The 110,459-nt window shown below is 50.7% G+C and overlaps 4 protein-coding genes across 11 annotated transcripts; 2 read left to right on the top strand and 2 right to left on the bottom strand.

The window, feature by feature from the left end:
- Nucleotides 1-743: 743 nt before the first annotated feature.
- TKFC (triokinase and FMN cyclase) lies at nucleotides 744-13,395 on the bottom strand. Of its 4 annotated transcripts, XM_074336459.2 has the most exons (19): nucleotides 13,296-13,385; nucleotides 12,816-12,910; nucleotides 11,807-11,919; nucleotides 9,070-9,259; nucleotides 8,026-8,136; nucleotides 7,749-7,930; nucleotides 6,456-6,534; nucleotides 6,050-6,139; nucleotides 5,368-5,402; nucleotides 5,150-5,234; nucleotides 4,965-5,054; nucleotides 4,302-4,418; nucleotides 3,866-3,985; nucleotides 3,577-3,714; nucleotides 2,669-2,775; nucleotides 2,465-2,568; nucleotides 2,298-2,331; nucleotides 2,105-2,194; nucleotides 744-1,295 (listed from the first exon to the last, which is right to left on the bottom strand). In XM_074336459.2, the coding sequence occupies exons 3-19, from the start codon at nucleotides 11,807-11,809 to the stop codon at nucleotides 1,134-1,136; spliced, it is 1,737 nt and encodes a 578-aa protein (XP_074192560.2). In that variant the 5' UTR covers nucleotides 11,810-11,919; nucleotides 12,816-12,910; nucleotides 13,296-13,385; the 3' UTR covers nucleotides 744-1,133. The 4 variants fall into 4 exon arrangements, with proteins under 4 accessions (XP_074192560.2, XP_019609588.3, XP_088645751.1 ...); XM_019754029.3 differs by lacking the exon at nucleotides 12,816-12,910 and having other exon boundaries at nucleotides 13,296-13,395; XM_088789625.1 differs by lacking the exon at nucleotides 13,296-13,385 and having other exon boundaries at nucleotides 12,816-12,911.
- Nucleotides 13,396-13,483: 88 nt separating this feature from the next.
- DDB1 (damage specific DNA binding protein 1) lies at nucleotides 13,484-39,422 on the top strand. Its single transcript, XM_019754027.3, has 27 exons — nucleotides 13,484-13,681; nucleotides 14,859-15,007; nucleotides 15,999-16,115; nucleotides 16,460-16,681; nucleotides 18,561-18,675; nucleotides 19,577-19,674; nucleotides 21,014-21,172; nucleotides 21,795-21,878; nucleotides 22,425-22,541; nucleotides 23,377-23,479; nucleotides 26,183-26,258; nucleotides 26,354-26,462; nucleotides 27,619-27,797; nucleotides 27,894-28,057; nucleotides 28,136-28,243; nucleotides 28,395-28,602; nucleotides 29,317-29,412; nucleotides 29,501-29,612; nucleotides 30,574-30,697; nucleotides 31,001-31,165; nucleotides 31,892-31,986; nucleotides 35,579-35,749; nucleotides 36,117-36,226; nucleotides 36,515-36,684; nucleotides 36,866-36,968; nucleotides 37,955-38,078; nucleotides 38,658-39,422. Exons 1-27 carry the CDS (start codon nucleotides 13,621-13,623, stop codon nucleotides 38,739-38,741), a joined length of 3,423 nt encoding a protein of 1,140 aa, XP_019609586.1. The 5' UTR covers nucleotides 13,484-13,620; the 3' UTR covers nucleotides 38,742-39,422.
- Nucleotides 39,423-42,644: 3,222 nt separating this feature from the next.
- VWCE (von Willebrand factor C and EGF domains) lies at nucleotides 42,645-69,829 on the top strand. Of its 5 annotated transcripts, none has more exons than XM_088789624.1 (20): nucleotides 42,645-43,306; nucleotides 45,769-45,863; nucleotides 45,985-46,074; nucleotides 46,403-46,531; nucleotides 48,820-48,936; nucleotides 51,192-51,308; nucleotides 52,185-52,313; nucleotides 52,973-53,415; nucleotides 53,496-53,589; nucleotides 54,879-54,961; nucleotides 56,438-56,525; nucleotides 58,031-58,116; nucleotides 59,493-59,610; nucleotides 60,037-60,122; nucleotides 61,504-61,600; nucleotides 62,712-62,794; nucleotides 63,906-63,996; nucleotides 64,078-64,160; nucleotides 64,515-64,605; nucleotides 65,014-66,947. In XM_088789624.1, the coding sequence occupies exons 1-20, from the start codon at nucleotides 43,197-43,199 to the stop codon at nucleotides 65,067-65,069; spliced, it is 2,286 nt and encodes a 761-aa protein (XP_088645750.1). In that variant the 5' UTR covers nucleotides 42,645-43,196; the 3' UTR covers nucleotides 65,070-66,947. The 5 variants fall into 5 exon arrangements, with proteins under 5 accessions (XP_088645750.1, XP_019609642.3, XP_019609641.3 ...); XM_019754083.3 differs by lacking the exon at nucleotides 65,014-66,947 and adding an exon at nucleotides 67,248-69,829 and having other exon boundaries at nucleotides 42,655-43,306; nucleotides 60,037-60,102; nucleotides 61,508-61,600; XM_019754082.3 differs by lacking the exon at nucleotides 65,014-66,947 and adding an exon at nucleotides 67,248-69,829 and having other exon boundaries at nucleotides 42,655-43,306.
- Nucleotides 69,830-72,710: 2,881 nt separating this feature from the next.
- On the bottom strand, nucleotides 72,711-81,908 carry LOC109459502 (pepsin A). Its single transcript, XM_074337169.2, has 9 exons — nucleotides 81,838-81,908; nucleotides 80,987-81,143; nucleotides 78,885-79,002; nucleotides 78,233-78,351; nucleotides 77,312-77,511; nucleotides 75,572-75,688; nucleotides 74,287-74,431; nucleotides 74,096-74,194; nucleotides 72,711-73,088 (listed from the first exon to the last, which is right to left on the bottom strand). Exons 1-9 carry the CDS (start codon nucleotides 81,891-81,893, stop codon nucleotides 72,939-72,941), a joined length of 1,161 nt encoding a protein of 386 aa, XP_074193270.2. The 5' UTR covers nucleotides 81,894-81,908; the 3' UTR covers nucleotides 72,711-72,938.
- Nucleotides 81,909-110,459: the final 28,551 nt, after the last annotated feature.

Raw genomic sequence — 110,459 nt, 5'->3', positions numbered from 1 at the left:
GTTTGGGCAAAGTGAAAGCCAGGGGCCCCCCGCCCAGTGTGCCCAGCCACAGATGCCGCTGGGCAGTGGAAAGAATGACCTGGAAGGAGCTGGATGCAGATACCAGTGATAACAGGAACTCCCGGTGAGGGACCCCTCACCATCAGCTCATTGGAATCCTTTCCCACATCCCTACAAGGCAGGCACCATTCTGACTGTACAGATTCCGAGAGGCTAAACCATAGGCCCGAGTTTTTGGGGCTGCTGTGAAGCAGAACCAGGATCCAGTCGTGTCTGTGCGAGTCCATGGCAACGCCTCCAGCCGCTCCGCCACACCGAGTACGGGCCAGGTGAGCGCTGCCCCGTCCACTGCACCACACTCGGCAGTGCCATCAGTCATGGCTCTAGAGCAAGCGGGGGCGGCTTGGGTGCAGCTTCTGTTCCACCACTGAGCCTTACAACATGATGATTTCTTTTCCTCCTGGTGTCCCATTTGCCCATTTGATTCCTGAAGAATCGGTGGGTTCTGTTAGTTTAGTGCTGAGAAAAGCACACCCTCAGGTGTGGTGTGTGTGTTAGGAAGACAGGAATGGGGATCCCAGTGGAGCCAGCCCAGCTGCGCAGACCCGGTCTTTGCAGCTCAGGTGGTAGGAGATGGGGCATGATCCTCTCCACCAGGGGCCGAGGTCTCTGTCACTGGGGCAGCAGTGGGGCCACTGCTCACAAGCCTGGAAAAAGGTCCCTCAGAAGAAATAGGAACTCTGTTGCCTCAGCGTGGTTTATTAGCTTGCTTTTCCACTCTGGCTCAGGTTCAGCTACAGAGAAGCCTTTCACAGGGAGTCTTAAAACCAAATTAGCATTGACTGTTAAAGGCTCTACTGCCTCTGCTAAAGCCCAGAGTTGGCTGGGGGCAGATTGGGGAGGCCCTGGGACCCCACCCTGCCTGAGGAGGGATAGGGCAGTGCTGAAGAGGCATGTGACCCACTCGGCCTGCAGTCTGCAGTGGAATAGTTCTGGAGGCTGGTAGGGGATTCCCTGCCAAACTCAGGACAGGCCTGAGGGGTGAGGGGTGAGGGAGGGTGACAGCTGGAAGATAGAAGTGACAATGGCCACCTCGGCACAGCAGTGAGAGGCACTGAGGTCCAGGGAGGCATTCACACACCCTGGCTCTGCAAGACCTCCAGGATGGCTCGGAGAATGGCTGCGGCCGCCACTGCCCCGGGGTCTGGCTGATCCAGCCGTGCAGAACTGATGTAACTGGCTCTTCCTGCTCCAGCTTCCATGTTCTTGGTGGCCTGGGCTGCGGCTTCTGCACTCTGAGGGGGTGGGGGAGGAGGTTGAAGGATGAGCCACCAGGCCTCCTTCCTGCCATGGAGCCTGGAGGACCCTTCTGTCCCAGCTCTGCCAGCACCCTCTGTACTGTCGCCAGGTAGAGAGGTCACCTCCCATCATCCTTTTAGCAGGACAGGCGGCCACCATTTCTGAAGACTGTTGTGTCCCAGATACCATGCTGGGGCTCTACACGTCTCGTTAGCCTCACAACACCCTCCGAGACAGGTAGTCATCTCTCTCTTTTTTTTTTCTTTCCCCTTCTTCCGTTCCCCCCCCCCCCCCACACACACACACACTCCGGTTCAAGCCATTGTTTCTCAGTCTAATTGTGTAGGACACAGCTCCCTGGCCCGTGCTGGTGTTACGAGCCTTGCGCTCCCCACGGCTGAGGCGGTCGGTCGCCAGTCGTTGGTTGGCCACTCAAAGCAGCTTACGGCAGCTCACGCTGGCTGCTGGCCACTTATGCTGGCTGCTGGCCACTCACGCTGGCCACCAGCCGTTCCTGGTCACCCACGGCAGCACACAGCAGCCCACGCCGACCTCCTCTGGCTGCTCACGGCAGCCCAGCTCCGAGGAGAGCCGTTGTTCACAATCTTAGCTGTAGAGCGCACAGCTCACTGGCCCATGTGGGAATCGAACTGGCAACTTCGGCATTAGGAGAAGGGTGCTCCAACCACCTGAGCCACCGGGCTGGCCCCCATCTCCATTTTTAGGGGAGGAAACTGAGGCACAGGAAGGTCATTAACTTGCTCCGAGTCCACCTCCCTGTATGGCTGGACCCAGCCTTACTCACCTTGACTGCTTTGGTCAGGATTTGGAACAGATCAGCCCCTGGGCTCTTCCAGGCTTGGAGCTCCTGCCCTGCTGCCCACAGAGAATCCAGCTGGACAAGGTGAGAAAGAGGGGGCTGAGGACAGGCCCTGCCACTGAGGGTGGCCTTCAGGGCTTCTGTAATCAAAGGGGGAAGGGCAAGGCTGGGTACACACCATAGTCCTGTCCCCTGGGGCAGCCTTTCCATACCTGGCGGGAAAGAGAGCAAATGAGGCTCACTAGGGAATCACTTTGGGAGTGGGGACAGGGCCTGGCTGGGAGCAGGTGACATCAACCAGCTCCCTGAGCCCAGCCCTGATCAGAGCTCAGGGCTCTGACTCACTTCTGCATGGCCTCCAGGCCGGCATCCATGGCAGCAGACCAGGCTGGGAGGTCAGTCTTGGCCTTGAGCGGCTGGGCTGCTGCAGTCAGGAACAGGCCATACAGCTGGGGAGGATCAGAATGCTGAGCACTCGGCTGGCCTGGGCCTCAGCCATCCTGGCACCCCGCGTGTCCTCTGTCCGCCCTGGGGGCTGCCGGCACTCACTGCCCCAGATGAGCCTCCCATCTTCTCCAGGAGCAGGAGGGACAATTTGGAGAGTAGCTGGGCAGGGCTGGCAGGGGGTGGGCCTTCCTTCAGCCATTCCTGGATCGCTGCAGGCAGAGAGGTAGCGAGGAATTCAGAGACCCTCCCTCCCATCTGCCTGAACCCCAACAAGTACCCAGGCCCCACTGCCAGGCAGCAGGAATGGGCCCTGGAAGAGGCGGAGGGAACCCACACGAAAAGAGTACGACTCCCTTTCTATATCCAGCATGCAGTCTGGAGGGGTGGGAAATGGTGACTGACAGGGAACTCGGCAGTCACCAGCAGGTGAGGCCTGCCTGGATACCCTCCCCTGACATTCCATAGCTCACTTCCCTATTTCGTTTCTTCAGTTTTCTCCTCAGCCCTTTGCACTACCATCCTCTATCTTTTACTGATGTTTATTGTTTGTCTCCCCACCAGAACACAAGCCATGAGGGCAGTGATTTTGATCTATTTGCTCACCACAGTATCCACAGGGTCGGGAGCAGAGCCTGCCTGTGGTAGGGTCTAGACACATTTTTCTTGACTGAACGATGGTGGACAATGAACAACTGTTCACTAGCCCAGGTTAGTCAAGAAAAACAAGGACAATAGAATGAATTCGCCTTGAATCTAAAGTTATTATTCGTTGCAAAATGTTGCATTTGGTTCTGTGATAATTACCATCCCACACTTGTAGTGTTAGAGGGCCTTGTCTCTCCGAAAACAGGTGGGAGGGTGCGAGGTTTGTGAATGGCCGTGCTTGGCAAAATAAAAGTTGGCAACCCACTCCGAATGTTGTTGAAATTGTCCTGGTTCATGAAATGCCGAACTCTCAGAACCAAGTGCCACCAGCCCCTTCCTGACCCCAGCGGGGCCCCGGCACCAACCTCTGGCAGCGTGGCTGTGGGTGGTACCACAGTCCCCGTCACCGGCAGCACGGTCCAGGGCGTTGAGCTGTTCCTCCAGGCCCAGGAGGCTGGTGCACACCCGTTCCAGCACAAGTACCATCCGCTTGGAGCCTAAGCCTGGACAGGGAGGATGGCGGGAAGAGGCCTGCCTGACCCTTCTCACAGCTGAACGCAACGGTGTAGGTGGTATGGGACCCTGCACACCCCACACCCCTCAGGGCTCAGGCCAGTGCCCTGGGCCACCTGCCCCAACAGCAGGGCTGGGTACCTCCTGCAGCAGTGGAATCAGGGGCGTCCAGGGGCTCGGCAGGGGCTGCCCGGCTCCGCTTCCGCCCAGTCACAGAGACCTTGGGCATGTTGGGCCAGGCCGATGCCATGGTTTCCGCATCTAGTGACAGCAGGAAGACGCTCTTAGACACAGGCTGGCCAGTCAGGCATTAAGTGGGGCCTGGATTCCCCTAGTGCTGGCTAGCCACCTCCACCTCAAAGAGCAAGTCCTGAGAACCTACTTTTACAAGGGAAGGCGGCGGTGTCCCTAGGGATGTTCCTAATACCAACGCCCCCACAGTCATGTGAGAGGTGGAGAAGGCCGGAGAAGTCAGCAAGGGCCTCTCCACGGGGCCTGAATGTCATGGTGGGCCCTGATGAGGTCTCTCCAAGTCCCCCTGGGTCCTGGCTTCAGTGACCCCATGTTCCAGTCTCACCTATTAGTTTCAGGAGGGGCTCATCCACCAGCAGAAGGGTGAGAGAAAGGCCAGGCATCTCTAGGGCTGACATGAAGGTACCCACGAGGGCACGGGCAATCTTCACCCCGCGGTCCTCTGCAACAGCAAAGCATGGACGTCCGCGATGGAAGGGGGGAAGGGCGATATTCCACCCCCCACCACCCACTGGAGCATCAGAGAAAGAAACAGAGTAAGAGAAAAACAGGGACTGTGGAAGCTGGGGCCCTGAGGTGAGACCTGCTCAGGGCATTCCTCCATAATGTCCTAAATTATCATGTTCCCCAGAGAGGTCCTGTCTGTAGGGGCAGATGGGTAATTATAGGTCTCATTTACCGAACTCTTACAGGTGCCAGGCACTATAATAAATGCGTTACATGTGTGTAATCTAACTTAATCCTCACAAGCACCCTATGAGGCAGGTACTATTATTGTTACCCCCTGTCCGCAGACAAACAACAGGCTCAAGGCTCACAGCAATTAGGTGGCCCAGTGATGATCTAACTCGGGCTTGTCTGACTGCACAGCCCACGCTCTTAGCCATCACAAGACCCTATGTCAGCTGCTTTTCTTATGTCCAGTTTCAGAGGGCGGGAGGGAAGAAGCTCCGGGGGTGGGGAGATCCCCTCCCAGGGTGGGACTCACCCAAACAGCGGACAGCAGCATCGGCGATGATGCCCAGTTCCAGGAATGACAGGCCACCCAGGTTGTTGACCATCAGCGCCACCGAGGAGCCTGTGGGCAGACATGACACCCCGCTGAGACTCTCTGGGCTCCCCTACCCAGGAGGGAAGAAGGGCTGGGAGACCGAAGGCAGGACAGCCCCTCACCAGCCTGCACAGGCACATGCGACACATTGGAGGGGTTGGTCATGTGGTCGAGCATGAGTGTCACAATCTCGTCGGCGGTTGCCATCTGCCAGAGGGAGCCAGGAATGAGCTATGTCCCAGGCCTTGGCCACTCACCCACTCATCCACCTACCCACCCACTCACCCATTCACTCGTCCATCCGTCTGTGCATCCACCCTGGGCCAGGGAGTCCACCTACCTTTATGCGGCGCACACCAGCTTCCCCGTGGATCCCTGTGGACAGATGCAGTCATTGCTGACTCACTCAGGCCTGGAGATTCGCTCATCGTTTGTTTTTTTTTGTTTTTTTTAATTAAGGATTTACTAAGTGCTCAGCACTTGGCTAGGTGCTGTGTACATGGGAAGTGGGGGTGCAAATGGGCAGAATAATAAAAAATGCACAGTCTCTGCTCTCCAGGAGCTATGGCTTGGTGGTGGAGAGAGCCAAGAACTTAACTTTTAACTAGTTCAGTAGCTTTAACTAGAGGCAGTCACGGTGAGGCCACGTGATGCTTCTGCCCGTCACTTTGGAAGCACAAGGGAGGAAGAGGGAAAGCTTTGCAGCTAGGGTGGCCTTGGAATGGCCCTTGAAAGAAGAGCTGCATTTTGACAGGACCTGGGAATGGTGTGAGCAAAGGCAGGGAGGTAGGCTGTGTATAGAGCCTCATGTGGCTAGAGTCTGGGGTGTAGGTGGCAAAGCAGGTAGAAATCAAGTAGGTTGGGCCAGAAGAGCCTCAGGTAGCCATTTAAAAATACCAAGACCATCTAGGTGACAGCTCCAGGTAAGCTGAGAGGACCAGGCAGATGGCTCTCAGGGCATAAGACATGGGCAGAACCCAGGGAGCAGGCATTGGCTGGGACAAGGGTGGCCACAAGCTTACCCAGGCCGAGCTCTACCTCATCAGCTGCAAGTTCAAAGGTGGGTCTGGAACCAGGGACACTGCAAGAGGACAAGCTCACTCCCAGGGTTCCTGTGAAAAGCGAAGTGTGAAGGGGGTGACTGCTCTGCTCTTGGCATCAGTCAGGGCACCAGGCATTGGGCAGGGCAGCAACTGGCAGCCCTGCCCACAGGCAGCCTCTTCACCGAGACAGGCTGCCAGACTCTTCACCTCAGACGAAAGAGAAACCCAGCTCCGGGACCCCAGAAGCTGCCGCAGGGAGATGGTCCCTGAGCTCCGGGGAATAACCTGGGAGCCCTCCTGTGCGGCTGCTGGGAACCCGCTCCTAGTCCCAAGGCAAGCTTCCACCTCCTCCCTCCCCCTTCCCAACCCCTGCGCTGGCACTCACCCATGGCCTTGGCGACCACGCTCACCCGCTCTGTGATCTCCTCCAGCCCCACACCTGCCTCAGCCAGGGCACCTGCCACCTGCACCCACACAGAGAGAAGGAGGGAGGAGTCAGGGAAGCACTTGGGTGCAGAAGACAGGCTGGGGCTGAGTTTCTAGTTGGGCAGGGGGGCTGAGCACTGCCACATCAGCCTGGCCCCTTGTTTCGGGCAGACGAGTGTATCCCCCCGTTCACAATGCACCTATCAGCAATCTTCAAGAACCCCAGTCTGTTGGAGCCAGAAGGGACTTTACAAATGGAGAAATGGGCCCAAAGAGAGGAAATAACTTATCCAACGTGACACAGCCAGTTGGTGGTGTTTCCTGATTCCTAGTCTAGAGTTCTTCCTCCAGGGCATATAGTCTGTGGCTCACTTTACCCACCCACCCACTCACCCACCTACCCATCTACGCACTGATCCATATATCCATCCACCAGTCCACCCACCCACTTTTTGCCAAGCATCTAGTATGTGCTGAAACTAGAAAGAAGGAAAGGTGACTAAGTCACAGTCCTTTCTTGAAGGAACTCAGTCTGGGGAGGGACTGGGGGAGCAGACACATACCAACTGAACATTTAATGCGAGGTGGTCAATGCAATGGTAGAGTTCATGACAGGATGTGACAGGTGCTCTGAGGGGCTCCTAACCCACTTGGTGCAGCGGGCGGGAAACCTCCCAGACGGGGAGACTCAGAGCTGGCACTGGACTGGAACAGTTGGAGTTAGCCAGGCCAAAGCGGGTTGGATGGGAAAGGACTTTCGAGGCTGTAGACACAGCATAAGAAAAGGCCCAGAGGTGGACTGCAGCCCCGTGGTACAGGGAACTGGTATTGATGGAGCGGAAGAGGATGGTAGGTATGATGGCAGATGACATTGGAATGTCAGGGAGGAGGGGCAAGAGCGTGGTGGGTGCTTGACCAAGGAGCCTGGGCTTTCAGCAGGTGAGCCGCCTGGTCAGACACCTCTGGGGGAGCGTGGAAACAGATCGGACAGGTAGGCAGGATGCAGGCAGAGGAGCCTAGTGAGGACGTGGCTGGGTGTGGGGAATGGAAAGGGAAGGGCCTGGGAGAATGCTTCCATGCTGGACTTAGGGAGTGGAGGGGATATGGGGCCTTCCTGGGTCAGGGAGCGCTGGGGAAGGCGTGGCTGCCTAGGGGGTGGAGTAGCTGGAAATGTCCAGGTACCAGGTACTGCAGGAGACAGCAGGCTGGGAGGGGCTGGCCAGCCCACGTCCTGGGGGCAGGGGGCCCTCACCTTGTGTATGAGCACGGTGCCACAGAGCCCCCGCCTGCCCGCCTTCTTCAGGACGGTGAAGGCGCTGTCGTCCCCAATGACCACCATCTCCACAGGGATGCCCTCCGCCCGGGCCTGCTCGCGGGCCAGGCCGAAGTTGAGCCGATCCCCAGTGTAGTTCTTCACGATGAGGAGGGTCCCCACTGCAAGGGTAGCCAGCAGGGCCCCATCAGGGCTTGCCCTCACCTTTCCCCAGCCGGCCCTCCTGGCAGCAGCCCCTCCCGCAAGCCAGGCTTACCTGTGCCTGCCTGGGCCACTGCCCTGATGGCTGCCAGGATGCTGCCCACTGGCGGGGAGGTGAACACAGCTCCTGCGATGACCCCCGTCAGCATCCCCTTCCCTATGAAACCTGGAGACGGGAGCGGAGGGGAGAGGATGCCGGCTGGGCCTGGGCCTGCTGTCTGGGCCTTCCGCCCATACTCCTGGGCTTCAGGTGTGGGGGGCCCTACTGTGCGCGGGATGGCAGAAGAGCACCTGGGTTGCTCTCCACAGATCTTCATTCAGCAGTTAGCTCCTTGGAGAGGCCTTCCTTGACCACCTCAACTGAGGCTGTCACCCACCCCAGCCCCATGGCTCGCTGTTCCTTTCCCTGCTCTCGTCTTCACAACCACACTTACACACTCTGGAATGATCTCTTTCACTTATGTGCATACCTGGTTACTGTCTGTCTCCCCAGAGGAGAACAGAGGCCCCACGAGGGCAGGCACCATATCTGTCTGGTTCACTGTTGCATCCTTAGTGCCCAGAACAGTCCAGGCACACAGTGGGTACTCATTAATGTCGCTGAAAGGATGGATGGATTTGCCAAAGGTACAGAGCATACAAAGCCTGGTCCCTGCCCCCAGGAGCTCTCCAGGAGAGCTCACATGCCTGGCACTGAAACAATCCAGGACTGTCCGTGTTGGATGTGAAAACGCAGGGTGTGAATTCAGAGAAGGGATGTTGCTCTGGGCTGGAAGAGTCAGGAAGGCTTCATGGAGGAGGGGATGGGTCAGCTGGGACGGGAAGGCAGGAGGAGTCACAGAAGCACTGACTCACAGAGCTGGAAGGGCCGAGAAATCATCTGGCCCAACCTCCTACTTTTGTAAGATATGGAGACTGAAGCCCAGAGGGAGGCCATGACTGGCCCCAAATCACAGTCCGAGGAAGCAGGAGAGCAGGAACCAGGACCCGGTTCTGGGCTGGGCTCTGTCCTGACCCTCCGAGCAGCACTGACGACCTCCCCGGGGCCCCCATCCACTCTGCCCAGCACCTGCCCCCACCTCTGGCCCAGGGTCCTCACCGGCGTGGGCAGGCTCATGGCCGGAGCCCCCACCCGACAGCAGTGCCACTCGGCCCTTGAGGCTGTCCAGGTCAGAACGGAGGGCCACCCGGTGGCCCTGCAGGAGCTGCAGGTTGGGGTTGCAGGCCACCAGGCCAGCAAGGGCATCATCAGCACAGCTTGCCACCGAGTTGACCAGCTTCTTGGAGGTCTATGAGAGAGAAACAAGGATGCGGTTCTGGGTACAGTCTGCCCCCCACCCCGCCCGGCCACACTGCTATGGCCAAGACCCCTCTTCCAAGCCCACTCAGGAACTCCAGGGGCACACAGAATTGAGTGTCATTTTATCAGGTGGATATTTTTGGGAGTTCTTAATTTGTCACTTTTTATCCTTTGCCTAATTATTTACATTAAGTATTTTGAACTATGGCTTAAATTTATCCCGAAGAATGGTTTCAATACAAAGAACGTGGGGGAACTGGAGTCCTGAGTATAAAACAATATAAAATTGTGGCCCAACAGCCTTCTTCTGTCAAAGGAGGAGACACCCAGGGTGAGGCTCCTGTGCCAGGGGAAGAGGTCACACAGGCCCCTCTCCCGTTTGCTGTTCCAACTGAGCCATTGATGAGGGCAAACAACACTTCCCGAGCCTCATAGTGCCAGGCCCAGTGTCAGGCACTGTGAGTAAAGAGAACAGAATGCTGGTCCTACCCGATGGAAACACAGAGCCCGTTTCCACGTGCTGCGGGAAATGCTATACAAGAGGAATGTACATGCACCGCGGGGGCACAGGGAACGGACCTCAGCCTCCCTAGAGAACCCCGGCAGCTTCTGAAGGGTGAGGAGGAGTTAGGTAGGTAGAAGGGAGTGAGGGGCACCCGGGCAGGGAAAAGGGAGGATGTTCCAGGCAGAGGGATAATATATGCCAAGATCTGGAGGTGTGAAATAATATGGTGGACAGGCCAGGAAGCAAGTTAGAATGACCTGAGCTACCAATGACCGCCAGGGAGAGGTGGGCAGGGCCTCAGAAGCAGATGAAGGAAGTTGGGCACCCAGAGCTTCAGGTGGGAGGGTCGTGGGCAGGCAGAAGCGGATGGCATGGGGGCAAGAGCCGTGAAGGGTTTGGGTTCTGCAGGCACGGGCACCTGGACTCAAATCCCTCATCTGCCTCCATCAGCTGTGAGAACTCAGTGAAGACACCTCACTGTTTGGAGCTTTAAGTCCCTCTGCAAAATGGGGATTTATACAGTATATGCCTGTTATACAGTAAAATGGAATAAAAAGGAGCTACTCCCTTTTTCACACAGGCTCTAAGAAGCTAGAGCTAGCTGCAGACCGGGTGCAGCTTGTACTTTTGTCCCAGAGAGAGAGAGACTGGGGCCCGGCTCGCAGTGCCACCTGGTGGCCAGCGGGGCCCAGCCTGCAGCTGAGGCAGGTCCTGCCGAGGTGCACCTCCTGGAGGCTCCTCCCTCAAGCCTGTGGGCAGCGGCTTCCTTTGTGCAAACTTTGGCCTTGCCTAGGTCTGGCAGGGGCCACCTGTTTCAGCACAAGGACAGCAGCCCAGGTCAGTAGGGAGAGAGCAGAAGAGTAAGATTGGCTCCATTCCCGAGCAGTGACTGAGAGCCAGGTGGGTTCTAAGCGCTTTTGAGAGGTCTCATTTAATCTTCCCACAAACCCTATGGAGGAAAGATTAGCTTGGTGACGAAACTGAGGCACAGTTAAATGTCTTTGCCCAAGGTCACACATCCAGCAAGTGTCCAGGTCTGCCTGGCTCCCAAGCTGTTTCCATTTTGGCCTTATCATGCTGCTTTCCCCAGGGGCTGAAGGGAGGCTGAGTGGCAGAGGTCTTGCCCTCTGGAAGGAACCGGCTAGTAGCTCCCCGAGCCTGCCAGGGACTGGAATATACAATGAAGCTGTGAGTTGCTCTCAAGTCCAAGCCCAGCCTTCAGTGCTACCACCCTCCAAGAAGGTACCCCTCGCCATCCCTGACAACCTGTCCTGCCTGGGATTTGCAACCATTCCAGAGACAGAGAAGGGCTTGGGACCAATGCCATCCCTGGTTCCCAGTGGCCTGACAGGACAGAAAAGGAAATGAAGTTGATTAGGTGCTGTGTAAGGCCCCAGGACTCTGGTCTGATAAACACCTCATAGCCACTTGAAGGCAGGCCTTAATCTGCTTCACACTGCAGATGAAGAGAAAGAGGCTCAGAGAGGTCAAGTCTTCTGTAAAGGTCACACAGCTGGCAGGCTGAAATGTGAACCTAGGTCTGTCCAAGGTCTGCTTTGGTTCACATCAGTTTCTAGAGTGGGAGTGGAGCAATGCTCCGCAATGCAAAGCTTCCCGTACTATAGATCCCACCCCTGGGACCAGCCCACACATGCTCAGGCTCAGGAATAGGCACCAGATCCTTCATGGCTCCTTCTGTGACTGGTACAGTGTCACTACAGAGTAGGTAACTGTTAATGTTCTGATCTAAAGCTATGACCCAGACTGGGGGCAGAAGGGCCCCGGAGAGACTCAGAGGCTGCAGCCACAGGCCTGGCTGGGACCAGCTGGGAAATGGAGGGAAGCAGGGATCAGGCCCGGAGAGGGACCCTCTCTCCTAACCTCTGAATCTCAGGAGGCAGCAGCATTTCTTGGTCACAGCGTAAGGAACTCCGGGGTGCCCAGGGCTGCCCTCCTCCCCCCCCCCACACACACACCCACTGCTCCAAGCCCACAGTGTCCTTCCCCTGCCCTGGCCCTCATGAGACTCACCATGGTGCAGAGGCTCTGAAGCAAGCTGAGTTCACACCTTTGCACTGAGCTGTTGGAGGACGGGCAATCCTGTGGGCACTACCTGGTTCTGGGCACAGTGAGGGCAGCAGCGCCTGCAGGAGGATAAAGAATCTGGGCTACCGGAAGCACTCAAAGCCTACTGGTACAACCACGGTTCCAGGGCCCTAGTCATTAGGGAGCTCCCCAGACTTTGATCCAAGTCTAAACTCCAGAATGTGTGCCAGGGATGGAGAGGAGAGTGGGGCTGACCAAGGTTCACACCTGCACTTGGCTACCAGAAGACAGGTCTATCCATGTTGGGAACAGGGCTGCCTTTAAGCCCTGGAGCAGCACCTACGTCATCTCCAAGGGGTGAAATGACCCCCAGAGGAACTTCGTCTCTTACGTGGGCTGATATGTAATGAATAAGTTTACAAACATCTTCACACATCTTGCTCTTGTTGGTGTTGGTACTAAGCCAGGAGGGAGGCAACCGAGTTAGTGACCAAATTTTACTTCTAAGAAACTGACTCAGGGAGTTCTAGTGACTTGTCCAAGGTCATACTAGTAAGAGTCAGTACTGAAACCTTAAATCCATGTCTAGTCTTTCTACAAAGCCTGTGTTCTTTCTACTGATCATTCAGTGCCTCTAAAATCAGGCAGAGTCCCTGGTGTGGGAAACCACACAGGCAAACCACAAGGACGTTTTAGCTCCTCTCAGTTCAGTCTGGTTCAACGGTGTCTTGGGGTCATTTAGGGTCTTGGGCTCACTGTATGTGTCTGCGATAGAATTCATAGCTGGCTCTGCACCTACCTCTGCCTCTGACTTGCTGGGGGATCTTAGGTAAACCAACTCCCCTGAGCCTCAGCTTCCTCATGGGTAAAATGGGGGTTGCATCTTCTGTGCCAGTCTGCATGTGCTCCTACTTGCAGAGCCTGTCTGATGTGGCGTGGCCTTGAAGTTGTGGGGCTAAGGGACTGCTTTTCTGGATCATTAAGGTTTTCTCACCAGGGAAATTCTGGTTTTGTGTTTGAGATCGGAGTTCGTACAGCAATAGAGGCACTAATAATGCTGGGCAAGTGGCCTGGTGGGCCCTTCAAAGTCTGAAGAATAAAACACAGTTCCAAGAGGAGAGGTGACCTTCCCCCGCAGGGGAGGAGGGGTGACAGGCCATTCGAGGGTCAGGGGAGGGTACCCGCTGGGTTTGGAGGAACTGGGAGGGCTAAGCGGAAGAAGGTAAGGACCTTCGTTCTAGTCTGGGACGTGCACAAATTACCGTCACCTTCCTTCCCTCCTCTACGCCTCTGCAGTTCCTCCGGTCCCAAAAGAATGAGAAAGCCGGAGGGCTCTGGAGCAATGGAAGTGGGAGAGGACCGGGCAAGGGGCAGGGCAAGGGGCGCGGACAGCGGTTGAGGTCAGCGGGTCAGCTCCTAGGGTCGGGGAGGCGTCAGCGCAACTTCCCCACCCGCTCACGCCCGCATCAGGCACCTCCGTAGCAGCCGCCGTTTTACAAGGATCCTCAACAGGCGCCCTCATCCGGGTACTCCGGGCTGTAGCTGTAAGCGACGGGGCGGGGCCTTCGGGGCGGGGCCTCCTTTGGTTGGCTGCCTCGGGAGCCGTGAGTCCTCCAAGAGGCCAGGTGAGGCCGTCCCGTGATGCCCCGCGTCTCGGCCGCTCTGGGCTGCAACGTGTCTGCGGGGCGGAGGCAGCGGCAGTGGAGTTCGCCGCGAGGATCGGGTCCCCTGTCTCTTCGCTGGTGTCCATCTCTCAGTCGTTGCGGTCGAGTCCCGACGGGCCGCCTTAGGCCCTCGACATGTCGTACAACTACGTGGTAACGGCACAGAAGCCCACCGCCGTGAACGGCTGCGTGACCGGTGAGGCTGCCAGGGCCGGAGACCCCGGGGAAGGAGGGAGCTGGGGGGATCCGAGGCCTAGGGAGGCCCGCGGCCCCTGGAGCGGCCGGGCGGGACCGGGCCCGGGGTATGGAAGGCACTGGCGGCCGAGGAACCTCCGCTGTCCACGACTTCAAAGGAGATGTCTCCGCACGCGCCTTTTGGGGGGAGGAGGGGCTTAAAAAGCTGCGTTCGAGAGTCCCCTGTCGTTCCTCGGGAGGTCACTTTTCTTCGAGGACAAGGACGGGCCAGAGAGCGAAGTGTGAGTTGACGGTGCGGTGTTGCTTGGGCCCGGAGGTGGACCTCGTGTGGTCAGGGGCTGGGGCGGTGGTGATGGCGACTTACGGGTTCGAATTTTCTGGTGGGAGAGCCTGGGGGGCGCAGGAGGTGGAGGGACGCGAGGAATGCCCGCACTCCCCCAAAGCAGGAGAAGAGTCCTCTTTGCCCGGGGCTGTTGTTTACATGAGGGAGCTGCAGGAAAAGAAGATATGGACGCCCCAACCCAGTGCTGACTTTGCCTTGGGTTGCCTTGGACGTAGATGTCCAGAATCCGGAAATAATCATCTTGAACAGTGTTTTCAGCAAAATATGAAAACCTCAGACTTGTGTGTTTATGTAAATCTAATTGTGATTCCAAAACAAATGTTTGGGGAGTTGGAGGTGGTGGAAGAATGTGGACCAGAGTATTGGTAGACACTGGGAGGGCGAGAGATGTGGACAAAACAGTGTTTTAATACAAAGCTCTGAGACTTGTCTTCATTTGGCCTGGTCTGTTTGGTAATGATTTTGTGAAATTTTAGATGAGGTCTGAATAGAGGTGAACACTTTCTTTAGCGTCCCTTAATTAGGAAATAATCTGCCACTGCAATAGGAAAAAATTTGAGGGCACAGAGCCATCTGAAAGGTTTCACAGTCATTGTCAGTTGAAGGACTTATGCTGGTCTTAGGCCCGGTCCAGTTGTCTTAGTCTGATTGGAGAAGTAGCTTTTGTGAATGTACGAAGTGAGACTCTGAGGTGCTGGCTTGGTGAGAAGGGAGTGAATGGAGGGAGCCACCGAAATACATGAATTAAATGAGAATTGTGGAGACATTAGGTAGAAGTGATAGGGTTATTTACATACTTCTATGGCTTCAAAAGTTAGAGGATCTGTTCTTTCAGGACACTTTACTTCAGCTGAAGACTTGAACCTGCTGATTGCCAAAAACACGAGATTAGAGATCTATGTGGTCACCGCTGAGGGGCTTCGGCCCGTTAAAGAGGTGGGCATGTATGGGAAGATCGCTGTCATGGAGCTTTTCAGGCCCAAGGTGAGTGATCTAGGTTGGGCCCAGCTACAAAGACTTTTACGTTGTTTTACATCATTGATTAAGATGGGAGGAATGAGGCTTAGGAGAGAAACTACAGTTTTTGAATGGCGGACTTTATATTCTTAGAAGCGGGAGAGATTGACTAGGGAAAAGTTGATCAAGTTGACTTCTTTAGAAGGGGAAATTAAAGCAGTTTGAAATGTGGGTCACCATACTGTGGGTCGTCATGGTGATTCAGAGCATTGGCTCTACAGTAGGGCAGTCCTGGCTTCATTCCTTATGAATTCTAACTTTGGGTGTCACTTAACCTTTCAGAGCCGTATTCCCCTATCTGCAAAACGGGGAGAACAGTATCCAATCCGTTGGATTAGTGTGAAGAGTAAATGATTTAATAACACAGGGCCTAGCACAAGCGTTCACTGTTAACAATTATACTCACATTATTATCATGATTATTGTAATTCAAATGTTTCCATTCAACTAGCCACCACATTGCTTCATTATATCGTAACTGAATCTGACAAGAAAGCAATGGATTCAACATTTTAATGATAACCTTTTGAACAAAATACATTTTGGGGTTCTGTGTTAATAGTAAGGAAGACTTTGTGGATCCATTTCAGCTCCCATTGCCATTCACATTTTTTCCCTTTTCAAATACTTGGAGAGGATTAGAGGATTCATTACATTCATCTTTTAGAATTTGAATGGAATGATTGAGGTTAGCTTGATTTGGAAATAGATGAAGACATTGTATATAGAGCAGAGAGATGGAGAATCATGAAAACGAGGACTGGATGTTTACCAGCTTCAGTTCTGGCCCTTAGAGTGTGTGTGCACTTACGTGTGTTATATGCTCACCGTGGATTTTCTCAGAGAGGAACAAAAAGTTCTTAAGGAACTTGGCATGCTTCAAGGATGAATCTTACAGGCTGGACAGGTATTCCTGTTTTAAAAAGCGCCTCCTTTGATAGCATAATGTTGGTTTCAGGGGGAGAGCAAGGACCTCCTGTTTATCCTGACAGCTAAATACAATGCCTGCATCCTGGAGTACAAGCAGAGTGGGGAGAGCATTGACATCATCACGCGAGCCCATGGCAACGTCCAGGTGAGGTGGCTGCTTCAGGCTGATGAGAGTTTTCCAGGTAGGGCCGTCATGATTTGGTGAAGACATTTGAAGTGCTGGGGCAGCTCCCTGTATGACCAGAGAAACCAGGGGACATCACTAAGGGTTTTGAGCTTTTATGGAGAAAGGACTTCCGTAGTTTACTCAGAGTCCAAGGGACAGGGTAAGTAATTTATTGCAGTTCAGTATTTTGCAAAAAGGAATACACTGACATTTGGGCTCCCTGACATGTCAAGCAGACGCCACTTTCCTGGGAAAGTGGTGCCCTGTGTCCTCTGTTACTCTGGGTGTTGAGGTTCTCCCCTAACCCCCGTTTTACTTCTCAGGACCGAATCGGCCGCCCCTCGGAAACCGGCATTATTGGCATCATTGATCCCGAGTGCCGGATGATTGGCCTGCGACTCTATGATGGCCTTTTCAAGGTTATTCCACTCGACCGGGACAATAAAGAGCTCAAGGCCTTTAACATCCGCCTGGAGGAGTTGCACGTCATCGACGTCAAGTTCCTATATGGTTGCCAAGCCCCTACTATATGTTTTGTCTACCAGGTACTACAGCGGGAGGACAGGGAGAAGCGGTGTGGTTTGGCGTAGTAGGAGTTCATTTTTGCTAATTGAAATGCCCTGATTTCATAGTAGGATAGGCAGAAGTGTTTAATGTGTTTTGAAAGATTTTGAACGATGTGATTAATGTGGGTCAGATTTTGGTTGCGTCTCAAATGCAGTAGTACTTACTGTGAAGGCAGGAGGCTCTGTGGGTCTTGTAGCAGCTTTTAATCCTGAGATTACAGTCTGGTTGTGGGCCTTGGAGATTTTATAGGGTGACCCAGTTTATTCTTTGACTCTTACTGGCATGCTAGGGGATTATTAAATCTTAGCTGCAGAGAAATGATCTGGAAATTGCCTTTACAAGCTAAGAGAAAAATGTCTCGGTGATGCTTTATATATGTCTTCTAAGAAGAGGTTGGCATTTTATTCAGCACTCACTTTCTGGTGACTTCTATTTTAGTCTGTGCCTAAAACTTGAGCAGAGCTGATTGTAGGCAGCTGTTCTCTGGGCCAGATCTGTTAAGGGGGGTGCAGAATGCAGAGCACTAGACTAACATGCCTGTATCTTGGTAAAATCTGAGCCTTTGAACAAAGGGCCACACAGCATGAGGTCATTTCACTAGCTTGTTGTTGAATAAATGACAGAAGGAAGCATAGTCCAAGTCCATGTGCTGTGTGCAGGCATGAAAACACTTGGAGAGCTGTGTTAAGTACTGTAAGTACTGATGTATATTTGGAGATTTCTTTGTTGTGTCACCATGAGTTACACTTCTGAGGCTGGTTGGATTTCGGATGAATAAGGTTGAAAGTATTTCGGAGATTTTGTTTGATCTTTTTTACAGTGCACTATCAGAGCTGAGATAAAAACAGAATTTCTCTCCCTTCAGTTTTGTAAACACCAGGTCATTAAAACACTGATGTTGGTTATTCAGACTCTGTTCCCCGCCTTAGGGCTGCCAGTGTGCACGGTCTTTCATTTCTGTGTATGTGTCACAAGAGGCTCAAATCCAAACCCCAGCTAGAACTTTTGTGAAGTTGAGTCTTACCCTAGTCATTGATGGGAAAAACCTTTTCCTCAACTGAAAGTTACTTTACTCCTGTTTTTGTTTTTTGTTTTTTGCTAAAAATTCAATTTGACAAATATTTACCATGTAAAAGGTAGTTATGCTAAGTGTTTCTGGAAATGTAACAGTGATTAAGGTGTGGTCCCTGCCCTGAAACACATGTTGAATTCCTTTCATAACTTATACTCTGGTCTGGCTTTTGTTGAGGCCACCATCCTCCACTGGCTGAATGTAGCCTTTTCCTGACTCTTTAGCTCCTAAAGGTGACGGACAGCTCCAGGGTGAAGTGAGTCATGATTCAGAAAAAGGCAGGGAAAAGGTTGTTGACAATGGCAGGACTCGAGGTTTTGACTAACTTTAGGGGAACAATATGTGTCCTCTCTACAATCATCCCATCAGGATGCTTTTAAGAATTGTATCAAACAATACTTTTAAAATTTAGATATACTTAGCTTCTCAATGTGTTTGTTGTTTTCTCTTTTGCTATTTTGTATGTTCCTTGAGGCCAAGGAAGGTAGACTATATTCTTTGTATGTGTAGACATTTACATTGTATCTTACAGTGGTTAGTGTAGTAACACATTCATTTTTCTAATTCTTAAACCTTTCAGTGGTTGGAAGCAATAGGCCTGAGTAGCAGTCTGCCAGTCACAGGCTCAGCTGGTGGCTGTCAGCCTGCTGATGGGTAAGGATGGGAAGGCTGACATGACAGGATTGTCAGATACTGGGTAGCGGTGGCCTGGCCCTTTCAGGGCCCCTCTCCAGTCCAAGGTTCACCTTTCCTAAGGGCTAATCGTTTCACTTTTCCCCACCTAGGACCCTCAGGGGCGGCACGTAAAAACATACGAGGTGTCTCTCCGAGAGAAGGAGTTCAATAAGGGCCCTTGGAAACAGGAAAATGTAGAAGCTGAAGCTTCCATGGTCATCGCAGGTTGGTTGGGGGTTTTAGGAAATTTGCCTTTGACCCAGGTCTGGGCCAGTTTCCTGCCCTTCCTCACCTTCTCTGCCCCTGCGTCTCAGTGCTCAAGTGCCATTGAGCGCATGTGTTGTTCAGAACTCCCTGTCTCCTCTCCCTAAATGTGCTTTCCTCGGTTCTTTCCGTTTCTGTCTTTGGGATTGTCTTGTTTACTCCTCCCCTCCCCCGCAAAAGTATAGGTTTCCTCACTGGGGTGGAGGGGTTAGTATAAAACACTAAGATTGATTTGCACAGTGGCATATGGAAATTGGCGTCATTATTTTATTGTTGGGCATAACATTTAAGAAACTGAGAAGGACCAGTAGAGTTTATCTAATCTGACTCGTTTATTTCATAGATGAAGAAACAGGGCCGGAGGGGCTTGTCCGTGCCTGTGCCTCCTTGACAAACCTGGGCTGCATTCCAGGCCTGTTTGTGCCTTATCTACTCTCTGGCCCAAGCACTATGTTGTGTGTCCCACTTTTGTAGAGAAATTTTAAAACTCTTAAGTGCAAATTAACTGTTCTAAATAGTGGCCGTGATAATGGGGGAAATAAGGCTAAGGAACAAGGGAAAAAGTAAAAGTTTTTAGCTGAAGTTTAGGAGAGAAAATGAGAAGAATGCATGTGGAAGAACACCAAGAAGGCTCTACCCTAGGAGCTCGGAAACAATAAATTATTACCAGGATTAGATATTGCCAGCCTAAAATTTCTAAGACAGGAATCTCAGAAGAAGACTGTCATGCTCTCTGGGCTTTGGTGTCTTAAAAATAACGATTATGTTAAAGTTTGCCTCAGATAACTGGATCAGTGCCCTTGCTGTGTCAGGGTGTGGCAGGTCCAAGGTGCGGACCATTCTAATGTCCTTTCTCCTGCAGTGCCGGAGCCTTTTGGAGGGGCCATCATCATTGGGCAGGAATCAATCACCTATCACAATGGTGACAAATACCTGGCCATTGCACCGCCTATCATCAAGGTGAGCAGCTTTCTTTTACTTTTTCCTTCCTTCCTTTTTTTCCCTTGTTCTTACCCTGTTCCTTTCTCCCCATTTGTTAAAAGGAGATTCACAGATTTCTGTTGTACTCTTCACTAAGTATATAATATACTGTGTTGGTCATTGGGAATACATAGAGAGATTGGCCTGGTTTTGCTTACACAGAGCTTGCTTGTGCACTAAGAGAGAAATAATCAAAATAGGTTTACCCTTTGGTGCAGCCACTATGGAAAACGGTATGGAGATTCCTCAAAAAATTAATAGGGCTGCCATGTGACCCAGCAAGACATACCACTTCTGGATATTTATCTGAAGAAAACAAAAACACTAATTCGAAAAGATATATGCACCCCTGTGTTCAATGCAGCACTATTTACAATAGCCAATATGTGGCAGCAACCTAGTGTCCATCGATAGATGAATGGATAAAGAAGAGGTGTGCGTGTGTGTGTGTGTGTGTGTGTGTGTGTGTGTGTGTATACATTCTATATACACACACATATACAATGGAATATTATTCAGCAATAAAAAGTGAAATCTTGCCACTTATGACAACATAATCCTAGAGAGGATTATGCTAAGTGAAATAAGCCAGACAAAGATATACTGTATGGTTCTACTTACATGTGGAATCTAAAAAAGTAAAATGAATAAACAAAGCAGAAACAGGCCTAGAGATACATGGAACAAGTTGATGGTTGCCAAAGGGGAGGGCGGGTGAGGAGATGCATGAAAAGAAAAAAATGTGCAGTGCATATCTGTCCAGTAAGTGATTCTAGTCATAATAAAAATGGCATACACTAAAAAAAAAAAAAAAAAAAGTTTACCCTTTCCATTGACTAGGGCAACTTTAAGAAGAAAAATTTTGCAAATTCTATTGAATGGTTTTAAGGCTCAAGTCGTAAAGTAATATAGTGGTAAATTATATAGACTTTAAAAAATTAGTCATAAAGATTTCAAACCTTAAAATTTCAAGTCATAAAAATTAAGCCTTAAGAATAAATAACAAAATCTATGATAACGTTAGTGGTAGTGGGTAATTAGTGGTAATGAGGATAAATAACAAACTTTGTGCTTTTACAGTCCAGTGAATACTTACAGCTGCTTCCTGTTCTACATATATTTCTATTTTCCGGTAGAATAATATGTGAATAAACATTCAAGGTATATTGAGCACCTCAAAATTATCTTTGAAATAAAAATGTCATTTTTAATCATACATGTGATGTTACCTGAGTGGATTCCTTGCTTGAGATGGTTCGGTTTGGTAAAGGGAGTGGTTTGCTCTCATCTCTAACGACTGTGTCTTCCCTCTTGGCAGCAAAGCACCATTGTGTGTCACAATCGCGTGGACCCCAATGGTTCCCGTTATCTGCTGGGAGACATGGAAGGACGGCTCTTCATGCTGCTTTTGGAGAAGGAGGAGCAGATGGACGGCACCGTCACTCTCAAGGATCTCCGTGTGGAACTCCTCGGAGAGGTAGGGCTTGTTCCTGCTCTGCTGCGTTCTCCTAGGGACCTAGTGACCTGAGATGTGTGGTCCCACACCATGACTGCGAAGTAGATAACCCAGCAACAAATGGTCACTACTGCAGTGGAGGTTGGTTTTTGAACGAGTTAGATGTTGGAGAATCTCACAGGAAGCCAGGCACTACCTCAAGCATAAAAAGAAAGAGAAACAAAGGATACAAGCTAGAATGAAAGACTAATGTAATGCTGATATTCAATTCTGGGAGGAGAGTCCCAAAAAAGTTTAAGAATTATGCAGCGGATTGTGGAGATTTCTGATTATTTCGAGGGGACTGAAGTTCTTAGGATTAACACGATCATTTGGAGCAGGCACCTGCAAGATAAATTACGGAGTTTTCTGACTATAGGGAGTTTCCTGACTTATAGGGATGTGATAAGTAGAGAGTTAAAAATTTCAGAGATTTAGGAACATTTGCTTAGTGTGACCTGGGATTTGAAATGGAGAATTGTTTTGGGAATCATGGCTGCGGTTGTGCATTTTCTCAGCAGAGGTCTGAGAGGTGGGTAGGACGGTGTCTGAATCCCCCGTGGAGACCATTTTGATGACTTTCATGGTGTTGACTTTCTCCTAGACTTCCATTGCTGAATGCTTGACATACCTCGATAATGGCGTTGTATTTGTTGGGTCTCGCCTTGGTGACTCTCAGCTTGTGAAGGTGAGAAGACGTTTTCTTCTTTCTAGCTTCTTTTCACTGTCTTCGCTGCTGCTTCGTCAGGTTTCGCCTGTGTTTAGTGCCTCTCAGAATTTCTTCAGCTCATCTGTATCCCTGCCATCCAGCTGTCTACTTGGTTGATTTAACATCCTACCCCAAGGAGCTCTTTATCACCCAGCAAACGTGCCAGGCTGGGTGTTGGGTGCCGTAGACAATGATGAACAAGACACAGCTCCTGTCTTCAAAAGGTCATAGTCTAATGTACTGGATTCCCTCAAGAATTGAAAACTTTTGACCTTCTCTGCAGAAAAATACATGTAAACATTTTACATTTCCAAACTGCTTCATTAGAAACCTCTGGCTGCTTAGTGGGTCACCTGTAAGACAACCAGGTTCCTTAGGCAGCAGCCCCCCGTAGAAGCCTGCAGTGGAGCACAAGAAGGGCAGATGCAGTAGGACTGAGCGTTTCTTTTGGATGAAGGCCATCTCCTTAGGGGTGGGTCTGTTAGAGGACTAACGTTACAGGACTAACATTGTTTTTCTTCTCAGCTCAATGTCGACAGCAATGAACAAGGCTCCTATGTAGTGGCCATGGAAACCTTTACCAATTTAGGACCCATCGTGGACATGTGTGTGGTGGACCTGGAGAGGCAGGGGCAGGGACAGGTAAGGGGCTCATCGTGGAAATGGGTAGGGGATGTGCCCACTCAAACATTGTCCTCCTAGGTTTGCCATTCTTGAATGGGGCGTATGCACTGACGATAACTTTCTTTTTTAATTGAAGTTTATTCGGGTGACAATTGTTAGTAAAGGTACATAGGTTTCAGGTGTACAATTCTGTATTACATCGTCTATATATCACATTGTGTGTTCACCACCCAGAGTCAGTTCTCCTTCCATCACCAAATATGTGATCCCCACTATTAATAACTTTTAAGAGCTTCACACTAATCCCAGTGATAGAAGGATAATTACCATTTATTGACTGCCTATCTTGGTCTGCCAGGCACTTTATATATTAGGTTGGTGCAAAAGTAATTGCGGTTTAAAAGGTTAAAAATAATTGCAAAAACCGCGGTTACTTTTGCACCAACCTAATACGTTATCTATAATCACACGAGCACCCTGTTAGATGGGGATTCTTGACCACTTCAGAAGTGAGGACTAACTTTAAGGCTGACAAAGGTTAACTTGTCCGAGATCACAGAATTATTAAATGGCAGGTGTGTCTGACTCCAGATGTTGTGATCTTTCTGGTAAACTAGGTTCCAAGGGTGGGAGCAAGCTTGCTAGGAGCTTTTTGCTTCTTGGACTAGGACGTCCTGTCTGCTTGGTAACCTTGAGAGACTTTGAGATCATGCTCTGCAAAGTGTGCATTCTCAAACCCAGCTCCGCAATAAGGCTCCTTGGACTTAGGTATAGCCAGATGACTTTCTGGGCATCAGCATGATGGCCCCAGGCTCTGGAGGAGGTTATTTAGAAACCTTTTCTCTCCTTGCAGCTGGTCACTTGCTCTGGGGCTTTCAAGGAAGGTTCCTTGCGGATCATCCGGAATGGAATTGGAATCCACGAGCATGCCAGCATTGACTTACCAGGCATCAAAGGTAGCCTTCTGGTGGACGTAGGACCTAGATCTTACTTGCGAGACCTTGGCCTTTGGCTTCGTTACATGGCATGAAGGCACTTGAGTGGGAGCTACAGGAAAGCAGATCAAATGAAGAGTAAAGAAAGTCATGATGACAAATAAGTGATAGAAGCTTAAACATACTTAAAACTACAAAAGTTAACTTAAAAAAAGAATACTATTAACTAAAATTGGATATCGGAGTGGAGGAATGGGGGCGGAAAGGATTACAAGTTAAATTTAATGTTGTTTGTAGGGAACTGATAGAATCCCTAAAGAAAGTAAGGACTGAGGATATCATATAAAGGTCTAAGTATAAAGGTAACTTCTAGAACAAAAACGCAAATCTTCCTAAATTCCAGGAGAACTATGATAATCAAAAAAGATCAAAGAAAGACTGTATAGTGAAAGAGTTTTACAGTACAGAAACAGTAAACGTAACGTAAAGTATGACAGAACTGGTATCAAACATCTGTATGAGTATCTCTATCTGATACATCAGATACCTGGGACCATATCAGTAAATGCAAATGGGCGAAACTCGCCTATTATAAGAAAAGGATGATCAGATTGAACCATAAAGCAAAACCAGTTCAAAGTTGTATGTAGGAGGCACATCTAAAATAAAGTAATTCAGAATATAAAAAAATGAAAGGATGAGAACAGAAAAGAAATACAGGTTGATGATTAGAAAGGAAGAGATCATGTAACTACAAAACCCAAGAGAGTCAACTGAAGAACTGTAGACAATGAGAATTCATTAAGGTAGCAGGATATAAAATTAATGTACTGACGTCAACAACTTTTATGTAAAAACAATTAGAAGGTACAGTAGGGGAAAAGAGGCAATTTACAACAGCAATGAAAAGATAAAATACCGGGGCGGCTAGTTAGCTCAGTTGGTTAGAGCGTGGTGCTTTTAACAAGGTTGCTGGTTCAATCCCCACATGGGCCACTGTGAGCTGCGCCATGGGCCACAACTAGATTGAAACAACTACTTGACTTGGAGCTGATTGGTCCTGGAAAAACACACTTAAATAAAAGTTTAAGAAAAAAAGAAAAGGAAGAAAAGATAAAACACCAAGGAATAAATTTAACAACTATGCAAAATCTATACAAGGAAATCTTTAAAATATTCTTGAAGGATTAAAAGGATAGATTGATCAAATGAAAAAGACATACTAAGGTCTTATAACTCAACATTAAAAAGCTGTTTTCTCTTTAATTTTTTATATTTAATGTATCTCAATAAAAATGCCAGTAGGGCTTTTTTCCTTGACCTAAACAAGTCAAAGTCCAAATGGAAAAAGGAAGAAACAAGAAAAGCCAGCAAAACTAAAAGTGTGAAAAACAAACAAACAAACAAAAAAACACTAAAAGTGTGGTTTTGTTGCACGAATAGGCAGACTCAAACGTCCAGAAGTAGACACAGCTTTATGTGGGAGTTTAGTATATAATGGTGGTATTTCAATTCAGTGAGATAAAGATGATTATTTTTAATAAATGGTGTTAGAATAACAGTCATTTGGGAAAGGATATGGTTGGACACATACTGCACAGTGTATACCTTGCTAGAACCTAAATGGATCAAAGACTTAATGTACAAAATGAAGCCATACAAAAGCTAAAAGACAAAGCTGGTAAATTCTTTTCTAATTTTGGAGTGGGGAAGGTCTTTTAAACTATGACTCACAATACAGAAACCAAAAAGACTGATAAATAAAACACTTCTGCATGGTAAAAACAACACTAAATTAAGTTAGAAGAAATGGCAAACTGGATAAACACATGTTCAACTTCTAGACAAAAGCCTAATCTCCCTAATTTATAAAAAAAATTTCTGGAAAGAAGATCACTAAATATCTTGTCCCCAAATTGGCAAAGGACATGACTGGACAGGTAACAGGCCTCACTTGTATTAAGAGAAATGCAAAACAAAATAGTAATATTCTTTACCACATGACCAAAATCCGAAAGTTTGACAACACATTGTGTTGGTGAGGCTCTAGGGAAATCAGCATGCTCATTGACAATACCTATTAAACTGCAGCTGCATTTAGCGGTTTACCTGGCCACTCCAATTCTGGGCTTCTGCCCCCTAGACCTTCATGATGTGAATATAAGGTTATTTGTTGTGGTAATGTGTATTACTAACGAACTGGTATGTCCATAAAATTAAATACTGTGCAGGTGTCCAAACGGGACTGCTCTGTTCTGCTGAGGACTCGGGCGTGTAGTGAGTGAAAAAGCAGGGTGCAGAACAGCATGTGATAGGCTACTTTATGTTTATAGTGCTGGTAATACAGGGTTGGCCTGTTTCCTTCAATTAAAATAAATTGGATTAAATTAAAAAATGGAAGGACAAACTGGAAACTATTCTTGGCAATTAATTTGAGGGATAGGTTGGAGGGAGAGGTGGAGAAGCGACACTTCTGTGTTTGACGTTGAGTCATGGAAATGTATTATCCCCTCTGAAAGCCAATGGAAAACCTTCAAATATCAGGCTCAAACAGTTTTTAGCATATCCAGCTTCTTCAGTCTTATTTCCAGGGAGGAACAGAGTAGAGTGTATTATTCAGCTGAGGACTGACTCCAAATTTCCTGCCCTCCTGTGGCGTAGGCCGGCCCATCCTTAGATGTGTTGGTCTGTTCTGTGCAGCTTACTTCTTGATCTTTGTTCCAGGCCTGTGGCCACTGCGGTCTGATCCTCACCGGGAGACTGATGACACTTTGGTGCTCTCTTTTGTGGGCCAGACAAGGTAGGATGAGTCTGCTGCCAGCTGCAGTTGCTCGTGTGCAGGTTGCAAGCTGGGGAAGCTGGTCCGGCTGACCCAGGCCTTCCTTTCTGCTGCAGAGTCCTCATGTTAAACGGAGAAGAGGTGGAAGAAACTGAGCTGATGGGTTTCGTGGATGATCAGCAGACGTTCTTCTGTGGCAACGTGGCTCATCAGCAACTTATCCAGGTAACTACTGAGAAGCGGGCCGGCCCCGTGTATGAATTTGACCTAGAGTGCAGTACAGAGCACCACTGGATTTTAGAATGGTCCGTTTTTATGGCTCTAAAAGTAATGTTAAAGGGCCAGAAAGAAAATTGAAATTATTTAAATGATAATCCACTACTCAGAGATAACATATTAAATCTATCTGCGATACGGTGGTCAGATAGCCTTTTGGCACTTGTTAGCCACGAGAGCCTGATTTCTGAGCAACTCCCACCCCTCAGCAATCTTTTTATCGTTGGCCTGACCCTGATGCTCTTTGGTTTTTGTACACCCTCCTCACCTTTGAGCTGTTCTTCATCCTGGCCAGAGTCAGTGTTTGCCAGCAGTAGGTGCAGCACTTGAGTGCCTGAGGATTATTGAACTGTCTCCATCTTTTTATCCACTTGGTCTTTTTTTGTACCCAACAGGCAGTGGTGGATTTGGTAAAAACTAGAGGCAAGAAGGTTCTGTCACTTTGTGGACCGAGTGTGGGAGGGGCTAATACTGACATTGTTTTCTCATAATTTCCTAACTAAGTGGCCTGAAGACTGGCACAGTTCATGTATCTATTATTAGAGGGCTTTCCTCCTTAAATATAAACTCAATTTTAATTGGTAAGATGAATCGATACAGAACAATGTCATCAACCTGCTTTTTGTTTTATTTCAGTGATGAAATAAATTTATAAGACATTTCAATACAGTTTTGTTGCCTTTACTAAAGAATTTGAAATCATTTTAATGATTTGCACAGTAAAGAAGTTGGATGTTTTAGCGGTCTCATTTTTGGGTTGAGAAAAACTGCTAGATTGATGGTCGCAGGGTCTTACCCCACTGATTCCTTTCCATGGGATGTGGTTTGAGTTACCAAAGCCTTAGTCAAAAGCCTAATGAAGCAGGCCCTTTTTTTTTTTTTTCTGGCTGTAGGTATGCAAGCTGTAAGCTCCTCTAAGCCGGCCTTCAGGGCTTCAGCTAAACATGACGTAATTAATCATTGCAGGATTTGGGGGAAAAAAATATTTATGGCAGAAGAGGACTTTCGTCGCTTATTCTTGGGGCTCCACTAGGGTAGCTGTTAGCACTTTCCCACTCCTGTACAGATCCCTGCAGGTACTTGTAGACATTGCTCTTCTTTCTAGATCACTTCCGCATCCGTGAGGTTGGTGTCTCAAGAACCTAAAGCTCTCGTCAGTGAATGGAAGGAGCCCCAAGGCAAGAACATCAGTGTGGCCTCCTGCAACAGCAGCCAGGTAGTCGTCGCCGTGGGAAGGGCCCTCTACTACCTGCAGATCCATCCTCAGGAGCTCCAGCAGATCAGGTGTGTGTTTATCTGTCTGCACTGTTCCCCGCCCCTGTTCTCTGGGACTTCTTTCATGCTTGGTTTCCTTCCTCTGCCATATTCCTCTTTGTTCAGCCACACAGAGATGGAACACGAAGTGGCCTGCTTGGACATCACCCCCTTAGGGGACAGCAATGGGCTGTCCCCTCTTTGTGCCATTGGCCTCTGGACAGACATCTCGGCCCGTATCTTGAAGCTGCCCTCTTTTGAACTGCTGCACAAAGAGATGCTGGGTGGAGGTGCGGATCCTTTAAGGCCCTGGGTTGGGATCAGAGTTGGAAAGTGGAACAAGAACTGAATGTGCCCTTTTCACACAGAGATCATCCCTCGTTCCATCCTGATGACCACCTTTGAGAGTAGCCACTACCTCCTTTGTGCCTTGGGAGACGGAGCACTTTTCTACTTTGGGCTCAATATTGAGACAGGTGAGAAGAGCTTTTTTTGAGTGGGGGGCTCTTTGGAAAATACGGAGGATTGGAGTTGCAGCGTTCTTAGTCCCAGGGTGCTGCTTTTGAACCTTCACAATCCAGCTGTTTGTGCTGTTCCGTCTTCCCTCGGATGCCGTTCCTTCTGCAGGCCTGTTGAGCGATCGGAAGAAGGTGACTCTGGGCACCCAGCCTACGGTGTTGAGGACCTTCCGCTCACTCTCCACCACCAACGTCTTCGCTTGCTCCGACCGCCCCACCGTCATCTACAGCAGCAACCACAAACTCGTCTTCTCCAATGTCAACCTCAAGGAGGTGAACTACATGTGTCCCCTCAACTCAGATGGCTATCCGGACAGGTGAGCCTCTTTTTCCTTCCTTCGGAAGAGCCATGGATTGAGGGCATCGTGATGTTTTCCTCCAACCCCTTCGCTCCAGCCTTTTCCCGGTGTCACAGTCAGTAAAAAGCTGAGATGGCACATATAGAGCAGAGCTTCTCAAATCTGGCCACCCATGGAAATAGCTGGGAAACTATTTTAAAAGGACAGCTTTTTTTTTGACTCCTCAGATTCTGATTCAGTAGATCTGAAGTTGGGCCCTAGAATCTGTATTTTCAGAAAACCACTCGGGTGATTCAAATGCTTAAACTCCAATTGGGAGATCGTTATGTATCCCCCAGGGCAGGAGTTCTCTGCACTACCTGGGAACTCCTTAGAAATGGTAAATTTTTGTGGGGAGCAATCTGATTTAACAAGCCCTTCAGATGCTTCTGAAAGTTTGCTAGTTGTGATTGACAGGCTCTGTTCTAGTAGATTCTAACGCTGCACATTAGCATGACATTGAAAGCTGTTAAACCTCAGCCTGGGCCCACTCAGACCAATTAAATAAGAAAATCTTGGGGTGGGACCAGTTATCAGAATTTTGCAGTCTCCCCAGATGGTTTTTAGCATAGAGTCAGAATTGAGAACCACTGCCTTGGAATGAGCTACTAGTGTAATTCTGCCTTGTTTTTCTTCCTCTGTGGAGTTGCCTCCTTGGGTCTACTCAGTCTAAACCCAGACCCTTCTTTCCAGCCTGGCACTGGCCAACAACAGCACCCTCACCATCGGCACCATCGACGAGATCCAGAAGCTGCACATTCGCACGGTTCCCCTCTACGAGTCTCCCAGGTGAGGCCAGGTTCAGGGAGCTGCCTGGGTGCTCTGTGAGGTGGGGGACTTTTTCTGAGGCTCTGTTGTTTCTGTGCTTGTGCTACAGGAAGATCTGCTACCAGGAAGTGTCCCAGTGCTTTGGGGTCCTCTCCAGCCGCATTGAAGTTCAGGACACAAGTGGGGGCACAACTGCTTTGAGGCCCAGTGCCAGCACCCAGGTGAGGGCAGTGGACAAAGAAAGATGGCATTAGAGCAGGGGCAAACTTTCCTGTAAAGGGTCAGATAGTAAATATTTTCCGCTTTGCAGGCCATATAGTCTCAGTCACTACTCAGCTCTGCCATTACAAAAGCAGCCGTGGACAACAGGTGAGCACAGCTTTACTTATAAAAACAGGCAGGAGTTGGATTTGGCCCCCTCATTAGAGGGTTAAGAAGAATTTGGGATAGGTGAGGCAGTCCGTGGTTTTGCTGCCAGGTAGCCTTGCAGGATGAATGATGCCTTTTCCCATAGCAGTTTGGGTACTTTGTAAGGGTGCGCGTAATTGGCAACAGCGTAGCATAGCCGGTAAGAGCATGGCATTTGGAGCCTGACAGAATTAGCGACAAGGTTTATTGCTAGCTGTGTGACCTTGGCAAATCTAAAGTTCAATTTTCTCATCTGCAAATGATAATGACAGGACAGTCTAGAGCCGCACATGATAGGCTCAGTGGCGATATTAGCGGAGCATTTTATTCCATGGATTCTCTGCCTTTCTTGTTCCCAACATCTGTGATAGGACTTTTTCCCTAACCTGGAGTAGAAGGTCTTTTTTCTTTTTGTTTGAAGTGCTCCCTGCTCTTTCTGTGGATTTAGAGTCTGTCCCTTTATTAGGTATCCTGCGTTTCTCCTTAGCTTGGCTTGATTGACGTGGCATCACTAGTACAAGGTTCTTTAATGACGCTCACGTTGTGGTGTTTGGGCTGCTGTGTCGGTTCCCTACAGAACTGGGCTCCTTATCCTCGGTCTCCATGTCTCTCTGAAGCCCTGTGCTCTTCAGGCTCCACTCGAGCTGCCAACCTTCCGAGTTTTGCTCGTTCAGCCTCAGCCTCTGTTCTCTGATCCTGTCTGATCCCCTCACTGACGTTCCCAGCGCCCGTTCTGCCACTGAGAGGGGTCTTGAGTGTTCTTTCTGTTCTCAGGCCCTGTCCAGCAGCGTCAGCTCCAGCAAGCTGTTCTCCAGCAGCACCGCCCCTCACGAGACCTCCTTCGGAGAAGAGGTGGAGGTGCACAACCTCCTGATCATTGACCAGCACACCTTCGAAGGTGCACATGAGCTCTTGCTATCATTTTGTCCCTAGGTCCTCCCTACACTAGGCTCTTCTGGGTTCCGATCTATTCCAGAATTCCATAGCCACTGACAGATACCCTGGGAGGGGTGGGACCTCTGAGTTGGCCGTGAGTTCCGAGTGCTGGGCCTCCTCAGGTCAGCATAGGCTGGTGAGGGACAGTCTGAGAGACAGGAGCAGAAGGCGTGTGTTCTGCTTGGAGCTGAGTGGTGGCCTGTAAGTGCAGGGTTACACGTGCTGGGGGTCATCAGCCAGTCACCCCTCTCTACTCTCCTTGTAGTGCTTCATGCCCACCAGTTTCTGCAGAACGAGTATGCCCTCAGCCTGGTCTCCTGCAAGCTGGGCAAAGACCCCAACACGTACTTCATTGTGGGCACGGCCATGGTGTACCCGGAAGAGGCGGAGCCCAAGCAGGGCCGGATTGTGGTCTTTCAGTATTCGGATGGTGAGTGGGCACAGTCTCCAGCTTTTGAGATACTTGAAATTCTGGGAAAGCAAGCATGGGTTTTAGGTTTCAGAGCCTCAGTTAAGCAACAGAACTACTTGGATTAATTGTTATGACACAAGGTATTCTGTTCCTTTCTCTCAAGCTGTTGATGGTCAGAATGCATTTTGGAGTAGGCGAGCAGAGGCACATATAATCTAGCATATGTTCCTTTCTTTTCTACTCTTTGAAAGGCAGAAAAAAGGGGAGAGGTGATTGATGGGTAAGAGGACCTAGTGGCCAGAGTAAGTGTCAGGAATCTTGGATTTGTTTTTCACTTGGTTGCTCAGCCATATGGTCTTCTTTCCAACTTCAGCACTTTTTTTCATTTCTGTGTCTTTTCTCATCTCCCCTGCCCAGTGTGGTTCTAAAGACTCGCTGTCAGCCCAGATATCTCAGATCAGATGGCCGAGATGGAATTGGTCTCCATCTTGAAGATAGATCTGGAGTTTCAGGGTGGAGACAGGGCTTGGACACTGTTTGGAATCACTGCACATTACGTTGGGGCCCAACTTCCGGTCGTGGTTAAGCCCAGTCTACACTGACTCTTGTCTTTCCTGCTTTCAGATGAATGGCTTTGGGGCAGGAGTTAGAGCCAAGGGGAAATCGGAGGATTCTTCTGATTAATTAAAATGTAGACTCGTAAGAGAGACTCAAGAGTATCTCCCCCCCCCCCCCCCCCCCCAGGAAAACTACAGACTGTGGCTGAAAAGGAAGTGAAAGGGGCCGTGTACTCCATGGTGGAGTTTAACGGGAAGCTGTTGGCCAGCATCAATAGCACGGTAAGGCCCATACCACTTGGTACCCTTCATACCTTAGGTAGCACACAGAGACGTTGTCCACATAGCACGTCTCCCTTCTGTTTCCTGGGGCAGCGTGTGTGTCCAGTTTTAAGGAGAACCAAGTAGTGGGATGGAGGGGGAGCTGGGAATCTGGGAGGCTCGCCTGGCACCAGATAGCGGACTTGGTTATGTAAACCCCCATGCGGATCAGATCCTAGTGCTTGTGGGGAGCGTGAGAAGGGTAAGAGCTATGGCTCCTGCTCCAGAAGGGTCCTGAGTGCAGGAGCTCCTGACCTTGTGGTTGGGATGTGCCACCCTTCCAGTGTGTGGGTGTGTTCACCAACCTGAGAGCTCTTTGAACCCCAGAGTTTAGGGATGTTTACGAAGACTTGGTCACATAGTCACGATGGAATATTAACTCAGTCTCCAGCCCCTCCCCCTCCCCAGGATGGGTGGGGCTGAAAGTTTCAAGCTTCTAATCCTTGCTTGGTCTTTCTGGTGACCAGCCCCCATCCTGAAGCTTTCCAGGAGTCACCAAGAGTGGCCTCATTAGAACAAAAGACACTCCTATCTATCACCCAGGAAATTCCAAGGGATTTAGGAGCTCTGTGTAAGACTCTTCTCTTACCTATATCACTAAGGAAGTTACAAGGTTTTAGGAGCTCTAGGTCTGGAACTGGGGGCAGAGGCCAAATATATTTGTCTTACTATGTCACAGTGAGGATACTAGAGGTTTGGTTTTGGACATGCTAAGTTTCAGTGGTCATCTGAGTGAAGCTTTCAGGTAGGCAGCTGGTTGAGGGAGGCATGGAATTCAGGCAGGAGGTAGGGTGGAGATAGCCACGTGGCCGTTGTTAGGAGGCATTTAAAGCTAAAAGTCTGGATGAGATCACCTGAGATGAGGAGGGATTTGATGAACTACAAGTTCTGCTCGTGTCAGGGAACGTAAGGCTTAAAAATTGGCCATTGTTTTAGCAGCGTGGAAGTCGGTGGCGACCTTGACCAGAGAGCTCTTTTGGTTGAGTGGTAGAGATGGAAGGAAACTGGATTGAAGAGGGTTCAACTGGGCCTAGGGGAGGACAGCTAGTATTAGAAAACCCTTCCGAGGAGTTGGGTAGTAAAGGAGAAGAGGGTAATGGGGTAACTACAGGGGAATGTCAGGAGGAGAGTTTTAACTTCTTAAGTTTGGAAACATTGTTGCACGTTTCTATGCTGATGAGAACAGTCTGTTAAAGAATTGCTGGAGCCACGTTTTGAATAGGCAAGAGGGAGGTGTGGGATCAAGTACATAGTGTTACCTCAGATGATGGAAGCGTTGGATATCCTCCTTTGGTTGTATCCGTCTGTTAAGTAGCTGAGAGGAAAGAGGAGGTATTAGAGGCTTGAGGAGAGTTGAGGGATGAACTCCTTTCAGGACCTGAGGAGTAATGGACTAGGGAAATGCACAATTACTGAGAAGTGTAGGAGCCCACTTTCCGGGAGTGGTCTTGGATTTAAAATGAGACCAGTCGTCCTGGTTGGTTGGTTTTTCTCAGCTGTAGTTGAAGATCAGAATCTCAGCAAAGTTGGGTTTTGTTGGGTGAGCGTGATCAAGGGAGAGCGGGGCGAGGGAGTTGAGCATCTGGAGGGGAAGGGTCATGGTCATGGCCTCTGGGCAGCTGAGAAGAGGTGAAACTGAGCCCACGACATTCTGGAGTTACTTTTAATGACAGGACCTTCGGGGTGACCATGGAATGGAAAAGATAAGTGGGGAAATGCGGGGGTGGGGGGTCCAAAAAGGTTAGAGATCAGGATATTGGAAGGCTCTTCCTTGTGTGAATATTAACGCCACCAAGAATTACAGGACGTCGTGTGGGAAAGAGTGATGGGAAGGGGGTGGTGGGAGGAGTCTGATGGTGTGACCTTCAGAGCTGGCCCCTTAGAGGGGAGGTGGCATAAAATGTAAAAGGGCAGGCAGGGAGGTGCGCGGAAGGTCGTCCTTCATCCAGTCCCGTGGTACGAGGGACAGCAGGAGAGGAAATAGCCCAGGGCCCTGGGGCCCCTACGAAGGAACCACATTTCCGTTAGAGTGACCAGGGACAGGTTGCCCGTGACTAGTGACAGTGTTCCAGAGGGTACAGTGAACTGCTGCCAGGATAGGGAGGGGTCAGATGTGAGGTCAGATTAGGAGACGTCGAATCCATTGCTGTCTAACAAATATCATAGGAGCCACATGAGTAATTTTAAACTTTCTAGTAGCCACATGAATAAAAGCAAAAAGAAGCAGGTGAGATTTTAGCAATGTATTTTATTTAATAGATCTAAGATACTGCTTTAATGCGTAATCAATATAAAAATTATTTGAACATGTAATCAATATAAAAATTATTTTACTTTTTGTTCATACGAAGACTTCAAAATCTGGTGTGTGTTTTACGCTTACAGCACATCTGCATTTGGCCTAGCTACATTTCAGGTGTTTTGTAGCCACGAGTGGACAGTGGAGGTCTAGAACCTGTTGAGTTGAGAGTGGGAGTCTTGAGGTTTTGGTGGTGTCTGACCTGGTCTTGACCATCTCCATGGCAGCTAGGGAGGCCGGGCGTGTGGAGAGGAGAGGGGGGTGGTGTAGCCAGGAGTGTGGAGAGCTCTTGACTCCGTTGGAGACGTGGGAGGCCAGCCTTGCTGGGCTTCCCCAAAGGTGGGCTGTTCTGAGCACCCTTGACCCTGCCGATAGAGGTGTGGCAGCCATTGTAATGACTATGAATGACTCTTGAAGTGGAGTGAGGTTAGGGTTCTTTGGACACACCTCGGTAAGTCATGGCTTAATGTATTCTGTCCAGGAGTTTCTGTACGTGCTCAGGCCGTGGGTGGGGCCACCTGGCCCTGATGGGGCTGTCAGGGCGGGCTTCCCCCCCGGGGGTTGAGTCTGTCTCCCTTGAACTGTGCTGTACCAAATTCCTGTTCATCTGTCTGCCGATTATAAAGCATCTTCGTTCTTTCGGAGATGTGGTTGTAACTGAAAAAACACTGCAGTGGAGAAGAAAAATACTTTTTTGGGGGAGGTGGAGGACCAGTGCTTTAGAGTCCTTTGTTATGTGACAGCATTTCTGTTGGACTTTCCCATTCACTTTCTCTGCTCATTGCTCACATCAAAGGTTCCAGGAACGAACAAGTCTGAGAAGGGTTTGGAAAAGACGGTTTGTTGGGAGGCGACCCTGTTCCCTTCTGATCAGGAAATTGGAGATGGATCTTCTCTTTCCAGAGATATTTCTGTAGGTCCGTCACCAAACTTGGTCACGAGAAGACATCTTTGGTCATACCCACAGTATTGCTTGTATCACTAGTGACTTAGTGTTTGTCTTTACACTGACCCCTTTTCTTATATAAAAGAAAACTTTGTAGTATTAGTTTGATGTCCTCGCTCGATTTTCATGGCTCATGAATATCTAATAGTGGAGTAAAAGATGTTCATGCAAGCACCGCCTCAGGCCCTTTCACAGCCCACACTGCACCTGGTGGCTGGGGCTGCAGGTGGGGGTGGAGCCCGGGGCCGTCGTGCTGAGAGGACCCGGGCCCCGCAGCTTGAGAGGAACGCCATGCCCTCCCTCCCCAGGTGCGGCTTTATGAGTGGACGACAGAGAAGGAGCTCCGCACCGAGTGTAATCACTACAACAACATCATGGCGCTCTACCTGAAGACCAAGGGTGACTTCATCCTGGTGGGCGACCTCATGCGCTCCGTGCTGCTGCTCGCCTACAAGCCCATGGAGGGAAACTTCGAAGAGGTAGTGGGGGTGGCGCAGGCCGCTCGCTCAGCCTTGACTCCTGCCAGTGTTTCTCTGCTGCTGAGGGCCAGTCCGGCCAGTAGGGGCAGAAATGTTTCCCGGGAGCATACGTTCTGCATCGATTGAGTCTTTTTACAGACCCCCAACCTGAACTCAGCAGCCTCCATTTCTGGATAATTGCAACCAAATGGGCTGTGTTTGCCAGAGACTGGGGGAGAATCTGTCCAGAGTGGCTGTTGTTAAACCCAGGGCTGGATCTCCTCAGGGCAGACGCTTGGCTTCTGGCTAACAGAAGACAGGCCCCAGAACTGCTGTCTCATGCAAACTGCTGATTGTACTTTCTTATTTGCACCTTGTTTGTTTTAAGATCGCTCGAGACTTTAACCCCAACTGGATGAGTGCTGTGGAAATCTTGGATGATGACAATTTCCTGGGGGCTGAAAATGCCTTTAACTTGTTTGTGTGTCAGAAGGATAGGTGAGTGACCAGCTGTGGGAATGACGGGGGGCCGGAGGGGCGGCTGGAGCCCCGGGTCCATGGTGGATGAGGACATTGCGTCCCCCCTCTCAGGCTCGGCTGCTCCTCTTCACAGAGGTTGGGTTTTTTCATGAGAGAATCAAGACCACAAAAATGAGCCTCTTCAGACGGCTCGTCTGCTGTGGGGTGTGTGGGCTCATCAGGGAAGCTCGGCACACGGTGTCCACAGTGCGTGGTCCCTGTGGGGGCAGGAGGTTCGGGTAGTGAGTCTGTCACACCGCCTTTCAGCGCTGCCACCACTGATGAGGAGCGACAACACCTTCAGGAGGTGGGTCTCTTCCACCTGGGCGAATTTGTCAATGTCTTCTGCCACGGCTCCCTGGTTATGCAGAATCTGGGCGAGACTTCCACCCCCACGCAGGGCTCAGTGCTCTTCGGCACCGTGAATGGCATGATTGGTAAGGGTCACCCCTGCGGGGCACGGTCCCGCACAGCCCCCTTCTTGAGGTCACCATTCTGAGTGACGAGGGAGAGCAGGCTGGGCCCTCCTCGTGCTGCTTTCCTGGGCCGCCCGTGGTGGGACTTGCTCGCTGTGGGCTCCGGAGCTCTCTGCAGCCATTGCTCCCTTTGCTTCTTCAGGGCTGGTGACCTCACTGTCAGAGAGCTGGTACAACCTCCTGTTGGATATGCAGAATCGACTCAATAAAGTCATCAAAAGTGTGGGCAAGATTGAGCACTCCTTATATCCTTCCCAGACGGGTCCCCTCGTCGGGCAGCATGTCCTGGCACAGGCAGAGCTGCGGGCCCCTGAGCTGCTTCTGCAAACTGCCGTCTGTTTAAGAAATGTCTTACCTAGGTTCCTGGGGTGAACAGGCTTTTTTCTTCTTTTCAACTTACAGAAAAATCCAAACCTAATAGTAGAGAGAATATACAGTGAGGCCCCGTGTACTTATCACCAGCTTCAACTGGTTTGTCTTGGAAATATACATTTATGTTCCCGAAATGTGTCTGCCTCTGGCCTTCCTGGTGTTGCATGTCCTTCAGTCAGTTTAGATGACAACACATGAACGTCCTTTCAGAGATCTCATTGTGGTAGCAGTGTCTGAAGACTCGCGCTAGAGAGGCTGACAGGAGAGGAGGAAAGTGACGAAGCTAAACACCCCCGAAGTCCAAGGGTCAGCCCCCCCCGGGACACCCGGGATTCAAGTACTAGTGGAAGCTTGCTTCTTGTGGGAGACTTGTAGGGCGCTCCTGAGGGGCTCAGGCCGTGAGTGTGAGGTTGGTCACCTGTTACAGGCAGTACGGCCCAGCGCTAACCCGCGCGGAGGAGACGGGCTGCGGTGTTGGGTTTTGCTGAGCAGTGGGCATTCCTCTGTCTTGCTGAGAGGATTCTGGCTAGACTCAGAAGACTGCTTCTTCCCAGGCGGTCTCATCCCCTTCACCGGGGGCCTGGCACAAAATGCCCACACCCTGCAAAGCCCGACACGCAAAGTCTGACCTGTACTTTTAAAAACATTGTTTTGAACGTCACCCCTGTTGGAGGGGGAAGTAGTTTTTTGTGTGTCTTTCAATTCCAAAACCATCCAAAGAGCAATGTGAGTTTCAGTTGAATCTATTGTTTCGTGTTCTCATGCTGATCGCTTCCGATCATGGTCTTATGCAGAGGTGGGATGAGGGAGAGTAAGGGCGTCTCTACACAATCGCACGCTCCTTAACCAGCCCGCCCACTTGGAGATCCTTTCATACGGAGCGAAAGACAGAACCAGCCACCGGCTTCATCGACGGGGACTTGATTGAGAGCTTCCTGGATATTAGCCGGCCCAAGATGCAGGAGGTTGTGGCAAACCTACAGGTGAGCTGTGTGGAGTTCAGCCCGGGGCTAGTTACATGCCAGGAGCCTGTCACAACTCCGCTGCCTCCCTTCCTCTCTTCCCAGAGGCCAGCGGCCCCTTTCAGTATCTCCTGCCGCCAGGGACAGTGGAGTCTGAGGGCGAGGAGATGTAGCCAAGGCTCGAGGCTCGTGGGTACCCACCAGGCGCCTGGCACTGTACTAGCAACTTGACCCATGTGACCCCTGTACTTTAGCAACAAGGGCATGTGTGGGAGGGCAGTCCCACAGGAGGGCAGCAGGGTCAGGTCCGGCCGGGAAGAGAAATTGCCTCAGTGCTGGAGTTTGGGGTATTGCTCACTGGAGATGGTACCTCTGAAGGGCATCCTGGAAGAGAGAAATGTACGCCAGGTGGCAGCCTCTGAGCCAGCTTTGCCCTCAGTAGACCTTGCTGACCTGTACCCCCAAGGGGACGTGTGGACTTCTGATGGGAACTTCTTCCCTGCCTTGGCGGTGGTGGAGCCAGGGCCCTCCCTCGCTGTGGGCATCCCTTTCCCCAGCGGGGAATCCTCGGTCCTCACAGCCCTTTCCCTTTCCTTGCAGTATGATGATGGCAGCGGGATGAAGCGAGAGGCCACCGCGGACGACCTGATCAAGGTTGTGGAGGAGCTGACGCGGATCCACTAGCCACGGGCAGTGGTCCCCTTTCCCAGACCCTCCCCGAAGGCTTTGCCCTCCTGCCTCCCCTCCCCCACCACTGTCTTCTCGGCCATGGGAAACCTCTCCCTAAGCCAGCTGCCCCAGAAGCCACGGTCACCTGTGTGCAAATGGGGATTTCTTAGAACTAAAACCAGTTCACTAGAGACCTGGGAATGGGCTGAAGGTGAAATATTTTTTCCCTGGATTTTTACGAGTCTCACATGATTCCAACCATCACCTTGGGCCACCAAGCCTTGATTGGTGTTGCCCGTGGTCCTCCTTCCAGGGAGGGATTTTGCAGCTCTTTGGCTGAAAGGAAGCTCTGTGTGTGTGTCTCGCACACTCATGCGCTGTCCTCTACTATCTTTTTATTTAGGTTGGGGGTGTGGGGAGGTGGGTAGAAGGGAAGAGGGGCGGGAAGGGTTCATTGTCTTTGAAGTGAGGGCTTCCTTTTACTTTCTTCTGTTGCCTCTGAGAGCTTTGGGTCTGGAGGCCTGACTGCCAGGCCACGGGCTGCCTGAGTATAAAACCTGGAGATGGTGGATGATTGCCAAGCCACAGCCTTTTTGTCTCTGGGGAACTGCCTTCTTCAGAGAGAAGGAGGTGGGTGGACGTGAATTGGTGGTTAGTTTCTGAGTTTTACCAAATAAAGTAGAATCTAAGAAGAAAGATCCATTTGTTTCTGCTTTTCTTCGCTGCCCGGCACTCCAGCATCCAGGTCATACTGTGCCCAATTTTCTGCAAAATCATTTCCCTCTTTCATATCAGCTGCTGCAGTCACTTGTCTTTGCTGCTGGAACAAGTCCTGTCAAGTAGTGCGATGACGTCTGTACCTCTCCTTTGCCGTGTGACCGTTTTTGGTAGGATCCCAAGGGTGATGGACATCAGGTTTTTGAAATTCCCTGGTCTTTGGTTGCCCTCGCCGAGGCACCGTTGGATGCCTAGTGGCCTCTGCCAGTCACCTGCCGGCCTGGGGGCTGCTTGGGCTGCCTTCCCTGTGTCATCCTGGTTTTACAGCCAGCCAGCCCCCAGGCGCTGCTCCACGGCCTCACACGCAGCTCCTGGTGCATTGCCCTGCTTCCTGTTGTCACATGCCCTTCGGATTCTGGCTTTATTTCCTCTGGTTTTAATCCAGTAAACGTTTGGTGCCTTTGGTTTGAAAATACAAGAGTAGGGCACATTTGGGCTCACCTTTCTGTGCAGCAAACAGAGCCTGTCTTCTTTCAGCTCAGTGGGTCAGAGTGTCTGGGCCCACATTTCCACCAGTGACCCAGTGGGAATAAAGGCTGCTCTGTCCCAACAGTAGAGTCGGGTAGATCCCAGGCATATTGGCTGGCTCCTTTAAGACCAGCCTTTGATATAGTGTCAGGAAAGTTGTGGTTTCAAGTTCAAACAGTGGTTTTGAGAGATTCTAGCTTAAAAGGAAAAGGGCAAAGCATCTCTGCTTTGGGGGTCTTCTGGAGTGAGTTTCCTTCCCTGGAGGCATTCCTTGTGTTTCATTACGGTTCTTTTTCCCTTATTCTCCTGGGATTTCTGAGGGTGGAGGTTAAGGGTCTTAAGGGAAAAAATAATCAGCATCTCTTAAAAACCACAATTTAACTTGAAACACAACACTGTGATTTGAATTCTTAAAGTCATGGTTTGAATTGAAAAGGCCTGCCCCCATGCCAGATAACAGCTGTAATGAGACAGGCGAGCAACAGTCTCCAGCCTGTGATTATTTAAAAAATGTAATCATAGACGGGAGGGTGGGCTACAAGGTGCCAAGGTCAGGAAGACGGACTGTAGTGTGATGTGTTCCGGTGCTTTCTAACCGTCTGACCTGCAGCCCCAGAGATGTGCTACATTGAGGAGAAGGTTATGTAGCAGTGGCTTCAGTCTTGACGTTGGAAGCTGTGGACTCCTTTCGGTTTTTGTTTCCTATGATCTTGGATATATTCATTCACGACTGAATTCCAGCAATCTTTTGGAAAGTGACATTCTGTTGCCACACTCCCCCATCCCCCTTTAAAACCATGAATCACCACTCCAGGGGCAAAGGGTTGCCTATGGGGCTTTGCTGCAGCCAGCTGGAATGGCTCCTTTCCATGTAGGCGCTGATGAGCTAGCCTCACTCCAGGCCTCTGCACGAATGACCTTTGGGAGAATCATCGAAACTCTGACTCATCACATGACCCTTTGGAAGGGTCACAAGCCAGAGGCCTTCTTTCTGCAGCCAACAACAACTTGGATCCTCCGCCCTCGGTGGAGGGTCCCTTTTGTTACTCAAATCACAAGCCACAGAAGTGGGGAGGAAACACAAGAGCTGTAACTAAGGGATATGCCCAAACTAGTCCTTGAAGATGACCAATACTAAGAGATTCTCAGGGTCAAACTTTGAGCCTCAGGTCAAACAAACCAAAAAACAAGATAAAGAAAATAGCAAAAAGCAAACTAAAGAAGCAAACTGTTGATAAGGGCATCAAGATAAATGCCATAAGGTCAAAGAAACTGGGGAAATGTCAGGGGCTGTTTACAAAGTTGTTTCTTTCGAAATGTGCCAGTAGGAATTTACGACTCTTAAATACCCTTGAGTTCCTCCTGAGGGTGGATGAGGATTTTCTTTAAGCACAAAGTTGCCTCTCAGCTGTTCACTGACCAGTATGGAGCAGACCCTGCCAGGTTCAGGGCTGCGCTGGGGGGCGGGGCTCCATGAAGCAGTGGTGCTCAGCAGTGCGCTGAGTGTGGGAGGAGCTGGCACGAGGTGCGACAGGTGTGTAAAAGGAAACTTGTCCCGTGCAAATGAGTGTGGGTAGCTTCTGGGGCCAGGAAGAAGGAACACCTATTTGACATTGAGTGGCGGGCCAGGTAGAAATAATAAGGACCATGGTGGAATAGATTTTGGGAGCCCAAGGGAAGGAAGGGCTTTATTTATGTTGAATCCCTAGTTTTGAATAATTTAGGGCTAGATATGTGAGAATGTGGACAGTGAAGTAACGGAAGAATACACTGTGAGGGGTGGAGGGAGAAAGTACCTTCGGTTGAGGCAAAAAGGAAAGATGCTCTAGAAGCCTGCGGGTCCTTAGGACACAGAATGGACAAACATACGGAAGCTGCATTCATCTTAGGATACAAGAATATTTCGGCAACCTACTTGCTGAGAATTTGTTACTTAGTTTAGAAAATGGATCAAAACTAACCAGGTGAAGTAACAGGCCTAAAATACATCATCTGCCAAAACTCAACCACACAGGTTCAGGTAGAGAGACGGTTTAATAGGCAACAACATAAAAAATGACAACAAAAAACACCTGAGGTTTTCCTTTGCTGTAAACTGTGTTATGAACTAACGGCATCATGGGGTTGCCCCCAAAGCCAAGTAATATTAGGCTGTGTTAATACAAGTATGGTATCTGGAAGGCAGGAGGCCAGAGTCCAGGCCACTGTTGGCACACTGTTCATTTTGGCCACCAATGTTAAGGACCTCAGCGACAGGCTGTGGTAGCCAGTGTGAAGGCCACTGTGAGGCAGGACCAAAGGAACTGGGGTTATTTAGGTGGGAAGTAAAATCACTTCCTAACAAATGTAGTGATTCACTACCTTTTGACAGGTAGTGACTTCCTTATCCCTGGAAGTATGTAAGCAAACCTAGCCTAATTGTGTCCAGGTGGCTGGGAGACTCCTGCAGAAAACAGAAGGTAGAATTTCAGCTTTCGGGTCACCCCTGCAGCTTTCTCCCAGCTGGGTGAGCCTGCCTACCACTCTCTGACTGGCCTGGGGCAAAGAGTAGCCTGTGTGTTCAATACCACCTAGTAACCCCTGACTAGGGGCAAGTGGGCCACTGACCCCTGCACCCAGGATTAGGGTGCAGACCTGCTGGCAGACTTGGGGCCGGCCTAGAACTGCCCAGCAGCGAAAGGACCCCGAGTCCTGGGCACGAATTGATTTCCATTTTTCCCACCTTCTGATGACACAGGCATCTTGGGCTCCACTGAGACCAGCAATGCCAGGGACTCGCCGCCTCCAGCGCCAGCCTTGTTCCCAAAGTCTCTTTCCTCCCTGGGCCTCAGTCTGACGCCCACAGCACTTCTCAGGGAGCCGACTCCCAAACCCCGGCAAGGGGTGTGGGCCTAGGGCGAAACCCCGCCCCCAGGGGTCCCTGATCTTTGACCCCGCCCGGGGCTCAGTGCTTCCCCGAGAGGACCAGCGGCGGGCGTCGCTGCCTTTTGTGTTTCGCTCAGAGGTGCCAGAGACCACCCCCCAACGCGGTGCCCCGCGTCCCCTGGCGGCCCCCTGCCCCTCCTCTCGGCGTCTCCAGCCCCCCTGCTCTGCTCCGCGTGCCAGCTCGGGGCTCGCTGGTTTGTTCCCCGTGGCGCCAGGAGGAGGGGCGAGGGCCGGCAGCCCCCTCCTCCGAGCGCCGAGCGGGAACCCAGCGGAGCCGGGGGGGACGCACCGCCGCCGGTCATGTGGGCCGGACTGCTCCTCAGGGCCGCCTGCGTTGCGCTCCTGCTGCTGGGGGTCCCGGCCCGCACCTACACCGGGAGGAAGCCGCCCGGGCACTTCATGACCGAGAGGTAAGCGCTACGCGCCACTCCCCTACCCCGCGGCTGGGGCGCTCCCGGCGTGGAGCGGGGAGACGCGGAGCAGCGCCGGGAGCCGTCGGCAGCCGTGGATTGGGGCTCCACTCTGGGGCTCTGTCCATGCGCGGGCGCAGCCCTTGGGGGCTGGACAAAGAGACAGCAGCTTGTGCCTCTGGGCGGGTGCCTGTTCTGCGCCCCTGTCCGGGGCTGTACTGGCTGAGACGTGGGGGAGTGGAGATCCAGGCGCTGGGTTAGCCCATCTGAGCCTGCCCTGGAGCGTGGACTCTGAGCGAAGGAAGGCAGGGAAGTGCCACCTGGTCTTCAGACTGGCTGGCTTCGCTGGAGAACGTGCCAGTGGCTCTGCCTTGGCAGGGCCTGCCTCCCCCCGTGGCGCCGGCCACTTCGGGGCTGGGTGGGGGGTAGGCTCTCCCTGTGTTTAAGCTCCGCGCACGTCGTGGACCTTGGCACTGCCGGGGTCTCTCTAGGTTATGTTTCGGTTTCCGCCTGTGTGTGCGCGGACGGGTGGGGGTGGGTGACGTTTGTCCCTTTGCTCTTTCCCGATGGATGCCGCCCTCCCTTCGGGTCTCCTGGCGGAGGCCGGCAGCAGCGGCTGAGCGCGTGTGTGCGTGATGCTCCCAGCGAGGGAACACGGTGTCAGCGGGCGGCCTGGCCCGCGGCCACTGGCTCGGGGGGCGCTCAGGGGGCGGCCCCGCCAGGCTCGCAGCTCGCACGAGTGTTCCGCCACCTCCGCCAGTTCCTGCTCAGATCGGCTGGCTCCGCGGCGTTTCAGAGCTTTCCTGCCACCTGTCTCCCCACCTTGGCCTGACCTAGGAGACCCCTTGGGGCGCTCGGTCCCTGCCCACCTGAGGGTGTGGCTTCACCAGCCTGCCAGGCATCTTAACATCTGCCACTTTGGTGGCACCCCTGTCCCTTTCAGACCCCCGTCTGAGGAGCTGTAGCCGCCGGCTCTTTCCTAGACTGTTGCCACAATGGCTCCAGCAACGGCAGTGGGTGAGACTTCATTGCCAGTTCCCCCACCCAGGGCCCCCTCTTTTTCTGTGATGACTTCAGAGACCAAATAGGCCCTCTTTGGGGGCTCTAGGGCCTTTTTCTGCAGACGTTTCTGTACTGCCCTGTGCCCGAGCTTTCCTTTCCACACTGCTTGCCACATTTGGCAGGATTATTCCGCCCAAGAGTGGGGTGGGTCTGTCTTGTCCATCCATGTCCCCAGCCCTGCTGCTGTGCCTGGCACACGGTGGGTGCGCTAAGACTGCCTGACAGGCAGAACGTTCCCATCACCTCCCCACGGTGGAGCGCAGGTGGGGAGGGGTTTCTCGTCCCTATTGTATTGCATGGGAATTCCCAGTTGAAACCAGGCAGGACTGCATCTCCCTCTGCCCAGCCCATCACAGCACGAGTTCCAGTCGTTTTCTCCATCCCCCTGCAGGCCCGTGCCCTGTGCTGCCTCTGCCTGGAGCACCCTCTCCCCTCCTGCACTCCCACCGGCTACCCCTGCTCCTCTCCCCTGCCTCAGCCCAGATGCTGTCCTTCCAGGAAACCTCCCCGGACTCTGCAGAGCTCATAGCCAATCCCTTGTAGCACAGCCGTGCTGTTGTTACTGCCCAGCCTCCCTGAAGGCGGGGAGGTGGCTTGTTGGTGGCTGTGCTGCAGTGCCTCACCCAGCATCTGGCACACTGGGTTCTCCTTCACTCCTTTAGGTAGCTCACTGGCGTCCCCAGCTCTACTCCAGAGATGTCACCTCGGGAGTGACATCTCTCTAGCCCCTCTGTGGCGGCCGTCCTCCTTCCTCTTTTCTGCTGGCTTCCCTTCTCAACTCTCCCCTCGACAGCCATACCGAGCACCTACTATGTGTTAGGCACTGCTCTTGGTGCAGAAGTGAATGAAAAAGATGAAGCCCTTGTGCTCAGGGAATGGTAGGGGAGACAGACAATGAACAAAGCGACAAATTAGTAAGTAATGTCCTAGGAAGCGAATGGTATTAAGAAGAATAAAACAAGGTAAGGGTGCACAAGTAAGGGCCTCTCTGAGAAGCTGACAGGTGCAGAGAGACCTGGGTAAAAGGAGGGAATGAACTGGATGAGTATCTGAGGATGAACCTTCATGAGAGGGAAGTGCAAGTGCAAAGGCCCTGAGGCAGCCATCCCTTGGGCTCTTCATCCATTGCCGTCTTTCCTCCTCAGTGTTGAGGGCCCCTCTGAGGCCCCTTTCTCCTGGCCACTCTTTGCCCTGTGGCAGGTACCTGTAGGACACTGGTAACTTTGTCCTTGTCCTGTCTTCAGAGAGGCTGTCAGGGTCATTTTTCTTTGGGAAACTTCCCACTGCCCCTCCAGAGGGTCTCAAGAACTGTTTGTTGACTGACTTCCAGACTGGCTGGGAGGCTTTCACTGCTCTGTAGACCAATCAGAACATGGAAGGTGCTCTCTCCTCTCTTGCAGACGCCGGCTGGGCCCCCACGTCTGCCTCTCGGGGTTCGGGAGTGGCTGCTGCCCTGGCTGGGCACCCTCCATGGGCAGTGGGCACTGCACCCTTCGTAAGTGCCTGTCCCTGTGCCCCAAACATCCTCCCGGGCAGGGCATTCATTCCCTGGGCTGGCCTGAGGGGCAGATTGGGGGCTCCAGCCCCCACTCCCTCACCTGCATTTCTCCTCTTAGCCCTCTGCTCCTTTGGCTGTGGGAGTGGCATCTGCATCGCTCCCAACGTCTGTTCCTGCCAGGATGGAGAACAAGGGGCCACCTGCCCAGGTAACGGGTGGACCAGGGCTGATGGGAAGAACTCTGTTAACACTGAGATTATGTGCTAGACACCGGGCACTTGTGTCCTATCGTATCATCTTCAAACAATGCTGTTAGGCAGACATTCTCATCCCTATTTTATAGATGAGGAAACTGAGGCACAGAAGTTAGTGGCTCACCCAGGGTGACATGGCTAGTAAGTGGCAGAGCTGGATTTAAACTCAGGCCTGTCTGCCTCCAGAGGCACCTTTCTCACAGAATTCAGGAAGAACCCCGGTGAGGTGGGGGTGGCCAAGACGTCAGCGTGGTGCATGCTCATGTGGGTGGTGCATTTCAGACGCCCACGGACCCTGTGGGGAGTACGGCTGTGACCTCACCTGTAACCACGGTGGCTGTCAGGAGGTGGCCCGAGTGTGCCCCGTGGGCTTCTCAATGACAGAGACAGCTGTCGGCATCAGGTGTACCGGTGAGAGCCCTGGGAGCAGTGGGGGAGGGTGGGTGGGAATTATGCCCCTTCCTGTCCTGCTAAGATGGTCTTCAGAGAGATGATGCCCGAGCAGAGCTGAGCCAGGATGAGCTCTGCAGTTTGAGAGTGGGCAGGGAGGCATGTAAACCAAAGGAATAGGTCCCTTCTGCTATTTCACAAATATTTATAGAGCACCTCTTATGGGCCAGGAACTGAGCTGGGGGGCGGGGGGCCTAGACATAACAGTCCCATGTGATGGGACCATAACTGGTGAAGTACAAGGTGAGACTGGAGATGGGTTGGCCATGGAGAAAGTGACATTTGGGAAAGTGACATTGGAAAGATGAGGGAAGCGAAACTCAGAATTATTTTGTAAAAGTATTATTTGTTCGTGACTTTAAAAAGTTCCTGCCCCGGCAACATCTGTTACCTTCCCCAGAGGCAGCCACTGTGACCAGTTTCTTGCATCTCTTTCCAGAGAGGTGAAAGCCCCCTTTTGAGGTTTGATGTTGTAAAACTCATGTTTCTTCCCCAGCATACAAAAGTAAAAGATAACTCATTATGGAACATTTGGAAAGTAAAAGAAGGCTAGAAAGGTGAAAAAAACCCCAGCATGTCCTGGAAGGTCCTACCCAGAGTATTTGTTACAAAAATGAAGTTACTTTTTCTGCCCTTTTCCTTGGGGTGGGGGTGGGGGTGTTTGAGTGTGTACCTGTGTATAAATGTGTATTATGCATGCATATCTTTCTAATGTTTTATAAAATTGGATCACATCTTATCTATAGTTTTTGCTCATTATTTTTCTCACTAAACTTTATATTGTGAGTACGAAATAGTCCTTACAACATAATTTTAAACAGCTGCATATGTGGCTACTGTAATTCAAGTACCTAGTTCTCTGTTACCCCTCATTTAGCCGATCTGCAGTGTTCACCACTATAAATAATGCTGCAATAAAGCGCTTCTTGTTGGCGTCTCTGATTATTCCCAGAGGGAGAACTGTTGGGGTGAAGTGTCTCATGAAAGGGGTCTTGGTGCTGGGGGCTCGATGAAGTCGTTTGTCCTCTCTAAATGTCTTTCCTGAAGAGTGCTTCCTGCACTTCTTGTTGCAGAGGCAAACTGGACCAAGGAAAAGGCAGAGGACAATGGCAAAGTGAGCGCAGGGCAGGAGGCACTGGCCACAGCCACGTGCGAGCCCAGTGGAATGGGTTTAGTCAGGGTACTCATCTTAGAAGTGAGGGGCGTGGTCCGAGGGGGCGTGGTCCGAGGGGGCGTGGTCCCGAGGGCGTGGTCCCGAGGGGCCTGCCCCTGGGAACAGCGAGTAAGGAGAACGGAGGTGTCCAGAGGGGATGGGGGCCAGGGGTGGGAGACTCAGGTGCAGACTGCAGTAGGCAGAGCTGGTCTTGTAGGTCCTTCAGAGCCATGATTCTTAGATGAGGGAGAAATGCCACGGGGCAGGGCTGGGGTTGTCTCTCCCAGCCCCCTGACCCTTCAGGCCTGAACCGCCCTAAAGCACTACAAGGATCCAGTCTCCCCATCCTGGGCAGGAGCCTTGGGGATTCCTTGGTGCTCCACAGTGGAGCCTTAAGCCAGCTCTGCAGCCCTGCCTCCCACTTCCCGACAGGAACCCAAGCTTCAGCCAGACTGCGCCCCAGGTGTTTCCTGTGCTGCCCAAGCCCCTCCGACTCTCTCCATTTGGGGGCCCCCTCCTCCTGATGCCTCCTGGTCCTCTCAGCCCATCTGTCCTCCAGCACACTCCTGCTGTGGCTGGGCGTTCCCTGGTGGGGCATATATCACCCAGCCACGTGTGGTCTCGTGGGTGTGTGCCGTGGCTCCGACATTATCAGACTGTAACCATCTGGAGAGTCACCACTGTGCCTTGTGTACTCAGTGGCTCTCCGCCAGGCCTGCTGCATACAGGCGGTGCTCAATAAACATTTCAGGGGATTTAATCAGCCTTCCTGCCCACTGTCTGCCCTAGTGTGGATGCGCTGCATGTGGGGCCATCAGAGACAGTTCTGTCTCAGCCATCCTCTCTGTCATCTGGTCTGCATGGGTCACAGAGGAGGGGCCTGACCCCTTGGCCTCTTCTCTCTGGGGTTTCCCTTGTAGCAGGATGACTTTCCCTGTGCCTGGTCTTGCTTCCCTTGGGTGGTGGTGGAGGTGGGGGTTCCACCCTGCTGAGGGCAGGCCAGTGTGGGCACAGGGTCTACGTGAGGCAGATTTTTCTCCCTGCACCTCAACCACGTTGAGAGTGGGCTGTGCAAAGGTGTTTTCTCTCTCCCCAGACATTGATGAATGTTTAAGCTCCTCTTGCGAGGACCACTGTGTGAACACGGAAGGCGGGTTTGTGTGCGAGTGTGGGCCGGGCATGCAGCTGTCCGCCGACCGCCACAGCTGCCAAGGTGAGCGGCTCAGGGAGGGGTAATGATGCCGTCACTGCTGCTGCTGGGCTCCGATTTTGACCTCGTGGCCCTGCCAGGCACAACATGTGCTCCACCTGCGATGGTTTATGTGACCACTACGGTCTTCTGAGGGAGATACTGTTATCATCCCCACTTTACCGAGGGGGAAACTGAGGCTCACCCAAGGTCATTCTGCTAGTAATGGTCTAACTCTAGGGCCCTGGCTTTGAACCAGGACTCCCTAGAAACAGCTGCTGCCATCATTGCAGGGTGGAGGGAAGAGGGTGAAGGAGAGGCCCCAGGGAGAGCCAGGGGCAGGGCAGAGCGGACAAACCAGAGGAAGGAGGCCACTGCAGTGAGACAAGGCTGACGGGGGGGGGGGGGGGGGGCGAGGGCTCAGGACTGTGAGCACAGCTGTGTGTGTGTGGTGGAGAGGTGGGGTGGGGGTGGCAGCGTTCATTTGTTCCAGCAGCCCCAGTCTGGTGGGGAGCAAAACAACAGGGTTGAGACTATGGATTAATGCTGTGGGGACCCAGGGAAGAGAAGGAATCTCCCTTCCTAAGTGAGTAGGATGAGAGAGATCTTTTAAAATAACTACTCATTCTTTTAAGATGACTTTTATTTACAGAAGTTAGGTAAGGAAATACTCTCTCTTAAACAAAGGCAGCTAAGACAAAGGTTCCCCCTTGATATTGCAATATTATTTTCTGTGTATTTGAAATTTTCATAAATTGTAAAAAAAAATTTTTTAAAGTCGCTAGCTCCAGGCTGTCTCTCCCACTCCTGTGCTCTGCGGTCCCTAGAGAATAACCCTGGTGTCATAGGACACTATAGCAGGCCACTATACCAAAATACCACAGACTGGAGCCTTAAACAACAGAAACGTATCCTCAGTTCTGGAGGCTGGAAGTCCAAGATCAAGGTGCCAGACCATTCAGTTCCTGGTGAGGGTCCTCTTCCTGGATTACAGGTGGCTGCTTTCTAGCTGTGTCCTCACGTGGCAGAGAGAGAGCTCTGGCGTCTCTTCTTCTAAGGGCACAAATCCCATCATGAGGGCCTCACTATTCAGAACTCATCTAAACCTAATCACCTCCCAAGGCCACCTCCTAACACCATCACATTGGAATTAGGGCTTCAACATACGAATTGGGGGGTGGTGGTGGTGGACAATTCATTCCTAACACCTGGTTATCAATCTGCTGAGTGCCCTGCCCGCCTCTCCCCAGTACATGTACACACACACACACACTCACTCACTCACTCACACTCACAGAGATGATAAGAGATGAGCAGTTCATAGTCCTGAACTATTGTACCTGGGCACTCTGCTAAGCACTACAGAAGCATGCCTTCATTTCATCAAAATTATCTTATGAAGTTGGTACTGTTTATTTCCATTTTCCTAATAGGAACACTGAGACTTAAAGAAATTACATAACCTGCCCAAGATCGTGTTAGAGCTGGAGTTCGAACTCAGTCATTCCTCTGCTTGCTTTTTCCCCCCTCAGCAATCTGGCTTGGAGATCTTTCCACATCAGGGTCAACAGACCTGCCTTATTCCTTTCAAACTGCTGCCTGGTACTCTGCAGTGCAAACATTCCATAGTCTCTACTATGTTTTCTCTTACTGATGAGCATGTAGATTATTTCCAGTGTTTCACAATATCAAATACCGACATGGGGAAGCTTTGGCAGAGGAGGTGCTATAGAAGCTGAGTTTTGAGGGATGAGTACGAGCTTTCCAGCCAGACAAGATGGAAAGGCAGTGCAAGTGGACAAGAGAACACGGGCAAAGGGGGAGGCCCACAGAAGCATGGGGAACTTGGGAGATGGCAAGAATTTAAGCCGGGGCCAAGGTCAGGGGCAGGGAAGGAGGTGGGAAAGGCAGCCCAGGGTTCCTGAGCTTTGGTGCAGTATTGGTGCTTGTGCGAGCCATGGAGGGGCAGTGGCTGGGTCAGAGGTGCCCTTTGGTCAGCATACCCTTGAGGCTGTGTGGAGATGGCTGGGGAGGAGCACAGGTAGAGCCGTGGAGATGCATGAGGCTGTTGCTCTTCTCCAGAGTAGAGACAGAGGTGGTCTGGGCTCGGGTACGACAGTGGGGGTGGAGAGAAGTGGGCAGTGATACACTGAATGAGAATTAAGTTGGTCCCCCACGCCTCGAGTGGGGCAGGAGATGGTGATGAGAGATAAGAGGGGACCATATATCTCCCAAACTCCATGGAACAAGAGCTCCAGCCTTGTCCTGTTCCCTTCTAGACACTGACGAATGCCTGGGGACCCCCTGTCAGCAGAGATGTAAAAACAGCATTGGCAGCTACAGGTGTTCCTGTAGAACTGGCTTCCATCTCCATGGCAACCGGCACTCCTGTGTAGGTAAGGTCAGGAGGACCCTATTGTCTTCACACTTGGACTGCCAATCAGGAAGATGGACAGGGTGAGCCCAGGGACAGGGGAAGGTCAGCAGTCTGGACCTCCTGGTCCCCTGGAGCCTGTAAGCTCTCGAGCCTTTGCTCAGAGCCTGCCTTTCGCTGGGGTTGGCACGGCTCCTCATGGAAGACCCTGTCTTGGACTTTTCCTGGCCACATGCCACTTTCATCCTGTTATGTTTGTCTTCCACCCCTCTCCCAGATACACCCCAGGGATTCCTCTCTGCTCACCCATTTTCTTGGCTGCCTTTGCTCCCCTTGGTAAATAAAGCACGTTATGTCTTGGTTCCTCTGGTGTAGAAGGAGACCCCTGTTTTCTCAACCCATTAGCAGAAATTTCCAGAAAGGGATTGCCATGTTTGGCTTGAGCTTGGCTCATGGGTTGAAGGTGGGGTCCCGTGGGCCTGAAAAAAGACCTTGTTCTAGCAGAGTTTGGTGTTTGTCCTGAAGCGGACCTTGAGCAGTGCAGTGATTTTTGAGACTCTTTTTTTAGAAGGGGCCACACCAGCCGACACCCAACACGTGGGATGGTGGAAGGTTTGGAGATGAGATTCCCAGCAGGGCTCGTCCCCTCCAGCCAGCACTTACTCATTGCTGCAGTGCATCCATTAAATACCTACTGGATGTATGAACCTTCCAAGGAGACTAGCATAGATTTCAGCCCCACTCCCAGACGTCCGAGTCACATTCCACACCGTGGGGCAGGGATGGACCCTATAAGAACATGGCAAGGAGACTCCCCCAGCCTTTTGGGCTCAAGGATGGTGGAAACAAGGCTCATTGCCCCGACAAGGCAGCTGTGGGCAGCAAGGCTCTCCTGCAGATGTAAACGAATGTCGGAGGCCGTTGGAGAGGCGAGTCTGTCACCATTCCTGCCATAACACTGTGGGCAGCTTCCTGTGCACATGCCGACCTGGCTTCAGGCTGCGAGCTGACCGAGTGTCCTGTGAAGGTGAGCGTCCAGCCCCGCCTCCTGGGTCCCGGCCCCGCCCTCCTCGAACCAGGCACCGCCCACCCAGAGCCTGACCCTCTTCCGTCACTGGCTGTTTTTGATTCATCTTTCCAAAACTTCACTTTCTTTCCTGCTTCCTCCTTCCACTGCATTATCCATTCTTACTCCCTTTGCACATTGTTTCCCTAACCCTTCCGTTTCCCCCCAAATGGTAAAAAGAAAGAAAAAATGAGCGTGAGAAAGAGCCCCAGTAATCTGGGCTCCCAGGGACAGACGCTTCGCACAGTGGTTAGACCACTCTGCCGTACTTTACCAGCGTGCCTGTAAGACATGTATCTATATGTCATATAGATCCTGAGGTGCTCTTTCTAGTCCGTGGCAAGTTCCCCCAAGCACGTCAGCATGGATGGGAGGCAGGGGACACACTCTCAACCTGTCACCTCGGTCTGCTCATTTGGTACTTTTCCATCAGTCTTGCATGATCATCTGTCTGCACGCCCCAGCAGTTCAGGGTCGAACCGGCAGTATTAGACCTATTATGTTGGTGAGGAAACCGGCCCGAGACATTCAGTGACTAGTGCTGGAGCTGAGTCCAGGTCCCTAGTCCTGCCTCCTGCCCTTGCTGCCTCCCTCAGGACGCCCTTGTGCTTCCGTTTCAGCTTTCCCGAAAGCCGTGCTGGCCCCTTCTGCCATCCTGCAGCCCCTGCAGCACCCTCCTAAGATGCTACTGCTGCTTCCGGAGGCGGGCCGGCCTGCCCTCTCCCCAGGACACAGCCCTCCTTCCGGGGCTCCTGGGCCTCCAGCCGGAGTCAGGACCACCCGCCTGCCGTTACCCACCCCTGCCCTACCCACACCTTCCCCGTCTGCCCCCATGAGGCTGCTGTCCACCCCGATGGCCACCCCAGTGCCTAGTGCCCCCTTACTGGGGACTCTCAGACCTCCCTCACAATTCCTGGAAAAGGCGGTAGTGACGCCTTCCTTGCCCAGGGGCCCCACAGCCCTGTGGCCTGAACCAGGGCCGTCTGCCTGCTGGCACCTGGGAGCCATGTATGAGTTGGGGAGCCGCTGGACCGAGCCGGGGTGTTCCCAGTGCTGGTGCGAGGTGGGTGTGAGGCGTCCTTGGGGCTGCCCTGATCTGGTGTCGGGCCTTGTGGTGATTGGCACTCCTGCTTCTGCTTCCAGGATGGGGAGGTGACCTGTGAAAAGGTGACGTGTGAAGCTGCTTGTTCCCACCCGATTCCTTCTGGAGATGGGGGATGCTGCCCGTCGTGTACAGGTGGGAGCTGGTCCAGTGGAGGCTGTGAGTTCCCCGTATGGTCCCACCTCTTCTCTCCCCCAGCCCTTCTGCAGCTGAAAGGCTGTTCTCCAACTCTTGTGTGCATTTCAATCACTTGCAGGGTGATCCCTGGGCCCTGCCCCCAGAGCTTCTGATTTAGCTCTGGGGCAGGGCCTGGGAATTTCCATTTCTAACATGTTTCCCGGTGATGCTGATGGGTGATGAGGCAGCATCAGCATCACCGGGGAACACGTTAGAAATGCCAATTCCCAGGCCCAAACTGTGGTTTGAGAACCACTGGTCTATGCTGTGATATCCCTCAAGGGGAACTTCTCATCTTCTGGGGATCCCTTCTGAGCTTGATTCATTCATTTATTTATTCCTTCATTCAATGAGTTTCTCCAAGTCTACTCTGCAGTCCCCTTCCTCTTGCCTAACTCTGCTCCTACATCCGGAGGAGTAATTGTAAATTCTGCTATTTCCGATTCCCTCCCACTTGTAATCTGCTTACAATTTTCATTTGCTTCCCGTGGCTGTGGGGATAAAGACCCCACATTTTAATAAGTCCTTCAACAGATCTTCTCAAAACTCACCAGGCACATGCATCGCTGGGGGTCTTGTTAAAATGCAGATTCTCATTCATTGGGTCTGGGGAGGGGCCTGAGCTTTGGCATTTCTACGTGACAAGATGCCCAGGCTGCTGTACTTTTAGCAGCAGTGAAAAAGTCTTCCTAAGGGTTAGAGTGAAAATGCACTTCCTGATTTTCTGAAGGATGATTGTGACCTTTTACTGTGTCCCTACTATGTACTGAGCCCTGAATGTAAAGTGCTGGGTACTTTACATCTGAGGTGGTGGATCCTTCCAAGTCCCCTTCAGGATACTTGGTGGCATTTCCATTTTATGGTAAAGAAAATGGAGTCCCAGAGAGATTGAATGACATGTCCAAGGCCACTCAAGTAACTGAACAAGCAGGCCAGGTTTTTGAACCCAGGGCCGTCTGGCTGCCTTTCCTGTCTTATGGGAATAAAATGGCATGCTCTCAACACAGTTCTGGGTTTATCAGACATGAATGGCACCCTCCTGGGGCTTCCTCTGGAAGTGTCTCCTGAGAGTTCTCCAGGGGTCCTAGGACCACACAGTTTTGGTACCTGGGTCTGCCACTCCTGGGGCACCCCGGCCAGTGAGAGAAGGTTCCAGGTACATTATGCCTGGAAAAGTAATGAGACCACAAGCTTCCTCTGCTTTGAAGAAGTCTGATGCCTCCTACACTCCTGTTTGTCTTTCAAAGGCTGTTTTCACAGTGGCGTCATACGAGCCGAAGGGGATGTGTTTTCACCTCCCACGGAGAACTGCACCGTCTGTGTCTGCTTGGTGAGCATCACAAGATCTCCAAAGCCTCGTGGGTGTTTTGTTAACCTTTGGGGGTTTTAGAGGAAGGGGGAAAGACCGGACGTTAGAGGTGAGCTCACTGAGTGGAGGGAGAGTTCTCAGGTCATGGATTTTGGTTGGAACCCGTCGAGTTAAAAAGCTTGGGAGAGATGTGAAACCTGTAAGTCTGTGGAGTCAGGGAGGCTTCTGCTGAGCAGGAAAGAGCCAACAGGCAAACAGGGTCCATCTGTCTAGGAAGGGGAGGGGATGAAAGTTCCTTGGAAACTTCCCACCAGGGAGACCGTTTTTCTCTCCAGGCAAAATATTTTCCAGCATAATAAAGGTATCTGCATTTGGGAGGGAGAAGGTTCATTACCAATTCAGCTTGTTGAGAGTATTTTGCATTAGGCAAATTTATGCCTCCAAGAATAGTTATTAAGCACCTACTACGTGCCAAACACTGCCAGATGCGGTCACATGGATTCAATTATGAGCACCCAGTGTGTACCAGGTGCAGGCGTTGGTGCTTTTCACCTGTTTCCTCACCTGAGGCTCCTGGCAGCTCTTCAAGGTCAGTTGTACTGTCCCAGTTCTACAGATGAAAAGACTGAGGCTGGCAGGGAACAGAGCTGGGATCTGAGCCGAGGTCTGTCTGCGTCCAAAGCCCAGGCTCTGTCCACCAATCCTCGCTGCCACCTGTGACCCTCTAAAAGCAGCCCCTAGTCTGGCAGTGATGGTGGAAGCTGCACTGTAAGGTGGGAGGTGGGACATGTAGACAGCCACCACCACCCTTTGTTGAGCTCTTTCTGGGTGCCACACATGTGCCGTGGCCAGCGCGTTTGTGGATGACCTCATTTCATGCTGTCCTCAGCATCCCCCAACAGATAGGAAGACCAAGGTTCAGAGAGCTGAGGTACTTTGCCCAAAGTCACACAGCTCGATAGTGGAGGAGCAGACACTGGAACTCAGGTCTGGCTGACTCCAACGCCAGGGGCATTTTTGTCTTAACTTCCAGTTTTTTAAATTTAATTTTAGATCTGATTCTTTGAACAGATTTGAATAGATCTGGTTCAAAAACTCAGATGCACAGGAAGGTGTCTGTGAGTCGCCTCTGCTCCCTGCTTCCTCAGCACCCTTCCACAGCTGCCCTCGGCCGTGGGAGGGAATGCTATGGGAGGCGAGGCGCGGCATTGTTACAGGGAAGGCAGCGTGCTCTGCTCTCTGGTCTGGCCCTCATCTTGGAAAGGGAGATATTCTAAAACACCCCATAATAAATGCCGGGAACTGGGTCCCTGCAGAATGTCCTTGTCGTGACCACAGTGGCTTCCTTTTTGAGGCTTTTACATTGGGCAGGAAACCTGAGGTGTGATGTGACGTGGGTGGGAGATGAGCTGGTTCTTGATGGGCCTGAAGGTGCATCAGAGCCTGGCTCTCTTCCTCTCCCCTCCCCCCACCCACCCCCATCTCTTGCCTCCGCAGGCTGGAAATGTGTCCTGCATCTCCCGCGAGTGTCCTCCTGGCCCCTGTCAGACCTCCCTGAAGTCCGACTGCTGTACTTGTGTTCCAGGTAAGTGACTCTTTGGGTGGGGGGAGGGGCGGAAGCGTTTAGCTTTTTTGTGTGTTGGGGGAGGGGTGTCTTTTGAGTATGCTTTTGTGGGGTGAGGTAAGTGGATGAAAGAAGGAGATTCATTTTTGCTTTAGAAACTCAGATCAATTGAAGCATTTCAAAGTGTCCATATTAATTGGGCACCTACTATGTGCACAATAGTTTGGATACTAAACTGGGCTCCTAGCCCGGCCTGCCCCCTGCCCTGGGAGACACCTTCAGCACAAGCAGCAGTGGGTTGGAGTCCACTCTTGGGCATTGCTCTTTCTCAAGCCAGGGAGGAGGCCTCCCTTTTGCCACTAATAAGTTCGTTCTTTGTTAAAAGTGTGATTCTCTTTCCTGAGATGACCTCATCATTGTCACAAATATTTCTTGCCAGCTCTGTGCCGTTGTTGTGCAAGGTACATGCCAGCCCTTGATCTTAGTGAATCCATATGACACTGCCCTGAGGGAGTACTATTCATAGCCCCATTTTATAGATGAGGAAACTGAGGCTCAGAGAGGTCAAGTCACTGCCCAAAGACACACAACCAGTTAGTACATGAGCAGAACTTGAACTCAAGTCCACCTGATTTCAAAGCTGGTGTCCTTTTAAAATTTCTCTTCTTAACTTTAAATGTTATATTTTAATTAAAAATATTTTTGAATAGGCAATATACCATGTTTCCCCAAAAATAAGACCTAGCCGGACAATCAGCTCTAATGCATCTTTTGGAGAAAAAATTAATATAAGACCCAGTCTTATATTATAATTATATTATATTAAAGACCCAGTCTTATATTGTAGTAAAATAAGACTGGGTTTTATATTAATATTTGCTCCAAAAGATGCGTTAGAGCTGATTGTCTGACGAGGTCTTATTTTCAGGGAAACACAGTGGTCCCTTCCAGTTAGGAACTGTTATCAATTCCATTGTACAGATAAAAAAACTGAGGCTTAACAAGCTTGAGTATGGTGCCCAAAGTCACTGCCTAGAGAGTTACATAGGTGGGAATGAACGCAGGGCAGTCTGACTAATGCTAAGTGGGCCTGCACAGGTTTGTAGGCTGTTTTTACCTGTGGAGCATCTTCGGATGAGAGGCTCTCACTGCATCCTCCCAACCTCCCCTGAGGGCATGGTTCCCAGAGCTGTCTTAAGTGTCTGGGGCAGTCTTTTTCCATTTCTTCTTTTCTCTTCCTCTTTAGTTATTCTGGGCTTCCCCTACCTTTTTGGTTAAAGACCTTATTTTACACATGATTCATTTTTTGTCAGTTTTTAAGTATAGCATATTTTCTTGTTGGGAGTTTGGAGGGGAGAAATGTGTGGGTTGCTGGGCGTGGGCTGTGCTGTGGAGTGCCATGGGAGTGTGTGAGCTTCCTCAGGGCCCCCCTACCCATTTCTTCCCCCTTTTCTTCAGCTGTCTTCTAACCCCCCCCCCCAAGCCCCCCAAAGACCTTGACCTCCTTCTCCCTTTTCTCTCTGCAGTGAGATGCTTTTTCCATGGCCGGTGGTATGCAGACGGGGCTGTGTTCAGTGGGGGTGGTGACGAGTGTACCACCTGCATCTGCCAGGTAAGGACTGAATTGGTGGGTGACGGGGAGAGGACAGGGCACTGGACTTTCCCAGGATCCCTTGGCTGGGAGAAGAGGGGCTGCCATGCAGCAAAAGGGAAACTGAGGCAGCAAAGGGACTAAAGTGACCTGCACTCACCAAGGCCTTCCCGCAGGCTCCTTGAAGTTCATCCTTCAGCAGTGCTATTTATAGAGCGCCTACTATGTGCGTGGAGCAATGCTGAGTGCTAAGGACACTGCTAAGCACATGGCAGCCCCAGTCCCCTCTGTGAGGGGCCCCACAGCCTAGGTGGGCAATGGATAGGTTGCCAGAGCGCCTAGCCAGACTGCAGACTTCAGGGGAGCCTTCTTGGCGGGAGGGATGCCAAGGCAAGACCGAAAGGATGCCTAGCCCCTAGCACCAATCAGGTGAGACGCTGAGGCCAGTGTGCCTGGCAGCGGGCACTGCATGAGCAGACTGCAGGAGTCAAGAGAGAGCGTGACGTACATCCATTCTGGCTGGAGCGCAGAACGCGCGGCACACTGGAGTCAGGCAAGAGCGGAGGCTGCAGGCAGGGATGGCGTTTGGGTTGGATTCCAAGCAGCAGAGCCTGGGGTTGGATTCTTGTGCAAGTGATTTTCCAAGGGAGTGCTCTCAGGAGAAACTGGGTGAGAGAAACAGGAGGGGCTGGGGAAGGAGCCAAGTGAGGAAGGGGCTCAGGCTGATATCCTGGGGAACTGGGGAGTGTGAATTGCACTGCTGAGATGGGCGTGTCCTGAGGCCGAGTTGCTGGGCTCTTACCCACCCCCAGCAGCAGTCAGTTGTGTAGACTCCCTTTCTCCCTAGGGAGTCGAACCATCCAGGTACCTGGAAGACACAGCCCCCACTGTCCAAGGGTAGTACTTTAGGGGAAGGGGCCTGGGGGTGTTGGTGACAGCCTCTGCCCCAGACTCAGTCGTGAAAGGCTGTGCCAGCCAGGCGGAGGGCTTTGGACTTGGCAGAGCTGCTGAAGGGCTTTAAGTGGTGGAGTGATGTGATCAGATTGGTGCATGAGAAAGTTCTCTGGCTGCAGAGTGAGAGTAGATTGGAGTGAAAACAGAAAGCAGGGAGCCTGCACAGAGGCTGTTTTGCAGAAGTGAGGGGAAGAGATGCGGGCACTGCAACTAGGGCAGGCAGGGGGACCCTCCAGACAAACAGCTGGCACATTCTCAGGACCCCCAGCCTCACCCCAGCTGTCAGTGAAGGACTCTTCCCTTCCTCTCCCTCCTGCTCCCTGGAGACTTCTTTGTCACTTTTAGGAGGGAGATGGCTGCCCACCAGCCCCCTCTTTAGCCCTCAGATGGCCCAGCGTTGGGGAGCTGCCCTCACTGGCCTGTGACCTTTGGCTTTCTTCCAGAATGGAGAAGTGGAATGTTCCTTCACACCATGCCCAGAACTGGACTGCCCCCGTGAGGAGTGGTGGCTGGGCCCTGGACAGTGCTGCTTCACCTGCCGGGAGCCCACGCCCATGACAGGTGAGGTCCCCAGCCCTGTGTCCCAGGGCTGCGCCCCACACAGGCCAGGATGCCCTCCAGGAGGGAGCCTGCGCTGTACCTGCTGAGACTGTACACTGAGTCTGAGTGTGTAAGTTGGTGTGTGTCTGTGTATAGTGCTTCCTCTGTGTGTGACTGTGTTTCTGAATGCGTATGGAAGCGTTTGTTTGTGTGAGCAGCCTGTGTATACCAGGTGCATGTTTGGAGGGAAAACTTAATGAGGGAGCTGGGCGGGCCGCCGTGGGCAGCCCCTGGGTTGAATGTACACCCTGGGCGCTGTCTACACACAGCATGAGTGAGCAGAAGCGTCTGTCCCTGGTGGGTGGTGCTGTAGGTCCAGTGGGCATTCAGGGCCATCCTCGCCATTTCCGCCCACTTGTCCCTTCTTCCTCGCTGTCCTCTGGCCAGGCTGCTCTCTCGATGACAACGGGGTTGAGTTTCCGATTGGACAGATCTGGTCTCCTGGTGATCCCTGTGAGTTATGCATCTGCCAGGTGACTGACAACCTGCGCGCCTTCAGCTGCTTCCCCCACTGCCCCCCACCCACCCACGCCTCACAACCCTGACCAAGGTCTTCATGGGCCAGGCAGCCCCGAACCCTCCAGAAGCTGGGCCATGTCAAGCTGCCCTCAGGCTTGCTCCCATGCTGTCAAGTTCCATTTTTACAGAAAGGATTGGGACCCAGTTTATTCTGTCCTCGGTAGACCTTTCAGGCCACCGGAGCTTGGCAGTCTGCCTTAAGAATGGTGTGTGACATACTGTGCTTGTGAAGGGAGCTGCTGGCATAAGGAGATGGAATTAGAAGTCCTAATAGCAGGTTTTCGCCGGGCACAGAAACCGAGGGAACTGGGGTGGCCCGTTGTTGAGGCCTTTTCTGTGAAACTGCAGCGTTTCCTTCCTTAACGTGAGTCCTGTGACCTCATCACCTCAGAAGTGGATAAGGACAGGGTGTTTGAGTTTCAGCGTCAGATTGGCAGAAATGCACATAGCTGCTTACCAACAAACACAGTTGTTTCAGCTCATTAAGTACATGTCGGCTTCCCTTTCTACTTTAAGAAAGGTTTTTAGTCCCTTTGGCTTTATTTCCCAAATGAGGCCCCTGCACCGGTGGTATCGTGAGTGTCACCTGGAGCCTGGTAGACACACAGACTCTCAAGGCTGCCCGGAGCTCCCAACTCAGAATCTGCGTTTTACTGCCAGGTGACATGTGCGCACATCAGCGCATGAGAAGCACAGCCATCAGGTCCCTTTGATGTGGCATTTGTTAAAAAGCCTTAGTCCCTGACAAGACTTGGAAACGGTTCACTGGAACTAGAGTTGGGAGGAAAGTACACTGGCTGCCTTTTTTCTCCTTTATGACTGATTTAGGGCACTCAGGTTATAAGAAGCTAGCACAAAAGCTTCATGAGCATTCAGATTCTTAGAAACAAAAGACAGTTTATGTGGCGCTTTGCCTTCTGGAACAGACATTTTAGGTGGAATAGTTTTCTATAAAAACAGGATTTGATTGTACGCCATAGGTTTGGGGTGAGCCAGGTTTCAGGGAAACCCTGAAAGCAGAATTGGGCTGGGGTGATGGTGCAGCCTTGGCTGCTGCAGGAGAGACAAGAAGCCGAGGACACCAGACCCCGGCTCTGACCTTCCCTCTCCTTGGATACGGGAGCCTTCTGGAGGGCTTACATCCCTTCCCCAAGTAGCTGGTCCTCTTTGTGGGGGACCTGCCACCTCCCACTGCATCACAGTACCTTTAGGACAACCCTCGGGCAGTTTGCCAGCATTGCCCCTTTTCAGGGGGGACTGGGAGGGTGGAGTAGGGTGTGGAGGCGGGGACTGGTGTCACAGGTGGGGTCCTGGTGAAGTTCCTCCTTCCTTCAGGCAGATGGCTCAGTGAGCTGCAAGAGGACAGACTGTGTGGACTCCTGCCCTCACCCAATTCGGATCCCTGGACAGTGCTGCCCGGACTGTTCGGCAGGTAAGTCTCTGCCTGTGTGTGTGGGAGGCTGCATTGCACCCTCCTGGCCCCCATCGCATGCAGGCTCAGCCTGCACCAGGCTCCCTCGTGTGTAGTACCACACAGGCTTCATCTGGGGTCATCCTCACAACCACCCCATGGGGAAACCCCATTTTACAGCAGTAGAAACAGGCTCTGAGCCGTAAAGCAGTTTGCCCAGGGCCAGCCCTGCCTGGGTGCTGGAAGCAGATGTGAAGGTGTGCAGAGTCTAGCCTGGGAGGGGTGACAAAGGAACCAGACCTGTAAAACAATGAGAGAAGAGTGAGGGAAAGTAAAAGTGATACTTTATTTTCTATGGTACTTTTTACCTTTTCCATTGTTTCAAAAGTAACTTTTTATTGTAGAACATTTAGAAGATACAGGAAGCAAAGATTAAAAAAATTTTTTAAAAGGGCCCACTGCCACATTTAACCTCATGGTTTTATCTTTCTAGTCTCTTTTCGTGATATAATATCTATATCTATATCTAACATATCTGTCATATATATATATACACACACACACACACACACACACACATACACATATGTATATTATATATTTTTCTTATAAACTATTTCCCTACTGTTCATCACCTGCTTTTATACTTGCTGGTATATGATAAGTATCATCAGGTGGCATCATGCAGATTGGGCCTCTGCAGGTATTGACTGGGAAGCAGAGAAGGGAGAGGTGTAGGGGAATGTTCTGGAAGGTGGGGTTTGGGTTTGGCTGAGTGAGGAGGAGCAGAGAGGATGACTGTGGTGCCAGGTGCCCAGGTTGTGTCTCCCTGTCCCTCTGCCCTGGGCCTACCTGGTGAGGGGTAGAGGAGGAAATGCTTTATGCTGGGGACAGCAGGGAGGTGTCGGGAAACCCTGAGGTGAAGACACTCTGACCCCTCTGATGAATCCCGCTCAAAAAAGTCAGCACCCAATCCAGATGTGTGTTCTATCCCATCCCCGACCCCTGGGGTGACTGCCCCAGGAGTGGTTGGCCTGACCTTTGCTACCCAGATAAGCCTGGGGCCTTTGCCCTGTCACCGACCATGGCCCCATGGCCCTGGCTGGCACGCACCCTGTGCTTCCTCTGGCAGGCTGCACCTACACAGGCAGGATCTTCCACAACAACCAGACCTTTCCATCTGTGCTGGACCCGTGTCTGAGCTGCATCTGCCTGGTACGGCCACCCAGACCTGACCCATGTCTGCGGAAACTCCCCAGGGACTGCCACCAGCTCCTGAACCCTGGAGGCAAAGTCCAGAGACCTCCAAGAGAAAGGTCACTTCTGGGTTATGGTGACAGTCGGGCCCTCCAGCCCTGCCCAGGGTGAATCTTTACCTAGGGCTAGAGAACTGTTTTCACCCTTCCCGGCTAATGTACTCTTCTCTCATGACCAGGGAGGGTTTTGGGGGCCTGTCCTTACAGTGTGAAGTGTGGCCCAGGGGTTCTTGCTGAGGGTGCAGGTGAGGGAGTCCAGCCCACGGTTCTGTCCCGGAATCTGGAACCTACGCACATTCTCCAGCTCTTGCCGTGTGCCAGCCCTGCTGTCAGCCCTGTATACTATGACCTCAGTTAGTCCTTGGGAGAATCCTAGGAGGTAGACAGCACTATCATCTCCATCTGCTACGTGGGGAAACCGAGGCACAATGAGACAAGTCCTTTGCTTCCGATCCCACTGGTAGTCAGTTAAAGTGCCAAGAATGGAATCCTTGTACTCTGAACTGGTGCTCAAAACCCCAAACCATACTGCCTCTCAGTCTGAAAAAGCGTGTTCTTTAGTAATATCACTTAGTATTTGGAACATGGAGAAAAACTCCTGATTGTTTGTCATGCTGAGAATGTTTAATGCCCACGGAGCTTCTTTGCTGGTGGTGGGTGCAGACGCAGTGTGGAAAGGCACAGAGTCTACAGAAACATTGAGAAACTCGGGGTAAACATCTCTGGCCTCTGAGTGGCCTTGTTCATTCACAGCCATGTGCTTCGGGCAGCTTTGGTTTCTGGGACCTTCTTCCTCTTGGGGTTTTGGTGCTTATCTTGCTTGGGCAGGTATGGATTTGTTCAACAGGTATTTGTTGACAGATGAGCTCTGTGGCCAAGGCCCGGTCCTTGGCCTGCGGGGCTTGCGTTCTAGGAGGAAGACAGACTCTGAGTGAACAACCCCCCTCCCCTGCCCCCACCATGGACCTTGGTGGACTGATGGGCACTCAGGGGCTGTGTTACCTGTCCTTCCTGAGTGTCCCATCAGCTGCCCAGAACGAAGGGCCTTGTGCGTTTTCTGTGTCCTGCAGCTGGGCTCAGTGGCCTGCTCACCTGTGGACTGCCCCATCACCTGCACCTACCCTTTCCACCCTGACGGGGAGTGCTGCCCGGTGTGTGTAGGTGAGTGGGACCAGCCACCCCATGTCTGAAGCTCCTGAGTGGGCCTTGGCTCTCATGGGCCTGTGTCTCCCTCTCCTGCAGACTGTAACTACGAGGGAAGGAAGGTGGTGAACGGCCAGGTGTTCACTTTAGACGATGAGCCCTGTACCCAATGCATGTGCCAGGTGAGCTGGGAACCCAGGAGCTGCCCAGGCAGGAGCTGCTTCTTGCCTTTTGTCCCTTTGCAAAACTCGGAGCCCCTTAGCCAGCATAAGTCCAGCTTCTTCCTGCCTTTCTTCAACTTGAATTAGCTACCAGAATACCTTTGGATTTGACAGTATTCTCCCTCTTTGTGGTTTTCTTAAGGCAGCCCTGCTGTGTTTGGCTTCACCTGTTGTTCAGGTGAGGGCCAGGCACTAGAGCCTCTGTCCCTGGATCTTTCCTTGGGTCCTGCTGCTGGTGCAAGTGGCCCTTGGGGGTGCTGCTGTGGGTGGTGAGAAGCTCTAGGCGTACTCACTTACGTCCTGCTGCTTCCCTAGCTGGGAGAGGTGAGCTGTGAGAGGGCCCCCTGCCAGCGGGCCTGCTGGGACCCTGCCATGCCTCCTGGGGACTGCTGCTCCTCCTGCCCAGGTAAGTGTGTCCTGGAGTTTCTCCACTGGGCTGGATGTGAGGAACGCAGGCTCAGAGAGGGAACGTAGCTTGCTCAAGGTCACACAGCCAGCCCTTGGTGAGCTGAAACCTGGGTCTGGGCTTTCCTACCCTCACCTGTGCTCCTCATGCCACACCATGATGTGCTGTGTGACAAGTTTGTTTGTTTACGGTGCCTTTTTCTTCTCCATTATCTTCTTCCTTAATTCTCCTCCTCTGCTTTCTTCCTTTGTGAGAAATTGGAATTTAGGAACTGAATCAGCTTTGCAGAAGAGTAATTGCTAATACCTATTAAGCACTCATGAAGTGTCGGGGAATCAGATATCTTATTTCATTCCCTTTTCACAGCAACTCTTTGAGATAGGTACTATTATCATCCCCATTTTCCAGGTGAGGAAGCTGAGGTGCAGAGAGGTGAAGTGACGTGCTCAAGGTCACACAGCTGAATGGCCAGGAACTGAGCCCAGAGTCAATGCTTTTAGCGTCTACGCTGTCTTGACTCCTGAATATTATTCCCGTCTGTTTGTCTTTCTCTGTCATTAATGCTCGTCCTCGTGGATCATGTTACAGAGGTATGAACAGGACACAGACAACCTGCTGTAACACACAGTTTCAAAGTATTGATGTGGCCCACAGCTGGTCATGTAAAAATCTCCCAAATATTCTGGTTTGCTTACCCCTGTCTTTTTGATTGACATTTAGGTGGTTCCTTTCTTTCTTTTTCATTCTGTCCATAATGGACCTACTGTGAGAAATCTTTGGTCAGACGACTTTTTTCCAAGTTTTGCGAGTTGTGTTTGGACCTTGTGGTTAATAGGCGGAGGAACTGGGTCGTTGCGTGTCGGCATTGTTTGGTAACTGGTACACGGTGACGACGGCACATTACCAGATGGAGTCCTAGAGAAAGAGAAAACTTACCATCATGTAGCTGGTTCCCTATATGCCCACCAACTCTACCCTGTATGTTTTGAATTTAATTTTTCCAATTTAACATGTCTGTAAAGTACCTCAAATGTGGCTCTTTTACATTTTTTAAACTTCCAGGAAGACAGTTAATTTTTCCGCTGATTTGTGGCCTGGATTTCCTCATGTATAAAATATCTTTTAATGCCTTTGGGCTTTTGAAGAGGATGTTCTATACTTAAGGCAGCTCTTTAGATCTGCGGATAAAGAGCTGCTGTCAGGACTGGGGGGCTGGGGATATCCTGAGCCCCGACAACCATTACTTGGGGAACCATCGAGTGCTTTATAGAGTCTTCTTCAGTTTAACCACTGCCAACTCCTCTGCAAGCTGACAGATATTATTGCCCCTGCGGTCTAGGGACTATTCGTTCACTAAGGTGCCAGGCAGTGTATGGAGCATTGTACCTGTATGATCTCATTTCAGTCTTTCTGGGAATATTCGAGAGTGATTGTTGCTGTCATTCATCTTCCCCATCTTTGCAGATAGGGAAGCAGAGGCTCAGAAAAGTTAAGTGTCTGTCTTAAGACTGCGCTCAAGTGGAGGGTGTCAGATTCAGGACCACGTCTCTCTGATCCCTTACCCCCTGCTCTTTCCCACTCTGCTTTCCTGCCTCCACATGGAGAAACTGAGGCGCAAAGAAGTGAGGTACAGAGCCGGCTCCTTCTGGAACATAGCACTGCCTCAGCTTTGTTCTCTGCATGTCTCTTCTTAACAAGAATTCTTTCTAAGGAGAAACCACTGTTTATTGAAATAGAATATGAATTAGCTTTCTTTCGACAATTAAAAAAAAAACTTTTTTGAGGTGTAATTTACATGCCATACAATTCACGCACTCCAAGTACACAAGTCAGTGGGTTTGGATATATTCACAGAGCTGTGTGACTGTCCTCTGATGATTTTTAAAGGGTAATTGGTCCAGTTTTTTAAAAATCTAAAGATGTGTTTTGACCACATCTGCCTGCTCCCTGATCATGCCTTTATCCAATACTCTTTCTTCTTGGGCTTCGTTTCTCTCCATGTTCTTTTTGCCTCCCCTCTTTCTTCCTTTACTTCTCCCTCCCGCCACTGCCGTGTATTAGGCCCTCATGATGTGCCAGGCTCCAGGCCGAGACTTAAAAAAAAAATGTTTTCTCAGTGGACTTCATGTTTTCAGAGCAGTTTTAGGTTCACAGCAAAATTGAGTGGAAGGTACAGAGAGCTCTGGGGCACCCACCTCCACACACGCACAGCCTCCCCACTAGCAACACCCCACAGCAGAGGGGACATCTGTTACCACTGGTGAACCTACACTGACACAGGATTATCACCCAAAGTCATAGTTTACATTTGGGTTTAGGCTGAGACTTTCCACATACCGTTTCATTCAGTCCTCAGAGCGGCCCTGGGCAATCCTTACTGTGACGCCCATCTTACAGATGAGGAAACAGAGGCCTCGCACGACGTCACACAGCCAATGCCTGGCAGAGCCGCTTTGGTGAACTGCATCCCTCCATTCATGTTTTGTTGGTCTCCTCTCCCTGGAGGCAGGAGCCGGCTGGTCCTCACCTCTGTCCCCAGTGCAGCTCATCTTGGGCCTCTGTCCCCAGTGCAGCTCGTCCCAGAGCTGCCTCAGCCACTGGGGAGAACCACTGTGCCTCTTGTTCCCCCCACCTCTCTCTAGATTCCCTGGAAGAAAGGCGGGGACTCTCCCTTCAGGGAGACGTGGAGTTCGGCAACTTGGCTCGGAGCCCCCGTGGAGACACGGAGGCCCCTGGCAACTGTAGCTCCTGCCCGGGGACTCCAGCAGCATTGCGTCAGAGGCCAGAGCTCCGTGTCCTCCAGCTCCTCTTAAGAACGAACTTGTCTTATGTGCAGACTTTACCCATGAGCCCCTCAGGAGCCCCGGCCTCACCCTCAGCCCCTTTGGGGCCTAGGGGCACGCTATCAGGGGAGCCCGGGGCCTCCCAGCCTCCTCCTCGATCCTCACCAGGGCCATCAGTTTCTCCAGGAGCCTCCACTCTACCTCCAGCCTCTCTCGGGGCTCCTGGGCCACCTCCTGTTACTCCAGAGCCTTTGTCCTCAGCCTCTGGGGCCCACACAGCGTCCAGACAGCCCTCCCTGCCTGCCACCGTTCTGACTGATGCTTCAGCCGTTTCCACAACGGGCCCCAGTCCCCCAGAGACCCCCGTCGCCTTCCTCAGGCCTCGCAGACTCTCTCCCACCACCTCCAGACTCTCTGCAGCCCTTGTGGCTCCCATCAGCCCCGCCCCCCAGCAGCCCACAACAGGGACCTCAAGTGAGGAGGAGTCCACCGGGTAAGAGCCTGCACTTCAGGGCCATGCTGACAGGTACTGGACAGATGAAGCTGCCAGTGGTCTCGGGGGGCCAACGGGGCGCACTCCTGCAGGGCTTCTGGCGGGATGGAGAACTCCCAGGGCTGATGTCGCCTTGCTCCCCAGAACCACTCAGAATGCGCAGTGAGAACTGAGCAGCGCCTTCTCCAGGGGCTGCACCCGCCCTGGACACTGCGCCGTCTTGTCTTTCGAGGAAGGTTGGGCTGCTGAGCTCCTTCCTGCGGAGGAGGAGGGTGAGAGAGGGCCTGGGATTCCACCGGGATTGTGCCACCAGCCCTCACTGTCCTCACCTGAGGTTTCCTGATTAAAGACTGTCTCAGTCTCCCCCAGGCTGCCCTGCTCATTCACTTCTGACTTTGAAAAGGTGGGAACACTTCACGCTATGCCCATGCTGGTAAAGTGTATCCCACCTCAACCCCCAGCTTGGGAGAAAAGCCTGCCCCAAATGGGGGCTGGGTTGGGGAGGGGTCTTGTGTAAGTAAACACCTGGTGGCTTTTGATGCTGGGAGACTTCTAAAGTGAGAAGGAAAAAGACGAATGGAGAGGGCTTTGCAGGTTGGGTTCTCTGGACAGGAACCTCTGACGGGAAGTAGCAGGCAGTTCCTTAGGGCGCACTCCTGTCATCAACACCTGTGGGCTAGAGACAGGGAGAAGTCAGGCTCCCCTGAGGCCCAAGGCCGCAGCCAGCCCCTTCTGGGAGCTCTGAGGCTGGATGGCCCTTTAGAGTTGTCCTGAGGTGGGGCATAGGGTCAGGGCTTTGTGTACCCAGGTTGACCAGTAATTCTATCTGGGCTGCCCCAGGAAAGCGGTGTGACCTTGGGCAAGGCAACTCCCTTCCGCCAAGGCAATTCCTTATGAGGGTTGATGGCCGAGAGCTGTCAGCCAACAACCTTCCCAGCAGCTAGAGGACTAAATCTGTCAATCCTGAAGGGGGTGTCTGCGCAGTGCAGCCTAGTTTCCATGATGGAAAGAGGACAGTGCTATCATTCATGGAGGGAAGTGAGATGGGGGTGGAAGACAGAGAACAATGCTGTCACCATGTCACCAACCTGCTACCACTGAAAACCAAGGGAGCTGTAGAATAAACTGCAGCCCCCACTGCACAGACACCACCCACATTTGCCCAGGCTACCCTTCCCTTGGCTCTTCTCTGACCTGCTGCTCACCACATATCCCAGGTGCAGACGTCTGCAGTGGTTCCTGGCTGCAAAGGCCACCTGGAGTATCCAGCCCAGCTGTTAGTGTCGTAATGGGGTCCTAACCTGAGTATGGTGGCAGGTATAGTGAATTTGGAGTTAGGAGCATGGAAAACAGACCTAAGAGTTATGAAGGACTTGGAGATCATTTTGTCTGGTTAGACACAAAGGGTAGTGATTAAGAGTGATGTCTGGACAGCCGGATGGCTCAGTTGGTTAGAGCGCGAGCTCTTAACTACAAGGTTGCCGGTTCGATTCCCCCGTGGGCCAATAAGCTGCACCCTCCACAACTAGATTGAAGACAATGAGCTGTTGGTGGGACGGCCAGATGTCTCAGTTGGTTAGAGCAGGTGCTCTGAACAACAAGGTTGCCGGTTCAATTCCCGCATGGGATGGTGGACTGCGCCCCCTGCAACTAAGATTGAAAACAGCGACTGGACTTCGAGCTGAGTTGCGCCTTCCACAACTAGATTGAAGGACAACGACTTGACTTGGAGCCGATGGGCCCTGGAAGAACACACTGTTCCCCAATACAAAAATCGTAAAACAAAAACCTCCTGATTTTGGAGGTTCTTAGATGAACGGGCCTGAAGACAAACCACAGTAGGTTGTGAGTGAGGATAAACTTTCAGAGGTTTAAAAGTATCTTTCATTAACTTATTTTGAATGTGCAGTACGTCCACATCCTTAGAAATAAAAATATGTAAAATTGTGTTCAGTGAGACATCTCCCCCATCCCACATATACCCAGTTGCTCCCCTTCTCTTTTCTGTGGTCTCTGGTTCCTGTGTGCCCTTTCTCAGTTCCTTTGTGTATATGGAAGCAAATCTTATTTTCTTTCTTTATAATCCAGATGTTACATAGTGTAAGCCCTGTTGTCTCCTGTTGTTTGTTGTTTGTTTTCACCTAACAATTTCTTGGCAAGATCTTTCTCCCCCAGTACCTAGCAAGCGTACTCACTTCTTCCTTTTCACAGCTGCGCAGTGGCTCCTTGGACACACACACCATAAGTTGTTTAACTATTCCCTGTGGGTAGACATTTGGGTCATTTCGAATTTTGCTCTTACAAAAGATGCTACAAAGAATAACCTTGTACTTACATCATTTTGTACGTGTACAAGTGTATTTTCAAGATGAATTCCCAGAAGTGAAGTTACTGGGCCAAAAGGTATGTGCATTTCTAATTTTGATGGATGTTGCCAAATGGCTCTCCTTAGGGGTTCTACCAATTTGCAGTCCGACCAGCAATGTGAGAGAATCTGCATTCAGAGAGGGTTTGGGTTCTGTAGATGAGTGGAGCAGAGGCCTATGAGATGAAAATAACACTCCTGGACAAGTGTGAATGGAAAGGCTGGCTCCAGCTGAGCTTAGACCCCTGAGGCCCTCGGGAAATGGAGAAAGATGAATGGAGGTGAGGCCTGAGACTGGAGAAAAGGAACGTGAGTGAATCCATCTTCTCTTGTGGAGCAAAGTGGGAAGTGTCAGGTCAGATATATGAGTGCAGAGTTTTCCTGTTGAAATGATCTGTTTGACAGGGACACTTCTAAGATTCTGTCCGGATCCAGGAATCCCAGGGTGAGGGAACGGAAGCAGGGCTGGGAGGGAGAGGCTGAGCTGCAGCTGGTGGGGCTGAGAAGAAGGACAGATGTGGCCAGCGGCAGAACAGGAAGGGTCCAGGAAGACCTGCCCGCGTCCCCAGAGCCTAGGACCCGGCCTGGCGCATAGGAGGTGCTTGGGAAATGTCAGAAACACAAACAGCAAAGGAGGCAGGACACCGTGAAATTCCTCCCTAGAAACCTGAGAAGTCCACCTGTTGGTCTCATAACCAAATATGACTGGGACAGAATGCCAGTGGGGGTGGGAGCAGACCCATCTGTTGTCTTAAACATGGCCTCAGTCAAATCAGACCCACTCTGTCGTCCTATCCTTGTACCCTTTTAAAAAGTCATCTCGAATTCGTCACTCAGGCAACAAGTATTTATTGAGCATCTACTGTGTGCCAGGCCCTGCTCTTGCTGCTGGGAATTCAACAGTTACATGTTGAATGGGCAGTCCTTTCCCTGGGGGCTCTGAAACAAGCAGTCCCACAAATGCATGCTGACTGCTTGTGTCCAGTGCCATAAAGGAAAGGAGGGCTGGGCTCCATGAGAAACTAGTCAGGGAAGGCTTCCCAGGGAATTGGTGTTTAAGTTGAGACCTGCAGGATGCTAGACAGGGCAAGAAAAAGGGAACAGCAACCCAGGCAAAGGGAACAGTGTGTACAAAAGTCGGAGGTGGGGAAGAAGTTTGGGTATTTGTGGAGGTGGAAGAAAGCCAAGCTGATGGGAACTCAGGGTAAGAGGGATCCAGGTGAGGCAGGGAAGGCACATAGGGACCGGAACATGCAGGACCTCAAGGCCACGCCAGGATTTACAGGCTCATTCCAAGTGCAATTGCAAGGCAGTAATTAAAGGCTTTAAGCAAGGAAGGGATGTGATCACATTTGTGTTTCAAAAAGATCGTTCAGCTGTCCCTTCCTAGAAGTCAATATCTTATATTGGTGTGAGTGATAAATGACAAAGTGCAGGATGACGTGACAAGACCGTATCCAAAGCCATCTTGTTCTGGTCACCCCAAAGTCTCTGCCCCTCAGCAGAGAGGCCCAGTTCTAGCCCTCAGGCCAGTGTCTCCAGCGAACAGTCTGGAATCCAGCCGTCAGCAGAGGCAGGAGCTGTGGGAATTTTTCCAACGTGCGTGCAGAGGAGCACAGGACTATAATAGGTTTACTAGCAAAAGAGGAACTGGGCTCAAGCTAAGCTGAGTTAAAGTGAAACAGAGCACTTTGCAGCAGGACGTCTCAGAGCCTTTGACTGGGGTGTGTGCCTTGTGAACCTCGAAGAAGGGCCTAGAATGCATGTTCCATACTTATTTTGAAACTTTGGTTTTCATTGAATGTTTTGCTACCAAAACACTCTGAGAAATGCTAGTCTGTTTTCTGTTTGCATTTCTAGGGCCTGTTTGCTAATGAGCATGCTCAGTTCCTGCTCTCTAAGCTTTCTTCAGGGAACTGGAAAACCATGCTCTTTCCTGATGGGGAAATGCATCAGTTCAGGGTCTTGTACCCTGTACCCAGAGTGTGAAGGGGGTCCTCAATTGTTAGTCTGGAGAAAACAGCGAATCACAGAGAGCAGCCTGGTAGATTGTGGGGTGTCAGCTTCTGTCACTGCGCTAGCCCGTGTCTTACAGATAATACCACCCTGCCTGGCCTACGAGGAATGTCACCATCAGTGGCCACCTGTCCTCGATCTCTCTCCTTTTCTTGTTATCTACTGGCTTTGGGAGAAACAACAAATTAATTCCCTTAACCAAGAATTAGGCACTCTGTTCCACGAGAAGGCAATGGCCCCGCAATTTTTTTCCCAAGGCTTTTTTATTTTATTTTACTTTTTTAAATGGAGGTGTAAATGGCTCCCAACTCATTATATGATGCTCCCAGCAGGACCTGCTGAGGCCCATTTGTCTTCCTGGCTCTAATAGGAAGTGTGTGCTGCCACCGTCACTGTGTTTGGGGCTATCCGAGTGGACCTAGTCCTTTCTGTCCCCCTGCCCTGGTGTTCGGACCCTGGCGATGTGAGGAGAAATACCAATGAAGAGAAGCAACTCCACAAAACATTTTTCAGGAGGTCATGTTTTTATTCTACATTATCAGGATGACAGGGAAGAGGGCCAAGATTCCACCTTCCCAATCCCCCAGGAAGAAGAGTTTGGGAGAATTAGATACACGTAGAGTGGGCTCAGGACTCGGGCTGGGTCTTCCTGGGAGGAGGCTGGGAAAACTCAGGCTTAGGCCACGGGAGCCAGACCCACCTGGTTGTTCCCCCTGTCAAAGACGGTGAAGTACTGGCGAATGAAGACGTCGCCCAGGATCCAGAGCTCTCCGGAGTCGGTGGGAATGTCCATGCCCTGGAAGCCGCTGGTGCAGCCCTGCTGGCTCTGGAGAAAAGGAGATCAACCCGGAAATGGGACATAGACTCAGCAGTGACCGGCGCCGGGGACTAAGCATCAAGGGCCGTGGTCAGCTGCAAGGCACGTGCAAGGAGGAGCTTCCTGGCTCGTGTCCGGGGACTTGGCTCTTCTTGGCCTGGCGTCTGCCTGCATAAGCTGTTCACTGCACTATTGGTTTCCAGGGATTACTAGACACTATCCAGCATTTCTGGCAGATGCACAAACCCTGACATCAGCATCGGAGCTAAGGGGTTTAGGGAGGACTCAGCTGCCGGGAAGGATTTTGGAAGCCCTGATGTCACAGCCTCTTGTCATTATTCTGATCCCATTCAGTGACAAGCCAGGTCAGCTGTGAGCCCTTTTCAGGCACTGAGGCACTGGGCCACGGCCGTAGGTGCACAGTAGAATCACCTGGGGAGCTTTGCAAAAGCCCCTTTGCTCCGGCCTCACGCTCACCCTTACTCATTAATCAGCATCACGTGGGAGCAGCCGGGACATCAGTCCTTCCTGTGGAATAACATCGACCCACTGGGCGAAACTAGTTCCCCGCCTGGCATTTCAGAGAAGACAAAGCGTTTTCCTGGGGCTCATTTGACTGAAGACTTGTTACTCGGTAGAGATAGTAGGTGCGTAGAAGCCCTCACTCTATGCGAGTTATGATTTCCCTTTGCTCAACCCCGTCGCTTTGATGTGGTCGATCTCCCCTAAGCACACTGAGCATCCACGGGCTAGTAATTGAGACGCAGGGCTTGGACTAGTAATCCTCTTTTCATCCTCTTTGGGGTTTTTTTGCCTCATTTTTTCTCCTAGGGGCGGGGGCTGCATCCAAATTCTCATTCATGCATTTATTTTTAATGTAGCCTTTTTCTCCGGAGGTTGTCCAGAGCAGATGTCAGCCACAGCTTGCGGGAGTGGGCTTTCCCCTGTGCAAAGCGGGAGGGTGTGGCCACATTCTAGGCAAGCCCACCTAGGTGGAAGGCCCAGAGCCCCCTTACCTGTAGGACGTAGGCACTGGGGGGCAGAGGGTACTGGACGCCATTGATGGTGAAGACGATATTGGGCAGGTTGTTGATGGCGGAGCAGCTGACCACCATCTGGAAAGAGGAAGGGTCAGAAGGGCTGCATTCCTTCTGCGTGGCAGACCCAGCACCTGGGTCTAGGACGGGGCTGTCAGCGCTGGGCTCACCTCGCCGTTCGCGTTCTGTTTGGCTCCAATGTAGCCCTGGATGCTGGCAATGGCATTGGTGGGGCCAGACAGCAGAGAGGTGCCGGTGTCCACAATGGCCTGGCAGCTCCCACTGCAAGCGATGGCCTGTCCGTTCATGGTGACGCTGAGGGCGAGATGCAAGGAAGGGTCTCTTTAGCCCCCAGGGGGTACATCTCCCCAAGGAGGAACCGGGTGGCCCCAGAGGGTCCCTCCTCTCCATCCATTGGCCAATACATAAAATTTCAGCTTCTCTCATTCACATACTCGTTCATTCATGCATTCATTTACTCCACAAATAGTCACTGAGTGCCTACTCTATATGAGGCATGGGAGATGCAAAGCCAAACAAGACCAGCCACGCCGTGTCTGGCTACAGGGAGTTCACAGTCTAGCTGGAAAGATATGTTACAGTCGAGAAAGAGCAGGATGAGCAGGGGGACAGAGCCACGATCCAGGGTGAGGGGGGTGGGGAGGTGGGGCACACCCAGGGGAGGCTTCTCCGGGAAGCAGACAACCACAGGTTGCCAAGGAGGTGAAGAGCTGGAGGAGGATATAGAGGACGATGGGATGCAGGTGGGGAGTGATGGAGGCAAGAGGAGCACGTGTGGGAGTCGGAGGAACTGATGAAGGTTTAGCACGGCTGGAGCAGGCTTAGTGACCAGCGCATGCTGGTCTGCCCAGGGCTGTCCTGGTTTTAGTTGAAAGTTCTCACGTCCCAGGAAACTGCTCACTCCTGGGTAAACCTGGGTGCTTGGTCACCCTAGCAGGCCAGCCGGGGAAAGAACAGCTGCGGAATGAGGCTGCATGGGGGACGGGCAGGCCCTGATGGGGAAGGTGGGAAGGAATGGCCTGAAACAACTTCTCAGCCATTTTGCCCTGTCCCTAGACTAAAAATGACATTTTCCCTAGAACGATAGGAGTGTGTGCCAGTTCACAGGTCCCCTAAATGCTGAGATATGTGGACAGCCGGTCCTCCAGCTCTCCCTGGGGATGCTGGGAGATTGTCCTGCCTCGGTGACCAGATGGAAAGTGGCTGTCTTATCCTTGCAGAGGGTCTCGGGGTCTCAGACAGCTCTTGTTCTCCAGTGAGGTGCCTTTCCCGGGTTCTCTCTGGCTTGGCCAACTTCCCCCTTCTCCTCCTGGGGCACATTTCCCTGTGCTGGCTGTTGCAGGGGGATTCTGGGAAACTAAGTTGAATATGAGTCTGTAAAGAAATGGGATCTGGGGCGCATGCCAGGAAGTTGCCCATCCACAGTGACCTCACCTGTCCACGGTGATCTGCCAGTAAGTCTCAGAAGAAAGAGGCACCCAGTTCAGGTTTCCAGTGAAGTAAGAAGAATCGATGCCACCAAACATCACCACGCTGCCACCCTGGTCATTGCTATGGAAAGGGGGTGGGAAAGAGAGGAATTCATTCCTTCATTCCTTCACGCATTCAGCGGAACATAAGGTATGTGCATTCTAAGAGCTGCCTTTTTCATTGTTTGGCTATGGGACGTTGGCCTCTATTTTAAGGATTCACTTCGATTAGGCTCTTGCCAGTGCCAGGAGCTGTGCCAAGTGTGTGACAGACACGGTTTCTTTTCATCTTCACACCAAGGCCCATGCCATGGTCACTATGATTATTATTATTTCCACTTTACAGAGAAGAAACGGAGGCACAGAGAGGTGAGGCAACTTGCCCAAGGTCACACAGTCAAAGAGTGGCAAAACCCAGATAGAACCTGTGTCCTTCCACTTCCAAAGTGTGTAGTTTCCCCCGTGTACTCTCGTTGCCGTGGGGACCTCAAGAGAAGTGAATACATGACAGTGTTTGCTCTTAAGGACTGGACTGTGTAGTTCTTGTTCATAGCCAGGGGTGGTTTTGCCCCCAGGGGACCTCTGCCAATGTCTGAAGACGTTTTTTTGATTGTCATGTTGGGTGGGGGTAGGGATGTTACTGGCATCTATTGGGTAGAGGCCAGGGAGGTTGCTAAACACCCTACAATGCACAGACGGCCCCCAACAAAAAGGAATTATCTGGTCCAAAACGTTAATAGTGCCAAGATCGAGAAATTCTGATCTAGTCTGAGCGATAAGAACCCTGCACAAAATATCTAAGTACCTGTAAAAGTAAGTTATGTCTAATAGCTGACTTGAGTACTAAGTGGGCCATGAGCTAAAAGGATAAAAGGGCCTTCCTGTTGTACATTGCAGGGGTCCTTGTTAACTGGAATATCCGTTGTCTGAGTCTCTGTACATGTGGGTTAGATAGGGAAGCAAATGTAGATGATGGTAGGAATTAATCACCAAAGAACTGGCCACAGGGAAACCCCACCCTGCCTTTGCTGTAAACACCTGACAGGACCTGTGACACAATGAGATGATAGGGAAAGAGTTAACAAATGAAGAGAAACATCACACTGACAAATCCGTCAAAAAAGAAGATTGTGAATGTCTCGGGAAAGTTGATGACACTCAGATATTCTTGCATAAACTTCGACTCAGCTAAAACTAATACGTGGTTTATTCTTTATTCATTCTAAGAATGAACTCAGAGTCACAATGGGAACTTAGATTTTAACTAACAGAAGAAACTTGTTCTCATCATTTCAAAGTTTCACTGTTCAAAATAGAAGTAAGTCCCACTCAAATCTTTTTCTTTTCTCATTTTTCGTTATGGAATTTTGGCTCCTATTTTAAGTGGATTCACTTTAAATGGTGGTCTTTTGGGGACATCCCCCCAGTGACGAGGGGACTGGTGCTGGAGAGCGAATGGTTAATGACAGCGGAGTTGTGTAAGTCAAGGTGACAAAGACTCAGGCTGCTCAAAATAGGATGAATGAAGACAGATCTTGTCAGAGAGGAATTTAGTGCAGTTCTCTCCAAAGACACCTCTCAAGCCTTAGACCCTGACCTTTCAAATCCCTTGCTTGCTGAGCCCCTCTCCAACCCACCCCCGCCCTGGACAGCACCCTGCTGGGCCAGGCAACTGTGACCGCCCCCCCTCGCCCCCCCAACTTACGAGCTCAAGTAGACAGAGAAGAGATCTTGGGAAACCAGACCCTGGTTCCAGATGTTGTCAAAGACGGGTGTGGCCCCCGAGGAGGAAATGCTGGGGTAGGCCAGGCCCAGAATGCCATCGAAGGGCGCGTAGTACAGGAAGGAGCCGGGCTCTGTCTCGCTCAGGCCAAAGATCTGGTTGGTGTCCGTGATGCCTCCAACCTGAGTGGGGGGACCAAGTTGTTCAGGATCAGCTTGTGGGGACAGAGCCCTGCAGGGCGCCAGCCTATGGTCCCGAGCACCCTGGTTCATTCTGTGTAGGACTCGGCTTCTAGGCAGTCAGGCAGCAAGGAGGGGGAAGGGATTGTCCCCAGGAATGCTTGTTATTCTGCTGGAGGTAACCATCGCGGCGGACCTCCAGATGGCCACAGTCTGCAGCTTGGTGTGAGAATTTGCTGCAGAACAGATGGTCACCGTGTGCGTGTGTGTCTGAGGATGGGATGCAAAGCAGACTCCAGGCAAATCAGAGCCCTTGACCCCTGCTGTGCCCTGGGCAGGGGAGCTGGTGCAACGTTTGTGACTGGGTAGGGGAGGCTGCAGTGGGGGTGCGGGGAAGGAAGAGGAGGAGGTGCTAAGAGAACTGAACCTTTTCTTACCTTCTCCACCCTGGCCCCCACATAGCACTCAGCTTGGGTGGGAGTGAGGTTAGCTTGTGGCCCCAGGCACCACCCCCTTACTCACTACTGCCCCACCTAGAAATGTCTGTGACATCTCTGCTACTCCCCCCTTCCCATCTCCCAGTTAGCTTACTCTTACGATCACTGAGACCCGTATTGCTTGAATGAGCTGCTTCTGGGGGAGCTGGTCCTGGGTGGCACCCAAGGTCCCAGGAAGCTGGCCCGAGGGTTGGGCAGGATGAAGTGGCCAGCCAGCAAGTGTTTACCTGGACTGTGTCGTATCCGAGGATGCCTGTCATGCTGCCGGTGCCGTAGGCAACCGAGAGCTTCCGGTTGGTGCCCCGGTAGGTGGAGGACTGCTGAGGGTTGAAGCGGTTGTGGTTGGCTGTGAGGACAAGAAGTGACATCGTCAATCTCCAAAAGCTGAGTGAGAATCATGGGCTGTGGATGTCTTTCTGGGTGGGTGCCTGAGTCCAGGGGTGCGGGTGGGGCTTTGAAGGAGAAGGGTAACATTTACCCTAGACTTTGGAAACCAAGCATTCCCCAGTTTCATTCCGGTCTGGTTGGACCAAGTTGGGAGCATCTCACTGATGGAAGATCCCCAGCCGACCCCACAGTCCCCCTGAAGATGCCCCAGGAAAACACTGAAATGTGCAGGCCCATGGCTGCCCATGGTGAAGGGCACCATCACACTTCTTTCTGCCATTGGACTGAACTTCTTGAGGGCAGGGACCATGTGTGATTCACCCCTTCATTCCCCAGGGCACATAGTAGGTTTGGCACATAGTAGGTGCTCAGTAAATGCCTGTTGAGTGAATTCTTGAGTGGCTCCAATTCTTGAGTGCAATTGGACCAATCTGAAACCCCTGAGTGTTCAGGGCTCCCAGGTCAGTTGGTGCTGGGGGCCCGGGTACTCACAGCAGGCGGGACTGGAGCAGTAGACTGAGGGCACCCACAGGTTGGAAGAGCCCGTGTCAAAGATGACGGTGAACTCCTGAGGGGGGGTTCCGATGCCGATGGTGCCGAAGTACTCCATCTGCCAGGTGGGGACAGCAAGGTTCACGGACTGGGGACTCTCCCCCGCCCCCCCATGGCCTCTCCAGGGACTGTCTCTGGGTGGGCGCCTCAGCCCACTTCCCACCTTTCTCTTTACTGTTCTACTTGGCTTTCTCTCCCTGTCTTATGCATCCATCCTTCAAGACCCAGCCTGAACGCCCCCTCCTTGAAGTCTTCCCAGATTTCTCCCATTTCCCTCTGATTGTTCTCTGCTAAGCACCATTAACACCTAATGATAATCGCGTCTTGTTTGTTTTAGTTTTGCCATCCTAGAGAATGCATGTTCTTAGAGGACAGGGTGGAAACTTAAAGCACTCAGCAGAGGAAACTTTAAATGCTGGTTCATTGAATTGTCGATCCGGAGATAAACAAGTCTCCGAAAGATGGAAACCCCCAGAGATATCTTCTTGATAAATCTAGGTGTGTATAGCAGGTTTCAAGAAAGGGCATTGTCAGGATTTTTATTCTTAGTACCAGCACTTTCTCCCTTGCCAGCTGTTCCAGCCACGTTTGTCTTGCTATTCTTTGATGATGACAAGCTCATTCCCTTCCCAGGGCCTTTTCACTTGCTATTTTTTTTGCTTGGAAAATGTTTATTTTAGATCTTTCCTTGGCTGACTCCTTATCATCAATCATTCAGAGCTCTCGTCAAATGTCACCTCCTCCAGGAGGCCCTCTCTGATCACATTATCTAAATCTGCCCCCTCATTATTCTTCTTTCCCTTACTCTAATTAATTTTTCTCTGTTATTACCTGAAATTATCTTACATACTTATTTATTTGTCTCTTATTTGTCTTCTCTAGAATAAGCTCCAGGAACTTAGCTTATTCACTATTGTTTCCTCAGCTCCTTGCATAACCCACAGCACATGGTAGGTGCTTCATAAATATTTAAGTGAATAAATGGGCTAGCTTTCCCAAGCTGTTACTAGGGGACAGACTCTGTGTTAAGTACTTCAAAAAACAGTATTGCACTAATTACTCGTAACGACCTTCTGATGGTAGATATTAGTGGTTCTGTTTCACAGAGAAGGAAACTCAGTATAAATGACTTGCCCAAGGTCACACGGCTGGGAAGCATTAAAGCCTAGATTGGCACCAGGTCTGGTAGGTTTCCTAGGCTGAGCTCTGAATGACAGGCAACACTGCTTTGTTTCCTCGGCCCTGTGACATTCACCCAGGGGCAGAGTATTTACTGAAGGGCAAGGCATTGTCCTTGCGTCCCAAATAAAATAGTCAGAGTGATCTTCCCGTAACTCCAATCTGAGCATGTCAACCAGCCTGTAAGATGATTCAGTGGCAGGTTGGATACAGATCCTTATCAGAGAATCTGCCTGGCTCCTCCCATTGACCCCTCGGCCTCACTTGGCACGTACCTGCCTCCCTCACTCTGTCTCTGCTCTTCACACACTGGCTACCTTTCCTCAAATATACTCTGCTCCCCGCTGTCACAGGGTCTGGCACAAGCCCTTCTGCTCTCTGGGACTCTCTCCTGTCCTCTCGGAACACTGGCTCTTCCTTCACTGCCCCCGGGAGAGGTCCCTGCCTGCCACACTGGCACAGTATGTCACCTTCACTGTAGCCCTCGCCCAGTTGTACTTCTCGTGGTTTGTGAGGTTCATGGATTATTGTCTGTCTCTCCCTACTAGACGGTGAGCTCCATGAGGGCCGGGGCTGTGCCTGGTTTTGTTCACTGCTACGTCCCCCCACACCCAGCGCAGAGCCTGACACATGACGAGGTGCTCCATCCACAGAAACACTGGATGAAAGGATGAACGAATGAGAGCAACAGTCTGACTATGAGCTTTCCTGCCCTCCTTGTGTCTCCGAGGTCCAAGGAGCAGACCCGTGGGTTACTGCCTGGGGGCTCAGAGTCCCGGCCCATCTTCCAAGACCCCTGGGACTCCCTCTCTCCTTCCGGCCAAGACCTCGGAGCTGCCCCTGCCGCCTGCCCATGCACTCACATCCATGTAGTTCTCCAGGGGCTGGGTGGCCATCATGGAGGCGGCCTCATTGAGGTACTTGCTGGCTGGGTTAATGCTGTGTGTCTTCAGGTAGTCGTTCAGAAGGCCATGCTCGATCAGGTTCTTCCTCAAGGACTTCTTTTTGACAAGGGGAATCCTGGGGCGGGCATTTGCAAGCAGATGGTTTGGAGGAGGAAGAGTAATTAGGCAAGGAGTCTGCTCATGGGGTGCTATGGCAGCCCTGGAAGGAAAAGGAGGCTGGCCCAAGAGAGGACGGAGGAAGGCAGTCAAGAGGGGAGACGCTCCCATTTTGGGCACAATAATACAAAGAGGTTAAGTGGTTGTCCAAAGTCGCCTGGCCCAGGGACGCAGCTGGGAAGCAAACCCAGCTGCCCGTGAGGGCCTCGGCTGTTCACCACGTCTACAGCGCTGGCTCCCTAAAAGGGCACAGAGAGAAATAAAGAAGGAGACTTGAGATGGTCAAGAAAGAGAGAGAGGGGCAACCAGATGGCTCAGTTGGTTAGAGTGTGAGCTCTCAACAACAAGGTTGCCAGTTCAATTCCCGCATGGGATGGTGGACTACGCCCCCTGCAACTAAAGATGGAAAATGGCGACTGGACTTGGAGCTGAGCTGCGCCCTCCACTACTGGATTGAAGGACAACGACTGGGAGCTGATGGGCCCTGGAGAGGCACACTGTTCCCAATATTCCCCAAATTAAAAAAAAAAAAAAAGAAGAAAACGAAAGAGAGAGAGGAGATGTATGACGGAAGAAGAAAAATACGGAGGAAAGGCAGGCAATGTGACAGGCAGCAAAGGGAACGAGCCCCTTGGGAGCAACCCCAGACTCACTTGTAGATGTTACACTCAGAGAGTGCCACCAAGCTGAGCAGCAGCAGCCACTTCATGGTTCTTCCTGGGTCCCAAGTCTCCAGAGAAGGGAAGTTGGGTGGAAAGCGTACAGCAGCAAGCTGTTTCTGCTCCTTATATACAGCCCAGGTGCTTCGGAGTCTATCTTATCAGCCTTCGAATGCCACCCATTTTCCTAACCCAAACAGGAACTTTCCTGATAAGATTGTCCCGGCTCCTGAGCCACGTTCTGAGAAGTTTCCAGGTTGAGTAGCTTTCCATTGTAACCATGTCCCCAGGTTGGGATGGACCTGCCGAGAGGGGGTGAAGGAGTGAAGGCTTATCTCTTAAATACTGAAATTCATTAAAACTTGACAAGCCTACTATTTTGACAAAGTTGGGCTAAAGTACATTTCACATGGAACAGATGTCAAAGGAGCTCAGTGGACCCTGATTTGTCCTGGTGGGACAGATGGCTGGGGTTCTTGAAGAGCAGCTCCCCACTTCGTGATGGGCCATGTTCCTGTTGTTGCAACTCCCAACCACATTCATAGGTCGATGGTTTGGGCCTCAAGACACATTTCCCTATAGTAATGTCATTATATGGGGTTGTTGAGCGTCTAACTAGTCTATAAGCCTTATTATGCTCTTGTCACTCATGACCATTGGGTCGAGCCATTGGAAAGTGGTGCATGCAGTACAGAGGAAGAGGAGGGAGTGGAGCACGTGGAAGAATGCTGCCTTCCTTGAAACAGATCGGGGTTCTCTTTGGCATCTGTGCCCTCATGTCTGAACCTCTTCTCTTCCTATTGTTTCTCTCCGACCTTCTCAGGTTGCTCGAAGCCTCCATCTTTGAGATCCCACTGGGTCTGACTCTCCCACGTTCTCCATGCTTAAAACTCGTCTGAATCAGCTGCAGGGGAGCAAAGCAATCTGGGAAAATTCATACTAGTGTGTGAATGACTTAGAAAGTTCTCTTCTTAAAAGAGGATGCTTCGCAACCCAATGGATTCTCTACTTCATGGGGTTTATTTAGTAGACAAAGTGGAAGGAAGATTTTGATTCAGGGATTGTGAGGGAGGTGAATATCCGGGAGGGGCGTCACCAGTAGACAGTGAGCCTTATCTGCAGGTCTTGTTCTGAAATCAGACTGCCTGGGCCATCCCTGGGTTTTCCAGCATCAGGAGACATAGATTCTGAAGAACAGTCCAAATTTCCCCCAATGCCTCTGGGTGAGTATGGAAGGGTGGGCAGCGCGGATCAAGTTCAGGGCCAGCGGCGGTTAGTACAAAGCACATTTGTATTTCAAAATCACCGGTGAAGACATCCTCATGTCCCAACTGTGGATCCTTGACCCATTTTTTCCACTTTCTCATCTTTTGGTGCCTGCTTCCTCTCCTCTGTCTTTTCCTCTCCCTAAAGCCTTTCGTTTTTCATCTACACTCTCACCTTTGGGCTGATCTCAGCACTTACCTGGCGGAGCTGATGGTCCTGAGATGCCTGCCTAAGTCCTGGGTGCACCACATGAAGGTGCCACTGGGTGAAGGCGACACTAGGAAGGAAGAAAGGAGAGAGGAAGGGATGGAGGGAGGGAGGGGGGAGGGGTATGTGCTGGGAGCGGGGGTGCTCAGCAGGGTCTTCAAAGGAAATTGGTGTCTTGTGCTGGGCAGTGGATACATAGGTCCTCACCATTATTCTTTATACTTTACGTATATGTTTTACGTATGTAAAACTGTTCATACTAATTGTTTTTTATAAAAGAAAAAGAAAGAAGGACTGAGTCTTTCATGCACACTGTCAACTTGGAAATGAAGGGAACTGTGGTTGGGTGGTAGGAGGGTGAGTCGGGAGCTCTCAGGGTTGAGATGTGGGGAATGAACCGTGAAGAACATTGCGTGTGTTGTATTTATCTTTCAGTTTCCTCAGCAAATTATGTGATGCATGGAAGTGTTCACCACTTTTTAATGAATCCCATGTAATGACGGCCATTCAGGTAACTTTCACAGAGTGACATGGTTTGTGTTTCTCTTCCTTAGTGGTGACAGGACACAGGGGAGCTCAGGCGTACTGACCTCTTACTCTTAGCTCAATGTGGTAAGTAATGGTAAGTAATGTTATCATCCACATCTTACAGAAGAGGAAACTGAAGCACAGAGAAGTTGTGCCACTTGCCTGAGAAGTGACTGAGCAAGGATGAGAATCCAGGCCTCTGTGATCTAGTCCTGTGCCTGCTCCCTTACTCCACTGACTGGGTTTCCTGCGAGCCATGGAAGAATCTTAGGAAGAGCCCTGGCTCCAGGGTCTGAATCCCAACCCAGCCTCTGAATTGCTGTAAACCTGGGGTTGGTGATCCAGTCTTTCCGAGACTCAGTTTCCTCATCTGTGAAATGGGTCTAATGGCACCACCCATTCCACAAGACAGTTGTGAGGATTAAATATTGAGTGTGAAGCAGCAGGACACTCAGAGCGACTGAAATGGAAATAACTGTAAACACCCAGCACGGAGGAGGAGGCTGAGTGGTGGGATTTACCCACGTTGCAGGTGGGGATGCAAGTTGGTACAGTGGCTTGGGAAAGCAGTTTAGCCGTTCCTTATAAAGTCAATGGGCACTTGACCCAGCAATCCCCCTCCTGGGTATTTACTCAAAAGAAATGAAAAACACATGTCCCCACAAAGACCTGTGCACAATGTTTACAACAGCTTTTTTCATAATTGCCAAAAACTGGAAACAACTCTAATATCCATCAGGTGGTCCCTGGATAACAAAGAGTGATTTGTAGCCTCATGATGGAAGAACACTCGGCAATGAACAATTCACCTACAGGATGAATCTCCCAAGCATTGTGTTGAGTGAAAGACGCCAGACTCAAAAGGCTACATTTGTAAGATTCTAATTATATGACATTCTGGAAAAGGCAAAATAATGGGGACAGAAAGCTGGTCAAGGGCTGGGGGAGGAGATTCACTACAAAGGGGCGTGCGGGGTCTCTGGTGTGATGGAAATATTCTCTCTCTAGATTGTACACCCGAAAAGGCAAATTTCATTTTATGACAATTGTCCTGAAGCAACTGACTTTACAACAGGCGACGCGCTCGGTCAGTGACAGCCCCACGGTGGGAAGTGGAGGGAACGCTGGGGACTAAGCTGTGCCTGGGGACACACCTTAGAGGGGACACATTGGATTCACTTCAGATAAGCTGTCGTAATACCACTAAAGGACATGAAAAAGACAAGGACACCCCACTCATCACCGCTGCTTCCATTTTGGTCCTTGGGAACCATGAGTAGACCTGTCCACGGTCTGGGTTTCTCTGCCACATTGAAGGGTCAGAGTGATAAAGTTAGCAGGCTGCCGTGAAGGTCCGAGAAGCTGAGTGTGAACATTTCTGAGACCACCCCCTACCACCCACACTGGGTGCTGGGCCCTCTAGACCAGTTTTCAGGTCAACTTGGGGGTAGGGGAGAGGGTGAGTGGCTAGAGTCCATCTAGGAGGAGTAGATCGTGTCCAGGCTTCCCTGTACATCCTGGAGCTGGTTTGCCGGGCTTGGAGTGCAAGGATGGGCATCGATTTTGGGGGCACAGCTTGTCTGTGGGACCCACATGGGGATTTTGGACGGAGAGCAAATATGTTTGGGAAGCAGAAGGAAGACTCATCAGGTGGTAACCTGCAGGACCCAGTCACACGTTCATTTTTACGACGCACCTGCTTCATGCTGGGGAGACATGTTCTAGTTGGTGGGGGTACATCCATGAGCAAGATGGAAATAGGCTGTACCTTCAAGGAGTTTGTGGTTGGCTCAAGAGAGGGCAGGAGGGGGCAGCCGGTTAGCTCAGTTGGTTAGAGCAAGGTGCTCACAGCACCAAGGTTGCCGATTCGATCCCCACATGGGCCACTGTGAGCTGCGCCCTCCACAACTAGACTGAAACAACTACTTGACTTGGAGCTGATGGGTCCTGGAAAAACACACTGAGAGAGAGAGAGAGAGAGAGAGAGAGAGAGAGAGAGAGGAAGGAGGGGAGGCTTCTTTTCTTCCCACTTGGATGGGTCTTGGGATTACACTGAAGGGAAGCTCTTAAATTGGTAAAGATAATTCAACCTTCCGTATTAGAGATTTTAACACCTGGGGGAGGCTGCCATGCTTCGTGGCACCAACTCCGGGCTATGGCAGACTTTATGACGGCCTCCAGTTATCCTGGCCTCCTGGTATTCATGCCCCTTGTAATCCTCTCTCCTTGAGCATGTGACTTGCTGCTAGCCAATAGGTTATGGCAAAGCAGATGGGATGTCACTTTTGTGATTACATTATATGAGGTGGTCACGTTTGTCATGCTAGCTGACTTTTTGTACAGACGCTCTTGCTTGCTGGCTCTGATGAAGCAACTGCTGTGTGGAGAGGCCTACATGACAAGGAACAGAGGGTAACTCCAGCCAACAGCCAGCAAGGAACTGCGGCCCCCAGTCTGACAGCCCACAAAGAACTGAGTTCCGCCACGTGAACTTGGAAGTGGACCCTCCTCCACTGGGGCCTCAGATGACATCACGTGCCTGGGTGACACCTTGACCACAGCCTGTGAGAGGCCATGAAGCACAGGACCCAGCCAGATTGAGCGTGGATTCCTGAGCCACAGGAACTGTGAGATGATGTGAGTTGCGGTAAGGTGCTACATTTGTGTTAATTCATCACCAGCAATAGAAAACGAGTACAGAAACCTCATAGAAAACTCCACAAAGATCCACCTGGCTGCCTCCATTTGGGGGCATTTCAGTGCCAAGCAAGGCCGCCTTCTGCTCAGGCAATGTCAGCGATTCGAGAAGGAGGGGGTAGACACCGTGATCCACTTACCTGCAAACTGCCATTGCTACAGCAAGGCTTACATTTCCGGAGCTGTCACGCTTTTCGGAGTGCTTGAAGATACATGAGTTTTAAAACAATTATTATTATTCCTGCAAATCCCCACTGACACAATGCAGAGGATTTCAGTGACCAGCTCAGGTTCATATAACTAAGTAGTGACCTGGGCAGGACTGGCATTTGGGTCCCAGAAGGCTCTGGTCCTGGGAGTCTCTTGTTTCAGGCCAGGCTCTGCGCCCACACATGTCCACCTGGTTTCTGTCCATTGTATGGTGGACACTCTGTGATGGCAGCAGCCTTCATCCCAGGGACACTCAGAGAAGCCGTTCTACTCAGTCCCCAGAGGAACTCTTGGGAGGGAGAGTGGAATCCTAGGACGGCATGTTCTCCACCAGGGCAATGGTCAGGCAGGGTGGATGGGTGGCTGCCAGCAGGGGAGCCGCAGAATCTGATCGGGCCAGACCAGCCTGGCAGAAAGATTAGACAACGTTTACTCTGCCATTAGCCCTGCCTGGCACTCAGCTTTGAGGGCACCAGGAACTTCACCCCCCGCTAAGGGCACAGGTGTTCAGAAATGTTCTGTGAACATATCAAATCAAGCAATGGCATGAAATCTAAAGAACCCGATCGTGGCAAGACCGAGATGAAGCATTTACACACGATAAGTGTTATCAAGCCGTCTGTCTGATAGGCCTCGGGACTGCGGGTCCCCTGGGGACGGCTGGCTCCTTAGGAGCTTTCCATCAAGGTCCCACCCTAGGCGAGCAGTCTTCCAACAACACCAAGAACACGTTTCCACTCCCCAGTGCCAGACCTGTGGAGTTTCTCTAGAGATGGGCACAGGTTTTTAAATTGATTGGAACATTTTTATTTTGGGCTGAAGTGTACCAACAATGCATGTTCACTGTAGATTATTTGCAGGTAAATAAAAATTTAAAAAGACTCAACTCCACTGCCCAGAACTATCCACTATTGATGTTGCGTGTGAATATATTTATTTACCTACAAAATCAGGGCCATACAGTACAGCACACACTGTTTTGCAACCTGCTTTTAAAAGGAAAATTACGTGTTCATGTATTTTCCAAGTGATTTCTTGTAAGTCTACGTCATCATTTTTAAAACTTTTCTTGAAATAGAATATGAACACAGGAAGATGCGTGTGGAAGGGAACAGCTTGATGAATTTGCACAAACCACACATATCCCTGTAACCGCTTTCAGATCAAGAAACAACGTTACAAGGACCCCAAAAGCTCCCTCAGGCTTCCTTCCAATTATGAATCCACACCCCAAACCAAGCGTAATCACTGCTCTAACTTCAAACAGCAAAGATTAATCTGGCTTGTTCCTGTACTTTAGATAAACGGCACCACATAATGAGCACGCTTCTGCGTCTAGCTTTTTTGTTCAAAATTTACGTGTGTGGGATACACCCCAGCCTTGCGTGTAGTTGCAAATCGGTTGTTTTCATTGCTGTATATCATCCCATTGTGTAAAGAGGCATTTTATTGCCCTCTTCTCTGGTCAATGGGCATTTGGGTGGGCCCTGGGGTCGGCTCTTAGGATCAGTGCTGCTATGAATATTCTAGTCCGTGCCCTTTGGTGAACATATGTACACATTTCTGTGGAGTGGAATTGCTGGATCATCGGGCAGACACAAAGTTGGCGTTGGTAGAAACTGCTGAGCAGTTTTCCAGAGTGGTGGTATCATTGTGTGCTCCCCCAGCAGCGTCTGTGAGTGCCAGTGGCTCCACGTCCTCGTCACACTCAGTCTGTCAGTCATTTCAATTTCAGCCGTTCTAGTGGGTGTGAGGAGGTATTCTCTTGTAGTTTTACTTTGCATTTCCTGATGAATAAGAACATTGAGCACTTTATCATGTGCATGAGGGCCATTTGTATGTCTTTTTTGAGGAAGTGCCTGCTCACGTCTTTTGCTCACTAAAAATATTAGGTTGTTTGTATTTTGTTACAATTTGCAGGAGTTTGCATCAGTCGTTTAAATTTTTTTAGGAGCAAAAACCATCTTTGCACACATGCAATGCCGTTATAGAAAAGAACAGTGGAGTTGCTCGGGCAGCCAAGGGGATAAAGACCCACCAGCCCCACAAGGCATTTCTATGGAACCCCTGGGAATCAAAGGAACATGGTTTGAAAACCCCCTGAAATAGATGCTCTTCAAACCCTTCTCTCCTGTGTGTCTAATCTACATTGCAGTTTTGCAGTTTTGGGGCGCAGAGGTCAGAGCCCCCTTCCTCCTCTCTCCAAGAAAATTTCCCCCCTCTAGCTGTCCCCACCCAAATGAATGAGAATAACTGCTTGCCGGTGTCCAGCACGTACAGGGGCCAGGCCAGGGATCTATGTGTTCCTTCCTCGTGAGATAGATACAGGACTATATGGCACCATTTTACAGGTTTACAGCTGGTAAACTGAGGCTCAGAGAGGTTCCTCAGCTTGTTTAGAGTGCAGAGCAGAGAGAGGCAGAGCGGGTGTCCTTCCCTCCTCTGTCCTAGGCCGCTGCTCAGAGGCTCATGGTGCGCACTGTGCCTGTCTCACGGGGCCCGAGGGATTCTTGCGAGAAATGGGGGTGAAATATCTCTTGAATGGAGACATGTGAGAGGCTTCCAGGGGCTGGCCTGGTTGGGGTTACTTGTGTGTTTTATGATAATGTGTTAAATTGTATATTTATACTTGAAGCATATTTTTACATGTTTGTTATGCTTCACAATTGAAAAAATAGAAGAGCAGATAGTCCTTTCATTCTGGCTCTGGCTCCTGCTTCTTCACTAAGGCAAGTGACTTTCTGATTGGGCCTGGCTTCCAGACCTCCAGGGGCTGGCAAGTGGCACATGGGTGAGAGGACGCTTGTCCCAGCACCGTCCATCTCCCTGGGGCAGGTGGGACCAAGCCCCTTCCATCCAGACAAGTCACCAGGACAAGGAGGCAGATCAGAGCCAATGACAATAAAGCACAGAGGCCTGTGAGCAAGATAATGGCTCACATGGACAAGGCAGGTGTGTTATGTGAATTAAATCTCATTTCGACAGTGCTGTGAGGTAGTTACTCCTCTTATTCATGTTTCACTGACGGGGTGCGGAGGGGTTCAGGAACTTGTTCAGGGTTACACCACTGGCAGGGGGCAGAGCTGGGGTTCCAAGCTAGGCTGTCTGGACGCTGAGTCCACACTTGTCAGCATTTACTGCCTTTTAGAATGTGGTGAAAGCTCAGGGCGCCCTTCCCTGGAAGATGCACATAGACACGTACCCCATCTCAGAGCTCCCCAAGTCCTTCCCTGGGGCCCAGAGAGGGGAAGAGGTTCTGCTCAAGAAAAGGAAGGTGTTGACTGTGGATAAGGTAGTGAGCTCGGCTCCACGGTCAGTATGTCAGCAGAAGCTGGGGTGCCTTCTGGCAGCTGGTGCAGAATAGACGTTCCATACAGATTAAGTGAATGAATAAATGAATGAATGAATGAATGAATGAATGAATGAATGAATGAATGAGTTGCCCCAAGGGACAGGGGGAGCCCAGTTGGCTTGGAGGATGGGGAGGAAGAACCATGTTGGACCCTGATAGCCCCACCTCTGTGGGCCCTTGAACAGGGAGGGCACTGGGTGCTGTGGTCCGAGCTCTTGAGGACAGTGAGGAAGCAGACAGGTGGCAGGGATCAGGGAGGTGCTCGTGGGGAGTCCCTGGAAGGCAGAGCATGGCCCAGAGCCCCAACCCCAGCCCCCAGCCTCCCACGACCAGGCTGGTCAACCCTCAGAAAGGGTTCTCTGACACCTGCTTTGGATAAAAGGCAAGAGAAGGGTTTGGGGGCGGCAGACACTCAGAACAGGGCAGAGCAGGGGTTAACTGGAAGCAGACGAGGAAATGTCTGAAACCTGGGAGTGGGCTGGCAGAGGACAGAGATATTAACCAGGGTGTGAAAAATTCCCAGGAACTGGAGCGTAACCAAGGAACTGGCCCACAGTCCCACAGCAGGGACAAAGGGATTCTCAGAAGGCCCCCTCTGCCCCTCACAGCCCCCACTTCCTCCTTTGTGGCAGCTCTCCTGAGCTGGGCCTGCCCTGGGGCCACAGCATGAACCCACTGGAGCTGGTGGCCTGGGGTGAACCCCACTTGTGGACTAATGGAGGTCAAGGTCCCCCTGATAATGGGTCCCGCCCCAGTGGGTCCCAGCTCCTTTGTCCTCCATATCTCTAACGCCACATTACTCCCTGGGCCTGACCCTCTCTGCCTTTTCTGATCCAATCTGATCCAATCTAGGTCCTGTTCCTTCTGGCGGTGCCCTGGGTCCTGGCTTCTGACCTGCGACTTTATCATGTTTGGTTAAAGCTGAGGGAGCGGGGGTGTGGCTGGAAGGTGTTTAAAACCCTGTCTTGGGGCTTCCTGCTCCAGATGGACAAAGCCATTTGAAAGCAGCTGGGGCACCCAGCCTTCCCTGCCCAAAGGAGCTGCAACAGCCGCTGCTTCTGGGTCTTCATGCTTTGGCGTGGGGTGGGGGGGAGCAAGCCCGCAAATCCAAGTGAAAGGCTGTGCCCCGTTATGCCCTCTCCCTGCGTTACACCACTCACCTTAGCTGGGTTCCTGAGCACCCAGACTAGAGCAGGATATGGAAGGAGACCAAGTGCTTTGGATCATTTAGAAAAGAGAGCTCAGGGTGGCCGGATGGCTTAGCTGGTTGGAGCGAGGGCTGTTGGCGACGGGGTCACCAGTTCGGTTCCCACGTGCGATAGTGGGCTGCGCCCCCTGTAGCTAGGATTGGGGAGGGCAACTGGCTTGGAGCTGAGCTGCACCCTCCACCACTGGATTGGGGGGCGGCGACTTGGAGCTGGTGGGCCCTGGAGGGACGCGCTATTCCCCAATATTGCCCGCCCAATAAATAAAACAAACAACAAATTGTCCCTATCTTAAGAAAAAAAGAAAAAGAAAGAAAAGACAGCTCACTTCCAGGGAACATCTGGGAGTCTGTCGCGGAGGAAGAGGTATTTGAGCTGTCTTAGTAATATTTAAATTGGAAGTTGAAATCAGCCTCAGAGTGTGATTTCCCCCTTCCCAGGGGGAGTCACATTTTTACAGGAATCAGAACCTGGCACAGAGTAGATGTTGAGCGAGTGGTTGAGCACTGAGCACCCCGCTGGCCCTTGGGGTGAGGTTTTGATGCTAGGATAGGTAGAGGAGGCTTCTGAGCCTGGCTGGAGGCTCTGAAATCACACTGCTGCTGAGGCAACACCAGCCATGCCCCTTGTCCTTCTCAGCAGGAGGCTGCCTGAGTTTCGGGGAGCAGAGCCCTGGGCCTGCCCCATCTGCCCCATCCACGGCCCCCGTGCTGGCTCAGGTAAGGTTGTAGGTAGCCCTCAGCTAGTGGATCATACAGGTGGGGTGGAAGTAGGGACACAGCTCCCCCATTTCAATGCCGAGGGCTGTGACTTGTCTGACGCTGCTTGCATTCTGTCCTCCAGCCACTGTGGGCCATTTGAATTCTCCCAGCAGGCCGTGCCCTCCCTTGCCTCTGGGCGTTGGCATATGCTGTTCCCTCTGAATGAGCTTCTCTCTCATCACCTGGTGTATCAGTCAGAATCCTTGCAAGAAAGAAATGCAGAGGTTTGATCGAAGAGGCCCAGTGAAGGGGCTATGTGCAGAGAGTCACAGGAGTAAAGGACCTAAAGAGAGATATTGAGGCACAGGAGCCAGCAGCAGTGGGAAGTGGAGGGGACAGCACTGCCTGAACCTGGCAAGAGAGCCAGGCTGAAGGCAGAGGGAGGCAGGGGCTGGGAGCAGGGAGAGCACAGGGGAGAGAGCGCCCCGTGCCCTCCCTGCCTTTGGATCCTCCCCATCTCTGATCTCTGCTAGGGTTTCGTAGGTTGCCCCAACTTGAGGGCAGAGGTCTGTGGTCAGCCTCCTGGGCTCTAAGCAGGCAGATCTCAAAAAAAGAATCTGGAGGAATCTGGAAGGCCGAGGAAGAAGGGAGCCCCCTGGTAGGGCCTGTCTACCTTCATGTCTCAGCACCATCCCCTCCTCTGCGGTCCAAGCAGATGAAGCCTGATTGCCCATGATGGGCTGTGTTCCCTGGACAGGGACAGAGTCTTACTCATCCTTTCAGTGCAACGCCTACCCCGGCATGGCCCAGAGCACAGAGAACTCAGTCCGTAAAATTAGCAAGAAGAATTGATAAACAGGAGTCAGGCCTGGGTTCAACTCCGGCCTCCACATCAGTGACCTCGAATAACCTTTCTGTGAGTCTCAGTGGTCTCATTTATAAAACAGGGCATTATTACCTAACATGTTGGGTCATGGATGGGATAAAATAGGTCCATAGTAGGCGACCGAAAAATGTAGGGCCCTTCTCTCCTCACTTTTGTTGTGGGAAGCAAAAAAAGGTGATCTTGTTTATTGTCAAAGCCCTATTGCAACATTACGAGAAATGAAATCATGCATAAATTTTCCTTCCTAGTATAGTTTCATTTTTGAGTATTCCCTTCATATTTTTGTGGTCATGAAATGTTTAAAAACGTTTTAAACTTTTTATCTTGAAAACATTTCAAATCTACAGAAAAATTGTAATAGTACAATAAGCTCCTATATGACTTCACCCAGATTCACCCATTCATAACATTTTACCATATTTACTCTGTTTCCGTGTGCGTGCACACACTTATTATTTTGGTTGAATAATTTGGGTCAGCTGCAGACATCATGACCCTTCACTCCTAAATCTTTAGTGTGTGTCTCCAAAGAACAAAGACATTCGCTTATATAACCACAGTACAATGAACATATTCAGGAAATTTAACATTGATACAATATTATTATCTACACAAAATATTCAAATTTCACCAGTTATCCTAACACTGTCCCTTTTAGTGATTTTTTTTCCCCATCCAGGATTCAATCCAGGATCATGCAGTATTTTTGGTCCTTTCAGTCTTGAATAGCCGCTCAGCCTGGCTTTGTTTGTCATGACATTGACCTTTGAAGAGTACAGGCCAGTTTTGCAGAATGTCCCTTGGTGGGTTTGTTTGATGTTTTCTTATGTTCAGATGCAGGTAATGTGTTATTTAGCAAGAATATCTTAGGAGCGATGCTGTGTCCTCCGTGCATCATATCAGGAGGCACGTGGTGTTGATTTGTCCCATGACTGGTGACCTCCACTTTGATTACTTGGTTGAAGTGGGGTCTGCTGCTGAGATTCTCCACTGCAGTCCTTGTGTCGTGGTTATTAAGGTTTTCTGCAGGGAGATACTTTGAGACTGTGTAAATAACCCGTTTCCCATCAAAGCTTCACCCAAAGTTTAAGCATCCTTTGAAGATTCATGCCTGAATTAATTATTAAAATGATGGCTGCAGAGTGGTAATTTTCTAACCCTATCATTTTTTTTTACATTTTTTACTTGGTGTTCTATGGTAAGGAAGAACTTTTCTTTCATCCTATGTATTTATGTATCTGTTGGTATTTATTGGTCAGTATAGACTCATAGATTCTTGTTTTATTCAATGAGTTATAATCCCTTATTATCATTATTTTCATGCTTAAATTGTCCTGGACTTGGCCTCTTTAAGCTGACTCCTGTATTCTTTTGACGTTTCCCAACACTCTTTGTGTTTATTGGTGTAATGGGCTGAATTATGTCCCCCGCCCCATTCATATGTTGAAGTCCTAACCCCCAGTACCTCTGAAGGTGACTATATTTGGAGATAGGGTCCTTAAAGAGATGGTTGAGATTAAATGAATAGGATGGGCCCTCATCCAATCTGACTGATGTTCTTATAAGAAAAGGAGATTAAGATACAGATACACACAGAGGAAAGACCATGTGAAGACACGGGAAGAAGGCAGTCATCTACAAGCCAAGGAGAGAGACCTCAGAAGAAGTGCCCTGCAGACACCTGGATCTCGGACTTCCAGCCTCCAGAACTGTGAGGAATAAATTTCTGTTGTTGAAGCCGTCCCATCTGTGGTATTTGTTATGGTGGCCTGAGCACACTGATACAGTTGGCAGTGGCCACATTTCTTGCTTTTGCAGAATTGTAGTCAGTGTGAACCTACGACATGGTGTTTTCTTTTCTTAACATTGATTTCACAAGAGATTCATCCCCCAAATCTTTACTGAGAATTTATTATGTTTCAGGCCCTAATTTAGACAGTGGGGATCCATCAAGGAACAAGACAGATCCCTGATGAATTTACACTACAGGGCAGGAGACAGGTAATCACAGGATAAATAAATAAATTATATAGTGTGTGAAATGGTGATGCTGGAGGGAAGTGAAAGCAAGGCAGGGGACAGTTTGTGTCAGCGAGGGTTGACATTTTAGATAGAGGGACCAGAGAAGGTCCTTTGGAGGAGGGGTGATTAGAGTATAGATCTGAAGGAGGTAAGGGAGGAAGTGTGTATGCTTTTGGTCTCATGTCAGATGTCAGGCGGTCAGGGTGACCGCTACCGGATGGTCCAGGAGATGGGTGCCGGAGGTCCAATCACATCCAGTGATGATGTCAGGTGGTCGGGGCCCATGAGCCCTACAGGGGTATTTGGAGGGTTACCTGGAGGGCTGGTATGTGTCCAGAAGTATAGCCAGGCATTGACACAGGACTGGAACATTCAAAAAACTTTTACGTTTCTAGGCTAGTTAGAATAAGAATGGAATATTTCCTCATGCCTCAGTCTTCATAATGTTAATAATTTTAGCAGCTTGGTTAAAGTGACTCCATTTTGTATATTCCCTATCTTCACTCTATGCTCAGCAGACATCATCCACATTTATCACTTTAAGAGCCAGGAGCAGATTCTTTACTGATGATAATGCCCCTGCTGTTAGAAACTAGGGTTATCTCCAACTTTTACTAGTATAAATAGATTCCCTGGGAAAATATTTATAGCTAATATAATAATTTATAGCTAAATATCTATTTGTCAAAGTGGAATTAGCAGGTCTAAAGGTGGGAGAGTTGATGTGACAGTGGTTTCATGTTGTCAAATAGCCCTAGCCCTTCAAGTACATGGAACCAATGGGCAAGTCCACCATGGTAAGACCTTGTGGCGTGTGCACGTAATACCCACCTTGGCCACTAGGTGTCAGACCTTTGCCGTCTGTTCCCAGATGAATTTTTCTAGAGGAATCAATTTGCTCCAGCATGCAACCTCAGCCAAAGATATGGTCCTCTTTCTGCAGGAATTCTGTCTTTCATAGAATAATGCTTAGCTTTCCCTTGATCTTAAAAGCCATCACCGAAAAAAGTGAGAAAAATAAGGTGAGTGTGGGGACAGAACCAGCAGAGCAGTTTCCAGGCTCTCGGCCTCACGTGGAAAGGTGCTGGCTCTAGTAGTAGATGGCCGTCAGCTGTAACTAGTTGGCCATCACCTGTAACCAGTTAGCCATTGGCCACTGATATAACTGCGGTGGCTGAGCAAGCAAGGGTGGATTGCAGGTAGCAAGTGAGGTTGGTTGGCAGAGAAGCGGACGGCAGGTTGTGGATCGTGTGGCTCCTGCTTCCTGTGTCTCCAACCCAGCCGCCAGCGAGAATATAGTGGTATGACTCCCCTATCTATGGCTCCGTGGGTGTTTCTTTTTGGCCTCACCATATCCTGCGTTCTTGTGCGGGGAGCGGGACCATAGACCCCGCATGACACCCTGCATGACAATGAGAGGAAAAATTGCCCATCGTGCTGCCTCCTGGGTATACCCACCATTATATACTTTTGGTCTTTTTCTGTTGTATGTGTAAAGTAGTAATAGCTCATACTACTCTGTGACAGATACTGTCCCAAAGGTTTTCTATAGGTGAATTCATTTTCTCTTCACTACAGGCCAGGAAGGTAGGGACAATTCTTTCCTGTTATCATTTTAGTTATATATTTGTACAGCCTGATTGAGATATATTTCACATATCATAAATTCTACCATTTAAGGTGTACAGTTTAGTATTCTTTTAGCATACAGCCATCCCATAACTTAATTTTAGAACATTTTCGATATCCCAAAAAGAAATGCCAAACACATGAGCCGTCAGTCCCCATTCCCAGCCCTGCCCTTCCCCCATCTGGAAGGGATTACGTATTCTTTTTGATGATTAATTAATTAATTTTATTGTAGTAAGAATATTTAACGTGAGATCTACCCTCTTAACAAAATTTTAAGTGCACAATACAGTATTGGTAACTAAGCACAATGTTGTTTAACAGATCTCTGTAACTTACTCATTTTGCATGACTGACACTTCATACTGGTCGAATAGTGACTCTCCAATCCTCCATTCCCCCCCTCCCCTGACAACCACCACTCTATTCTCTGCTTCTGTGAATTTGATTACTTTCAATACCTCAGATGCGTGGAATCACACAGTACACGTCTTTCTGTGACTGGCTTATTTCACTTACCATACTGTCCTTAAGGTTCATTGCCGTTGTTGCAAATGGTAGGATTTTCATCTTCTTTTTTCAAATGACTGAATAATATTCCATTGTGTATATACACCACCTATTCTTTTTCTTCTGTCGATGGACATTTAGATTGTTTCCACATCTTGGCTGTTGTGAATAATGCTGTAATGAACATGGCAGTACAGATATCTCTTCGAGATCCTAATTTTAATCTTTTTGTATAAATACCTAGAAGTGGGATTGCTGGGTCATGTAATAATTCTATTTTTAACTTTTTGAAGACCTCTATACTGTTTTCCACAGGTAGCTGCACCATTTTACGTTCCAGCTAACAGTGTACGGGCTTCCATATCCTCGCCAACACTTGCTACCTTTTGTTTTTTTTGATAGCGACTATCCTAACAGGTGTGAGGTGATAGCTCATTGTCATTTTGATTTGCTTTTCCCTGATGAAGGAGAAACTATTTTTATCTCAAAACTACAGAAAAGAAAACTGATGTCCAGAGATGAACTTACCCAAGATCACATGACCGGTACGTGTGTAGGAGCTGGGATTTGAACCCAGATGGAAAAGCTCCAGAACGTTCATGCCTGGCTAGTATGTGGCCCTGTCTTCCAGGTATTCAGCAATCCTGTAATCATGCTGTTTTGTATTCTGTTCTTTTCTCTTAATGTCACATTAGAATGATTTCTCATAACATTAACTATTATTTTAAAATAGGATTTTAGGCAGGATGGTCTAGCTATGCTGTGGACACTCTGTGTTCAGTGGGTACTGGGCCGCCCCAGGTTTTCCCTTTTGTAAGATATTCTGTGGATTACCTCCTTGCTTGTTCATGTTTGCGGATGTTTCTGATCATTGCCTTAGCATAAATCTTAGAAGCGAAATTGCTGGGACAAAGGCCATACATAGTTAAGGACAGGCCATCTCCAAAAAGAGTGTACCAATTTACACTCTTACAAGAAGTGCTCAAAGCTGTCTTTTCCCTTTTCTTCATATTCCCTCTCAACAAAGGCTATAAATCTCTTTGGTCTGCAATTGGTAAAGGATAAAAGTGGAGGGTGGGGGAGATTTTTTCTTTGACGATCGGAATTTAGCCTCATGTTGGTGGCACAGGCTACAAATATAGAGCCTCAGGGACAGTTTGGCTCATTAATAGACACAGCTTCAGCCCCAGCCACGGGCTTGTTTATGGGAGTAAAGTCTAACCTTTTACAGTTGATATAATAGCAGTCAGCCATGCTGCCACTATGGATGTCTCCTGCCACAGATGCAGCAGTGTGCTCTAGTGGGAACACTTACTAATTCCTCCATTTATTTAGCCCACATGTACATTCAGTGCTGGAACCGGAAGATGGGAGGAGACTTCCCTCATCTGTAAGTGGGGGCAATGTTACCTGCCTTGCAGGGGGTCACAGGGAAGACAGTGAGATGGCATAGGTAATCAACTGGAGCTATTAATATTGCTTATTGTAATAATAGGTGGGGTAAGTCTAGTTTCTGCCCAAAAGAGATGCTGCTTACGGTTTCATGAAGACCTGCTTAAAAATGAGTTTTACAAACAGTTTACTTGAGTCTCCCTTAAGCCCAGTTCATGATATGTACTGTTTGCTTAAAAATGATACCGATTCTGATCTCACCCTTTCCTTGCCCTTCATCAGCTCTGCTTCCAGCCGCCTTTGCCTTCCCTTATGTTGATCATAACCCTGTGCCACCCCAAAGGGACTGAGTACACATAACCATGGACATACAGTGGATTTGCACACAGATGGTGACTGCAGGGTTTGAGGGTGTGGTGGCAAGATCAAGGTCAATGTCATTGTCCCAACACCCTTGGAAACCTTCCCCTGGCTTTCTGAAGAGAAAGCCCATTATTCATTTGGCCTCCTATCCAATGTTGCTATTGTTGCCTCCATCTGGCACCCATTGTTATTGTTATAATTTGTCTCTTTATATTTCTTCATAACTCAATGGTAGGTTCCTAATCCAGCCCTCTACCTCACGTGTCCACCATAGTGCCCAGCACATAGTAGGGGCTCAGTAAATACGTGTCGAATGAAAAGGTGATGAAGGAAGGAAGACATCACTTTTGCTGATGTTTGTCTCACCTGAGTAAAGGGCAGTACTATGCATTGAGATGGGGCACTGTTTTCCACCTTTATTCTTTCTTACTCTTTCTTCTGTCTGGGCCCCCTCCGTCTGCCTTCTGACCCCTGCAGCTACCATCCTTGGCCTCTGCTTGGGTCTCCAGGTGGGAAGAAGTGATGCCCCCACTTCAAACTTTCCAAACCATGGCAGCTCAAACCAAATGGTTTTGGAGCTATCCCCCTGGAGGAAACTTAGGATGGTATTCTCTGGAAGGCTGAAGGCTTTGTGCACCCTGGGTCCCCCTTTATATGAGAGTCTACCTCCCCAAGACAGGTAGAGGCCACAGGAAGAGCCATGCTGGGAGTCTGAGGAGTAGGAATGGTCCAGGCATCCACATGGGCCCATCATCGGGGGAGCAGGACTGGAAAGGACATTGCAGGTATGGGTGGCAAAGAACTGATGACGGGGTCTTTGCCTGCCTTGCGTGTGTGTTGGGGAGACAGAGTGGAACCACCCCAGTTTGAAGGACCTCACCCAGAGCCCCCTGGAGCAGAAGGTCACTGCCAAACATCCTTTGAGACGGGAAGAATACAATCTATTTTTATTATCCCTTACCATTCCTCTGAATGAGAGGGTGGCGGAGTTTGTGGAGAAGTCACAAACTCTTCTGTTGTCTAGAACATTCCTCTGCCACTTCTTTTGGAGACCATTTCTCCCCAGCTTCAGCCAGTGGTTCTGGAGGAAACTGTCTATCATCATTCACAGCACAGGCAGGCCATGTGACCAAGTAGAGCCAATCATAGTGTCCCATGACCCGGCCGCAATGATTGGTCTAGGGCTGGACACATGACCTGAGGTGGACCAATCAGAACCCTCCCTGGTACTCTGCTCTTTTCTGGGCTTCTCTCCTTCCCTGTTAGATACCTTAAGGATGTGAGAAACTGAGGCAGGCATGCAGCAGCAAAGTCCTTCACCATGTATAGAAGCCTGACCAAAGAAAGCTGTCAAGTGAAGAGGATCAAAGATGAGAGGAGGAAAAGAGGGGGAGAGAGAGAGAGTGAGCTGATGGCTTTTGATTTCTTGGGTCCAATCACTGAGCTCTTTGGACCTGCTCTGGTCCCTGCATCCTGGACCCCAGTATCCTTCTAATAAGTTTCCCTTTCTGATTAAGCCAGCTGGAGTTGGGCTCCTTTCATTTGTGGTCCAGACTAGATTTTAGAGTCCTGCCTGATTCTGATGTACCTCTCAGATCCAAAGAGAGGCACCCATTCATATTAGCACCCTTGAAAATGAGATCCTTTATTTTCTACTGAAAATAGGGTTTGCAGAGGACCAGACATAGTTCAAGCCAGCACACCTGGATGGGGACACCCTGAATGTATGAGTGCATGTGTTTGGGGTGGGCCTGGCTGCTTCCTGGAGCAGTGCCAGCATTTACACTGACACTACAGGAGCCAGGCCAATCCTGTCATTGGGTCTATCGAAAACGGTGAAATACAGCCTGAGGAAGACATCACCCAGGACCCAGAGATCCACGTTGAGTGAGGTGCTTTCAAAGTTGCTGTAGCAGATGTCAGAGTCAACCTGGAGGAGACGGAAACACACAGCAGTCAGCCTGAGCCCTCACCTACCGCCCCCTTCAATATTCAGAGCCGGCAACTTCTCAGTTCTGTTTCCCTCCTTTCCTATGAGCCAAGTGGCTCTTTCTGCAGTGGCAGAAATGGGGCGCCCACCCAGGAACTGAAACTGCCTGTAGTTCCCCTCACACTCTGCTGTGTCTTTCCCTGGGACCCATGCTCAGGCTGTTCCCTCTGCAGAGAATGCCTTTCCTTCTCCCCTTCAGCCCCACTCATTCTTGAAGACTGAGCTCAGCCCCCCCTGAACAGCCTTCCTGGACCCACGCCCGCCCTCCTTGGCCACTCCTGCCTGGGTGGGGTGATTTCCCTGGAGCTCCCTGTGTGTTTAGCCCTCATCACGCCCAGGCGCCCCTTTGCATAGCTCTCTGGGGTGCCATTTGCATGGAGCCTAGTGTAGACCTGCCTTGACCCAGGCAGGCCTTCTCTGTGCCTCCGTGAGGCTGGGGGCTTAGAATTATTTAAATCCCTCTCTTCCTCAAAGCCTTCTTTGAACCCATGCAAGCCTCCTCTGAACTCCCACGGGGAACTGATGTTTATTAAGCCTCAACTATGTGCCAGGTGCCGTGTGGTCACTGTGCATCCCTTATTCATGTCAGCATCTAACCACCCCCACAAAGGGAAGGGTTGGTATCCCATCTCACAGAGGGGAAATCGGGCTTAGGCAAGGGAAGTTGTGACCGAGGACTGGGGTGCCTATATGATTCATCATCCAAACCATGACACTTTCGAGATGGGAGGGGAGCGCTGTTAATAACTGTGGTAGAACAGCACACTGGCACTGTCCCCAGCCAACCCCACCTCTCCCTAATTCCTTTGGCCTAGTCCCGCGATTGCTTCAGCTGACTTCCCATGCTCATCTGAGTGCCCTGGCTGCACTGAAGCTCTTTGAGGTCAGAGGCGCTTAGTGTTCTCCTCTCCTTCTACCTAGCACCGTGCCAGCACAGGGTGGCTGCTCCGAGAATGATGGATGCCCCAGACTGCCCTTTGCTGTCAAGACGCTTGTTTTGTGGGAGGTGCCAGCCCAGCCTGGGGTGCTCCGCGGCGTCTGCAATGGCTCATCTTGGCCTCCAGGGGGCCTCTTCCAGCCACAGCCCAGTGTGACCTGCGAGTCCCAGATTTGAGAACCAGCCCCCAGGGTTGGCCCCTCACCTCCTGGATGTAGGCTCTGGCTGGCACTGGGTACTGGGAGCCATTGATGATGAAGACGATATCAGGCAGGGTGTTGATGGTGTTATAGTCGATGATGTGCTGTTGGAGAAAGAGGGAGAGAGAAGTTCGGCCCAGCTGATCCTTCCGTGTGTGGAGAGCCCCAGAGGGACCCTGTGGCATGACCCTTCACCTCGTTAGTGTTAGTGTCCTCTGCATTGATCTTCAGGATGTTGAGGATAGGGTCTTTTGGGCCAATCAGCAATGCGGTCCCAGTATCCACGACAGCCTGGCAGCCGCCATCATAAGTAATAACCTTCCCGTTCACAGAGATACTGTGAGACAGGGGAACAAAGCAGGCACCAGGATCACTCTGCAGCCTCCCCCCACCATTGCCCCTCCCTGGCTGTCTCTAGAACAGTCCTTCAGCTCATGCCCTCCTCTGTTTCCCTTTTTTCTGGTCACACTGACCTTTGACTTCCCTTCAGTTCTTGAATACACCAAGCTCTTTCATGCCTCAGGGCCTTTGCACAAACTAGAACCACCCCATCCGTTTGTCTGGCTGATTTCTCTTATGCCCCAGGTTCCAGCTTAATTGTCACTTTTTCAGGGAAGTCTTCCTAGGCTGGCTCAGGCTGCTCTCTTAGTCACTCTCGGAATGCCCTTCCTCATTTCTAGCATGTATCAGAATGGTAATTCATTATTTGTGTGACTCGATCTTTCATGTATGTCTGCCCTACTAGGTGGTGAGGTCTGTAAGAGCAAGTTGTATCCTCAGTGCCTCCTTCAAGTGCCCAGCACACAGCGGATACTCAATGTATGTTTGCTGAATGAATGAGTGAATGAATGAGGGTCAACTGGAGATGTGTATCTGGTGTCTGACAAGTTATGAAAGCCACACAGTGAAGATGGAGGTTCTCCTGGGCATCAGATGCTCAGAGTGGCAGGAAAGGGGTTGTGTGTTGTTTACCCCCTTCCTCATCTCCACCCCAGACACTGAGGCACCTGGCCAGGCAATGCCTGGATGAGCCCAGGGCAGGATGTGAGCCTCCGAAGGACATTTTAAACTTTATCTGATGGCATTACACAGAATCCCGTCAATCATTGCCCCTTGTTCTCAGGCCACTCCTGAATCTCCACCTTGCTGATTCTCTCTGTCACAAACCCTGTCCCACTCCCGGATGGGAGTGGGGTGGGGGTTTCCCTTTGTATGATTGGCTTTCAGGTCTCCAGAATAAAGCTGACATCTCTCCACTGCTGGATGGTCAGCCTTCCAGGTTTGTCCAGGACTTTCCCTGTTTTCATACTGGCAGCCGCGTGTGTGGGGATCACCTTCAATCCCGGTGACCTGGGACAGTTAATGACCTTATATGACCCTGTTCAGACTAGTGACGTTCTCCTTGATCCCCTTTTCACCGCAGCCTGCCCCATAGCATGGTGGGTACAGCCTTCTCACGCTGCGTGAGCCTCTCTTCCCAGAGAGTTCAGCCCCCAGGCCTGTCCCCTCTCATCCTGCTCCATGACGTAGGCCCAATCCAGCTTCTCAGCTCAGGACCCTGGTCAGGAAGCCTGGGGGAATTATGAACCCATGTTGGTGTGTGTGTCAGTGGGTGGCTGTGTATGACTGTGGCTACGTGTGCGTCTGCCTGTGCATGTCTATATGTGTTTGTGTGTGTGTGTGTTCATGTTTGCTTGTGTCTGTTTGTGTCTTTGTGTCCATCCGAGTCTGTGTGACAGTGTGTCGCTGTGTGTGTCCATCCGAGTCTGTGTGTGTCTGTATGTGTATCTGTATGTGCATCTGTGTACACGTGCATGTGTGGGGACATCATTGGGGTGGTCCTCAGCGGGAGGGGCTTACCTGTCCATGGATATCTGCCAGCAGTCAGGTTTGGTCACCGGCACCCACTTCAGGTCTCCCTCGTAGAAGGAGGGGTCCACCCCGACGACCATCACCACACTGCCCTCCTTGTTGCTGAGCGGGGAGGTAGACAGAGGGCTCACTGTGAGGGGAGAGTAATGGGTGGCTTTTCCCAAGCTCAGCACCATGCCAGGAGCTAAGGGCTGCGTTAGTCAGTGATTACTTATCCACACATCACCCAGCCCCCCTACTCCCTCACCCAGTGGAGTAGCACTACTATGATCTCGATTTTCCAGATGGGGAAGTTGAGGCACAGAAGGGTTGACTACTTGCCCAAGGTCGGTCACTCATTGCCCATGGCTCATGAGTGGCAAAGCTGAGGTTTGATCTTGGACAGTCTGGCTTGGCTCTGACCAGCCCCCTCTTCTGAAGACAGCCAGGTCCCCTCCAGCGACCAGAGTGCTCAAAGACGCTGCTGGGAGAGGCCGTGCCGCTGGAGACTGGCCTCCTCCTCATCTAGTCTGTCATTTTTCAGAAAAGCTGAGGCCGTTGGGAAGCTATGAGCTGTGGTTCAAGTTCACGAGTGGCTGGCTTCACAGGCCTGCGACATGTGCGGTCCACAGGGCCCAAGCTCATCACCTTCCCGCACCTTTGCTGTCCGTCTTGAAATTCCTAATACATTTTGAACAAGAGGCCCCACATTTTTATTTTGTGCTGACTCCTGCAAATTATGTAGCTGGTCCTGAGCTCACGGTAAAATGTTAGTGAGGGAGAAAACATCCCTGCCCACCCTTATTCCTGCTGCATCAAACCTATCAGCAGATAGGTACCTATACAGTACATATATCCTGACTTCCTCTGCTCTCTTCCTCTTCCCTCCACTTCCCTGAACCAAGCTGCCACCCTCTCTCTCCTACAGAGGCTGCATAGCCTCTTCTCTGGGCCTCCTGCCTCCTCTTCGGTCCATTATTCTCCAGCATGCACACAGGGTGAGCTTTCAAACATGTAGATTGGATCATGTGTTTTCCCTGCCTAAGCCCTCTACTCCCACCTAGAACACAACCCTGGGGCGGTCTCGCCCTGCCTCTCCCACCCCTGAAGTTCTTCCCCTCCCCCTCTCCCGGCCTCCCTCCCAGTGCTCCGGCCACACTGGCCCCTGGCTGGTCTTCTGATGCACCTTGGGACCTTTGCACTTGCTTCCTGCATCTCTCCCCTCACCCCTGCCCCCCCACCAGAACTCTGCCTCTCTCCCATCACAAGGTCTCAGTTCAGAGAGACCTTGGCCACTGCGCATCTAAAACCATATCCCATCACTGTCCACTATCACTGTTTTATTGCTGTCCCAGAATTGGTTACTATCTGGAGTTATCCTTTCCCTTTGTTTATTTACTTATTTCTTGTCTGCCTTTTCTCCCTCTTGTCTGTCTCCTTTGCGTGCACAGAGCAGTACCCAGCACACAGTAGGTGCTCAATAAATATTTGTTGACTGAGTTATCCTCTTTGATTGGGTACAAGTGTCCCAGAGGCTTAGGGAGGCTAAATAATTTGCTTCAGTTCATGCTATAAAGCTGGGAACTCAGGTCCCCACAGAGCCCACAGCCTCATCCATACTCTCTGCCTCCTACTCAAATCTGTGAGGATAACCTCTGCCTTTGGTGGGAAACAATCTGTCAACAGCGTCCTTCTCTAGTCTGTGCTTCTCTCCACCACCACCCTCCCCACAGACCCTCAACCAGCAGGGACTTCAGCTTTTCCTGCTACCGAGCCCGGTGACTGGAGACCTGCAGATGGCTTGACCACCCACTGTGGAGGATAGTTCCGGGGGCCGAGATCGAGTCCTTCACTACCAGTACCTGCCTGGGCAATTTTGTGCAAAGCTCTTCTCTGAGCCTCGATTCCCCGATCTATCAAAGGAAGGAATTGAATTACAGCGGTTGGCAAATTTTTTAAAAGGCTAGATGGTCATTATTTTAGGTTCTGTAGGCTGCATGATCTGTATTGCAACTTCACGATGCTGCCGTTGTAGAGCAAAAGCAGCCATAGACAGGATGTAACTGAATGAGCAGGGCTGCGTTCCAATAAAACTTTATTTATAAAAACAGGTGGTCAAGAGGCCAGATGGCTCAGTTGGTTAGAGCGGGAGCTCTCAACAACAAGGTTGCCGGTTCAATTCCCTCATGGGATGGTGGGCTGCGCCCCCTGCAACTAAGATTGAAAACGGTGACTGGACTTGGAGCTGAGCTGTGCCCTCCACAACTAGATTGAAGGACAACGACTTGGAGCTGATGGGCCCTGGAGAAACACACTGCTCCCCTATATTCCCCCAATAAAATTTAGAAAAAAACCCGAAACAAACAAAACAAATAAACAAAAAAACTGTATGATGAAGGGTCACGGGGAAGTTCGTAATAGACAAATGAGGTTGGCAACGTCAGGACCCACAGATCAATCTCGGTGTCTATGGAAGTGGGGCAACTAGAAATTATGCGCTTCTTGAAGTGATGTAATAAGAAATATATGGAACTACCTCCAAAGTATACCAATACCAATTTTTGAACTTGAGTCTAGCTCTAACCACCAGTTTTCAGGAAATACGTAGATAAAGGAACCAGAAAGCAATCACCCAAACCCAATACTTGAGACATTCTGTAGGACAAAAGAACGTATCTGCTTCCACTTTTTGAACAAATACATGGCATAAAAAGGGAAGAGACTGTTATTTATGAAAAGTCTTAAGAAACAGCAACAAAATGCAACATATGTGTACATTCTCTAGATCCTGATTCTTGATTTAATTAAATAAACTGTTGAAAAGGCTTTTTTTTTTTTTTTTTTTTTTTTTTTTTTTAAGAATCAGAGAAATTTGAACATGGACTGGATATTAAGTAATATTAAAGTTGTTAATTTTGTTTGGAACAAAATAGCATTGTGGTTGTATATATTTTGTGAAATGGTAATCTCTGCCTTAAAATACTCCAGCAAAAATGAATAAATTATAAAAGAGTTTTAAATGAGGGTCTAGAGAAAACAAAGATTTTCGTAGTTACTGTGGATTTAATTGTGTCCACCTTCAAATTCGTACGTTGGCGGCCTAAATCTCTGGTGTTCGGAGATGAGACCTTTGGGACGTAATCAGGTTTAGATGAGGTTATGAGGGTGCCTGCTCCCGTCTCCACCAGCACCGCAATGTGAAGACACAGTGAGAAGACAGCTGTCTGCAAGCCAAGAAGAGGGTCCCCAAGAACCGAATTGGCTGGCACCTTGAGCTTGGACTGCTAGCCTCCAGTCTATTGCAGCTGGGCTGCCTGAGACAGTAATGTGATTCTTGATGCTGAATGATGGAATAAAACATTCATGATACTATTCGTTTTTATTCTTGTTATGTTTGAATTTTTCTTTCTTTCTTTTTTTTTTTCTTTTCTTTTTTTTTTTTTTGTAATAAGAAGTTTTAAACACTTCCATTTTGAAGTCAGCAGCGCTGCCCGGAGGGTCCCAAAAAAAGCAGGCCTGGGCAGGCCCCCACGGGCTGAGTCACCGGAGCTTAACCTGCTCATTATTCCAGCTCCTCTCTTGCGAACTGCCAACCCCCCCACCCCCACTCCCACCCCCAGGTCTGCTTTGCCCAGTGTGAGAATTCAAGGAGCCACATCAGGGCCTGGAGGTGGAAGGAATGAGGAAATTTTTAGGAAAACAAACTGGGAACCCCCTTCCTGGCTTCCTCTTTGGTGCCATCTGCAGGGTAAGAGATAAGGCCTGGGTAGGAAGCGAGCCAAGGAGTGAGGCCAGGGGATATTTTGAAGAGAAGGGAGGAGGAATTCACAACTGAGCGACAGAGAAGAGCAGCTTGTGCAGGACCCAGGAGGTACTGGGATAGGGAAGAAGGCCTGGGAAAGGAAGGGTACCTACCAGGGCACTGGTCTTACTTCGGTCTTCTGATACACTGTCCTGGAGGTCACAACCTTGCTGCCAGAATTCCTGCTCTGGATACAGAGGTGATAGAGTGATACTCGCTGCTAGTGAGCCACAGGAAAGAGGGATGGCCAAATCCAGTGGCCTTTAAAAAAAAAAAAAAAAAAAAAACTTAATTATTTTAAGTGTGTTTTTCCAGGACCCATCAGCTCGAAGTCAAGTACTTGTTTCAATCTAGTTGTGGAGGGCGCAGCTCACACTGGCCCATGCAGGGATCGAACCGGCAGCCTTGTTGTTAAGAGCACCGCACTCTAACCAACTGAGCTAACCGGCTGCCCTTCCAGTGGCCTTTTGATGACTCTCTAGCTGTTGGCATCAATTCAAGCTCGACAACAAAAGGGCTGATGATTCAAAGCATTTAAAATAATGTCTCGTTCATCTTACTTTCCTGGCATGTCTTTTACCCGGAGTTCCTTTACTGGTATTAATTCCTTTGGGAAAGGTGATCCCTCCGCCTAGCTTGGGTTTCTGTTGAAGAATTCACAACCCCCTGGTCAGTAACCTCTGCCTTATAACTACTTGATTTCAGCCCCCCAAATCCACACGGCAGAATGTTCCACTGGGCAGAGCCCAAAAGTCCTCCAGCTCATGGAGGGCAGTTACGTGGCACCTGGTCTGCCACTCCCCATTCTGAGTCCAGGGCAGACATAGCCAGGCAGTCAGAGAACCCCTGACCACTGGATGTGGCCTCAGCCACTTTTTCCACTAGTCATCATTGGTACTCAGTCTGGTACGACTACCGTGTTTCCCCGAAAATAAGACCTATCCCGAAAATAAGCCCCAGTTAAGATTGTCAGCCAGGCTGGCACATTTAGGATGTTATGACGATGTTCCAGAAGAAGATGGCATAACTGTATTTGAATAAATGTAGATTGTTGTACACGAAAAAAATAAGACATCCCCTGAAAATACACCCTAATGCATCTTTTGGAGCAAAAATTAATATAAGACCCAGTCTTATTTTCGGGGAAACACGGTACTATTCCCGAACAATTCTAATCTCCTCATCCTAGAGATGAGGAAACTCAGGGCTGGGGTGTGTAACTAACCAAAAGGTTGCAAGGTAAGTTAGCAAAGTTCTGAAATCAGCTCTGGTTCTCAGGCTGGGAGAACTCTGAGGAGGGAAAGGTCAGAGAAGTCTCAGCCGAATCCACTGTTGCTCAGCTTCTGTGGGCAACTAACTCTCAGAGGTCTGCAGGTGGCAGAGCTGAAGTGCTTTCCCTTCCTCCTCAAGTCTGTAATGCCAGACCTGCGGTCTCATAGCAGCAGGAAGCAATATTGGGAGCTGGTTCTCCCAGGTGCCAGGCACAGTGGGGCAGCCACAGCTGGAGTGCTACCAGGAGGCAGGTGGCAGTCGTACAGAGAGCAGCTGACTCGTGCCCAGCTTGGCAGTGCCATGGCTCCCCCTCGCCATTCATACAACACTAACCCTCCCAGGATTGCGTGGCACTGGCCTGCATTTAGAGCAATGAGCATTTTCTGCTCAGCCTTTGGCAGCTGAGAGCCAGTGTCTTACTTGTTCTTTGGGGAATGCTGGGCTGAGTCAGGAGACTTGGACAAGTCTGGATTCAAGGAACTTGTCGCCTCTTTGATGCTCAAGAATGACCTTGAAGTTTCGAAGACCGTGGTCGGGGATGAAACCATTCATGCTCTATGGGGAATTGGACTTATGGTCTGGATGGAAAAAAAGGGCAGTCCAGGGCAGACGCATGGGGAAAGGCTGGCCATTACCTGGGTCCCAACTAATGGCAAGTTGAGTTCCAGGCACCAGACCTCAGGGTCAGGTGCTCGTGGTGATACCCTATGGCCACCTTTTGAGAAGGAATGGAGGAGCCAGCTTCTGCCAAGGGAGTGACCCCTTCTGGGGGCCCCTGATCACACAGCGAAGATTAGATAGGAGTGTTTACTTTTCTCTTGGCCCTGTCGGTGTATTGGAGGTTTCACCCAGGAGTACAAGCAAACAGAGAGGGTCAGTCTTTAGTGGTGACCCACTGTGCCTCCGGGGACTCGGTGGAGCTGCCGATAGCCAGGTATCCACACAGCCCCTGGCCCAGAGCCAACTCGGCTCTATTGACAGCTCTGGTCTTCATGCTTCAGGCTGCACACAACCCCAGAGGTTGCTATTCTGGGGAGGGGGGTAACGGCTCATTGCAGGTAACTCACTAGTCAAGTGTGTGATGAGGTCACGATGGGTGACTTGTGGCCTAGATGTTCCCTCATGGACAATGGTGTGTCCAAGTGTGGAAGGAAGACTGGAGGTGGAACAGTAGCAATTTACTGACCTTGGTTACCTTGGGCCTTTGCAATTGGTATTCCCCCTGTCTGGAATGTTCTTCTCCCAGCTCTTTGCACAGCTGGCTCCTTCTCCACATTCAGCTGTCAACTCCACTGCTCCCTCCTCAGTGAGGTCTTTCTTGACCTCTCCAGTCTCCCAGGCACAGAGCCTGATTCATTTGAGGAGCCTTATACACATTGAATGCATTTCCCCACATGCTTTTCAGGGAGCCCTATGGACTTGAGAGTGTTCCCAATTTACAGGTGAGGAAACTGAGGCTGGGAGGTATTAAGAAACTCCCTTGAGGACATACGGCTAGTGAGTGGTAGAGTCAAGATTTGAACGCAGGTCTGTCTGACTGCAAATTTCATGCTCTGTCCGGGGCTGCTTTGTGGAAAGTGACTGTCCTTTCACTGT

This window comes from Rhinolophus sinicus, chromosome 14, assembly GCF_057876585.1.
Source record: "Rhinolophus sinicus isolate RSI-liver-muscle chromosome 14, RSI-T2T, whole genome shotgun sequence".
NCBI lineage: Eukaryota > Metazoa > Chordata > Mammalia > Chiroptera > Rhinolophidae > Rhinolophus > Rhinolophus sinicus.
This window is presented reverse-complemented; position numbering and strand designations above follow the sequence as displayed.

Bases quoted from the DNA above. Each gene is read 5' to 3' on its own strand.
- LOC109459502 (XM_074337169.2), bottom strand. From the start codon at position 81,893: ATGAAGTGGCTGCTGCTGCTCAGCTTGGTGGCACTCTCTGAGTGTAAC. The intron at 79,003-80,986 runs GTGAGTGCATGG...CCCACCTGGCAG, and splicing joins CCCTGGAGAACTACATGGAT to ATGGAGTACTTCGGCACCAT. The intron at 77,512-78,232 runs GTAAACACTTGC...CCCCCCACTCAG, and splicing joins TCGGATACGACACAGTCCAG to GTTGGAGGCATCACGGACAC.
- TKFC (XM_019754029.3), bottom strand. The intron at 6,140-6,455 runs GTGAGTGCCAGC...CGCTTTTCACAG, and splicing joins CGTGGTCGCCAAGGCCATGG to GAACCCTGGGAGTGAGCTTG. The intron at 2,195-2,297 runs GTGTGTACCCAG...CACCTTGTCCAG, and splicing joins CCCCAGGGGACAGGACTATG to CTGGATTCTCTGTGGGCAGC.
- VWCE (XM_019754082.3), top strand. From the start codon at position 43,197: ATGTGGGCCGGACTGCTCCTCAGGGCCGCCTGCGTTGCGCTCCTGCTG. The intron at 54,962-56,437 runs GTGAGCATCACA...TTGCCTCCGCAG, and splicing joins GCACCGTCTGTGTCTGCTTG to GCTGGAAATGTGTCCTGCAT. The intron at 63,997-64,077 runs GTGAGTGGGACC...CCTCTCCTGCAG, and splicing joins GTGCTGCCCGGTGTGTGTAG to ACTGTAACTACGAGGGAAGG.
- DDB1 (XM_019754027.3), top strand. From the start codon at position 13,621: ATGTCGTACAACTACGTGGTAACGGCACAGAAGCCCACCGCCGTGAAC. The intron at 15,008-15,998 runs GTGAGTGATCTA...TGTTGGTTTCAG, and splicing joins TGGAGCTTTTCAGGCCCAAG to GGGGAGAGCAAGGACCTCCT. The intron at 16,682-18,560 runs GTACTACAGCGG...TTCCCCACCTAG, and splicing joins CTATATGTTTTGTCTACCAG to GACCCTCAGGGGCGGCACGT.